Source organism: Rattus norvegicus, chromosome 11, assembly GCF_021556685.1.
Source record: "Rattus norvegicus strain SHRSP/BbbUtx chromosome 11, alternate assembly SHRSP_T2T, whole genome shotgun sequence".
Classification (NCBI taxonomy): Eukaryota; Metazoa; Chordata; class Mammalia; order Rodentia; family Muridae; genus Rattus; species Rattus norvegicus.
The window spans coordinates 80,762,775-80,883,498 of record NC_141544.1 but is presented as its reverse complement, the minus strand read 5'-3'; the positions used below and the strand labels follow the sequence as shown (position 1 = coordinate 80,883,498).

At 47.5% G+C, this 120,724-nt stretch overlaps 1 protein-coding gene across 2 annotated transcripts; it reads left to right on the top strand.

Moving 5' to 3' along the window:
• The first annotated feature begins 17,817 nt into the window (after positions 1-17,817).
• Positions 17,818-105,472, top strand: Heg1 (heart development protein with EGF-like domains 1). Of its 2 annotated transcripts, NM_001427854.1 has the most exon segments (18): positions 17,818-18,160; positions 40,358-40,645; positions 43,561-43,851; positions 51,844-52,182; positions 53,004-53,348; positions 57,671-57,889; positions 58,562-59,893; positions 62,352-62,468; positions 63,525-63,644; positions 68,146-68,249; positions 71,771-71,829; positions 72,095-72,255; positions 75,799-75,933; positions 85,116-85,158; positions 85,970-86,007; positions 95,396-95,483; positions 98,174-98,348; positions 100,565-105,472. In NM_001427854.1, coding segments are annotated over 18 exon segments (4,248 nt in total). In that variant the 5' UTR covers positions 17,818-17,916; the 3' UTR covers positions 100,715-105,472.
• Positions 105,473-120,724: the final 15,252 nt, after the last annotated feature.

Sequence of the window (120,724 nt, the reverse complement as noted above, 5' to 3'; positions counted from 1 at the left end):
GCCCTTCATACACTGGTGTGTGTCTCCCACCCACCTCACCTGATCCAGGTAACTCACCAACTGAAGAACTCTCAGGTGAAGATTCAATCACAGGCCACTCAAAAGAACTCCTCAGCCACCATCCTTGGCCTTTCTCTCTCTCTCTCTCTCTCTCTCTCTCTCTCTCTCTCTCTCTCTCTCTCTCTCTCTGTGTGTGTGTGTGTGTGTGTGTGTGTGTGTGTGCAGCCCAATACTAGAGCATTCTTTATTTTTTAAATGTTTTTACATTATTTTATGTATATGAGTGTTTTACTTGCGAGTATGTCTGTGCACCATGTACATGCTTGGAGCCTAGAATAGGGCTTCTGATCTAATGAGATTACGGTTACAGATGATTGTGAGCTGCCATGTGGGTGCTGGGAATTGAACCCAGGTTGTCTGGAAGAACAGTCAGTAATCTTATCCTCTGAGCCATTCTTCCAACTTCACCTCCCAAGAGCAATGTTGAACTTAAGGAAACCAGAACAGGGGTCACTTTCCCAGGTATCTCTGAAAATCATGCTAATTTGTCCTCTAATTTACATAACCAGATGCAAAATGCATAAATAATTTTAGTTGGTATGGAGTCTGAGGTTCAGGATTCAATCAATCTCTTCAGGTTTCTGACTCACTGTTTAAAGATGGGGCACAACCAAACAGTGTTGGTGCTCACCTTTAATTGAAGCACTCAGAGGCAGAGGCAGAGGCAGAGGCAGGAGGATCTCTGAGTTCAAGGCCAGCCTGGTCTACAAAGCTAGTCCCGGGACAGCCAGAGGTACCCAGAGGAACTCAACCTCCCACAACCACCATAAAAAGATGGGACAAAAAGTGCCAGTTTATGTATCAAATATTATTATTTATTTGTATGTGAGTGTCTGCATGTCCTCAAGGAGGACAGAGATATCAACGTATCAACTAAAGTTAGGGTAACAATGAGGTGCATGATATGGGTGCTGGGACTTGAACTCAGGTCCCCCACAAGAGTGGTATGACTCTCTTATCTACTGAGCCATTTCTCCAGCCTCAGTTTATAAATAAATTCTCTGAAACTTCTGTTGACAACAGAGGTGGATAAATGCCACTGATATCAGTAGTTTGAGTTGAGGTCTCTGTGTCTAATGTTTTTTTCCTCTCTCATCTAAGAAGTCATAACCCCAGTGTTTCTTCAATAAGGAGCTAGAACCAAGGCCTATCCTGCCTCGTCAGCAGTATCCTGTGAAAAAGAGAGGGAGGTGACAACTTCACATCCCTTACCTTTTAACTGGGGGCTCTGCCTACTCATGAATGTGGCCCGACTTCTGACTAATCAGATAGGCTCCTGTCTTAAAACATTAAACCCATGATCCAGGTTCAGGGGAAGCCTAGCTTCAGATGAGGGTGTGGCTATTTCCTCTTGCCATGTCACAGTGCAGAAAGTAGAGGGTGGCTTGGTAGAGAGTTATCTACTACTAAGCCAAGATATCCAAGAGGGAGCTGAGGAGTTACGCTAGACCTCTGAAAAAGCATGCGCCAGTTATTTGAGGCTCTAAGGGTCCTATTGTCCGCTGTGTATCAACTGTAGCAATAGCTTATACAAGTGAGTTGTGAGGATTATTCATTTACTCATTTTTTTCATTTATTTATTTTTGAGACAGGGTCGCATATAGCCCAGACTGACCTCGAACTCATTATGTAGTTGAAGATGACTTTGAACTTCCAATCCTCTTACCTCCATCCCCCAAGTGCCAGGTGACGTGTTCTACCATGCCTGGTTTAGGTGGTGGCATTGAGCCTATGGCCTCATGTATGATAGGCAAGCACTCTTCCTACTGAGCTACATCCCCAGCCCGACTTTCTATTGCTGCTGCAACACATCCAGTGGCTTGGAACAACTGAGATATGTTCTCTTACCGTTGTAGACATCAGAAGCCCAATATGGGTCTGGATGAAATAAAACGAGGGTACAAGTAGAGCCCTGGTTGCTCTAGAACAGAGGTTCTCACCTGTGGGTCATGACCCATTTGTCAACCATCTATCACCAAAACTATTTAAATTATGATTCACATCAGTAGAAAAATCATAGTTATTAAGTAACAATGAACTCATTTTATTGTTGGGGTCACCACAACATGAAGAACTATATTAAAGGGTCCCAGAATTAGGAAGGCTGAGAACCACTGCTCTAGAGACTCTAGGAGAATTGATTGGTTTGATTCCTTTGGACTCTAAGAGCTGTCTTTATTCCATGATACCTTTGCCCTAACCATCGGCAAGCACACTCTCTCCTGCCTTCTCTTCTCCATTACACTCTTTTCGGCCTCTCCTGCATCCCTCTTCTGCTTTTTAGGGAGCTTTGTGATTTACATGGGGCCCACCTAGTAACCCAGCATAATCTCCCACCGCAGAATCTGTAATCACATATGCCCAGGTCCCTTCGCTATGTCAGTCCCATATCTAGAGGTCCTAGGGATGATGATGCAACCAACTTTGAGGGGCATCCTTAGCCTGCCACATCCAATGGGCTCAGTTGCAGAGGAGAATAAAGCTTCACTTAGGAAATGGCTGAGTATGTGTCCAAGGTACTCAGCAGACAGCCAAGTCACTTCCTGGAAGAGAGCCACAGGAGTACTGAGGAGACAAGGGAGGCAGGGGCCTGGATTCTGAAGTGAATCTGAAACCACATTGGTTAAAAGGTGTAGAAAGGGAGACCAAGAGAACTTGCTGTTCGTGGGCATGAGCACCTGAGTTTGAGTCCCCCACACTCACATTAAAAAAACAGGTGAAACCTCACACACACACATAGAAGTCTGAACACACAGGAGTGTATAATCCACAAACACACAAATTTAAAATTTTAAATAATAATAAAATAATGCATTACCTTTAAAACAGAAAAGAAAATACAAAAAGACTTTGAACCAAGGAACAAGATGAACAGAAACAAATGAAACACTAGTCAGAGAAGGCAGGCTCATTTCAGTCCACCAACTGGTCTACCTCTTTCTTTCTTTTTTTTTTTTTTTTTGTTTTGTTTTGTTTTTTTGTTTTTTGTTTTTTCTCGGAGCTGAGGACCGATACCTCTTTCTTTTAGGTGGGCTTACTGGTCTACCTCTTTCTTTTAAGTGAGTTTACTAATGTGAATTTTATATTACCCTGTCTCTAGTATATTTACTAGCTCTGTGACCCCAAGGCATGCTTTTTTTTTTTTTCACTTCTGCCTCTGTGAAATGGAAGTGGGAATTCTTACCAGTGAGTGCATGGAGTTCTGAGTACTAAATGAAATGACACTTTTATATAAACATTTTTTTTGAGATGATAAAGATGGAGGAGTGGGTAGTAGTGTTAGAAGCCACCCCCACTAATTCTGTGTCAGTTTCTGTGGGCAGCGCAGGGAGAATAAAAACCTCACATGAAGTACAATGCTTCTTGGCCCTAGCTAGTCTGACATTTCTGAGCCAAGTGGCGTCCTGCTGCTTTAGAAGGCCATGTGGCATTTTGTGAGCCACAGACCTAGCAGGACACCTTCTTTAGCCAACAGCAGATCTGGGGCATGTCCAAACGAGAGCAGGGAGAACCACAGAGCTCTGCCCTTACTCAGCCTGTCAGATTCTTCTGGTCCCTTTCTATCCCCTACACCCCTCTCTCCGCCTTCTCTCTGCTCTGCCTACAGCTTTGAGAATTTTTCTTTCTTGATCTTCTGAACCAGGGCAGGATTCCAGAGCAAGCATGCCTCTCCTGCCCTGCCTTAACCCCTCCTAGCCTTGCCTCCTTTGGGTCCATATAGGTGCCAGAGAGAAGAGGCTTGGTGTGGTCTCTCATGCATTGCAGTTTCCCTGTGATGTTCACTCTTCCAGAAGCAAGGGAACTAAAGAAATCTCACTAAAGCTTCCCAGCACTCTCGCATCTTGGAAACACACTAGGGTTCCTCCAGGGAGACTTATCAACAGAAATAGTTGCCAGCTCATCAGCTGAGACATGGAAGGCCTAAGCCCCTAACTCTTGCTGAGGTATATCCAGGTTAAAGAGCAAATAGCAAGGAAGACACTCCCCAGGGTCAGGGGTCCTCAGCTGACTGTGCTGGAAAAATTACCTATCTCACAACATTGAGTTTGGTGGCATCTCTCTATGTCCTGGACTGATGCACTAAACTGAGTGGATGACAGTGAATATTCCATTACTCAACAGGGCCTGAAATAATGGGCAGCCTGAGTTTTCGTTCTCTACAATACTTTATTTTGGGGGTTAAAGAGATGGCTCAGTGGTTAAAAGCACTTCTACTCTTGCAGAGGACCAAAGTTTGGTTCTCAAGACCCACATGACACTCAGAGCCTTCTGTTGCTCCAGCTGAAGATGATCCAACACCCTTTGGCTTCTTCGGCCACTTCCAGACATCTGTACACACACACATACACACACACACACACACACACACCTACACAAATATAAAATATTTAAAATTTAGCTAGGTGGTGGTGATGGTCAACTTTAATGTCAGCACTTGGGAGGCAGTACCAGGAGAATCTTTGTGAATTTGAGGCCAGCCTGATCTACAGAGTGAGTTCAAGACAGTCAGAGCTATATAAAAATCCTATATCGAAAAAAAATTTTAAATTTTATTTTTAGTTGGGGGGAGTATATACATTTAATGGCATACAATTTAGCCTATGTCTGGGCTAGAGGACAACTTTAGGTAGTGAATTAAACTCTGGTCATCAGGCTTGGCTGCAAACATCTTTACCTGTTGAGCCATAGAGCCATCCCAAAAGCTTGTTCTTTTTCTTTTAATTTGATAATACAATAACAACAACAGCAACTCCCCCCCCCCGTGTGTGTGTGTGTGTGTGTGTGTGTGTGTGTGTGTATGTGTGTGCATGTTTGTGTACTCACATGTGCAGGCACACAAATGTGTGTACCTGTATTCCTGGATGTTTTTGTTAAAGAAGGCACCATATTCAAAGCTCGACTAACCAAATACGGAGACTACGTTAAAGTATGGGCCATGTGGCAGACATCAGATTCACTCGGGGAAGTCCTATGAGCATGTGACATCTCAGAGAATTAGCAGTCGTTCTGCAGCAACCAGCAGATGGGCCTGGTGAGTGCTGGTTAGTGAGACGTGACACAGAGCATGTGGGTTAGAAGACTGGGTGGTTCGTACAGCACTGGTTTCAAGTACACCCCTTAATCTGAATGTCACAAGGGCTGGTACTCCAAATGGTAACATCAATCTGAGGTTGAACACTTGTGATATGGGCAACTCTGGGGTTCTTTATCACTCAGGGCCCACTTGCTGCTATAATAAAGGTCCCCAGGCCCCAGTGACTTGACAGTGTATATGCATTTCAGCCCACACTACAGTCTGATACAAGTAAAGAGAGGGGCTCTGCACTGGTGTATTGTCTCTGTCCACAGACATAGGCTTCTTCAGTGTACTGGCTGAAACATCTCAGCTGTCAGTCTTCATCTTAGTTAGGGTTTCTAGTGCTGTGACAAAACCACCATGATCAAAAAGCAAGTTGGGGAGGAAAGGGTTTATTCAGCTTACATTTGCACAGCACTGTCCATCACTGAAGGAAGTCAGGACAGGAACTCAAACAAGGCAGGGTCCTGGAGGCAGGAGCCATAGAGAGGTGCTGCTTCCTGGCTTGCTTCACATGGCTTGTTCAGTCTTCCTTCTTATAGAACCCAGGACCACCAGTCCAGGGATGGCACTACCCACAGTGGGCTGCCCCCATTCCCACTGATCACTGATCACTTAATTAAAATGCCTTATAGCTGGATCTCATGGAGGCATTTTCTCCACTGAGGCTCCTTCCTCTCTGATGATTTTAGTTTGTGTCAAGGTAACATAAAACCCCAGTATAGTTTTCCTCGGAGTTCTCGGCATCTAGTTAACAGGGAAGAGAAAACAGCAGAACCAGAAGAGTACCAGGGAGGTGAGGGAATCAGGACTGAGAGGCTGTGTGGCTGCCTCCAGTATTCATTGGCCAGACTAGACAAGTCATCTACATGACTGAAAGACAGGCTGGGGGACACAAGCCAGCTGGCTGCTGAGCCTGGAGAGGAACTGCTTTAGAGGACATCTGGTCTGTGCTGTCACTGTGCTTCAGAACAAAAACAGATGGACCAAGGTCTTTACTGATGCTAATCTCCCAATCTGCCCTGAGGGACGTGGGCCTTCACTCGCCCAGTGACACGTCTATCGTCATGTGAGGCTTAGAACTCTATTTTCAGGACTCTCAAGAACCCTTAAAGCTCAGTGTGATGGTCCGCACTAATAGTCCCAGGCACTCACTTGAGCCCAGGAATTCAGGACCAGCTTGGGATATAGAATTTCATCTCAACACTGAAACGAAGCCTGTAAACATTCTAATTGATGGCAAGTTTTTATTTAACTTTTGAGAGAAATAGAAATTATTTGGAACCAAACCTGGGCATAAAAGGATTGACTAAGCTAAATTGTCTTCTTTGGGTGGGGGAGAAAGCTGACTCAGCACATTTTAGTGATTTTTTTTTTTTTTTGAGAGGGTTGCTGGAATGATTGCAGGAGCCTCCCAATATATTGATTTTGAAGGAAGGCCATTTATTTTGACAGGAGCATTGCAGTAAACTGAGAATGTGGTTGTCTTTATAACTTCAATTTACATACTATCATCTATTCATGTATATAAATAGCCTTCTTTTGCCTTGTTGAAAATTATCACAATGTTCAATTTTTAAGTTGTATTTTGTTTTTCTTGTTATATGTATGTGGTGGTATTATATTACAAAACTTCTCCTGGGGAGATGCAACACGCACACATCTACTCACAGATCCTACCATAGACTAAAATGTGGATACCAACAAAGTCCAACTTGTTGAGCCAATGAATTTATCGGGGTTATTTATAGGAGCAAAAATGAGTCAAAGATGCTGTATCAGCAAAGCCCACCTCAGCATGGGTGACAGCTCACAAAGCTGGGAACCTGGAGCACACTATAGGCAGATTAACAGGTTGGTGAGTATTCTTTCCAAATTGATTCAGTTGGTCTAAACCCCTTCCAGGCAGCTTGTCTGGTTTTAGAGTCTCCTTTGAAGTTTGGCTTATCTAAGAGGGACTTTCAGTAGTCTTTTTTGCTTTCTCTTTCAAGGAGGAACCTAATGAATCCTGTCAGTTTCAGGAACTTCCTGAAGCTGCCTTGAATTGTTTATCTTTCTGCTTAAGGAGCTCCCCTAAGATCCTTCACTCTTTGAGGAAACTGTTACACAATGGGTATGCAGGCATGTGTGATTGCATATTCATATGTGAATATTGCATGTGTGCATGTGTGCACTTGTGTGTGTGTGTGTGTGTGTGTGTGTGTGTGTGGTATGTGTTTGCATACATATGGAGATATGAGAATGATGTAGAAAATGCTCCTGGTTTTCTACCTGATTTATTAAGCAACCGAAACTTTCTGAGGACAGTTAATGTATCGTCTATTGACCGGTCTCCCTACCCAGGCTCTGCTTTCTGATCTGTCCTCCCTGCCTTAGCTTTTAAACACTGAGAGACTGATCAATGGGGTCCAAGCCCTGGCTGTTGCCCTTGCTATTTTTCTACAACTTTGTCCTTCTCCCTTCTGAGTAAATCCTTTCTCTGTCCAAATTCTGCACTAGAAACAACACTGCTCCCTCACTCCTCACCCCTCTACCCCAACTCAGTGCCCACCAAACACAACCCTCTTGAGACCTCAGCTAGCTGGACTTCACCTCCAACTCCTCCTCTCCCAACATTATCATCCTGGTAGGATATGGCACCTCTATATTAGTCCTCCATTAGAATGTTGGCTGTAGCTGGCTGTGGTAGCTCATGCCTACTAATTCCAGAACTCAGGAGGCTGAAGCAGGAGGAGTGCCATGAATTTAAGGCTAGCCTGGGCTCATAGCAAGTACCAGGCCAACAAGAGTCACATAGTAAGACTTTGTCTTAAAATTAAAGAAAAAAATACCATTCTCTGTTTCCTTTGTTTGGGAAACCCTGTAACATTCTCCAGGAAAGCAGGTAATGTCTAGAGCAAAATCTCAGAATTTAGAACACTTGGCATTTATGTAAAATAAATGTAAACAGACTGCATCTACTCTTTCCCCTAATCTGCTAGCTTGTCCGTAGCTAGGGGGTTATTTCTTTTTATTTTTATGTTTATTTTATTTATGGGTGTTTTGCCTGTATGTATGTCTATATATTGCATGTGTATAGTGTCCATAGAGGCCAGAAGAGAACATCAAATCCTTGACACTGGATTGTACGTATAGTTGTAGACTGCCCTATGGGCGCTGGGAATCAAACACAGTACTTTTGCAAGAACATCACATGATCTTAACCACTGAGCCATCTCTCTAGCCCTCTGTATTTATATTCCTTGCTGACTGTGACTTTGCGATGCTGGAAGTTGCACACAGTCTCTGTTTCCTTATGCATCGGGCAGGAGTGGCTTCTTTCCCTAGAACACTCCTACATGTGTGGCTTACCCTTGGAGTCTTCTCAAATAGCTCTCTCTGTCATCAGGCCACAGAGGCTATAAGCGTATATTCTAGAGACCTAAGAGAAGTAGATTTGGTTCTGTATCAACCAGCAGTTATGGAGAAGAACTAGGAGAGAAGGCATGAAAATGAGGAGAACATAAGTTGATTAGAAAGAAGGTATAAACAGAGGGAAAGGGACTGAGGGGGAGGTGGAGACGAGGACAGTACAGAGGCACAGAAACAAAAAAGAGAAGCCGGGATGCCCATAACTGACCCTCAGACAAAACACCTATGAACCAACAACACTTGGCTAGGGTCCAGTAGACTTCAGGAAGGAAACTTCCAGGCTCATGTCGAGTGGGAAGAAGTATGGCCAGGGGAGTGGCAGGTCCGGGCGGCAGGAAGGTGAGTGTGTAGCACTGATGTGAGCCTAGACTTAGTGAGAAGAGGAAGGAAGCTTTGTAAAAGCAATTTATATTGATTTGTCTATTTCTATCTGTCTGTCTATTTATCTATCTCTATCATCTATCTATATGTCTGTCTATCATCTATTTCTATCTGTCTGTATCTCTGTCTGTCTATCATCTATCTATCTATCTATCATCTGTCTATCATCTATCCATACATCCTTCCACCTCTATGTAACTATGTATCTATGTATCTATGTATCTGTCTATCTATCTATCTATCTATCTATCTATCTATCTATCTATCTATCTATCTATCTCTGTCTATCACCCATCCATCCATCCATCCATCCATCCATCCATCCATCCATCCATCCCTCTGGGTTTTCTGCTCCTTCCCTGGGGCCCTGGCCACTTTGCCTAGTATCCCGGCATCCCAGGAATTTCCCTTCTGCACCAGGGAGGATGTTTCTTGCTGCAAGGTTTTGCAAAATAAGAAAAGGTTTATCAAATCCTACTGCAGCACAGGAGAATGTTCCAGGCCCCTTGACGTTTACAGTGTGTAACTGATTTTATCGGGAGGAATGTTGTTTGGAGTGGAATGGCCTTCTCCAAATGGGTAGACAAGAAACGGAAGGTCATTTGAGGATCCACCCCAAGCTATGTAAGTCGGTGCTCAGCACTGCTGTACATAAGGCTGGGACCCTGGCCAAGCCATGAACAACCCTTCCTCCCTGGAGGAGGTCCCAGCCAGTTTCCAGAGGGACTGGGTGTTTGCATTCTCACCTTGGCCCTGAAGGGCAAAAGCCCTAAGCCTAGCACTGGTCTGCAGAAAACAGCAAGGAAGGGCTCTCTAGCCCTGGACCTAGCATTACTTAACTCTGCCTAGACAAAAGCAGACCATTCCTGACATTCCAGAAAGGGGACAATAAGGCTTCTCCTGGGGCGAGGGGAATCAAAAATACAGAAGGGGATTTATTCCTTTAGCTCTTTGGTCATAATCCCAAAGGCCCTCTGCTTCCTGGAACTCAGAACAAAACAGCATAGAATTCCACAAGAGTACATGTATTCCACAAGAGGCTGGGATTCTGCCTCTTCTAGTTCAGCTCCTGAGAAGCTGGGTCAGCTCTGCAGCTGGCCTGCATGGCTCTTCTGAACAGTAGATCTTGGAGCAGAGGAAGGTGCCAAAAGGCAGGCAGAGACCTAGCCTGGGATGACAAGAGAGGCCAGGAATCTTCATCCATAGCGGAAGGAATGGGGTTGAGCTGCCTCAAGACCAGCTGAAGAACAAGTTAGGTAACCACTGAATAGCAGGAAGCTCTTCCACTCTCATCCCCTGCCCAGTCCGGGTGGGTCCATGACAAGGTCTAAATCGTGTCACTACAACTGTTTTTAGATTGGCTAGAATTATATCCCTCATGTTCCAACTCTTAGAATGTGTGAATACGGTCTTATTTGAGAATAGTCTTCGCTGATGTACTCAGGTTAAAACAAGACCATACCAGATTCCAGTGGGCCCTAACCCCACTAACCATGATGCACAGAGAGGGAAGATGCCCACGTCATGACAGAAGCACAGACTACCACTAGGTGCTAGGACGAGGCAAGAATAGCTCCTGCCTTAGACCCTCAGTCAGGATTCTGTGAGAGGACAAATTCTTGTCCTACATCCCAGCATTGATGGTGCCTTGGTAGGAAACTAGCTTCATGTTCCTCCCGGTCTCACATCCCTCCTGCCCACCCCTTCAGTTCTTCATCTCACAGATAGCCTCATCTCTTGCCTTACTCAGGAAACTAAGGTCCTGAGACAGAGATTCAGACCCTTGGTTGGACTGTACTCTCCTCCACCCATCCCCCTCCCAGGCCTTGTGCCTGGCTACCCTGCATCCCTCTTGCCTCTGCACCCCTCTTGCCTCTGCACCCCTCTTGCCTCTGCCATCAGTCTTTACTCCCTACAGCTTTGTCTCCCGTTTGAGTAGATCCTTTCTCTGTGCAAATTCTGCACTAAAAACACGGCTCCCTCCCTCCTCACCCCTGTAGTCACTGGCCCGACTCTCTCTGTCCACCAAACACAACCCTTTTGAGTTGTCCTATCAGCCTGCTGGGCTTCACCTCCCACTCCTCTGTGTGCCTGTCATGTGGCTTCTGTTCCAGTCACCACTATTGTTATGATCCCTGGTCACAAATGTTGCCAAAGCAATGGATTCTCTCAGCCTTCGCCTTACTTGACCGTCTTTGGGGTTATACGCTGTTGACCACACCCTCCCTGACCCCGATGACACTACCACCACCCATTTGCCAACCCCACCCCCAGTTCTCCTCCACCCTCTCCATGGATGGCTCCTTTCCAGGCTCCTTCTTCTCTAGGGCAGGTCACGTTGGGCTCTTCAGAGCTCTTTGACTTCGGTTCTCCTAGGTGACCTCATTCCCTTCCACTGCGATGGAGACAGCAGACTTGGACTACTCTCAGCTCCAAGTCTACAGATTCAAAGGCATACCTGACACTGCCCTAAAGAAGTCTCAAAGACACCTGGGACCCACATCCCAAACCCAATCAATGATCTTGACTTCAAAGACCTGCTACTCATACATGGTCCTCTCTTCCTTAGTACCAACATCTACCCAAGCACACAAGCCCAGAACTAAGGAACCTTGACTTTTCTCCACCCTTCTTACCCATCAACATTGCTTATGGGGTTTACTTTCTGCTCTTAGTTTCAAACCCAGGGCAAACAGCTGAGATACCTACTTAACATATCAAAGGGTTCTCCCTGCATCCCTCAGTCCCTACCTATCACAGGCCCCTCCTGGCTGGCATACCCTGCCCCCTACTCTAAATTTCTCCAGCCCAGAGTCTGGGCTGCCCTTTCCCTGGATGCCCTTCCCTATATAATCCAGCCATTTTGGCTACCCATTCTCTTTGGGCCTCCCAGCTGCTACACCTGGCTCTCTCCTCCTGTCCCCCACGTGGCTCAGGGCCATGTCCACTCTGGGCTCTCTCAGATGCCCCTGCCTTCTCCCACAAATCTACAATAAACCTTCTCTTCCACCATATTCACAACTAGCCATGTCTTTCCTTTTACCTTTCTCTCTCTCTCTCTCTCTCTCTCTCTCTCTCTCTCTCTCTCTCCCTCTCTCTCTCTCCCTCTCTCTCTCTCTCCCTTTCTCTTCATCCACCTATGACCTCTCAAACCCACAGCATCCTCAGAACTCACCTCTGTCTCTTGTCCAGAACTGTCATGTCCTCACTTAAGCTCTAAGAGTCTACATGGCAATCCTGATTTCTGATCATTTGTCTCATCACAGAATGATGGTGTTCCATTGTACATCCTATCACCTTGCCCTCTCCACCCCACTGTACCCATCTCTCTGAGCTAAAACCTTACAGTGATTTCCTAAACTCTTAAAGCACCAATTCTTAAAATGTGCTGCTGAGTGTCCCTGGTCTAAGTGTTCTCCCAGTCTTTAGGCTGGGTCACCTCCTTCCCCAATCTTCCTTGTTCCCTAGGCTCCAGCCATACTCCCACCCCACTCTTTAAATTTAAATTTTTGGTTTTTAATGTATGGGCATTTCACATGCATATATGTCTATGCATCACATTCATGAGGTGCCTAAGAGGCCAGAAGAGGACATTGATCCTCTGGAACTGGAGTTACAGTTATGAACCTCCATGTAGACATTGGAAATTGAATCCAGGTCCTCAGGAAGAACAGCCAGTGTTGTTAATCTCTGGGCCATGTTTCCAGTTCCCGATTTTCCTTTTTTTCTTTATGTCTGTCTTATTCCAAGTCTTCCTGCCTTTTGGCTTGTACATATTCTTCTAACTCCCTTTGACCTGGCTAACAACCTCGACAGCCATCAGATCGTGGCTCGACCTGGTTTTATAGGGAAATGGCATGCTCTCCTGAATGCCCTTCTTCAGGGCCCTTCCACAGGCACGGGGGGCTTCAATGATGCTCTTTTGACAGCCGTTTCCTTCAAACCTTTAAGCTCTGAGGTCAGAGACTCATCCCGCCCCCAACACAGAGCCAGGCCCAGGGTAGTCACAGAAGAAATATTTATTAAAGGGCTAAATGAAAGGAGGCATTGTGTTGAGATCTGTTGATGAAAGATGGGGAAAGTGCAGAAGTTCCAAGACAGCAGCTCATCAATCCAGTGGGAGGAGACAAGCCAGGAGAGATTGAATAAACAAGACCCAGGGTGGGAGAGCATGAGGAAGTGGCCAGGCCTCCCACCAGGATGCCTAAAGCCCACCTCTGCACCCCAGGCTAAACTGAGTGTGGGTGTCTGTTGACTAATTTACATCTTCTGGAACCCCTAATCCCCAGAACTATGAGCATCCTAGGAATGGTCTGCTGACCTATACTATTACACAGGCTCAGGAATAAAGTGGGCACAGTTGACAGGCCCTGGTGACCACATCATTGTGTAGAGGCGGGGGGGGGGGGGGGCTTGGAAGAGCTCTCGGTGCCTTCACACAGTGACCTAACCGTATCCTTGGGATCTTCAGACTGACCTGGTGAGGCACTGAAAGGTAACGGGGCTTCTTCTCAATGGGCAGTTGGGGACACTGAAGTCAATAGCCATCACCTGACTTGGCTGAGGACTGGGAACAGCTTCAGGACAGAACTTGGAGGCAACCCAAGGGCCTCTGTGCTGACCAATGGGCAGAGGGTATGCTTCACTGGAGCCTGTTCTGCTCATTTACTCTGAGGCATAGAACATCTTATGCAAATTATGGAATATTCAAGTAGCTGGGCCCCAAGAGATCATCTGATTAGCCACCCTTTTTGTGCAAAGAAAGAAACGCTAATGCTTTCCCTTCCTCCCGTGCACCCTCATGCCAGCCCATAGAGGTAACAATCTACCCGAACCTCGTCTCCTCCTCTTTGCCTATGTGTCTCAGCCACATTTCCCAGCTTCCTTCCCAGTTGGGTGAAACCTATTGTCATGTTCTCCGTAGCGGAATGTAAGAGGAAGTGAGGCACACCCCTCCCAGGCCGGGGCTCATCGACGTTTCTCCTGCTTACCTCTCCATGTTCTTACCTCTGGCTGACTGGAATGCGGAATCCCAAAGGAAAGTTGGAAGCCATAAACCACAGAACAGCAGATTGCACGGCCCTAAAAGACTCTGAGAAAGAAAGCTACCTCACAGACCTCGACTTCTGTGTGAAAAGGTTGTGAACATGGAGGAAATATCACAGGGTTTAAAGCTACTGGAAATGGGAGTCCTGTTCGTTACTGCAAACCAAGGCATGAAAGCCACTGTACACGCTCTGACTCCGTGTAGCATGGGGTGACAGAGACCTTGTATTCCGGCTGACTTCCCTGTCAGCCTCTATGGTACGACCTCACTCCTGCTTCTGTAGCCCCAGCCCAGAATTCGGCCTGAGCTGTTTTCAGTCTAGATCATCAGATTCTCAAGACCAGAATAGATCTATGAGGGCACTGTATATGTCCTCCTGGTTCTAGAGAGAAGTTCTTCTAAGTCATCTGACATGATCTAGACTCTGTATCTCCACGTTCCTGAAGAAGACTCTTAAGTACCAAACCCCAAAAGGCAGTGACTACAGAAGGATTGCTGGTAACCTTCCTCACACACCTGTCTGCCAGAAAGGTCAATTTCCTGTCACATAAAACTATGGCAGCCCCTAGTAACAGGTAGCTGTTGTGAATATGAAAGCCCCCACACTATGGGGGTTTGGATATGCCAGGGAGTGTGGCACTATCAGGAGGTGTGGCCTTGTTGGAGGAAGTGTGTCATTGTGGAGGTGGGCAATGAGACCCTCCTCCTAACCATGTGAGAGCCAGTCTTCTAGTGGCCCTCAGATGAAGATGTAGAACTCACAGTTTCTCCTGCACCATGGCTGCCTGGATGCTGCCATGCTCCTGCCTTGAACCTGTAACCGACCCCAATGAAATGTTGTCCTTTATGAGGCTTGCTTTGGTCATGGTGTCTGTTCACAGCAGTAAAACCCTGAATACGACATCAGTCTTCTGACCCTTCTCACCTCTCCCTCTACAGCTCCCACGTGGTTCTCCCTTTCTGTACACACACACACACACACACACACACACACACACACACACACACACTACAACTACCTGTTCTTTTTTTTTAATTTTTTAATTGATAGAGAGACATGATTTTTTTAAATATTTATTTATTACATATAAGTACACTGTCAGTCTCTTCAGACACACCAGAAGAGGGCATCAGATCTCATTACAGATGGTTGTGAGCCACCATGTGGTTGCTGGGATTTGAACTCAGGACCTCTGGAAGAGCAGTCGGTGCTCTTAACCACTGAGCCATCTCTCCAGCCCAACTACCTGTTCTTAATAAAGGATGGGTTCTCCCACTTTTGCTTCACTCCCTCATCTCCTCTCCCCATTTTTTTCTCTGCTCCCAAGAGAGATATCTGCAGGGCCGATCGATTCTCTTCTCGTACTCTCCATCCCTGAGAGGCAGCCATGGCGACTTCGGACTTCCCGAGTGCCTCTGGCTATTCTCTTTCACACTTACAACAACCCTTTCTCTCAGACGCACCTACAGAGAGCTCCACTCTGGTGGCTTCACTAGGCCCTGGCTCCTGTGTCCTTAAGGCACCTGTGTGAAGAGCTTTGCCTTCGAACCTTAAACCACCAGGGACAGAATACTTCTCATCCACCATCTAGGACAATCTGTTCTATAGATGGAGTAATTGAGGCCCGGATCACAGTCAAAGAGTGGAAAAGTCAGGAAAATAAAGATTCTGAGACCAAGCTGACCACTGTTTGCAAGTTTCTGTCCTGAGTGTAGCCTCCTTGCTGATCACTCATACTTTGTCCTTGGAGATGGAAAAGTATTAGGACCATCTTTGCAACTTTGTATCCACCGGTTAAGCTGGCTGTTTCTCTGAAAGTTCCGTTGACTTAGAAGGTAGAAAGACAGATCCGTAATGCTTAAAGGGAGGGGCAGGTGGCAGGTGCAGTGCCCTTGGGCGTTGGTGGCAAAGGCAAGATTCCCAAGTGAGTTTTCTGAACGCACAGGAGAAGCCCGATCAGGCCTTTAAACCCTTACACCTTCTTGTTTGCCTATAAGTTTGCCCTGCTCTCTAACTAGTCCTCCTTTCTATTGAAGGGAGGAAGCTGTAATGACCAGAGCCTCCGAGCGCAGTGGATTGGCCTGCTGGAGCTTGACCAGCCGAGTCTGGTCTGCTGTGTAGTCCTGCCAATAAAACGAAGGCAGCCCCTAGTAACAGGTAGCTGTTGTGAATACCAAAGCCCCCACACTAGCTGCGGTGGTCTGCATATGCTTAACCCGGGGAGTGTGGCACTATCAGGAGGTGTGGCCTTGTTGGAGGAAGTGTGTCATTGTGGGGGTGGGCAATGAGACCCTCCTCCTGACCATGTGGGATCCAGTCTTCTAGTGGCCCTCAGATGATGATGTAGAACTCTCAGCTCCTCCTGGGAGCTGGCAGTGGTGTCAGGAGGCGTTGAGCTGGGGCCATAATTGGAGTTGTTATTGTTATTGTTGTTGTTGTTGTTGTTGTTGTTGTTGTTGTTGTTGTTGTTGTTTTAGAGAGAAGGAAAGAGAGAAAGAGGACTGAACATTGCATGTGAGACCTGAAAAGTTAGGTTTCCTTTGAGGTTCTATAAACCCTAACTCAAGCCCATCCTCTCCTCTTTGCTCATTTGTGTAAGGTAAGCTTGTTTATGCGGAGCAGCCTTTGTTTCCTGCCAAGTGACTCACTTGTACTGAGTCACCAGAAAATGGGTCTAGGCCCATCTGCCCCTACCCTGGACATTATGATCTGATCACTCCCCTGGAGGTGGGTCATGGAGGCTCGGAGACAGAGAGAGGCAGAGACACGGGGAAAGAGACAAGCCTGTTTCCTGAACATTTGGTAAACAGACAAAAGACCCTAGCACATCTGAGAGCATCCCAAGGGATCTGTGGTTTTCATTTTGGATGAGACTTTGAATTATTGACAACTCTAAACTATGAGGTAAGAACGAAGCCACATGTTCATTCGATGAGAAATCCTTTAATTGTTGGTTCTCCTAGCAACTCTTAAGCAAGTTATTTCCCCCATTTTGAGCTGCTCTCTCTTACAAATAAAAGAGACTTGGGTCCTAAAATCTGGACATTGTGTCATTGTCTCCTGGAGGGAGGGAATAGGAACGCACACAGAATTTTACTTACCAAGCAAATTTACTGACACTCTGTCTTGGAACATCTCCCTAAAGGTTTCATTTCAACTTCAGTATGGGCCGAATTTTTAAATGTTTAATTTGCAAATTGCTGCCCTTTTCCTGGCTATGGGTTTTCCCTTGCCCCAGCCCGGGTTCAGTTTTCTCTTCCCTGTGGCCTCTTTGGGTGTCTCAGCAGCGACATCTCTGAAGAACTATGGTGGTGTAAGCCAAAGACAGCGTGGGAAGGAAATCAGACTTATGAGCCTTAAAGAAGATGAGGGTTCCCGCCCTGGCGGAAGGAAGCTTCTCACCAGCGCTGGGGACCCAAAAGGGCTGCGGTGGATTGGGGTCTCTTTAAATCCACGCTACGGAACCGGGTATTTTTGAAAGCACTCTGTACACTCACTCACTCACCTGATAACAATTATATTGTCAGGATTTACTTTTCACAGACCTACTGTCTGGCTAAGGAACCCCCGCCCCCTTCCATCTCTCCAAAAGCCAAAGCGATGCTCCACGGTCTGGGCCCTGTGACAGAAGTTACAGGAGGCTCCATGAGTTCACCCGGGGGTTCCGTGAGCTCACTCGGGAGACCCAGACCGCCCCCGCCCTCTTCCTGCCCTCTCCCCGCCCCCGGGCCCCCGCGCGGGGCGGGTGATGTCAACCGAGGAGGAGCCGCCCGCCCCGCGACCCGCCCGGGCTGATTGGCGTGTGGCAGCACCGGGGCCGCCTCCGCCCTCCCGCGGCTCGCACAACTTTTGCGGCTGAGAGCGCGCTCGCATCCCGCTCCGCTCGCCGCCGCCCTCCGCCCGGCACCCGGCATGTGAGCGCGGGCGGCCGCCGCCACCATGGCCACGCCGCGCGCCCCGCGGTGGCCGCCGCCACCGCTGCTGCTGCTGCTGCTGCTACCGCTGCTGCTGCTGCGGCCCGCCGCCTCCGGGGCGCAGAGCCCGCTTCCCTCCCCGGCCCACCGTACACTCCTCCGGGCCGCGGGGCCGCTTTCGCCGCCTGGCGCTGGACACACGGTCCCCGGGCCCGGCGTCGCGACCCGGCGGGGACGTTCCGGACGTGTCCCCAGAGGCGTGAGCGCGGGTGAGTGAGAACCTCCAGCGTGGGGCAGGGGGCGTGGGCTCTAGGGGGCTGTTCCACCAGGGCCGCGCGGTTCCATGGACCCTCGTGGGTAGAACCCTGGGGGTGGCCCAGGACAGAGAAATACTGTCCCTGGCCACTGGAATATAAAGTCTACACATGCGTTCCCTTCCCGAGCTTTGGAAGAAAACTCTCTCCTGGGGTAGCCCACACCCTTTTCCCTTTTACAAAAAGAAGACCCCAAAGAGCCTCTCCTACCTCGTGGGGAGTGGAAACTTCTGGCTGCTGTCCCTCGGTTTCAGTCCCCCCTTCCCGTCCTCGTCCTCACGAGGAAGAACTGCTCTCTTCTGGTCTAGAGCCTGACTTTCCAGTGTAAGTAAATAACGGATTTTGGAGTTTGATAGGCTTCTAGTACTTAGGACATCTTAAAGGACAAAGAGTGCTCGTTTAAAACAAAACGAGCTACCTAGCCAACCATAGGATCGGGGTACTTGGGGTGGGGGTGGGGGGCTGTAAGGTCAAAATCCTGCAAGACGCCGGCTGGCTCTGGACTGTCCTGGAGTCCTTTTCTCCTCAGCCAGCTGCTGTGCAGGCAGGCACTGCCTGTCCTGGTCACAGAATGGGGACTCAACTCCTGTGCCCAACGCCTTTGTCTCTAGTTCCTTTTTCTGGTGGAAGAAAATGCCACGGCCTGGGTGGGATTCTAATCTAACACCCATACGACCTCGGCTGTGTATGTCTTTGGCTCTCGGTTTCCTCATCTGTGGAATAGAAGGGCCCCATTCAGCCTCCCAAGTGACAAGAGGTGACAAAATGAAAGTAAAAATAATAGGTACTGTGAACCAATCCAGACTAGGTGATGTTAGCCAGTTGTCCTCCTGTGAGAGGCAAAGGGCACACAACGGCCTCAGTTGTTGCCACATTGCTGGGTTTGCCAAGATTTTGTCCAGTGTCCACCTCCCTCCCCCCCCCCCTTTTCTCATCTTGTCTGTCTGCCTGTCTGTCTTGCACACTTCACAAACTTTCTCCCAACTTTCTCATCCTTAGAACGGAGAGGTACTGCTTCCTAGAATTGAACAAGAGAAACTTTTCTACCCTCATAAAGCCTTGATTGACCGGTAATCTCCCCTTCTGCAGACTGCCTTGACCTTGTGAACTTCTGAGTCACTGGTCCAGGTCAGGAAGGGTAACTGAGGAAAGGTGAGGGAAGGGAAAGGAAAGCAGCTCTGAAGATCCTTACAGACACACACCGTGCAGCCCTAGCGTCCATAATCTTGTTACCGTAGGAAAGTAACTGAGAGACACGGTAGGACATTTGTGGAGTGTCGTAGATACAGTGGTGTGTAAGGGACTGTAACTCGGACAGCCACCCAGGAATCCAAGGCAGGTGTCAGTAGCTGGTCCTCCGGCTGCGGGATCCATCTTGTGAGGGGCTGTGAAGGGGGCGGGTTGCTGAGGCTGGCACAGGGCTCTCCTTCCTAGAGCAGGGACTCTCCCAGGCTCACACAGGGGTGAGTGTAGTGTGGGGCTATAGTAGCACCTGAGTTAGGGGGAAATAAGGTAAGAATGGGGCCTTATGAGAGCCAGACCTTCAGGCTTTTTCACGGCCGTGGTGCTGGAACCTTCTCTGTTCCATTCGTTTAGGGGAGAGCAGGATAGGGGCTTCGGGCAGAGGAAGAACTCAGGAAGGAACTGGAATAATCCAGACTTTCTTTTAAGAAGGTTTCCTGATCTCTAGTGCTCTAAGACCCAGTCTGGGGCAGGGATGTTTGAAAGGTGACGTTAGAAATGGTGCACTCTATGACCTGTTGAAACCTGCTAGAAGTGACCGGTGTGGCTGAAGATCCAGGCACTGCCTCTCTGGTTTCTGTTAATGCCTCAAACAATATCACTTAGAAAAAGGAAACAGCAAACAGAGGCAATACAACAGCAGTCAGCAACGTCAGGGAGCCAGAGTTTTATAGCAACCTCTTAACGTTTTTTTCCTGGCCCACTCTGATTGGCCATCACACACTGTTAGGGCCTCACCTCTGTAGAAGACCTTTGTGACCCTTTGCAGATACTCAGCCTCCCTGGTACCCCAGGCAGATGGTCACCCATGCTCTGCATCCACAGTTTTGTGTTAGGGAGGTGAGTCTTCCTGATGGTAATGAACCTTGAGCCACACAAATAATGCCCTTAAGCTAATGGTTGGGAAAACTATCCTGAGCCGTACCTTACTGGGGTGCTGGTAGCCAGTGCCTGGTGATCACAGTCCGGGCTTCCAATTTTTCCCCTGTGAGTAGCGGAGACTCAATTCTTCCCAGAGGATCCTTCTAGCTCTCCTCTCTTCCCATAGAGTTCAAGGTTCTCACTGCTGGCTGTCTGTGTTTGCATTCCATTTGTGGACTGTTTGTCTATGTTACACTGTCCTCCAAGGAGAGCTGCCCCCTGTTTGTATAGCCATTGTTTGGCTTCCGTGGCCCACCTGTCACCCTGTTCTGCTGTGGTTGCCGCTTCAACCATCAATGAAAAGAAGCCTAGAGCGAGAGATTTCCCCCTCTCTGTTGGCTTTCCTACAACGCAGGGTCCCCCAGAACCATAGCTCCAAGCTGAGAACGAAGTTTAATTTTTCAGTCCATGCTTTCAATGTGAGAGCTGCAGAGAGGAGAAGGGGGCAGGAAAGAGGCTGGACTCAGAATGAGAATCCTGGCAGAAGGCAAGAACTTCCCCACCCGAAGGGGAAATGGTGCTGCCTAGTTAAATGAAGCAGCCAGTCCAAGGAATAATAATCTTAGAAAAATGTGGTTCCCTAAAGGAAGAGCGCCGTGAGCCCAGCCCCTTCTGAGCTGTTTTCTAAATTGCCTCAACTTTGCTGCTCAACTCATCATTTAGCTTGGCCGCCATGTTACCACTGCAAGGTGCTCTGAAGGCTGGCTGGGGAGAAGGTGACCCTAACTGGCTGAGGCTGAGAGGTAGTTCTTGGCATCTAGAAGCCCGCTTCTCTGACAGAGGTTGTCACAAGTAGAGAGAGGGACTTGGTGTATGGCGTGCTGAAAAGCCAAATCCTTTTAACCTTGCCTCTCTCCTGGTGCATGCAGATGCTGAGCTCATGTTTTCTGCTCACCATCTGACTTGTGTGGACAAGGGGAGACTTTACTGTGCCCATGCCAGCTGGGCAGCTGCTGCCTCCTAGACCCAGGAGCTAGGGCAGGAGCCTCTGCCCTCCAGTGATCTCTCTGTTTCTACCAGCGCTGGTGGCCAGCTGTCCGAGAGCATCCTTATTCAGGGTGGGGAAGAAGGAAGCAGCAGATGGCAGTTGCTGTGTCTTAGCTACTCTGTATCTTCTTCAGCATCTTCCCTCCGCCCCAGCATCTTCCCTGTATGGGCAGGACACTTGAACTGTAACTGATACCTTTCTCTGAAGAATCCTGAGGAGACAAAAGGGAAGGCAACTAACTAACGGACAACCCTCTTAGAACTCCTAGCCTTTGAGCACCTATGTGTGGTCAGTGCATGTATTTTTTTTTTTTTTTGGTTCTTTTTTTCGGAGCTGGGGACCGAACCCAGGGCCTTGTGCTTCCTAGGCAAGCGCTCTACCACTGAGCTAAATCCCCAACCCCGCATGTATTTTTTTTAACCCCTTTTCACCCCCAAAGTCCTGCCAGGGGTATTGCTTCCAGTTTAATCTCCCTTTATGGGAGATGAAGCCTAGCAAGGTTAGTCACAGGGAAAGGAAGGAAACTGGATATGAGCCGATTTCAATCAAATTCATGAGCCCACCCCACCACGTGACAAGGTCTCTGTCTCTCATCTGTAGGACAGGAAAGCCGTGTTATAGATCCTTAGGGCCCTCCCCAGCTCACCATCCTTGCCTGGAGTTGGAGACCATGGTTAGAACTAGGTGGCAATCAAGATGCTGACAGGAGAGACTTTTTCCAAAAGTAATTTCTAAGGCTGGAGAGATGGCTCAGTGGGTACCTGGGTTCAATTCCCAGTACCCATGTGGCGGCTCACACGTGTCTGTAACTCTAGTTCCCAGGGGATCTGACACCCTCAACAGACACACTTGCAAGCCAAACATCAGTGCACATAAAACAAAAACACACAAAAAATTAAAAATTAGTGTGTGTGTGTGTGTGTGTGTGTGTGTGTGTGTGTGTGTAAACGCATGCGCATATGAGCGCAGGTACCTGTGGAGGCCAAGAGGCATCAGATCCTCTGGAGCTGGAGTTAGAGGTGTTTGTGAGCTGCCCAGTGTGGGCTCTGGAAACAGAACTCAGGGCCTCTGTAAGAACATGGCACACTCTGACCTCTGAGCCATCTCTCCAGCCCCAGGAGGGAAGATTTTAAGACAATTTTTAGGAGCAGGGGGATTGCCCATAAAAGTGTTTAAGTCTATAGATGTGTAGAATGATGTTGTATATGGCTCTTATCTGTATGTATGGCAATCCTTAAGTTATGGGTGCCTGGGGTAGCTTTCTGGGGTAGCTGCGTCCATCTTCACTGATATGAAGAGTTGGCTTTCTGTGGGCTCTGGGCTGGCACCATGGGACAGTGACTAACATTGTCAGTTGCTATCAGCACCTGCCCTGTGGAATGAAAAGGCATTCAGAAGTCCTCCATCGCTTCCATTTAACATCTGTGCAACTCCGTTTTCATTTTCCCATAGACGTCAACAAAGAGACTCCTGTCCTGTCTTCTCTCCCCTTCTTCTGTCAGAGTATGACAGATGTCTCCCTGCTTCTAAAAATAATCCTAAAATATCGACTCTCTCTGGACCCGGAATGTAACTCAGTGACTCCTAGCGCATTCTGCTCCTTCAGAGGACCTGGGTTGAGTTCCCAGAAAGTCAGAAAATATTTACTAAAGCCTTACCCTGTCTGGAGAGCTCCGTCAGGTGACATGGAGGTTGTAGGCTTCTGTATGGTGTCCCCTTCCTCCCCAGGGATTATCTCTCTGGAGCCCAACTGTCGAGGATATAAAACGTGGGACCACAATATAGTAATGTTTCATGAGCTAAGAAAGATCCAAGTTGGCACCGACTGGAAGAGTGGTATGGACAGAGCAGGCTGTGGTGTGGAAGTGGAGACTGTAGGGGGAGTAGGGCAAGGGAGACCTCCTGAGGAAGGAGGGGTGCGGTGAGTTTTTGGGAGGTTGACTAGGATGTGGGTAGACAGAGATGTGGACTTCTGGCATCCGCAGAATCTCACGCGTTGAAAAGCTCAAGGCTGGTTTCTTCTTTTGTTTAAGTTTCTGGGTTTGTTTTTAGTTCTCGTAGAATGATGGGTTTGCTGTGTCGTTTTCGACATGTGTGCTATAGTCTGCTGCTCATGTTTCTCTCCTGTTTCCCTCCCACAGGTCCCCTTTCTACCCTCCCCCCGCTCTCACTGTTCTCACGCCTCCCAGCGCGTGCATGTGCATGTGTGTGTGTGTGTGTGTGTGCAGAGGAACATAGGTACATACAGCACTCGTCTTGGTCTTTGCGCATCTGGTTCATTTCGCTCTCTGTGATCTCCAGTTCTGTGCATTCCTCTGGCATAGCTTCGTTCTCCATGGCTGAATACATGTGTGCGTGGATAGACAGCATGTTTTTCTTTGTCTGTTCGCTTGTCGAGAGTTGTCTAGGCTGGTTCCACATTTGCTCAAGACTCTTCGTGCAGAGGTTATCGTCAGTCAAGGCCAGAGGAGAGAAGATGTGCGGACGTGAATTGAGATTTCGAAATTATCATAGAACGCAGCCTGGGAAGGGAACTAGGGCCCATTGCAGAGGGCCTTAGAATCCTGCTCTGTCCATGTAATGCAATCCCCAAGCACTTCGTGGTCTTAGAGAGGAGAGCAAAGTCTTTTGTGTGTTCCTGTTTATTTGAGCCTGGAGCTGGGGCCTTGGGGACGAACCCCTGGCAGGTCTGCCTCACGCCAGCCCAGAAGGTATTCTGGAGCTTGTGGAAGGCTAAGACATTCCTTGAGTTTGGGGGAATAGGCTGAAATCAGGGCAGGGCTGTAGTAGTGGCTGTGAGGAACTGGAGGGTGAGAGAGACAAAGGCCTTTTAGTGGGGTAACAGGAGGGCCTGAGGCAGGGGGAGGGGAGGGGAAAGGAGGGAGAGGGTGTGGGAGGGGAGAGGGATGGGGAAGAAGGGGAAGGGGAGGGTATAAAGAGGACTTGTCCTTCAGTTTAAGGAGGTGTCTCCTGCTCCAGCTTTTCATTGTAAAAACCCACAGGCAGCAGGTCCCAGTAGAATTCTGCAGTCCTTCGATAGTGGGGACCTGACCCAGAGAGAAGCCAGGTCAGGTTCAGCCTGGGAGGGCAGTTTTTGAAGCCACATGGGAAGAGGAAGCTAGCTCTGTGTGGGTGGAGAGCATCCAGTCTAGATGGGAGAGGAAGAGGCAGTGGCCCAGGCACCAGCTAGGCCGGGAGGCACGGCAGGAGATGGGGTGGTTCAGAGGCTGGCTGTGATACGGAGAACACTTGAATACAGCACTCAGTTTAGCCATGAAACCGGGTAGCTGTCAGTCTCCCTGTGAGAGTAAGTTAGTTTCTGCTGACACAGGGAGACTGGGGAGGAAGAGGTTGTACAGCTGCCACTCTGCTTTGTTTGAGCTGTTTAGTGGGGACAGGGTGTAAAGAGAAGCCTGTGCAGAATGGCGGTGTGGCATCAGATGTGGCAGCCCTGTGGCATATTGGTCAGTGATGTGGAGAAAGACTGTCAGAGAGAGCTAAGACCCACTGACTCTCCTCGCCAAGCCATGTCAGGAGCAGACCACAGCACCCACCTACTTCACCTAGAAATCCCAATGTCGCCCTCTCCTTATCTCCTTCCTTGGCCTTCTACATTCTTTTGGGGAGAATAATTCAAGCTGAGTATGCTTCTAAAACACACGGGGACTCTGCCCTCTGTGTCTCCCCTGCCCTTTCCGTTCACCACGTCCACTCTTTGCCACTAACGGATGCTCAGGAAAGCCATAGTGATCTTCTTAAAGGGTGAGTCAGGTCACCCGATTCTGACCTTAAAACCACTGAGAGCCCTGCAGGGCAACCCTATCACCTTTCTAGACTCCGACTCTAATCCAGCTTGCTACTCAGAGCAGACAGTGTTTTCTCTGCTTTGTTGTTTTTGAGGCATGGTTCCACTATGTTGCCCAGACTGGCCTCGAACTTGGGATCCTGCTCCCTCTCCTTCCCAAGTACTGGGATCACAACCAGTGGTCTGTGCTTGCGTGTGTGGTGTGTGTGTGTGTGGTGTGTGTGTGGTGTGTGTGTGTGTGTGTGTGTGTGTGCATGTGTGTGTGTCTGTGTATTTGTGGTGTGTGTGTGTGCATGTGTGTGTGTCTGTGTATTTGTGGTGTGTGGTGTGTGGTGTGTGCGTGCGTGTGTGCGTGTGTGATGCGTGTGTAAATGCTAAATTTACTCCTGTCTTGGTGTCTTGACACAAGGTGCCCCTTCCTGTAGCTCCCCCCCATCACAAATGCATTCATGCTCACCTGTGTCAATGTTGGAAGAAAGGCACATTGGCTGTGGGGACTGGATCTTGAAGGGCCAGGAAAACTGGAAGAAGGTCACATTTCCTTTGAGTGCCCCCAGAGGGACTGTAGCAGGACTGTACCACATGCTGTAAGGCTGTGGCTACCAGATCCCTGAGGGAGCTGAAACACCATCTGCTAAATACACAGAGGCTGCTGAGAGCAGAGGGCCTGAGTGCTTTGTATTAGCTGTGGGGTACTGGAACTTTGTAGCTGTATTAGCTGTGGGGTACTGGAACTTAGTAGCTATATTAGCTGTGGGGTACTGGAACTTTGTAGCTGTATTAGCTGTGGGGTACTGGAACTTAGTAGCTATATTAGCTGTGGGGTACTGGAACTTTGTAGCTGTATTAGCTGTGGGGTACTGGAACTTAGTAGCTGTATTAGCTGTGGGGTACTGGAACTTAGTAGCATTCTGTTACCTGTGTATCCCCTGGAGTTCTTGAGGAAAGCATACAGGTGAGAGAGCACAGTGGGCAAAGCCCCATGTTTCTCCCTCCTGGGGCTGTTGGGGTTAGGGGCCAAGGCACAAAAGGGGCTCTGACCTTGCTCTGAAATCCTGGGACATCTCTATGTGAGGAAGGAGCTGGGCTTGGGGAGGCAAAGAAGGTAAACCGATGTGTGTCTCCTCAGTGTTTCTGGTAAATTGGAGGTACAGGCCAAGGAGGAAGATGAGTAGTGACTCCGGGCATCCTGCCACCACCATCCTTGGAAGCATCCAAGTTTCAGAAAGGAGGAGAGAGTGCACAGGAGAGAAGGCTAGGTTGTCGCCTGGGGGGATGTTAACCCTTGAGCAGTGTTAAAGCTGCTACTTTTCTCTCCCTGGGGACTGGGAGCAGGTAGACTAACTTCATTTGGGAAAAGGGCTTCGTTCATAGGGCCTCTGGGGCCACCGTGTCATTCATTGTTGCTGTAGGGTAAGTCTTTTCGGGAGGGTCATGTCTTGCCAATGTGTGACTAGAGTCCCGCTGCCTTTACTGGCACAGACCCCAGCTAGGGTCCAACCTCGGTGGATGCCCCTTGCCAGCTCTGGGACTTTGAAGATTTAGTTTCTTGTACCATTGTCTTCTTATCTCTTAAGTGGGCAGAACCCTTCCCAGGGAGTATATGGGCCATCTACCCTGTCAAGCCCCCAGCTCTGGGCCCAGCAGGAAAGCACTATAAATACTATAAATTCAGCTGCTGCAGAAACTAGGGCTTGCTTGCACTGGGCACAGTCTTACTTTGGTTTCTGCTGGTTTGGGTCAAAACCAAATTGGGGTCTATCGTCTTACATCTTACGGTCCATCACCGAGGGAAGTCAGGGCAGGAACTGAAACAGACTGTGGGGGGATGCTGCTCACTGGTTCGCAGCCCTGGCCTTGCTCAGCCTGCTTTCTTATATGACCCGGAAACACCTCCTTATGTGCAGCACTGCCCACAGGTAACCTGGGCCCTCCCACCTCAGACGGTAATTAAGAAAATGTCCCTACACGTTTGCCCACGGCCCAGTCTGAGGGAGGCAGTTCTTTTGACCTCTCTTTCTTTTTTGATAAAAAATAGAACCAGCGCAAACACTGTGTTGCTAGCATCCTGCCATGCACACAGTTGTCCTCTGGGTGTTTTGTCGGACAGGGCGCCAGTTCTTAAAGCAAGAGGCTCAAGTCCGCATCCTAGAGCCTCTGGGCCTTCCTCTATTCCAGAGCTCCGCCATTCTTCTCCATGCCTGGAACTCTCCATCTTTAGCCTTAAACAGAGCGAAAAGAGCCAGGCTCAAAGTCAGCAAAGCTCAGTGCCATCCACCCTTGCCTGGGACCATCTGAGACAGGATGATCCCATATGAAGCAAATGGGAAGGGAAGGAAACAGTCACGTAAATAAGCCTTTGAGGAGCAGGTTTGCCCCTCTGTGTGCAGTGAACATTTTCCTAGGTGAGAACCTCAGACTAGGTTTTTTTTTTTAAGTGTATTTTATTTTTAATTATGTGCATATGTATATGTCTTGTGGGCCTGTGTATGTATTAAACATTGTCAGACTTTGGGAAGTGACTTGAGCAAGAACAGCACTGCTGGAGTTAAGTGTTGTCCCGACGAAACTTCTTTGAAGAGGCTCATGCTCTCACAGGTGAGGTTTGTGGTTTGTAAGAAATTATTTATAGTATAGGCTTGCTCTGTGGTCATAAAGTGCTGTTGTCTGTGGTGGCTGGCAGAGAGATGGCAACAGTGGCTTGGGAACTCGGACATGGGTCAGAGGACCTTTGGTCTTAACCCCTTCTACGTCTAGACATGTGGCATGGAGAGGTTTATTAGTGTCTCAGGGTTGTGTTAAAAAATGGGGGCATTAGGAGCTGGAGAGATGGCTCAGTGGTTAAGGGCACTGGCTGTCCTTCCAAGGGACCTGGGTTCAAATCCCAGCACCCACATGACAGCTTACAACTGTCTGTAACTCCAAGACCTGACGCTCTCGTGTCGACATATGTGCAGGCAAAAAAACACCACTGCACATTAAAGGAAGGTAAACGGTTTTTTTTTTCTTTTTCTTTTTTCTTTTTTTCGGAGCTGGGGACCGAACCCAGGGCCTTGTGCTTGCTAGGCAAGCGCTCTACCACTGAGGTAAATCCCCAAACCCTTAAAAAAGTTTTAAATGGGCCCATTAATGTCTTTCCCTCTTCTTAACAATTGTGACTATGAAGGTACCCATAACCATAGTGAACCATAGTGAGTTATTTTAGTCATAATTCTGTGAATGAAGACCTTGGGCATATCATGGCTCTGGACCTGTCCCCACATTTGTAAAATGGAGATAACAGAACCCATCCTGTTGACTCCATGGTTATAAGCTTGACATAAAGCCACGTGGACGTGCTTTGTAACCATGTGCAGGATGCTTCTTATTAGCGCTATATTGGACTGTTAGTCTAAGGCAGGGCTTCACGAACGTTGATGTGGCAGGATCGGGGGACAGTTGGAAAGGAAGAGGAGAGAAGGATCAATGTCAGTGTCCTTTTAAAACTCTCCCTCCCTTTGTCCCTTCTTTTCTGGTCGCTGTGACCAGTCGTCTCTGTCCTTCTCTCCCTCCAAAAGAGACACCTTTCACAGCTCCCTTGGCCTTCGGCCTCCAACGCAGCCCGGGGATGGTTTGGGCATCGCCTCCTGTGAGCTACAGACTCTGGAAAGAGACATAGGAATGTGACCAGATGGTAAGAACGTGGTCCAGTAGGAGAAAATTGTCTCACAAAGCAAATGTGGGGTCCCCAAGGGAGAGCTTTATTTCTGGGCGCCGCTGGTGTTGTCTCTTGAGGAGCACAAGGCCATGGAGAGATTTTTAGCTTCTGAACTCGTTCTAAGAAACAGCCAGGTTTTGCTAGAAGGCAGGAGGAAAGCGAATAGGGCGTGCTAGGCAGGGAGACTCTACAGGTCTACAGTTCTAGAGACTCTTTAGGACAAAGGTGGGGGGACAGCTCGTCTTCCCCCGACATCTCTGAGCAGATGGCTCCTGGAGGTGCTTTGTTCCTCTCAGCAGCCTGTTCCTTCAGCTCGCTGCTGGATGGTCACCAGTTTAAACCCACGCATGGGTAGCAGTTACAGATGCAATGGGACATCCCTTCTATCCAGCTCCCCTTTGCTCTTGGTGACCCTTCAACTCCAGGCCACGCTGAACCACTGTCTGCACTTGACTTCTCTCACCTGCCAGTAGTTACCCACCGACTCCTCCTCCCTCATTGCCAGCATCCTCCCCTCCTCCCAAGTCCCAGCAGAGCACAGGCTCCCCTCGGCTGTGGGCTACTTAGAGTAGCAAGAGGTTCATCCTCCTTTGGGCTGTGAAACCTGTCTGAATCTCAGTGTCCTTGGTGAGCTACCCTTGGAAACTACCTAGGGGAAGCCTGTTGGTCCTGTTTGAAGAGACTGTGACCCTCTTTTAAAGAAACTGCTTAGCAAGCTGTGTGTGGCAGCACATGCCTTTGGTCCCAGCTCTCAGCACATAAAAGCAAGAAGATCTCTATGAGTTCGAGGCCAGCCTGGTATACAGAGCGAGTTCCAGGGCAGCCAGGGCTATTTAGAAAGACCTTGTCTCAGGCTATAGAGAGAGAACATGACTCAAAAAAAATTAAATAAAATAAAGATTCTTAGCAACCTTTTTTTCTCTTTAACTGGTCTCACTCATGCCTGGCTGAGGCCCACAGTGGGCCCGGACCCAGGGAGAGCTAATAACCCTGCTCCCTCCTTCTGCCTGAGCCCTGTGCCCACCACATCTGCTCCATTCATTTTCCAACAGGCATAAACAACTTATATTTCTATGATTCCCTTGAGACCGGGGCCACTTCACAGAGGTCTAGGAAGAAATTAGCTGCAGAATCTTATAAAAGTCACCCACAGGGCTGTGTAAATGTTAGAAGCTCGAGCCCCAGTCGCTCACATCCACACCGGGACAGCTTCTCCCTGCCCCTTCTCGGCCCTCCTCTCTCTCCCCCTCTTCCTCCTCGGAACCAGGATGTTTTTCCTTGCCTCTTCATTGTTTTACTAACCTGGCAGCTCTCCTTTGGTGGAGCCCTGCCACTGCTTCCTCTCTGGGTGTGAGCTAACACAGTGAGCACACAGGAGCAGAGGCCTGCTCTCGCCCTGCGCCTTCCTCAGCTCTTGGCCAGGCCTGGCACTGGCTGCCAACTTCAGCTTCCTTCCAGAGGTCCCTCCTTGGCTGAGGAGCCTCCACTCCAGCCTTTTTAAAATTTGCTTTTCAAAGGATGAGAGGGGACAAGAAAATGCAAGCTGTAAGTAAGGTTAGGTGCCCTCACAAAACAAGGTAGACTGCCCATTGCAGAAAGCTTTTGTGTATCCTTATTGAACTAAGTGGGAATCGCCTGACCCTTGACCCCGAGACTTTCTCTTGAGGACAGACCAAAAAAAAAGTCCCATGATTTTAAAGCTAAGAGCCCTAAGGTCCCATCAAGGTCTTTTAGCCTTTCCTCCTACCTGACTAGGCTACTTCCCTCCATCATGACCCTCAAGAGCCCCTCCTGACCAGCTCTGTTTCTGGGAGGCTGACCCTATCTTAAAGCTCCAGGCTAGCCTGTGTGTGTGTGTGTGTGTGTGTGTGTGTGTGTGTGTGTGTGTGTGTGTGTGTGTGTGGTGTGTGAGAGAGAGAGAGGACAAAGACAGACAGAGAGAGACAGAGAGACAGACAGAGAGAGACAGAGAGATCATCCTCAGACCTTAAGTCCAAAGGCTTTGTGATGTGTGTGATTTTTCTCAGGGCTTCTCCTTGTAGGATAAGAATGGAGCACAGGCCCTGAGAGCCCTGACAATCCACATTGACGGCTGAGCCTTTTGTTCACACAAACTCACTTGGCTCCCAAATGTCCTCCACCCAAAATCATTACATCCGCAGCAGCAGTTCAAAACACGGCCTGGGGGGTAGGCGGCCACCGTCAGATTACAACCACTTTCACACACACACACACACACACACACACACACACACACACACACACACACACACACACACACACCCAGGTTCCTGCCTGCCCCCCAGAATATCCCACCCCTGGCCATCCTGTATGAAATCCCCCTCATTTGAAGGGTTCCTGGGAAGAGGAAGGCCAGGAGGCCCCTCCTGGGGAGGGCCTCGGCAGCTCTGGGAGGAAGGAGGGCTCTCCAGCCCCAGGTTTTGCCTTGTAAACTCCCAGGGGCACAAGGTCTGCTTGGCTGGGCTTCTCACACCCCAGAGGGACTCAGCTGACTTACACAGCTCAGCGCTTAAGGTGGCTCTCCCTATCTGACTCATCCTGCAGCCCATGGCTGGTGCTCAGTAAAAATATATGTTCTGGTTTTCAGTGCGGCTAAATATACCCAACATAAAAGTTACCGCTTTAACCATTTCCAATTTCCATTCAACAATCACAGTGTTACTTCCCCCCAACACATTCATCTCCAGAAACTTTTCATCTTAAATAGAAACTCTTAAGTAATAATCCCTGGCCTTAAGCCCCAAGTAACCTCTGGCCCACTTTCTGTCTTGGTGAGGTTTTTATTCCAAGCACTTCACGAGTGGAATCATACCATGTTTGTCCTCCCGTGTCTGGCTTGTTTTGCTTGCACATATTGGTAGCCATAGAATAGACATTGTCTGCATATACCACATCCTGTTAACCCTCTCGTCCACTGCCTCCTTTCACCTTTTGCTTGCTGTGGTAAACGTGTGTCAGTTATATGTTTGGGTCTCCACTGTCCATTCGATGAGCTACAGACCCAGAAATGGGATCGCTGGACCATATGCTAATAACTCTATGTTTAAGTTTTGCAGGGGCTGCTGGACCGTTTCCATAGCAGCTGAACCCGTTTGTTTACATCCCTGCTCATATAATAAACACCAGTCCCTCTACATCCTTCCTAGCCCTTGCTGTCCCCCACCCCTGCCTTTAATAGTAGCCATCCCTGTGCGTGTTAGAGCCGTTATTTCGAATCCATACGTGTCACTTACTGGCTAGACGGTGGATTTAGAACTGTAATTCTCCCTCTTGTGCCTCTGTCCTGTCATCCAAGGCTGAGACTTAATCTGTTATCATGATCCGGAGAGGACCTGGTCACCTTTAGAGAGGAATAGGGAGACGCCAATGATAACCTAGCCATTGGCCAGGACGATTAGTACAAAGCAATGCTGTGGCAAGTGACCTGGCCACACACTGTGGATTAATTCAGGCAGAGCTGTCTCAGCTTCTCTTCTGGGCACGCACCGGTTTTAACTGCAACTAATTGGGAAAGACACCAGACATGATAGTCTCTGCGCTGCCACCATTCTCAGGGTTAACCTGCTTGCTGACTTCAGGACTGTGCCTCAGTTTCCCCTTCCATTAAAGAGAGAAGAATTACCCTCATGCCAGCCTACTGAGAATGTAAGGCTTTAGAAGGATAATTTAGGCCCCTTAAATTTTCCTGTAAAAAAGTGCTTTGCGGGGTAGGGAAATGTGTGGGATTCTTAATTGGCTCTCTGGGGATAAAAGCATAATTTCATTCTCGTGGGAAGGACCGGCGAGCTCTGTGTTCTGCCTCTCTTCAGTAGGTGGCAATCTACACACTAAAGAAACCAAAAAGGGGGGGGGGAGGTAAGGTCTCCCTCCTCCTTGAGACTTTTCTCTCCTCCCTATGTGAGCAACCCAATTTTAGGAAAAATATTGCGATTACAGAGAAACGCAATCACAAGCCTGAGACCCCGTTGCTGTGTTCTGACAATTAGGTGCAAAGTGTCAGATGCACAGTTCAAGGGGACTTTTCAAGTTCAGGATCTGGGGATGGGGTTGCTCCAAGGAGAGGTGGGATGTCCCAGGGCTGGGGATGAGGGTGGCATGGCTGCAGACCCTAGCCACAGGACCTTCTTCCTTCACAGGTAGACAACTAAGTGGCCATTCTGCAGGACTGGTGCCCATGGTCCCCTGGGACCTTTCAGCTTCTACCACCTTCCTCTTCCCAGGCCCTGAAATTGCGTCCTTGTCATCTGTGTCCCTGTGGCTGGCAGATTGAAATCCTTTAACTCTGACCCTGGTCTTCAATTCTGCCTTCATCCTCTATCCCTCTTCCTTGTCAGCCATCCCAGCCATCAGCCAGATGTTTGCTGTTGGAAGTCAAAACATCACCTCAACTTCGTGTGTCAGAAGCAGACTTCGCTCGTTCCCCCCCCCCGAAACCCGGTCTCCTTGCCGATGCTGCACTCGCCATTGGGGTTCCTTTCAGCATCCATTGACATCATCTCTGCTGGAGGCTGGTGTAGACGGCTCCTTGTTCAGTCTCCCACAGACCAATGTGCATCCGTTGGCACAGCCAAGTCTGGTTTCAGAGCCCGTGCAATAAGCACCATTTCCCGCCTCTTAGGGAGAAACAAGGTTGGCAAAGTTGCTTGAGACCCCATTGAGATTGCAACAAGGGGGTTTCATTTTGAACCAGTGGGATTTTTTTGTTTTTATTTTTGTTTTCGTTTTTCCCTTCAGCTCTACCCACCAATGACCTGCGGCCTCATGGAATACGTTGGAGAAATAAAGGGCTTATTCTTCAACTCACCCCCCCCCCCAAGCACAAGCTGGTACCGGTCTGCACTAGTCATTTGGGCCTCTGTAGGGCTGGATGGTGAGAGTAGGGGTAAGACCTCCAGGGGGGAAATGGCTTGTTTGGATAACACAGGCCCATCACCGCTCAGGAGCAAGGCTAGCTTAACACACACACACACACACACACACACACACACACACACACACACACACTCACTGGGATGGGGGAAGGCGGTTGGGATGGGGACGTGGATTGGAGGAGTCGCTGCTGAAGCAGCTGCTAATTAGGAAATGTGATTCCGGGCTGTGCCAGCTTCCCTCATGAACGCCAGTTCCCAAACAGATGTTTTAGAGCGTTAGGATGCTACAGGACTGAAGTTGTCAACGTGGGGGGTAAATATCCAAGCGTAGCAGTGTTGACTCTCTTGTTAATTTAGTCTCCGTTTGTAGCACAGGGGGGCAGTTCTGGCTTGACACAGGTGGCCAAGCACAGAAGGCCAGCATCCTTGCTCGAGGATGGCCGAGAGCGCCGACACACCAACCCCCGTGGTTGGCGTGGCTCCGTGGTTTGAATGATTGTCTCTGACAGAGAAAGCTGGCTGGAAAGGTGAATGGGTTAGCTTTGACTTGAGCTTCCTGGAGGCCACCCTTGATCCTAAAGTGGCCAAAGCTAGAACTCAAGGCACAAAGAGACACTTAATGACTTCTTACTGATCTAGGCGGTGCTGGTACCTACTTACCACAGCCAGCAGGTCTCAGGCCGTCAGGAGTAGCAATGCTGGTCCAAGGTGTATCTGGATGCTCTGGAGAGATGCCCATTGGCCTCTTCTCTATGGCTGGTCCACTAGTTCTGTCCACAGCTGACATTCATGAAGGCTGGTATAGGGAGGACTAAGTGGCTCAGGTTGTATCATGAGGCCTTTGGCCGTGGATTCACAAACCATGCACACGCTATGCTTAGTAAAGTCACTGGGGCCCCACACATCACTACTTACGAGTCTCATATACCAACTTTGTACTTAACGGCTACAGACCACCTACCCAGGGGGCAGTTTGGGGTTCAGTTGAAGTCATGACAGAATGACTTTCCCAGATCTCCAGTCTTGTATCTTTATATCAAGATACCAGATGTATTAGTTGCTTTTCTGTTGCTCTGAGAAAACACCATGACTGAGACAACTTAGAGAAGAAAGATTTTGTTTTGGCTTGCACTCCATAAGGTTAGAGCCTGTGATGCTCGTGCCAGCATGGCGGCAGGTAGCAGGCGAGGCGCAGGAACAGGGAGCCGAGAACTTACATCCTTTGCTGTGAGCACAAAGCAGAGAGCAAACTGGAAATAGCAAGAGAACTTTAGCTTTGAAAGCTCCCCCTGCCCCCCAGTGGGCTGGAGAGATGGCTCAGTGGTTAAGAGCACCGACTGCTCTTCCAGAGGTCCTGAGTTCAAATCCCAGCAACCACACGGTGGCTCACAACCATCTGTAATGGGATCCGATGCCCTCTTTGGGATGTCTGAAGACAGCGACAGTGTACTCACATAAAATAAATAAATCTTAAAAAAAAAAAAAAAGTCCACCCCTAGTGTAGCAAGGCTGTGCCTCCTAAACCCAGGTATTAAAACAGGGGAGCCTATGAAGCTACATGTGAGTTCCGGGTAGCCATACTAGGCTACCAGTATGCTGTGTCTTATTCCTCCTCCGTTAGCTTTTATTTTTAATAAGCCTACATATAGTTTAACAATGAACGGATTTTATAGAGCTGTAGTGAAACTTCTGACCACCTTCAACGCTGTCAGTTGATATCACTTGTAATTTTGTCCATAGCTATTAATTTTATTTTGGTTTCAAGTGATGCCCACCAATTTCTCTCTGTGGAAAATTTATGTCCTTCCAAGGTCTACCAGGGTGGACGTGACGCATTTTAATTATGCTTAGTGTTAGCTTGAGGTCTTGCCAGTGGAGTTTTACCCTTCTGCACCAGTGAGTCTGATCCTGCCGTCCATGCTCTTGTTAGCCAGTGTTAATTCTACTTTTAATGACTTTTTAAAAATAAACTCACTGTTTCTTCAGACGCACACCTTGATTTCCCTTGTATGTTGAATCCCCTTCCTTGTGTGTCTAGGACTTTCTTGCTTGAAATCAAACCTCTGTCGTTTCTTTTAGTGTTAAGTCCTAAACCTGTGACAGTTGGCTGGTACGCCTATTGACTGTGGATGCTGACCTGGCCACCAGGTTCTCCCAGCATCCCTCAGTCCCTATCTGTTACAGGATATGGCTGGCACACCCTGCCCCGTACCGGAACTCTCCAGCCCAGGGGCTAGGCTGTCCTCCCTCCAGAGGCTTCTCTATATAATCTAGCCATTTTGGTTACCCGGTTCTCTTGGCCCCTTTACCTCTTGGCTCAGGCCAGGCCTCAGGATGGGCAGCTCCTCTCTTCCTCTCCTCACATGGCCCGGCTCAGTCTGCCCAGGTTCACTCTGGACTCCCAGAGGGCTCTGCCTCTGCCTGTGCTCTCTCTTCTCTCTGTAATGAAAAGGAAACTTCAGCCCCTGAGGAGCAGTCAGGTCTTTTTATTTCTTTCTCTTTTTTCCCACTCAGGATGGAGGGCAGTTAGCTCACCTTTGAGTGAAAACCATTTTACTCGATACTTTCGGAATACTCCTCAAAGATGGTTCTCTTGGCACATTGCAAATGCTGCTCAACTGACTTTCCTTTTTTTTTTTAAGACTTATTTATTTTGTGTATATAAGTACACTGTCACTGTCTTCAGACACACCAGAAGAGGGCATCAGATCCCATTACAGATGGTTGTGAGCCACCATGTGGTTGCTGGGATTTGAACTCAGGACCTCTGGAACAGCAGTCGGTGCTCTTAACCCCTCAGCCATCTCTCCAGCCCTCAACTGTCTTTCCTTTGGTTTCCTTTGTATCTGGTTTACCTGTTTGCTGTTTTTCTTCTGGTTAAGACTTCTGTGAGTTTCCACAGGTTCACTATGATATTAACATACGTACTACATACATACATACATACATGCACACATATATACATTTTTGTGTATACACACGTGTGTATGTGTATATACATATATTCACACAATACATACATATTATATACATACATACACATACATACATATATACATTTTTGTGTATACACACATACATATGTACATACACATATATGTACATATTATATACACACATATACACATACACATGTATGTATACACACACACACAACCTAGGATTTTGTTAGCATTCCTTAGCTTAAAGATTTGTTCTTTTCATTGGTTCTGGAAAATTCTCCACTATTTTCTTTGTGGATATTTCTTTGGCCTTCCATTGTCTTCCCATAGAACTCTAGTTAGGAGCTGGGGACATGGCTCACAAGTTAAGAGTAATTGGTGCTGGGGCTGGGGATTTAGCTCAGTGGCAGAGCGCTTACCTAGGAAGCGCAAGGCCCTGGGTTCGGTCCCCAGCTCCAAAAAAAAAAAGAACCAAAAAAAAAAAAAAGAGTAATTGGTGCTGTGTCAGAGGACCTGAGCTTGGTGCCCAGTGCCTGTGATGGGCAGCTTACAGTTACCCCTAACTCCAGCTCCAGGGGAGCCTGTGTACTCTTCTAGCTTCCAGAGATCCCCACCTGCCCAACATCCCCACATAAATTAAAAAAAAATTTTTAAATAAAATTCTAGTTCAGTATGTGTTCAACTTCTTTTTCCTAATTTGCTAAACTTTTGTTTATAGTTTCTGTATTTTTACCCAGCTCTTAGCATTCTCTCTCTCTCTCTCTCTCTCTCTCTCTCTCTCTCTCTCCATTCCCCCTCCCCCCCTCCCTCCCTCCCTCCCTCCCTCCCTCCCTCCTTCTCTCCCTTTTTAAATTATGTATGTGTGCCTGTGTGTCCGTGAGGGGTGTGTGCACGTAAGTTCAGGTGTCTGTTAACATACACATCTTCCTCGATGATTCTAGTATTGGAAACCTTATCTGATTTGCTAACCGTCCTTCAAGAATGTTTGGTTTCTGGCTCATTTGGGATGTTGTCATTGTTGTTATACTGCAGTGTCTTATTAGACATTTTCGTTTGTTTGTTTTTAATCAGTAAATGACCGGAATTGCTCTGAAAGTAAGTCCGTACATATAATGTGTGTCTGTATGGCTTTGCCAGGATCCCCGAGGCACTATCAGGGCCACTCCCCTCTCTCCCCATTATTCACTGGTGTGTGAATCCTGGCGATCTTTAGATGACCTTTTAAAAGATTCAGTCGTGGGGTTGGGGATTAAGCTCAGTGGTAGAGCGCTTGCCTAGGAAGCGCAAGACCCTGGGTTCAGTCCCCAGCTCCAAAAAAAAAGAACCAAAAAAAAAAAAAAAAAGATTCAGTCGTTTTTTTAGTATTTCCTCAAGGCTTAACCCCACTCTCCAGAACACCCGAACCATACAGGGAACTGCATCTGTGCTGCCCACTCAGCCAAGATTGGCTTTGTGGTCACAGACTTTACAGTGAGATCGCTTTTAGCTTTCATCTTAAACCAAGATTGACTGGCCAGGTTTCTTTGCCGTCCCCCTGTGGGCTAGTTTCCATTTGTCTTTTGTCCAGGGTCGAGTCCTTCTGAGTCCCACCGTGCACAGTGGCTTCCCTTGAGCCTCCTGGAGAGTTCACGCCGTCCACCTCTTGCACCCCTGCCTTCGTTAGGAGGTTGAGATGTCGCATGGCTGTTGGCTTCAGTCTTTGCTCACCTGTCTCCGTTCCTAAGCTTGGCTGGGTTTGGGCCTCAAAGGATTTGATTCTTTCCAGCTCAGAAGTGCATATTTGGATATTTTCTACATCTATTTTATTCAGGATTTTTAGCCGTTGATGGGGCAGGATTATTGAGGACACCGCAGGGGACTATTGTCAGTCTTGTAGTTTTATTTATAGCATGCATTTTTTCCACCCTTGCACCTTTAGTCTGCCCTTGGGGAGGTAGCATGGTTGCTGTGAGCGGTGGTTGCCTGCGGCCACTCTTTCTACAGTGGAATTCCTTCAGCTGACAGGGGTCTGTGATTTCCGCTCCTGTCCTCTGAAGAAGGGGCTATCACTGCCTTCAGGAGGCCAGTCACACTTCCCAATGGCTGGGCCTCTGCCTTTTTATAGCTCTGACGAACCTAAATTTATTATCTTCCTTTTGTTTCTGGCTTCCTAGCCTTGGGGCATCTCTCTGCCTTTCTGCAACTCCCCCCCTCCCTCTTTTTTTCTGATTTCCTTTGAGAGTAATTTTTCTTTTTTTGTGTCCAATTAACCAAAAAGGTAGAGAAAGCATCCTTACACCTCTGTGCTTCTTCAGTCCCTTTGAGGTTTACCTCTGCAGCAGAGCAGGAAGGATTAGACAAGCATACCCCGTGGGTTGCTGCATTCATAACCTTAGAGACTTTGTGGTCACCTCTGGCAGCACCCTCCTACATCCAGCTCTTAGCATGTCAGGCAGGCTGAGCCCCTAGAGGAGCCCAGATGCCCTAGCGACTTCCCCCGCCTCTCCAGGAAGCCTCTGCTAATTATCACCTCCAGGAAAGAGAATCAAGAAACAGCAATTCTCAGGGGACTGAGAGAGGAAATAACTCCCTTAGAAAGTTCTCAGAATCTCAGAGGGCAGTTTCTGTGATCACCACCCAGCCCACCTTAGGTAGCCTAGCTGGCTGCTACAGTGTACTGAGGAAGCTATAGCCATGCCCACTCGTGGTTATTAAACCCTTAAAACATGGCCAGTAAAGGGCTGGAGGGATGGCTCAGTGGTTAAGAACACTGGCTACTTTTCCAGATGACCTGGGTTTGATTCCCAGCAACCACCAGTACCTTTTCTGGCCTCTGAGGGCACCAGACATGAAAGCGATTCAGACATACGCTCAGAACACGCAGAGGGGTGGGGCACAGTAAATTATTAACTGGATTTAAGGTTCAATACGAAGATATAATTACCATCATGATGCTTCTTATATCAAGTTTATATCAAAGTGATAGGTTGAATAAAATAACATTTCACTTTTTATTATATATATTTAAAGTGGCTTCAAGGTTGGTTTTAGGCATTGTGAGTTTTGCTCACTTTATCTGCTGGGCAATAGAAATCTAAAAGATAACGTTCCTTTTCTGTGTTTGTAATATTTAGATGCAAATGATAGTTCTGCGTGCCTGCAGTCTCTGCTTATCAGATGGGTTGATGTCTTTTGCCTGGGCATATAAAGATAGAACTGACTTCATTCTCTCCCCACTGAGAATTTTCCATGGTGCCACAGCCTCCAAGCCCAAGCACAAAGAGAAATATTCTCAAATGAGGAAAATAAAAACGGGTGGGGGAGCACTTATAACGATTTAATTTTTCGATTTGTTGGAGTGTGCACAAGTGTGTGTGCATGTATGCAATGCATGTGTGTGCAGTTGTCCTCAGAGACCAGAAGAGGGCGCCCTGGAGTCCCTGGAGCTCGAGACGCAGGCATTGCGAGCCGCTTGACATGGGTGCTGGGCTGGACACCAGTACTCTGCAAGAGCAGCAAGTGCTTCTTCCTGCCGAGCCATCGCTCTAATCCCCAAACGGAGCTTTTAAGCAGTCACGCAGTCAGCGATAAGCGCTGAAGGTCATTTCGGGGTGCCAACACCCAGGTTTCTTCGGGTTTACTTTTCAAAAGCCATTGAGTTTTCGTTGATGCATTTGCTATTTCAGCCACTGCAAGGAACCATTGGCCGGAAAGAAACAACACTGAACCCCACATGGGATACACCCCCGTTTATCAGAGTCAAGAGGACCATCTGGGTTCCAGAAAGGGAGTGACAGCTCAGACTGCCAGAATGAGTCACAGTTCCTCAGAAGCCCCAGAAAACCCCTCTCTCCTCTCTGAAACAAGTGCTGAGTGGAGGACCATGTCTTCCGGCAGAGCAGACATCGCGGCTCTGCAACTCGGATCCTCGCCCAAGATCGCCACGGCGCGGACCGCCCCCAGCAGCTTGTCGTGTAAGTGTGTGCCTTGATGCTTTTTTATGCACGTCCAGTCCCCCAAAACAAATTCTCTGCCCCATTCCCACCCTACCCCCACATCCAGAGCAACTGTGACCATTTAGAGGTTCTGCGTTGGGGTGCATTAGGTAAGTCCTCCTCAGCGCCCCTCTTGTAAAGTCAGACCAGGGAGGAAGGTGCAGATTTGTGGAACGTACTGGTTGGTCCTTGGGTATCTATGCTCCACGGCACTCTAAACCCACATCTTCTCCATCCTGCCAAGATCCTGCGGTACAGTCACGTGTCCCACGGGGTGGGGAAGAAGGCTAGGCTTTGTTTGTGTTGATGGAGTTTGAGTGGTTCTTGCTGCTCCAGTCTGCACAGTCGGTAGCTTAGTACCTCAGCGAAGGACTTGCAGTTCTATGAGTACAGATCAACCGGAAGAAGGAAGAAAAGAAAAGTAGTGCTAATTAGGCCCACAGCTACATAGCAACAAGCCCGCTCTCTCGGTCCTTCCAAGAGTGCGGTGAGGTTCTTGTCACTCTCGATTTGAGGTTTTGGAAACTGAAGCTCCCCAACCGAGAATTTTCCCCCACTGAGAAGAGCCGGCAGACCAGTCAACCCAGTATGTGGAGAGCAGGCAGCAGGTTTCTAAGTGAGGAAAGCCTAAATCTGTGTGTTGAGTGAACAGGCACTATGGCTGAGAAAGCATGTGCCTAGAGTGAGCAAAGATATAAGGAAGTAAAAACACGTGGCTTCCTATGGGGCATCAGTGTCAGCATCCTCACTGGGAGAGTATAGAGCAGGGGGCAGATGGCACTGTTGGGAGGTTCTGGGGGGAGACAGGATGTTTGCAAGTCAAGCAGTTTCTACCTGATGTGGTGGGACTCACTGAAGGGTTTTTGCACAGTGGAGTCACCATGTCAACAGTCTGAGGGAGGAGCCATCTGGCAGCCAGCCTATGAGGTGTCTGGTATGGGAGTCAAAGGGAACCTGAAGTGAGTTGAGCCATCGGGTAGGCATGGAGACAGCGGGCTGGCTGATAGGGGGCGACTGGGTGCTGAAGAACTGCTCAGCAGATCTTAACACAGGAAGGGCCGGAGAGCTCTCCTAACAGGTGCAAAGCCCTGGATTCAGTCCCCAGTGCTGTCTAAGACACACGTGCATTCTCAGGATTCAGAAAGTGGAGGCAGGAGAGTCGGAAGTTCAAAACTGGGCTGGAGAGATGGCTCAGCCGCTAAAAATCACTTTTCCAGAGGACCCAACTTCAGTTCACAGCACCCACACTGGATGTCTCACAACCACAGTAATTGTAGCTCCAGGGGAGTCAATGCCTCTTCCAGCCTCCCTAGGCGTGCACACACATGCATGAACATATGAGTATACATACATAATCACACACACACACACACACACACCCCTAAAAATAATTTTTTTTAAGTTCTTAGAAGTCATCCTTGAACTGAACCACCAACCAGAGAACATACATGGGCTGGTTCTAGGCCTTCCCACACGTATGTAGTAGATGTGCATCTCGGTCTTCATGTATGTCCCAAACAACTGGAGTAGAGGCTACCCCAAAAGCTGTTGCCTGTCTGTGGGATATGTTCTTCTAGCTGGGCTGCCCTGTCTGGCCTCAGTGGGAGAGGAAGCCCACAGTTCAAGTCCCAGAGACTTGAAGTGCCAGGGTGGGGGATATACCTAGGGGATACCCACCCACTCAGAGGAACGGAAGGAGACAGGGGAAGGATTGTAGGAGGGGGTGACCGGGAGGGAAGCAGTGAGCAAGAGGTAAAGTGAATTTTAAAAAGTTGTCTTTGAGTTTGAGGCCAGACTATGCAACATGAGACCCCCACACAAACACCTCGAAAATTAAAATTAAATAAAGATCCTCACCCCAGCCCAGGAAAGGTGGGCAGATCTCTCAAGTTCGAGACCAGCCTGGTCTACAGAGTGACTTCTGGGACAGCCAGGGTTACATAGTGATCCCATCTCACAAACCAAAAACCAAGCAAAACAGAAAAAGATTCGTATCAAAAGAAGGGTTAGGGATTTAGCTCAGTGGTAGAGCGCTTGCCTAGCAAGCGCAAGGCCCTGGGTTCGGTCCCCAGCTCTGAAAAAAAGTAAAGAGAGAAAAAGAAAAAAGAAAAAAAGAAGGAAGTTTGATAGCTGGTGAGGACCTCGTGTAGAGGCTGAAGCCATCAAAGGTGACATCAAAGGGGTTTCATACCCCTGTGACAGTCTGATTGGAGGCCCTCCATTCTGTAAGGGAAAGGAAGGAAGGCATTTTGTGTCCCAGCCAGTCATGAAGGCTCAGAAGCCCTGTGGGTGTCCTCTCTGATTTGGCTGATTGTCCAGTGTTGGGAATTCTGCATGGGTTGAATTCTGGTACATTCTGGGGCCCTTTGTGGAAGGTGAGAAATAAACCCTCGTGGTCCAACACTGATTTCTGAGTTGTAGAACAGTGGTCCTCAACTTTCCTAATGCTGTGACCCTCTAATACAGTTCCTCATGTTGTGGTGACCCCCCCAACCATAAGATTATTTTTGTTGCTGCCTCATAACTGTAATTTTGCCACCGTTATGAATTGTCATCTGTTTTCTGATGATCTGAGGTGACCCCTGTGAAAGGGTCGTTCGACCGCCAAAAGGGGTGGAGACCCAGAGGTTGAAAACCACCTCAAAATAGTCTGAGGCTTAGCAGCAGCTGACCCCATTACTGATAATCCTTCTCCTGCAGGCTGATCATTGCTGAGGTCAAAGGACGATCTTTGGTTGGTGGTCTCTCTTGCAGTTCCTTTTCCCTAGAGTGGGTAGTCCTTCCTGCCTGGCATCTGTGTATTTCACAGACTCTGGGGCTGAGCCCACTAGAGATCACAAGACATTTGCAAGTCCGCCGGTGGGATTTTTAATTGTTGTCCTGTCTGCTTTTAGCCTTGGAAAACCTTCCTCAGCCACACAGCAGTTCCAGGTCCCAAAGAAGAATCCCCTCTTCTCAAACAGAGAGTGAAACATCCCCAGGCTTCCCGGAGAGGACCAGGCAAGAAGGGACTGTGCACACACAAGTGGCTGGCACCTGGGTTTCCAGCCGCACCTCCGTTCCTGCTCTGGAAACTGGGGAGCCAACTGTACTCTCCCAGGAGAGAGATTCATCTGGCCAGGAATACTCCGGGCCACCATTCTCCTGGACTCAGAGTCACCCTCCTCCTTCAGACCACCCCTCGTGTGAGTACTCCTGTCCCCAGCTGAATCCTCCAATCTCAAAATAACCCCAAGTGGATGGGTATAGCCAGGTAGTGAAGTGCTGTGTCAGGGTAAGGGGGCAACAATAAGCCAAGGGTGGTTTAAAAGCCACTCCTCGAATGCCAAGTGCTTTGGGTTGGATGTACAATAAGTGTGGTTCGTCTCAGTATTGACCTTCCTACATAAAATACGTGGAGGGGGGAGGATATCAACTGGTCTGGTGGCTGCTATGTCCCCGCCTCCTGTCTCCCCCTTTTCCTTTTCTTCCCTTCCCTGTACACACAACACACAGCAAAGATTACGTGTGACTGAACTGTGTGCTTATGGGAGCGGCCCTGTGCCAGGGTGCTTGAACGAAATGAGAGCCAGACACAATTACGCCGCGTGATCGGCAGTTTGAGTTTTGCTTGTTTATTTCTGTAAAAACAGTTTCTTTGCTGGCCGAGAAAATAGAGGCGCACATTTCCCCGGCTCTGTTTCCAAAGCCTCCACAGTGCAGGTGTTTGCATGGCTTCTGTTAGGCCCGATGCTTGTAGAGAACTGTCTTGTCCCATTCTGCCATGCCACTTCCAGCGCACCAGCCTCCACTAAGCTACTCTAAGCCACTGGTGGTTTCCTCTGAGCCACTATATCACACACTCGTCAGACCAGGCCAGCCATGCCTACCTGCCCAGAGACTGTAGCCCTCTGGAGCACATTCTAGAAGGGTTCAGTTAAGGTTTGAGGAGTGGGGATGCTCACTTGTGTTCACAGATCCCACCCCCAGGGGAGCAGATCCTTCTGTGAGCCAAAAAGATGCTGTAAACTGCCTCTCTGCAGGCTGTTCCTGTTTTTAGCCTTGGGTTATGGGAGGCCAGACAGAGCGGCTGCGTTTGCCCTGTCCAAGTCCTTTTAAGTGTGTGTGTGTGGGAGGGGTTTGTTTTGTTTTTAGTTTTTAAAATACATATAGCTTTCTATTTATCCTCTGAGAATTCCATGCATGCACACAGTATATTTGGACCATGCTCACCCCTCCCCATAACCACTGTCCAGCTCCTCCAGACTCCTCCCAGACGTCCATCACTTTATAGCTTCATGGCCTCCCTCCCTATGGATCCAGTCCTTGCTGGCCGTAAATCCATGGGTGTGAGGCCATTCATTGGAGCGTAGTCAACGTACCAGGGACCACATCTCCTAAAAGAAACCAACTCTTCCTCCCGAAGCCACCATCAACTATCAATGGTAGCCCCTCAGCTTGGGGGAGGGGGGTTATGTTCCACTCCCTCAACCGTGACAGCACGGGAGTTTGTTTTTTAAGTACTTGGCAAAACTGGGGAGTATGTCCTTGTGTCGTTGAAGCAAAGACTGAGCCCAGAGGTCCCTGGAACACCTATTTAAGGGACCAGTCTTCTTGCCTAGGCTAGTGCACACTTCCCCACTGACGGGCAGAATTTGTGGTTCGTGCTTGTAGGAGATTGCTTTTTAAGATTATCCATAAGTGGCCCGGAGAGACGGTCAGTGGTTAAGAGTCCTTCCTGCTCTCCTGGAGGACCCAAGTTTGGTTCCCAGCACCCACACCAAGTGGCACTGAAGTCACAGAGTCGGTAACAGAGGTCTAGAGGGTCAGATGTCTTCTAGGCATCCACAGGCATTCATACAAACACACAAAACTGCAGAACTAAAAATAAATAAACAAACCTTTTTTTTTTTAAATAAAAAGATTATCCCGAAGTGTTAGTTGAATTAGACAAAGCTCTGAGGCTATACAGCCTTGGTTTCTGTGGCTCGGTGATTTACAACCGGCTTTGTGTTTCCAAGTAATTTCTACCATAATTTTGGCCAGGTTCGTTTAATGTTGATCATATACATTATGCCTAGTACTGTGGTGTATTTGAAATGAATCCACGTTTCTAACTTTACTGGACCCGACTCTCGTCTTCTGCATGTTTCAGGCTAAAAGGCAACAGACCCCCACAATCATCCTTTTTTTAAAAAAAAAAAAGACAGGGTCTTCCTGTGTAGTCCTGACTGGCTAGGAACTCACTGTGTAGACCACGCTGACCTTGAACTCATAGAGATCTGCCTATCTCTGCCTCTCAAATGCTGGAATAAAGACCTGAGCCACTAAGCCTGCCTCTGACCCTTGTTCTTTGGGCAGTTCTAAAGCAGTGGTTCTCAACCTTCCTAATGCTGCAGTCCTTTAATACAGTTCTTCATGTTGCGGTGACCACTAACCATAAAATTATTTCATTGTACTTCATAATTTCTCTACTGTTATAAATTATAAGGTAAACATCTGTGTTTTCTGATGGTCTTAGGTGACCCCTGTGAAAGGATCGTTTGACCCCCAAAGGGGTTGAGACCCACAGGTTGAGAGCTGCTGTTCTAGAACCTTCCATTTCTAATATTTGGAGTTTTGCTGACTTTCACGGTCCTTGGGTCATACTGAGGATTTCTCTTCCTTAATGACCTGGGAATTCTGCTTCGGGTGACATCAGACTGCCCTCTAAAGTGGTCGATAAAGAGGACTTTAGTGCAGAGGGCGTACCCCAGCGAGAGCCTGAGGCCAAGGAGGAAACAAACCTCAGCTCTGTTTTTAAAATGAGCCTGGCACTTTCCAGTCTACCCAGCAAGCCCCCTGTACCTCTCTTTCTACTGAATGGACATAATAAGATTCTACTAACCCTTTCTGAGTCCGTGGCTGACACAAGAGCTTCAGGCAAGTAGGCAAGAAAGCCTAAGGAGGGCCAGCAGGACCCGCCAAGGCAGACTTGGAGTCAACCTGCCTCACCTGCCTCCGTCTGATTGTCCTGTGGGGCAGATCTGTGGAGAGATGGCTCAGAGGTTAAGAACACTGACTGCTCTTCCAGGGGTCCTGAGTTCAATTCCCAGCAACCACATGGTGGCTCACAGCCATCTGTAATGGGCTCTGATGCCCTCTTCTGGTGTGTCTGAAGACAGCTACAGTGTACTCATATAAATAAAATAAATAAAATACATCTTTTAAAGAAAAGGAAAAGAGGGGTTGGGGATTTGGCTCAGTGGTAGAGCGCTTGCCTAGCAAGCGCAAGGCCCTGGGTTCGGTCCCCAGCTCCGAAAAAAAAAAGGAAAGGAAAAGAAAGCAGGTTAAGCATGCCAGTAAGTAGTGCCCCTTCATGGTTCTACTTCAATTATGGGTTTTTACCTAGAACTTTACAAAAAAATAAGATAAACTTTCTTTCCCGAGTTGCTCTGGGTCAGTATTTTATTACAGCAGTAGAACACCAAGCAGAGCACACACTGGTCAAATTTTCCACATCCTGGATAGCCAGGAGTTAATCTGTTTCTGAACAGAATCTGTGTCTTACAGCACCTGAGCATGCAGGGACGTGAGGTAGGGCCTACAGGACTATAAGGCATTGCTCTCCACCCTCCCCTGCCTCTCTGCCTCTCTAGGCTTTCTGCGGTCTCTTAGACTGTTTGTCATGGTGTGGGGTGGGGTTATAAACAAAGTAACAAGTGGCCCCGGTGAGGAGGGTGGGGAGGAAGCGCACTTCTGAAGGCACAAATGTGTATGTTGAATTGTGTGAGAGTGACTACAATTCAGCACTAAATTTAGTAGGAGCTTCCTGGAAATGGGGGCACAGGGGGAAGCTGGGTGGAGCGTGAGATTGTTGTCGGACAGTCAGCTACGGTTTGGTCCATAGGCAGTGGGCAGTGATTTCAAGAGGGGTGTTTATGTAAGGGATGCTGCAGTTCATAATAGAAATTGCTCTCACTTGCTGGCTTGTCAGAGTTGTGCTAATGTTCTTTGAAGGTGACATTTGGTAGACGCAGTAAGAGCTCGGGCGTAATAATGGGTCTCGACTTAGGGGGAGTCTTTCCTGTGGGCCGTTGAGCTGATGCGGTCCAGGTAAATTGTTCTGTGGTGATGTTACTTTGTGAAGGAAGCGAACATAAATGACTTGAGGGATGTTTGGATTTAGTCTGCCTTGTTGTAAGATCAGCTGCCTCAGCTTTCCTCCTGGGAGGTTCTGGATCGCCGTCAAGGTTGAGCAATGTGAGGATGCTGTAGGCTCTGGGGGGTTTGCCCTGTGACGGGAAAGTGACACGTGCTCACACCAGCTGAGCAGCTGTTCCCTCGGTGGCCTGTTACAAAGAAGACTAGGAACTTAGGCCTTTTTCCCAGTGGGTGGTATTCCAATTTTTAAAACTTTTTATTGAAAAATTTTTATTAGCGTAGGGAAATACATATGCCACAACGTGTAGGGGCCAGAGGACAACTTGAAGGGCTCGGTTCTCTGTCCAACCATGGGACACAGGATTGAACCCTTGTCAGGTTTGACGGCAAGGGCCTTTACCGATGAGCCATCTTACCAGATAGCCATCTTACCAGACCCATCCTTCCTTCCTTTGTTCTTTTTTAATTTTCTATTTATTTTTGCCTTTTCTGAGGTTCAGAGTCAGAAGGTTTCCCATTTCTCTAACGCCAGCCTGCTGGTTAGAAATGTAGTCTGCTTCCTCCTAGCTAGTGCCACTGGTGCCCATGTAGGGTCATAAGCAGTGCCTGTGGACAAATAAGCAAGCATCCCCCCACCCCACAGGGTTTCTCTGTGTGGCCCTGGCTGTCCTGGAACTCGCTCTGTACAGCAGACTGGCCTTGAACTCACAGAGATCCTCCCGCCTCTGCCTCCCAAGTGCCACCACCGCCTGGCTCAAGCACTCCCTTTTTTATTAATGGCAAGCACTGCTTTGCAGACACATTTCCACACGCCATAATGTGTCTTTTTTACTGTGAGGATTAAATGAAATATGTCAATCAGGCAAATAGCTCTGTGTCTGGTGTATTGCAGTTGCTTACCTGGGGATGGCTGTTTTGTTTTGTCTTACTCTGTAGTCGAGGTGGGCCTGGAACTTGCTGTGTAGACCATACTGGCTTCCCAGCTCAATATCTTCCCGCCTCAGCCTCCCGAGGTTACAGCATGTACTGTCATGCCCAACCAGGGTAGCTGGTTACGATGATGATGTGGGATGGCCGAAGGTTGCACAGTCCTCAGGCCAGGGGATTGGAGCAGCTTTCCTTTGTGACAGACAAAGCATCTGTGACCTTTGTGATTGTAGCTCCGTGGCCATTTCTTTGCTAACACTACCAAGATGGCAGGTCTGGGTTTCTCTCACTGATTCCAATGTAGTCCACATAGTGGGGTTTGTGTTTAAGGTTTTATTTGTAATTGCATGTGTGCGCATGCGCCGTGCACCCCCACCCCTCCACCAAGTCTGTGTGCAGGTTTTGCACATGAATAAAGGTGCCCTCAGAGGCCGAAGAGAGTGTTGGGATCTCTGGAGCCAGAGCCACAGGCCAGAGGCACCCAGTGTGAGTGCTGCAGACCAAACACAGGTCCTCTGAAGGAGCAACAAGCACTCCTAATTGTCAAGTCCTGTCCAATGGCCACCACTGTGCTTGGTGGGAATATTGAACAAATTACATAATGTAGTTGATTAGAAATAAAAATGTCGGGGTTGGGGATTTAGCTCAGTGGTAGAGCGCTTGCCTAGGAAGCGCAAGGCCCTGGGTTCAGTCCCCAGCTCCGAAAAAAAAGAACCAAAAAAAAAAAAAAAAAAAAGAAATAAAAATGTTTTTAAAGTAATTTGGAGACGGCTTATGGATCATATCCATATCTGGTCTCTCCTTTCTTAGACAAAACGGTTTTTGTTTTAGCACATGACAATTTTTCTTTTTTATTGTTTACAAATTTCACATATGCATATATTTTGACCAAATTCGATTCCCCCATTCCCTGCTTCCCAAAGTGCCGTTCTTTTAAGTAAGTTTTCTTTTTTTTTTTTTTTTTTTTTTTTTTTTTTTTTTTTTACTTTTATGTGCATTGGTGTTTTGCCTGCATGTATGTTTGGATGAAGGTGTCAGAAAGTTACAGATGTTTGTGAACTGCTGTTGGTGCTGGGAATTGAACCGGGCTCCATTGGGAGAGCAGTCGGAGCTCTTAATCACTGAGCCATCCCTCCAGCCCTGTGGTTTTTGTTTTCTCTTTGTGTTCCAGCAGGACTGGATGCCTTTGCACCCAGTGTCTCTGTGGGTCGCCTGCACCTGCGTCTGTTCTCATAAAGCTTCAGTAATCAGAGCAGCAGGCTGTGTCCCCGCTGTTGTGGTTTTGCACAAGAGTGAAGGGAACCTTTGCTTCCTATAATCTACCTAGATAATCTAATTTTTTTAATGCTCTTTTTATTTTTATGTGCACTGGTATTTTGCCTGGGTGTGGTTCAGACCCTCTGGAACTGGGGTTACAGACAGTTATATAAGGTACCATATGGGTGCTAGGAATTGAACCTGGGTCCTCTGGAAGAGCAGCCAGTGCCCTTAGCCGCTGAGCCATCTCTCCAGCCCCCCACTTCCCCATACTTTCTCTCAATGTCTAAAATCTGTTTGAGCTTTTGGCCACAGCTGCACGGAAGACTGGTCTTCAAAGCACTGTTTATAATAACAGCTTCCTTCTTTCCCTTTTCAGAGCCGAGATTAATGGCTGGAAGCCATTCATGGTAGGGGTATAGATCGTTCTTTGTTGCTCTTGGCTTCAAGTGGGAAAAGAAAGAAAGCACTTTTTTTCCTTGCGGATCTTTTTTTTTTCTTTTTCTTTTTCTTTTTTTTTCCGGAGCTGGGGACCAAACCCAGGGCCTTGCGCTTGCTAGGCAAGCGCTCTACCACTGAGCTAAATCCCCAACCCCTGCACCTTATTCTTGCCTGTAGTAAGGATATCTTGTTGTGCTGGGTTTGAACACAGGGCCTGGTGCATGCCAAGTAAGCTTCCTACCACTGAGTTATGGCCTCAGTCCTTTGGTGTTAGGGCTTTAAGGTACCTTGTTGAAGTCAGATCTCTTTTCGTTGTTTTACTTTTGTTTGGTTTTGTCTGGGGTCGTTTGTTTTGAGATAGGGTTCGCTGTGTATCCCCAGCTGTCCTGGAACTCACTCTAGATCAGGCTGGCCTCGAACTCGAAAAACTCCTTACCTCTGCCTTCTGAGTGATGGGATTAATGGCTTGAGCTACCACCTCCTGGCTAATGGCGAGTTCTAAAGTTCCCTTGGAAAGTGTCCCTCTGGAAGGACAGCTGGGCAGCTGTGATGAGGGGCAGACGGTATATTCAGACCTGTGGTATATAACTGAATTCCTGAGTTATCCAACAATTTCCATCCATTTTACTGATCAGGAAATAAAAAGGGGGGGGGCAACAAAACTGTCCCCAGCCTAGAGTTTTTGATTCTAGTACTATAACTGGTTTGAAGATGGCTCTCTCTAGCTTAGTGAGAGTTAGTATCTACAATAATGGAGTTTGTCTGCTTTTAGGTGAAATTAAATAATATTCCTTTGACAATAATACGTTCTCCTGTTGGTTAGTAGTTCTGTTGATGTATGTCATCTGAATGGCCTTTCAAAGTATAAGCTTTAGGCTGACCGTGATTCAGGGAATACTCAAGACCCTTTGATGCTTGGGAATCACTTTCCTAAGCCAGTAGTGTCTTGACTGTGTTCTACAGAGCCCCAGTGCTGACTGAGGGGTTGTATACCCCACACTAGCTCAACCCCGATTCACATGTGGACTGGATTTTAAGTCTGTGATAGCATTTGAACAAAAGGGTTACATCGCTAAAACCAAACTGGCAGCAACAGCTTTATCCTGGTGGCCTGTGGGATTCCTGCCTTGTGGAATGCAGTTCCTCTGTAGAACACAAGTTAATTTTTTTTTCTTCGTCTGGGTTTCTCCTATTCTTTAGCTTGAATAGAAAACTTAATTTGTGTATGGTGAGTGATCTGACTGTAACCAGCCCTGTGAGAGCGCTGAGGAGAAAGAAAAGGAGGGTCTCCTATTGCACGATACAAATGTCTGCTCTCTGTTACATCAACCATATTAAAGTGCTCATATCAAATTATTCGTGCCTAGGTAGAATCCTGATTTTCTTCGCCATTCGAGTAGTTCTGAAGCACATTTTTCCTTCTGTTTTAGCTTCTGGAAGTATGAGGAATGGGAATAACTTCACCGCTCTCCAAAACCCATCAATCACCCAGACAAAGAGCATGCTCATCACCGACACATTCACCAATGGCGTCCCAAGAACGCCCCGGTCTCTGCCTGTCAGTGTGGAGCCTACAAACGAGACAGAGGGCTTCCCCGAGCGCTCCCGACTTGCTATAACTTCAGTGTCGGTCCACTCTTCGCCCTCTGCGAAGGACTCAAGGACGGACAGCAGACTAACTGAGCATCTGGGAGATGGAGAAGGTGCTGAGCTGTTTACAGAAAATGGATATGGCTTCCCATCTATACGCTGGCAAAGTGATGCCCCCTGTGAGTAATCTACCCTTATGGGACATTTTATATAGTTCGGTGTCCTTAGGGGGCCTCTTTAGGACCATTTGCAGTCTCCGAAGGGATGTGTGACCTTAGTGACGCCTGGTCCTTTATTGGCCTTTTTATCTTTGGGCGTGGACAAACGCCATCCCTAGATGAGAACAGCAAGACTTGGAGGACGTAAGTAGAGCCAGCCCAGCTTCTGAGCTCGCTCAGCAGAGTGGAGACCTCGGCCTTGGGCTCTCACGGTTCTTCTTCCTTTCATTCTATAACGTCATCTTCAAAGGGAGGCCTGGCCTGCTCTTTATAGCTGGAGCCAGTGATTTTTGGGTATAGACCGTCTTTTTAAATAATTTGTCGGACATAAACGTATTCCCCAAATTCATAGTTTGGCTCACTCCTCATAGTTTATTTTACTATACATCGGAAGTAGAATGTTTATCGATAATCCAGCTGTTTTTAGGGGGGGAAGATGCTCTACCAACCATATTTATGCCACTGAACTTGGTAGATGTAATGACTCTTCCCTTGAGCTACTTCCTCAAGGGACAGAGAGAAACACCCAAGTCTATAAATTGCTGTTCGTGCATGCCACTCTCAAGTCTCCTGGTCTCCAGCCTTGATTTTTAAGATCACGATGTTGTTAATGTCCAATAGTTTTAGAAAAATTTGGAACACGATGGTGCACGTCGGGTGGCCCGTATAAACGCTGTTCAAGGCTCCTTGGCAGAAGGAAGCTTGCCTGAGAGAGGACATCTTAGTTGTTAAGCATCATCCCAGGTCTACTAACGGCCTTTCCCCCTGTCATATCTTCACAGCCTTCGGAGGACACCAGCTCGCCAGCAGCTCCGAAGCAGGAAATGGAAGGACCGTGCCTCTGACTGAGACTGGGTCTAAGTCAGTCTCCTCCATTGATAGTGGAGAGAGCTCAGAACCATGGTTCCCCGCCAAGAACAGAACATCTACAGATATGGCAGGAAGCTCGGCTTTGCATCCAGAAGCTGGGGGTCCTTGGGGTTTGACTCAGTCCTCACTCGATGCACGACAGCCGCAAGGTGGTGCCTCAGGGTTGGGTGGGAGGAGCTACGCAGAGTCTTCATCTTCTTCATCTACATCTTCTTCCGAGAGTCTGGATTCCCCAGCACCTGGAAGAGCGCATTCAAGTGAGTTCTTAGTCCACGGAAGCAGAGCCCAGGGCCTGAGGATGTGTCTGATCCCTCAATCTACCAAAGCATACCTTAGGAGAGGGATTTTACTATTCCCAGGCCTCTCTTAGCTGGTTAATACAAACGTGCGTACATGCTCCACTCTTTCTGCCTGGCACATCTCAACTCTTTTTCTATGGTGTATGTATGTGCGTGTGTGTGCGCGTGCGTGCGTGTATGTGCGTGTGTGTATGTGCGCGCATGGTGTGTGCACGTGCGTGTGCGCCCGCAGGCTCGCAAGCACACAGATGCAAATGGAGCCCAGTGGTCGACCTCTCATATTGTCCCTCCGAAGCGATCTACTTTATTTTGGGGATGAGTCTCTCACTTAGGCTTGGGTCTCACTGACTGACTAAGGCTGTCTACTTGTCCCTGGTGTGAAGAGTGCTGCCGTGCTCTGCTTTTGATATGAGCGCTGAGGATGGAGGTCAGATCCCTGGGCTTGCACAGCAAAAGCTTGATTGACTGAGCCATCTCCCCAGCCCCGCCTCTGAGGAGCTCCTGGCGCCACCTCCTCGTCTCTCAGATAGAGCTCTGGGGTCTTCTGTGTCCACACCCCACAGTATAGCCTGCCCCACACCCAGTGCCTTCTAACGACAACTTCTCGATGCTTCCTGTAGAAGCCGTCATATCGTGTGTGCTCTCTTGTGTACTTAATGCACATGGCCTCCATTCATCTGACATGTATCTGTACTTCTGTACTCCATCAGGAATGCGTCATTATTTATAGTGTCCCTGTGATTGTTCAGGGACACATCTTATGTAGATACATGCCGTCTTGAAATTACCAAGTTACTAGTAGCATCCTTTTTAAGTTGTGTTCCTGGCACCCCCATCAGGCAGCTCCCAACTCCAGAATATCTACCTGATGCCCTCTTCTGGCCTCCATGGGCAACTGCACTCATAGGCACGTAAACACACATGCACCTACGCATGATTTTTAAATCTTTTTTTGTAAACTAGATAAGGAGTGGCCTCATTCCTGAAATGGCCTCACTGTAGATTAGTATAATACTTTATCTCTTGGCCTCTGGATCGGCCAAAGCCTGACTAATTATAACACCTGTCTTGGCTAGTTCTCAGTCCGTCCCCTTGCTCAGTTCAAACTCAGCGGCTTCAGGCTACCGTGCTTCTGTCCGCTTCCGGCCCTGATGCGATTGCTTGCAGACCTGAATTTCACTTGTAGAGTATACACGATCTCTCAGCCTCGATCTTTTCCTTTTGCACCCATACTGGGTGGCTCAGCACCCAGGTGTCTCCCAAGTCCTTCAGCATGCCTTAAGTCACCTTCTTACCGTTGTTCTGAGTCACTGACGCACTCCTCATTTCCGGTTAAGGTTCTTTCCTGTGCCCGGATAGAGAGTGGAGAAGCACTCACACTTCAGATCTGGTCCAGCAGCTTTTCCTTCCCTCAGATTTGACAGCATCAATCAGTGGAAGACGGACTCTGTAATGTTACCGTTCCTGTGGAGGCCCCAGGCCCCAGGCTCCTCAGTAATGGCCACTGTAACTAACAGCTCTCAGCCTGGACTTCAAGATCCTCAGCCATACAGGCTTAAGTCTCTCTCTGGAAATCTGGTGACCAGGGCCTTTGGGAGGGCCTCTTGGGCTTCTTATTGGCTCCTTACAATCTTCCATTAATTTCTCCTTTGTGGTCTCTGCTTCTCTTCCTTCTGCTCTATCCATCCTCCTCCAGATGTCATAGCCATATCTAGGGAGCCTGGGTGCAATCAGGGGCACCTAGTAGGAATGGGGGTGTCAGGCGCTGCCAGGATTACTCGCACAGGCATGTGCACCCATTTACTGCACTGCCGGTGGTGATCCCAGCAGACAGGTGAACCAGCAGACAATCTGCTACTGGGCCCAGCTCTCACCACGAGCAGGGCTGGGAGTTCCAAGGCCCCCCTACTTTTTCAAAGATACAACAGCAGTTGCATCTGAGGGGTGCTGAGTTTGTACACCAGGAAGCCAGGTCTGGGCTTGAGACTCTGAATGGAGTCTCAATGGGGCCTCTGCAGTGTTGCCCAGTAGTAATGACTGCATGCATCGGAGTGGCCATGAGCAGTGCCGGGCTATGTGTCAGGCCCCCTGCACTGAGTCTCTCTGAGATTTTCAGCTGTGCAGATGCAGCCTGACCACTGGTACCGTCTTCAATCTGATACCCTCTACTCTCTGGGGCCTTTGCTACTCTTTCTGAAAATAGCCTGAAAGGTCCACTCTGGAGAAGCCTCTGGGGGGGTCTACTGCCACGGCACAGGAGAAGCAGAAGTCAGAGTCTAACTAGCCTTATGTGGGCCAGTCACAGCCGTTTGCTTTAGAGCATGCAGCCATGCTCTTAGCACCAACCACTGACTGGTGTTTTGGACCAATCACAGCATAACCCTGTCCTTTAGCACCGATCACAGCTTAACACCTGCCCTTTAGCACCTCCCTCTAGGGGAGGAAGCTCTCTCCTTTTAGCCAAAACAAGAAATGGCCTAGCCAGGCTTGGGATTACAGAAAGTCTGACTCTGTCTCAAGCAGTCCTGCCTGGGACGGTGCCCTCAGGAGCCAGTGAAGTCAGCTATGATCTTTGATCGTTGTCTTGTGACTGATGAAGCCACAAGGGTGGTTTGTTTGTTCTTCTGCTCATGAGCTTGGGCAGCAAGAGAGAGTTCCGAAGCTTCTAATGAGCCAAATTATCCGATTCTCGGCGGTTTTGCTTATTTACCGAAAAACCCAAAACATCATTGACACTAATAGTGATTTTAGGGATGATTAATGGAGCTACAGAGATGACACTCAGTGCATACGGCTCCTGCAGGAGACCTGTGTTCCTTTTTCCATCACCCTAATCAAACGGTTCACAACCAGCTGTAAGTCAGGGCATCTCACGCCCTCTCTGACCACTGTAGGTACTGCACTCATGTTTGCAAACCCACATTCAGCTACATAATTTAAAAATAAAAATAAAGGGTCTGGAGAGATGGCTCAGTGGCTAAGGGCACTTGTGACTCTTACAGAGGACCTGGGTTCCTTTCCAGCACCCACAGGGTGGCTCCCAACTGCCTGTAACTACGGTTCCAGGGAATCTGACCGAAACCCTCTTCTAGACTCTGCAGGCATCCGACACACATTTCTCTTTCTCTCTCTCTCTCTCTCTCTCTCTCTCTCACACACACACACACATACACACCCAAACATTAAAGACATAAAAATCAAAATAATTAAATAAAAACTGTTTTTAAAAGATATTTCTTTTATTTGTGTGTATGTACACAGATCGAGTTTGTACTTGATGGTCATTATTTCTGAAATGGATTTACTTAGAAATTTAATAATATAAGCTAGTTCTAAGTTTAGCATACAACATAACCCTGTCAAAAGAGAGACAGGGCATGTATTCATGTATTCGTGTGCTGCCTTCCCTCGTCCAACAAAATAGATTAAGTGCATTAAAAATAAAAGCGGGGCTGGCAAGATGGCTCAGTGGGTAAAGGTGCTTGCCGCCAAGCCTAATGCTCCTTCCCCCCCCCCAGCTGAGGATCTAACCCAGGGCCTTGCACTTGCTAGACAAGCGCTCTACCACTGAGCTAAATCCCCAACCCCAAGCCTAATGCTTTGAGCTTGATCCCCAGAACCCAAATGATGGAAGGAGAGAACAGACTCTAACTAATCATCCTCCAAGTTTCCCACTCCTGCTTTGACGTGTATGTGTGCATGCACACACACACACACATGCACTCACACACACATCCGCGCACACACACACATACACATGCTCGCATACACGCTTACACATATGCACACTCACACACACACATCTGCACCACGCGCACACACATTTTTTTTTTATTTTTATAAAAAGCACACCAATCTTACTCTCTATGCCTTTTTTGGTTCGTTTCGTTTACTTTTTGAGACAGAGTTTCTCTGTGTAGCCCTGACTGTCCTGTAACTCACTCTGCACACCAAGCTAGCTTCGAACTCAGAGACCGACCCGCCGCTGCCTCCTGAGTGCACCACTACTGTCCATAAGTATCCATGCTATTTTTTGACCCGTGTTAACTGACACTCCACACGCCCTGCCCTTAACTTGCCACCAACTTCACTGATACAACTGCGATTGTTATCTTTTATCACGGAGCAGAAATCCAGTATTCTGGATCCTTTGGCTGGAGTAATGGGAACAGAGGTATCCACCCTCTGGCCACTGAGTAAGAGCCTCAGGGAAGCCTCTGGGCTTGAATGTGAGGCTAAAAGTTCTGCCCCTGCATTTACCTGAGCTCTCTTGCCTGCAGCTCCGGAAGATGGTGCGTTGCTAAGCGACAGCTCCGCTCTGGCAGACAGCACTTCGGGGGCGCGCGCTCCTCACACATCAGCAATGTTCACCCGGAGCGGGGAGCGCACGCAGCGGTCCCTTGACCTCTCGCGTGCAGCGACCCGCTCTGCACGCCCCACTCCACGCGGGAACGTGACGGAGCACGCTGGCCTGCTATCCGGGCCACCAACCCTCGGAGGTGGGTCTTCCCACAGCCGCCTTCCTCTGCTATCTGCGGATTGATTCGCAGTCCTGGGATGTTAAATTGGCTGGCAGCTCAAAAGTAGCTTACTGCTTATTAGGAAAAGAACTTTCCTGGGTTCGGTCCTCAGCTCCGAGAAAAAAAAAAAAAAAAGGACAAGAACTTTCTGGGTTCTCCCACCCCTCTCGCCTCATGCTTGCTTGAGGTATATGGGATGACATCTGCCTGAGGGGTTGAAAATAAAGGAGAACAGTAACTATGGTGAAGACCATCTACCGGGAAGAAATACCTCATTAGACAGAGCGGAAAGTTGGGAGTGTTTTTCTTTTTCCATTTGATAATGGTGATTACTGTTTCGGATCTGGGGAGCTTTTCAAGTGCAGTTTGTTTTTATTAGAAAGGGGCATAGGGAAGGACTTTGGAAACATTTCCTATTTTTAGGCTACTGGTCCCCACTTAACGTCATCATCACTGCTCCTCACAGGAAGGGGGACCTACTCTGAGTGACCCTGACTATTTTAGCCTTCCTCTGTCATCCTCACTCAGAGTGCTGGCCACAGAAATCAGTGTCTTCCTCCTGGAGGAAGACACAAAGAGTATTTATTTTCTAGTGCTTGTTTCAAAGATTTTTCATTTACTTGACCCAACTCTTGTCTTTTCTGTTCACAGTCACTGGACTTAGCTACACTCAAGAGCATGGCTCAGACGCTGGACAAAGGACTTCCAGCGACCACACAGACCATGCCTATGTTCCGTCTACTTTCACCAAAGGAGAACGGACGTTGCTGTCCATTACAGATAACACTTCCTACTCGGAGGCCGGCGAGAGCTCAACCTCTTCCATTAAGATCTCAGACTCTACACACTTGGACTCTCCTTCTCAGGCTCAGCCTAAGCAAAGTAGCCAGTCCTCCTACAATGGTGAGCCTGCTCAGTCTTCCACCGAGTCACCGGTTCTGCCTACGTCCAGCCTTCCACCCCACACACCCACCGTTAATATGCCAAACACCTCAGTTCTCGATACCAGCACCGAACCTGTTGAGGACCCATCTGATTCAGGGGTGCCTTCAATGCCGCCCTCACCGTCACAGCCCCAGCCATTCTCATCAGCCTTACCGTCAACCGGGTCTCCCATACAGCAGCTAAAGTCTACCTCTGAGACAGCCACGTCCTCACCGTCAGCTTCACCGGTCTCCTTAATGGTGTCGACTCTCGTCCCATATCCTGTCTCACAGACAACTTTCACACATCTGTCTTCCACCCTAGCCCCTCACCAGGCAAGGGAGCCGCCACGTGTGACTTCAGTCCAAATGTCAACGACGGTAGCAGCCGTTGTGTTGATCCCCAGCAACCAAACCGCAGACCCCAAGAACCAGAGCACCCCACAGCAAGAGAAACCCATCACAGGAGCTAAATCACCAAGCTTCGTGTCTCCGCCCACAGACTCTACCAGAGCAGTAACAGTGAGCCTTCCTCCAGGGGCCCCAGGGGCCCCAGCCTTAACAGGGTTCTCCACAGAGCCAGCCCTTCCAGCCACAAGCACCAGCTTAGCCCAGAGGTCTCCAGCTTTGACATCCACCATGTCCCAGACTACTACTAACTCTCCTGTGACCAGTCCCAGCACCCCGTCACGTGTAGAAGCTTTGACCCCAGATCCTGTAGCTGTGCACACTACCCCGAAGAAACAATACCTCCCAACCAACCCTGAAATTCTAGTGCCACAAATCTCAACTAAAGGGGCCATCACCACAGAAGGGAACCAGGGTTATACGGATCCTACCACTCACTCAATCCCTCTGACCACATCAACCATACCAGCAGAAGAAATGACCACGGAGATTGGCCATGCGGAAGAGTCCAGCCTGGTTTCACATTTTCTTAGACCGTCTTCACCTCAGACCACAGATGTTTCCACAGCTGAAATGTTGACTTTCAAATATACCACCTTTGCTGCTCAGAGTACCCTGCAGTCACCAACAGCACTGTCACCTCTAACCCCAGGTAAAGTGCATCTTAACAAATACCTTGGCCACTAGGCCCTGTCTAACATTAGAGCTGCAAGGGGCTTGTGGTTTGTGTGAATGTGTAGACATGGCTAGTATCTGGGTCTGTTTTACGACTTGGAATGACTCCCACTGAAATACAAGGCATGAAGTATGGGCAGTGTGGGCCTAATTTTCTCCTGATATCCCCCCCACGTTACGTGATTCTTTCTGAAGAACGAGGAGAGAGGACACTTTGACCCTGTTTGACATGCATAGAAGATATAACTGTACCCTGTCATACCCTGTAATTGTCAAACGTTTCGACTGTGCCTTTAACTCACCTAAGGTCAATGCCAGCCAGGCATAGATGTGGGTTTGCACAGTGGAGAAGCTGAAAGAGCAACTTTCATGGGGCTAAGATACAGAATGTCGGCAAAACACTTGCCTAGCGTGTGTGTGTGTGCACGCACACACACACACACACACACACACACACACACACACACACACACACAGAGTCTCCCACAGGTTCTCAGGCACCACAAAAGGAACTTTGGGGTGGCTTGTTAGAGGGAGGTGTGAGTTGAATGTCTGCTTTCCAAAAAAGAACCCAGAGCTTCCACCTCAGTCAGCTCAGGGGCTTTCCGAGGTCAAAGGCTTCTCTCTATCAAGGGAGGCCACAAGTTCTTTGCTAGTTGGTAACCAGAAGACATGCAAACAAAAGGACGTTCAACAGACCTCATCCCAGTGAACGCTTGACCAGAGTTTCTTTGCCCTGTGGGTCAGGTTATCTGTTCAGCATGTTGAAGGTGCTGGTGTCAGGGGAGAAAAGGCAAGCCCGGGTTAAGAAAGGCAGGAGGAAGACAGCAGGATGTGGCGTTCCCAGTGCGCTGGTAGGTGATCCAGACTCAGACAGGGAGGACTGCTGTTGAAGGAGGAGAGAGAGATTGACCTCTTAAGTTACAGGGAAAGGATGGGAAGGGTGTGTGGTGGCTACAGCCAAGAGCTCAGTTTGTGGTACGAATCTCAGTGAGGATGAACCTAGAGTTCAGGGTCATAAGCTGTCCCCACTGCTAGGCCACAGCGCTCCCTCCTCAGCAGCCTGAGTAGTCTTCTCCAGAAAAACCTTCACTTCAGCAGACTCCCTTAAAGCGAGCGTTAGCTGTGACGGTTGCTGGAGGTGTTTGCAGCACGTTTGTGGCAAACCATAGAATTACCTAAGGGCACAGTGTTTAATTACGTAGGTGCTCTGCTCATGTGGGTGATGCTAGGTAACATGTAAGGTACGGGGGCTGGAGAGAGGACATCCTTTCCTGTAGTGGTCCGGAGTTTGCTTCCTAGCACTCATGTGGAGAAGCTCACAACCACTTGTAATTCCAACTCAAGGGGTGTAGCGCCTCCTCCTGGGCTCCGTAAGCAGTGTGCCCACAGGCCCATACCCGCACCCCACATAATTTCACACACCCCACAGACACATAATTTCAAAGTGATAAATTTCAGCAAGGGCTGTGAAGAACATGATAGCCATGTCAACAGCAGCCCACTTGTTTCAGGCTATTTTGAAGGACCTGACTTCTGTTTTCTTTCCCTCCTCCCTGCAAGTGATAATATGGTTTCCAGCTTTTCAAAACCCCCTATAAAACAAGTATCTCATAACCGTGATGTGACCTTTCTCACTATAGAGAGCAAGACAGAGGTGGGCACCATGAGGCAGGGAACGAATTAATATTCCATGGTGACATTAAAGTTTAACCATAGAGGCCCTCCTGAATTCAGATGGAGCCTATTTCTGTACATGGAAAGAACTTAGCATGAGAGACCTGTAATCCTAGCGCTTGGGAGGTGGAGTTAAGCCGATCAGGGGCTCAAGGCCATCCTGAGCTATACAGTTAATTTGTGGCCAGCCTGGGCTACAGGAGACCATCTCAAGATAAATCAAAAACAACAAAAAGCGTAGCAACTGCAAATAAATGTACGTGTTCCAAGATTTTTTTTCAAATAAAGGTTTCGAGAGTTTTGACAAAGTCCAAGAGAAAAAAGGAACCACACATATGTATGCGTTCGTGCACACAGAGTGGATCTTGGAGCAGACAGGATAAGTTGATCAGGGAGTCTTTCCACCTTAGAACATGTTTTAAGTTGGCATTTACTGAGCCCAGTAGAATCTTCTAAGTATCGCACAGGCAATATAGTTATTGGCCCTGAACCAAGTGGCCCGCAAGAAGCATTTAGTATTCGTGCTTACAGTCAGGTATGCAATTACCTAGCCCTTGAATACGGACCCAAACCACATCTGTGCCCAGTACCATGATCTCTGTCTTCGCGCCTCTGGGGACCCTGCTCTCTTTCCGTGGGCGTGAGGTTTCTCAGGGCAGGTGAACCAACGTGAGCTAGAACCAAGCGTTAGCTTTGAGAGCGAGATATTCGCCAGAGCTGCTTTGACATCGCCTGTGTTATTCCTTCAATGTGCTTAGTCCACAGCTGTCCCGTGAACCCTTGTCTTCACGACGGCAAATGCATTGTGGACCTCGCCGGTCGTGGGTATCGATGTGTGTGCCCGCCTGCCTGGCAAGGGGAGAACTGCAGCGTGGGTAAGAGGCAGGATCGTTTGCTGTGATGTTACCTTGGGCTAATGGGCTATTCATAAATCCCTTTTCCAGGGTGGACGGCATGTACTGTGCTTTCAGAGGACCCAAGTTTGGGTACTATAACCCATATTGGGGGAGGGGCTTCATTACTGCCTATAATTGAAGCTCAAAAGCAATTGGACGTCTCTGCCCTCTGCAGGCACCTGCACTCATGCGTGCACACACATACACACAATTAAAAACAATCGTTTTTAAAAGAGACTTTCTCTTCTAGAGTGTACAAAGGTGAGATTTTTTTTTTAAGTTTTATAGTCTTCCTGTTTGAGTTTTAGGATGCTTGTGGGTTGTCTGTATGATAACATGAAGGACCACAGCATGTTACAGACAAACTTTTGGCCTGGTTCTGGTCTATAGAGTCTCTACGCCCCTGCAACACCAGACCTTCTAGAGCTCCCTAAAGATACCTACACTCTCCTGCCGTGGGCATTTACTCTGCTGGTTCCTCAGCTCAGAATCATACCCTCTTCCCAAAGATCTGCTCGTCGAAGTCTCTTTAGTTTTATGTATTATTTTAGTATAATTGAAGACAGTCTTTAATTCTTCCCTGCATCAAAATCTACTGTTTCTGCTGGGCATGTCTTTAATCCCAGCACCCAGGAGCCAGAGAGAGTAGGGATCTCTAAGAGTTCAAGACCACTGTGGGGCTGGAGAGGTGGCTCAGCCGTTAAAGGCTAGGCTCACAACCAAAAATATAAGACCACTCTGCTCTACACATTGAGTTCCAGGCCAGCCAGGGATAAGAGGATGAGACTCTGTCTCGAAACAACAGCAGCCAACTAGATCTACGTTTATCTCTGTACCTCCACATCCGCCTTGATATAGTTGATTCTTTGTACGGCTACCACTGCCCTGGCAGGCAGGCAGCCCCTTGAGGACAAGGTGGTTTCCCGTTCTTCTTCAACAGCACTCCACACGGTGCCACTTGGATCTTAGTATATACTGGATAATGGCTCTTTGTCCGCCACCCCATCAACATGCTCTTGTTTGTCACCCCTGCAGATGTGAACGAATGCCACTCCAGCCCCTGTCCTCCCCTGGCCGTGTGCAACAATACTCAGGGATCTTTCACCTGCAGATGCCCAGTCGGGTACCAGTTGGAGAAAGGGATATGCAGTCTGGGTAAGAGAATTACGTCTGGGGGTTGAGGATTTAGCTCAGTGGTAGAGCGCTTGCCTAGGAAGCGGAAGGCCCTGGGTTCGGTCCCCAGCTCCGGAAAAAAAGAACCAAAAAAAAAAAAAAAAAAAAAAAGAGAATTACGTCTGCCTTAGAACCGACGCTTTCCTTCCTGATCAAAGTCAAGCTAAAAAAATATGCAGGGAAATAGAACTGAAGCACGTTGCCTGTTACTCCAACCCTGGCAGATGCAATACTGTCCTTTGCCATTTGTTGATGTACATTATATTTTTATATATTAAGTTCAAGAGATATCTATAAGTATAGCCCTGTGATAGTTAAAAAAGGAACAAATACCTTAATGCCTGCATAATGTGCTCATTTGTACAAAACAAACATTGTTTGCTCAACCATTCTACCCTTCAGTTAAAAAAAAACAAAAGGATATTCCAGCTACATAGGTGTTTTAGAAATCCTTTATTTACTTACAGTCTCAGAGCATTCATTTTTATTTATTTATTTTAGGGTTAAAAAAACAGTAAAATTCTGATTGCCTTCTGTGTGTACGGATTCTTCTCGTTTTTTGAAAGTGGTCCTCGAGTTGCTAGCCACAGACAGGTACATTTTAACACAGCCGCTCCTGGAATCTGGCTAGGATATCGGTCATGTTTGTTCCTCATTGACAGGTCCACGAAGCTCCCCGGTTTTCCATTCACTCTTCATCCTATAGGCTAAACGCCCATGGTACAAGCACAACACATGCTCATAGCACAAAGCACATGTGGGCATCATGATCTGAGTGGTGTGCATTTCATAACTGAAATTTATAACCTATGTAGTCTGCTACATAAACTGGTCTTCATTGTGATGATTGTTATATTAAAGAGATAAAGTGAGAGAGAGAGACAGAGAGAGAGAGAGAGAGAGAGAGAGGAAAAATACAATTACCACCGTGACAGAGTATTCTAAAGCTCCAAGAAATTAATTTTTCTGAGGAAAAATAAAAATCAAACTTCCTAAGGGAAAAAAAAAAGTCAACAAAAATGCAGCAAAAACTAAGGCTCTGAGGTGCTCAGTGGCCAAGCGTGGGTCCCAGCTGACCAGAGCCCACAGTTTTCTGTTATACAACAGTGTATTTTTTTTTTTTGTAAGAGCATTCTTGCATACGGGGTGTGACCCTTGTTGGGTTGCTGAATTTAACACCTTGCTTGCTGGAGAAGTTAGAATGAGAACTTCAGTTTCAAAGCTAAAACTTTTTTTTTTTAAAAGATTTATTCATTTATTATATATAAGTACACTGTAGCTGTCTTCAGATACACCAGAAGAGGGCATCAGATCTCTTTACAGATGGTTGTGAGCCACCATGTGGTTGCTGGGAATTGAACTCATGACCTCTGGAAGAGCAGTCAGGTGCTCTTAACCGTTGAGCCATCTCTCCAGCCCTCAAAGCTAAAACTTATCAGGTAGAAGAACCTGTCTCTTTATCAGCTACCGTTGCCCGGGTGATGGCTCATGCACAGTGATCAGCCAGTGTTTTTGGGAGAACCTGTGTCTGTGTTGCCTGCAAACGTTATCTGCATGAACCCCTAATACCCACAGACAGAAGCGGCTTCTTAAGGCTGGCACTCGACTAAAATAAGAATTTCGAAAATTGCCCGAAATATTAAAAAAAAAAAAAAGAGCATTGTTTTCTAAAAAAGGGAAATCTACCTATGTAGATTTGAGTCAAAATCAAGAATTCCACTCATTCTTATGCATCCGGGTAGCCTGTTCTGTGTAGCCACACCCTATGGGGAACTAGCTGAGAGTATGCAGTTCAAAATAAAGGAGACGGCAGTAGTCTCCTCGTCGTCGTCGTTGTTTGTGTTTGGAAGCCGAGGGAAAGCTGTGTGCCAGATTTCAAATGCCTGGCTTTAGGCTCCCAGCCACCACCTGCACTGAGTAGCCAGAGCCTCAGTGTCCCCATCTGTTAAATCAGATTACAGCATGCTCCCCTGCCCACTCAAGGTTTTGGGAATGTCGAATAAAACGATCTGTTTGAGCAAGCTCTGAGTGTGAAGGGCTGTCCAGATGGAAGGCAGTGTTCGCCAGACTGGATGCTGTAAAAACAAACTGCTCTCAATACAGAGCAGTTGTGAGAGGTCAGTGGTGAAACCAGCGGTTAAACGAGATAAAAATCTTATCTTGGGCCAGTAAGGTGGTCCAGCAGATAAAGGTGCTCGAGGCTGAGTCTGACCAGCTGAATTCGGATTGCTGGGACCCACGAGGCAGAAGGAAACCAGTTCCAACAAGCTGTTCTCTGAATTACTCAGGAGTGCGTTGGGCCGTGAACACACGGCAAATGCATGCAGGCAGGCCCAAAGTAAATAAATGTAATTTTTTAAAATACCCGTTTTAAAGCTGGACGGCGTAACTGCAGTTGTGGAGGTTGTCTCGAATGCACTAACTGTATTAAAAACAGGGACACATCTGTGTCTCTCCGCAATGTCAGAATTTATTGAATAACAATAAGTTCACAAGCTACTTCAATTTCATTTGCTGTAATTTGCCAAATTATTCTGATCTCCCTTGATAGCTGGCCATTGGCAAAGCATAGGTTTATTTCAGATTTGATTACTAATATTAGCTCAGATCACACATTACACATCACAGTAAAGGGGTGTATGTGTGTGACAGAATAGCTACCAAAGGGTTAATGAGGCCACAGCAAAGTTCAAGAAGTTTAAAGGAGCCTTAGGAGAACTGATAAAGAGGAGGAGAGAGGGGTTGGGGATTTAGCTCAGCGGTAGAGCGCTTGCCTAGCAACCTAGCAACCGCAAGGCCCTGGGTTCGGTCCCCAGCTCCGGGGGTGGGGGGGGTGGGGTGGGGTGGGGGGGTGGGAAGAGGAGGAGAGAATCAGTCACTTTAGGGGTTAGAGGAGGACCAAGCTGCTATGGGAGTGCAGGCTTAAGCTAAGACTATTCTTGTCAGAGCAGCTGAAGAGGCTCAGGACTATGAAGCACAGGCCGATGTAGACCACAGGGGTGAGGTCTTACACAGAACGGGGACCAGATGGACAGAGGACAGAGAATGCCACGTCAAGAGTGGAGACTGAGCCGAGCTGAAGTCCTATAGTCTTATAGTCCCTGTGCATACTGGGTGTTCAGATGCCAGGTTGCTAGGGCCGTTGCCATAGGAGTGTAAGAAGTCCTCCCCTTTATGGGTTACAGGAGTAGCTGCTGCACCCTTCCGAGGTGTATTTCATAAGCTCTTAGGGCCTCCCTTTCCAATAAGAGTTTTATTTTAGTAAGCCCCTACACCCATACAGATCCAATCTAATTGATACATCTTTGCAACAAGATATTTAGCAGTCCGTGCCCCATGCTGGGCAGGAAGGGAGTGTCTTTATCCACAGCATGAAATAGAGTTAAATGCTGCTTGTAAAATGGAGTCACCCAGGGCAAAGCATAGGCTGAAAGTCCCTGTTTTTACAATAAGCAGGAACTTAAGTCAAGCCACGGCCTCATCGTCACAGAGGTATAAATGCCTTAGGCAGATCCCTTCCAGGAAAGAAGACAGGGTTTGGGAGAGGACAGATGATATTGCTCATGCTAAAAACAGAAGGCACAGGCAGAAAACTTCTGTGTGCCTAACCCTTACCCCTGGGTTCTTTCCTGACGGGAGAGTCTGGATTTGAACCTGGGCATGTGAGAAGTGAAGCGAGCAGGTCAGGTGACTTGTATGCAGAGTGCCTGCCTACGGTAGCACAGATGGGAGGAAAGCAGTTCAACGCCTTTCTCTTTTCAAGTCATTTGGCTTCATTGTTTGCAGAGAGGCATGCAAATTAGAGCGTGGCTGAAATGCTTTCCCTTGGCCCAGAGTGTTTTCAAAGAGCTGCCTGCTGTTCAGAAAGAGTCCTGAGCAGCTGGCTGCACTGAACTGTGGAACAAGCAGAAGGGTGTTAAATAAGAACTAGAGGCTTTAGTCAGTTAACTCTGAAATGTTTTCCCTGGCTCACTTGCTAGCCTTCCTCTTCATACAGCATGCAAGCTTTTTGTGTTAGGAGGGCCTCAGCCCCTGGGTCTCAGGTCATTTTTCTTCTGTGTAGAGGAAAAGATATGAATTTAAGATAATGATAAGATGTAACTTAATATGATAAGTTGATATAATGGTAAGTAGTAATTGATAAATATAATTTAATATGATGAGGGATAAGATCCAGCTCTAAAAACGAGCCTTAAAATTAGGGAGGCTTCTCCCCCTTTCTGGACCCAGCAGTGTTTCTGACATGGGCTGTTTCCTTTACGTGGCTGATAATAATGGAATCTTAGCACCTTGGAGTCTAAACCTACTGTAAATGTTCGTCACCCTTTGGTCGCCTTAAAGAGGAAGGAGTATATTTACCCTCAAGAAGCACACACACATTGTCCTGTTGGGGAATAAGGTTGTCTGTCCCAGAGATTTACAGACGCGTACCTTTACACTGGTCTCTGCTGTGTGGCTTAATGGTCCATGTTTTCCTCTTCAGTTAGAACCTTCGTGACCGAGTTTAAGTTAAAGAAGACTTTTCTCAATACTACTGCAGAAAACCATTCCAGCACTCACGAACTTGAAAAGGAGCTCGCTCAAACAGTAAGTTTCTGAACAACTAATCCTCTAAACTAATCCTAACTAAAGTTTCTGCAACGCTAATCCTCTGCTTGCTAGACCATCTCATTCAGAAGTGCATACTCCTTAGGGTCACCCATACCCCCCAGACTTACTTCCGTATTCACAGGGAAAGTTTAAGGTGAAGTAAAAAATTGGAAATCGAAGAAAAGTGTCAGGATCTGAAGAGTGCTGCTTCAGGCACATCTTCATGAGTGGTTCCCATCTGCCAGGCTTTCGTTTTCCTGTGCAAACACAGAGTCAACAGGCATGGCAGCGCCCTGTGCCTGTGTGAGCTGCGGGTGAGGAGGAGAGACCAGAAAGGCATAGTGTCCCATCTGCTATGATACCTGGCGTGACCTCCTTGTGTTCTCAGAGCTTGGAGAAAGGCCACTCTCTCCTCAAAGGATGCCAGCAGCCTGATCCTAATTCCAATTAGGCTTGGAGCTGGGCTTGGGCGCTCACAATGTAAATTATCTGGAAGCCTTGGATGCTGCTCTTTTTCCCCCTTTGCTTTTATAGTAGGAAAGAAGGACGGATAGAAAGAAACGGAAACGAAACCCAGACAATACATCTTGTTCTCAACTGCTGACCAAGTCAAAGATTTGGTGTTTGGGAACTGAAATTTGCCATTACACTAAATTAGAGATGAAATTGAATTAGATTACATTGAATTACTGTTCATATATTAGCCACTACATTGAATTAGAGTTCGTATATTAGCCAGGAATTAAGTGTTCTTATAAGACTGTGGATTTTATTTGTATTTTAATTTCATTTCCATGTCTATCGAGCATTTAATCTATGACAGGGACTATGCCAGAGGCTCAGTCCTGTAAGAGGGTGGGTGACACATGTGCATATGGAAAACAGGAAGGCTCTGGAAGCTGATGGTGTTGTCTGAGTCCACACCAAGCACAAGCAGTGTTGAAAGCAGTCTCCTAGATCACTAACGTTACACTAACTGCAAGTCTGGAGGTTTCCAAGAGCACTCTACATTTCAATAATTTACTAGGAGGACCCACAGAACGTATTGGAGGCCATTATCTTCACAGATGCAGTCCATTGCTCTGACAAGTCGTAAGTTAAAATTAGCTAAGGGAAGCAATGCATGAGCCAGAGTCTGGGGGTTCCAAATGCAGAGCTTCTAATTGCTGTCCCTGTGGTATTACTGACATTGTTGCTACCTCTTGGCAACAGTGTGTAACTACATGGAGTCCTGCCAACCATCATGCTTACCTGAGCCTTGAGGTCTGAAGCATTTATTTGGATGTCCCCATATAGACATGGTTGACTAGCCCATATGACTGACTTCAGTCCCTAGACCTCTAGAGGCCAAGATGATGTCATATTACCCAGAGTTCCCTCTGTTGTCCACACTAATGTTGAGATCGCATGGCTAATGACAAGGGCTATGCCAGTTACTCTGGCACTATCCAGGTCTCCAAGCTCAACAAAATTTTTCTTGTCAAGCAGGACACTCTGAATAATAGCTTAGACATTGCCTTTCAAGAGCAGAGGCATGGGGTCTCTAGCCAAAAGTAGAGTCATTGTTCCTCCTGGTTATTCTGTAGGTGGATACTTTCTGCTTCCTGGTTATTCTGTAGGTGGATACTTTCTACTTCCTGGTTATTCTGTAGGTGGATACTTTCTGCTTCCTGGTTATTCTGTAGGTGGATACTTTCTACTTCCTGGTTATTCTGTAGGTGGATACTTTCTACTTCCTGGTTATTCTGTAGGTGGATACTTTCTGCTTCCTGGTTATTCTGTAGGTGGATACTTTCTGCTTCCTGGTTATTCTGTAGGTGGATACTTTCTGCTTCCTGGTTATTCTGTAGGTGGATACTTTCTGCTTCCTGGTTATTCTGTAGGTGGATACTTTCTACTTCCTGGTTATTCTGTAGATGGATACTTTCTGCTTCCTGGTTATTCTGTAGGTGGATACTTTCTGCTTCCTGGTTATTCTGTAGATGGATACTTTCTGCTTCCTGGTTATTCTGTAGGTGGATACTTTCTACTTCCTGGTTATTCTGTAGGTGGATACTTTCTGCTTCCTGGTTATTCTGTAGGTGGATACTTTCTGCTTCCTGGTTATTCTGTAGGTGGATACTTTCTGCTTCCTGGTTATTCTGTAGGTGGATACTTTCTGCTTCCTGGTTATTCTGTAGGTGGATACTTTCTGCTTCCTGGTTATTCTGTAGGTGGATACTTTCTGCTTCCTGGTTATTCTGTAGGTGGATACTTTCTGCTTCCTGGTTATTCTGTAGGTGGATACTTTCTGCTTCCTGGTTATTCTGTAGGTGGATACTTTCTGCTTCCTGGTTATTCTGTAGGTGGATACTTTCTGCTTCCTGGTTATTCTGTAGGTGGATACTTTCTGCTTCCTGGTTATTCTGTAGGTGGATACTTTCTGCTTCCTGGTTATTCTGTAGGTGGATGCTTTCTGCTTCCTGGTTATTCTGTAGGTGGTGGATACTTTCTTCTAACATACCCGTAGGGCTTTAGAGCCCTGTGCAAAAGTGTAGTCCTTTGTGTTACACTGGGCTAAGCAATTTGCCTAGCTTGGTTGGTTTGTTTCTTTGTTTGGCCAAGTATCATCATAGGATACACTGGGCCCTGACACACTGGACCCCAACTAACAGTGAAGAATTAAATGCCATCAGAGGAAGCATCAGCATGGGCTTTCTTAAGATGACATTCTGTTTATACCTAGAGATCATAGTAAGTCATTGCTATAGGATACACACACACACACACACACACACACACACACACACACACACACACAGTGTAATATGACATTCAAACCCACAAACCATTTGGCAGTATTCCATACCTGTCTCCATCTTCCCAAATCAGAGGGCTGTGAAGGCAGGTGGATCTACCTGGGATGAGATATTGAGGTCCTCTGCTCCAGAAAAGGGAGTTCGCTGTTAAGGAGGCAGACAGAACGCTTTGTGCTGCTCAGAGGCAAACATGGGGCATGTCGCTCTAATTTGTTCCCAACAAAAGAGCTCTTGACCCCCGTCATGTGATTTCCCACAGAGTCCTTTTGAGGAAGACCTTTGAGTCCGGTCAACTCATTGGAGATTGTGAGGAGCCTGTAGGGCCCATCAGAGCTGGGGGCTGAGCTTTCTCCGCTAACTTGTTCACTAGTCAGAGTCCAAGTAAACAGTGCCTAGGGTTTTCTTTGTTTGTTTGTTTGTTTTGTTTTGTTTTTTGTTTTTTTATGAAACCTTGGGTCTTAGAAGGGATCTTCTCCTTTGAAGATGTTTTGTTTTCAAGGACGCTGTACTAAACATTTCTTGCTGAGATTTCCTGGGGAACAACAGAAAGATATTGTGGGGTACTGGTTGCAGGGAGTGGAGACAAAGGCCACACTGCTTTCGGTAAAGCTGCCTGCTGGTAGCTTGATGGCTACAGAAACTACCTATTTTTATCCTGAAAATAGGAAAATGTTTCTTGGCTCAAGGATTTTTGTCTGACAACCCGGTTCTTCATTTCAGTTGAACGTATGTTTTTCAACATTGCCTGGTTATATCCGAACTACAGTCGGGGCGTCTAGGTGAGAAACAGACTTCCTTTGGTTTATGAACTGGTCTATGGAATGGGGAGTGAGGGAGGAGTGGTGCTGTCCCCAAATGGGTGATCAAAATAAAGCCAGTCTCTGTTTTACAGCTAATATACGGGGTAACCCAAGGCCACAGTCACTGGGCCTTTCTGTTCTCCTATTCTTTCCAAGGAGAATGGCAGTAAAATCTACTTTGCAGACTGCCTGGGACCCACATGCCATTTCAAGTCAGTTAAGACCTTGCTTACTTTGCCCACAGAGAGCCCAGTACAGTGGTCATCTCACTACAAACCACCTTTGTCCTGGCCTCCAATGTGACGCTGTTTGACCTGGCTGACAGGATCCAGAAATACGTCAACTCCTGCAGGTCCTCTGCTGAAGTCTGCCAGCTCTTGGGGTCTCAGAAGCGGGTCTTTCGAGGTAAGGAGAGAGTCTCTAGGGGGGAACCTGCCCTTGCAAGCAGGCATAGACTTAGAGATGGGAGGCATTTGGGGCTCAGGCCCAGGGAAGCTCCTTCACAGAGCCTGTCTTTAGGATGTCTAAGCACAACCCTTCACGACACTCAGATGCACACATCTGCCTGCACATGGCTTTTAGAGCCTCGCTCCTCGACATCCGACTCCGTCTGTTTCTTCTATACAGTGTCAGGGTGAGGGGAAGAAGTTACAGGAGCTGATGGAACAAAAAAGTTGTTACTCCTATTTCCTGGGGAGACACAAAGTGGCATATAGAGTCTGTAAGGTTGACAATGATCCAACAATCTTTATATAGTGATGACTAAGAAAAGACAAAGAACATGCAATATTACCTCTCTTTCGTTTGTCTTCTATCATAAAAGCATGGAATGACTGAGACGGTGCGAGGCAGGATGCTCCCAGGAGTGCATGATGGGACTCTCCCTTCCCTGGTTCTTGTTTGCTCAGAGGCTCTTGCCCTGCGTTAGGGTAAGGTCAGTGAGGAAGGTGATTCAGTACTCGTCTGGAAGACATGCCTGCTATCTTTCAGGGATAGCTTTATAGCTGAGAGAGGAAAACTTGCTGGAATGAGAAGTGTCCCTAGGCATAGCGGGCTTGTCCCTCTTGGTGATCAAAATGTACTCTGGTTAGCTCATTGTACCACTGACTGAGGGCTTAGGCTAAACCTCCTCATCTGGCATCCAGATGTTAGACATAAATTGAAGGTATCAGGTTTTGGTGCCATACCCGCTGGTTGGTCTCGGCCATTCCCGGTGGGTCAGGATGTTGGAACTGCTGGTCCAGAGCTTTCCTTGTGTGAACAAGTGCACTGCAGAGTTCGGGAGCTGACACTTATCTTTTCACCATGAGATAGGCTCTGGGGGCTGGCTACTTAGTTAACTGGGGGGGAAATGGACCAAACATGACAGAGTTGGAGTATCTTGTTTCAAAGTTCATGCCCTGTTCTAGAGTGCTAGAAACGTCAAGGCTCTCTGGTTGTATCTCTGGTTTTGTTTCTCTTGCCAAGGGCTCCAGGGTACCATTTTTCCTCCCATCGAAGTAGGCACTCTTCAGTTTGCTTACCGTTCCTAGACTGCCTTCGGTGTGCTCAGCACTGGACCAGGGTACTTTTCTGTTGCCAGCTCATGCATCTGTGCTTTCCAGATCAAGTTGGCAAGATTATGTGGATTCTCAAGAGCCCGCCCTAGCAGGAGGGCCTGCTCACCCAGCTGCCTTGCCTGGACTGCCCCCATGTGGCTTATAGGAAGACTCTTGTCCCCATAAGGAGGACTGCTTCCTTCCAGTCCCTTGAGCATAAAGACCTCCATGCACATTAGCCGAAATTAGGCTCCCGTCAGTTTTTCCTCCAGACCTTCTCTGGGTTTTGCCAAGGGGTCTGGCTCTAGCTCTTGGTAATGTTTCTGGAGCTAGAGAGGATGCTAGAGCAGCAGTTCCTCTACACCTCTGGGTTTCCAGCGTTTGGGCAGCACCAGGTGCTCTGGACATTGCTCCTGACAAGGAGGGCTTTCTTCCCTCAGCTCAGAGAATGTCCACCTCCCTCCTTTCAGAGTTCTTTAGTCCTCGTGGTCTCCTGGGATTTGGAGACGTTGGAAATCCCCCTTCATTGCCTCAGCCTTGGCTCCTGTGAACGTTCTTTGTCTGTTTTGACGGATGTTATGCCCAGGGAAGACCATGTGAATTACGAGTGCAGAAGATTCACATCCCTGAGAATCGATTTAAGTGAGATTCTGCGTGGTCCTGTTGGGTGGCTTTACGAGACAGGTTCTTTGAGAAGCCCGAGGAAAGCTGCTCCTGGTTGGAGGGGTAGGGCCCGCCCTCCCTGTTCAAACAGAAATCTGGTGGAGGGAGGGAACTGGTTGCTTTGTCATGGGAATGAATATTTGCTAGCAGCCTAGATCGGTGGACAGGATGGAAGGAAAACTTCCAGAAAATACCTAACCAGAGCGGGCCTTTCCCAGCCTAGGATGGTCTGGACACTCTTGCTTGGAGGTGTTTCTCTCTAAGTCTGGTTGACTGGCAAAGCCTTCAAAGAAGTCAGATGTGAGGTCCTAGAGGCCGAGTCCCTCCCTGGTGCCAGCTTTGCAAACTTTGCCTGGTGAGATTTTTCCGTTTAAACGTTTTCCCTTAAATACGAACTTTTTTTTTTTTTAACAATAAACAAAGGAGCCCAGATTTAACACATCAGCTTCCTCTGATAAAGGCAGGAAATCCAGCACTGGGAACTAAAGCTGTGCCCTAACTCACCCCCTGGGAGCAGACAATCTTGTTCTCAGGGCTCTCAAAGGGGCTGGATACCGGGAACTCCACACAGGGGTCCATCAAGCCCTGGGGTCAGCTCCCATCAGCAGAACTTGCCCAGGCGAGGGTTAATTTTGCAGAATGAACAGGAACCTTCCGAAGAGCTTAGGGCCTTTTCTTTGAGGATCCCTACAAAACTGGCACCCACTCTTCATTGTAGAGTGCTCACGCCCTTCCCATCCCCCGCCCCGCTCTCCTCCTGGGTTCAACTTGCTGTTGACCCCAGCAGCAGAAGCACACACCTGCCTTACTCTGCCTTGGACATGTGTAGATAAGTTGCCACTATCCAGTTGGTTTCATAGTTCTGTTCCCTCCGTGCACCCACTGGCGTGGTAAAGTGTACCCTTCGTTACCTTTGCTATATAAAGCCTCAGAGCGGTCAATACTTCTTGATACTAATAAACCGATTCTTTATCAACCCTGAGGTAATGTGCATGAAACAAGCCTTCAAGCTGGGCTCCTTCCTTGTCTGTCTCTGATTCTCCCGGTGCTGGTGTGGTGACTGATTGGGCCAATAGAACCCCACCCCAACCCCGGCATATGCTCACCCACTCACTGGTCACTGGGCTGAAGATCCAGTGCTGAATAAACCTTTTTACCACTGTAGTGGGAAGACAGACAGACAGACAGACAGCTTCCTGCCAACCCTGGGGAATCAGATTACCATTCAAATCTCATTCTATAACACCCCCCCCAAAGGCGACACACTGGGGGCAAAGCAAGCTGCCTTACCACGAGGAGTGGGCCTGGGCCCCTAGGTCACACAGAGCTCGACATGTTTCCACACGTGACTGGTCTGACTGCACTGGTTGGTATGGGTTCAAGCTCTCAACTCCCTAAGAACATGGTCACATTTTCTGGATTTGTTCCAGCTCCCCCTCCTTCCTTACACCCCGTCTTTAATGTGAAGATACAGAATGCATCACGCCGAGGCTGCATTTGTAGGCTGGGCAGCACCCTTTCCTTGCTCAGTTTGGTTTCTCCACAGGGAATTCTTGTGAATATTTATTTACCAGCGGTGACCAGGGAATAAGAGGCAGAGACCGTGCGGGGCCTCTGAAAGGACCGTGGCTCCAAGAAGACTCTGGGAAACTCTCTCCTGAGCCTATTGAAATGGCAAGTTCATGCGTCATAAGGTGTGAAGACGAGGTTTGGTTTGGTCTCACTGCCTTGTTTCTCCACATCCCAGCGGGCAGCTTGTGTAAGCGGAAGAGTCCAGAATGTGACAAAGAGACCTCCATCTGCACTGACCTGGATGGCGTCGCACTGTGTCAATGCAAATCTGGCTACTTTCAGTTCAACAAGATGGATCACTCTTGCCGAGGTAACAATGGGTCACCAGCAGTAGCATGGTGCTTGCCGTGTAGGCGGTTTCTGCTCTGGGCAGGCTCAGTGCATGCCGAGCTGGTGGTCTCTGCCCAGAGTGTGATGCTTCTAAACTGGGAGTAACTGGCTGTCTGTGTCAGGGTTTCTATTCCTGCACAAACATCATGACCAAGAAGCAAGTTGGGGAGGAAAGGGTTTATTCAGCTTACACTTCCACATCGCTGTTCATCACCAAAGGAAGTCAGGACTGGAACTCAGGCAGGTCAGGAAGCAGGAGCTGATGCAGAGGCCATGGAGGGATATTACTACTGGTTTGCTTCCCCCTGGCTTGCTCAGCTTGCTTTCTTATAGAACCCAAGACCACCAGCCCAGGGATGGCTCCACCCACAATAGGCTGGGTCCTCCCCTCTTGATCAGTAGTTGAGAAAATGCCTTACAGCTGGGTCTCATGGAGGCATTTCCTCAAGGGAGGCTCCTTTCTCTGTGATAACTCCAGCTTGTGTCAAGTTGACACACAAAACCGGCCAGTACACAGCTCTTGCTATTTGGCCCTCAGCAGGAATGAATACAGTGTATCCTTGTAAGTATCTCCTGGTGCCTGCTGTCTAGTCCATGCCATTTAAAAGGAAAGAAATTGGAAGCTATCACAAGGTCCCCTTCCCCTCCCTTGCAGTTGGAGGGAAGTTAGGAAAATTAATTCTCTCCCCAAAGCCTTGTCTGTTGCCTGTTTGTTACTAAAGGTAGAAATACAGGTGCTGAGCTGGGCCTGGGTCTTTCGGGGTCCACTGTGGCTCAGTAGTGAGTGTACTCACCAATGCCGAGGACACCCGGCTCAGAGCCACATTCTGCCTCACTAATCAGGTGTCATCTTGAGCAAGCACTTCTCTTCTCTAAACCTCAGTTTCCTCTTCTCTGAAATGAGTGTGGTCTTTGAAATGAGTGTGGTGACACTTCATCTGATGCCCCAAGAAGGACAGAAAGCTGTGACTCAAGCTGGGCTTTGTAACCCACAGAGACTTGCTTTGGGGTTTTGTTTTGTTTTGTTTATTTTTTAAAGATTTATTTATTTACTGTGTATACAGCATTCTGCCTATACGTATGCCTGCACACCAGAGGAGGGCACCAGATCTCATCACAGATGGTTGTGAGCCACCATGTGGTTACTGGGAATTGAACTCAGGACTTCTGGAAGAGCAGTCAGTGCTCTTAACCTCTGAGCCATCTCTCCAGTCCTGGGGACTTGATTTGTATTTATCTAGGTTGTTGATAGCTTGATGGGTTATTGTTTTAAAGATTGCTTGTTATGTTGGAGAGTAGAAATCTAATTCTGCCAGCCTTTTAGAAGAAGCCAGAATTCATTCCATTTGAGACAGAGACCACACCACACTCCAAAAAAGCTCGCCCTAAAATCAGTTTGCTTCAGATCCTGAGTGCTGTGTCCCCCGGCTTCCAAGACTACTACAGTCTGTGATGGTCAGGAAGGGCGGTATTATAGAGGCTCCCTTTTCACACAGCATGGTCTCCAGTTGTCCTGTGAAGGGCAAAGACTTCCCGATTAGTCAACACCTCGCTGGTGATAGATGTCCTGAGATCCAGGTGAACAATCCACACGAGGACAAGGTGACATGCCACTTCAGTCAGGACTTCCCCTCTGAGGATTGGTTTCATCAAAAGAATGTAAAACTATGTCTGGGGGCAGCACTTTCATCCCGCACCTTAGACCCGCTGACAGTATTATGTTTTGATACAAAGTTCTTTAGAGGCGGGAGTTGTCAGCCCTCCGCCTGGGGCCTGCAATAGGTTTGGGAGAACACCAGCTTTCGGAATTGGACTTCCGGCCTGGCATGATTGGTCCCCAGCATCCCATCCCCATGACAGACTGGCTTTCCCTCAAAAGAAATAAATGTCCCTAGCTCCTTCTTCCCAGCTTTCCTGCCCTTCTTAAGACTGGAGCCCAGGAGAGATGGCTCAGCGGTTAAGAGCACTGACTGCTCTTCCAGAGGTCCTGAGTTCAATTCTCAGCAACCACATGGTGGCTCACAACCATCTGTAATGAGATGTGATGCCCTCTTCTGGTGTGTCTGAAGACAGCGACAGTGTACTCATATACAAGAAATAAATAAATCTTTAAAAAAGACTGGAGCCCAGCTGTATGTAGGAAAATAAGAGCGCTGAAGTCCGTGTGTGTTGTGATGTTGTGCTGTGCGCCATGGTGCCTGTGACACGGGTGAGCAGGACAGTGGGCAGGCAGAGGAGCTGGCCTCAGAAATAGTCCTTCAAGGATGGCCTTGCCTGCACCCTTGCTCCTGACTGGTTTGGGCCGCTTCTTTCTACTTCCAAGTCAGCAATGTCCTAACCATCCCTTACAGGCAAGCGTTAGTGATAGAGTAGCCAGAGGTTACCTTGGCTAAGCCTCAGTTCTCCATCTTCCTGGTACTCTGACCCTTTAACACAGTTCCTCACGCTGCGGTGACCCCCGACCATAACGTTATTTTCGTTTGCACTTCCTAACTGTAATTTTGCTACTGTTACGAATTGTGAATGTTTTCCGATGGTCTCAGGCAGCCCCTGTGAAGGGTTATTTGACCACAGGTTGAGAACTACCGCTCTATGAGAAGGAAATCTCCTTTGATTTTATATGTAACTTTGAAAGTATGGCAGAAACAGTATAGAGCCGTCTTGTAGGTGATAGTAAGAGGCATCTGTGTATATGTGTGAGTACCATATAAAAGCTTGCACTCTATAATTGCAGAAATTTAGAGGAAAAAGTGCACATTTTGCTCCTCTGTTTACACAGAGATTTGGCCAAATTGGAGATGACTGGAGGGGAGAGGGGAGAAATGGTCTTCCCTTCTAACCCAAGCTCGCCTAGAATTCAGTATATAGCTCAGCTAGCCACAAGATCATGAGCCTCCTGTCTCAGCTTCCCAAAAGATTGCAAGCATATGTCACTCCAGTCCTTTCCAGGTTATCATTTTCAGGATGTGTGCTTTAAGTGACACAGGTGCCACCAACCTTATGCTTACCAGGACATGACCAAGCAGCAGCACAGGGGGGCCCTGACTAACCTTGGGTCTTGCACTGAGGCTGTATGAAGTGCTTTCTCAGCGTTGGTCATGGCCAGCGATCCTCTGAAGATTGGATTCAGGAGGTGTGAGGACTCTAGCCCTGTCCGATGGGTTAGCAGTGACATCTTCTGGCCATTCGTGCTGGAGCACAGACATACTGAAAATTAAAATGTGTGTCCTTTCTGTATCTCCTAGCTTCCTCCCACCACACAAGCCTCAATTCTAGCAACCTTGTTGTACCCTCTGACCAGGTTGAGATTAGCATTTTTAAAGGTTTGGGGGGGGGGGGAGTAGGGGGTGAGCGAGATACAGGTAAGGGTTGTTTTGTTTTTTAAAATTGGGTCTCGCTATGTAGTCCTGGTTGACCTTGATCAGAGATCTCCCTGCCTCTCCGCCCTCTTAGCACTGGGGTTAAAGGCATGCACCATCACACGTGGCAAAATTTTTATTTTAATTGTGTTTGTGGGTCTAAGTGTTATGTGCTTGCACGTACCCTAGAAGACCGGAAGAGGGCGCCATATCCTACAAAGTGGGAGTTACAGGCGCCAGGGAGCGGAACTCTTGTTTCCTGGCCTAGCAGTGAGTGCTCTCAATCATTGAACCTTCTCTGCAGCTGGGGTCCTAGCAGGCTGCACCTTGTCAGATGGCCAGTGCCTTAAGACCCAACACTGTGTGTAGGAAGGGCCCGAGTGTCTAATGAAGTGGCTATAGCACAACAGATACAACTTGAGACAATCAGTGTCCTGCAAAGGAGTTACTAAATGTTACTTAGTATCCTGCAAAGGCGTTACTAAATGTTACTTAGTATCCTGCAAAGGAGTTACTAAATGTTACTTAGTATCCTGCAAAGGAGTTACTAAGACTCCACTGTGTACTTTAAGCTCGGTTTTGCTTTTTCATATATGCAAATTCTTTCCCCATTCGTTCTGTCTCCAGTGCTCGGGGTCAGAGTCCCTCTGTGATAAGGAACTGGAAGTGCCTTTACCAGCAGAATTTTCCCTTAGAGTCCCAGGAGCACCAGGCACTCAAATCTTTGATAAGTGATGGATACACCTGGGGGAAAAAAAAAGGCAGTCAAGCCAGGCAGTGGTGGCAATGCCTTTAATCCCAGTACTCCAGAGGCAAAGGCAGTTGAATCTCTGAGTTTGAGACCAGTCTGGTCTACAGAGAGATTTCTAGGACAGCCAGGGCTACACAGAGAAACCCTGTCTTAAAAAGACAAAATAGATAGATAGATAGATAGATAGATAGATAGATAGATAGATAGATAGATAGATAGATAGAAAGAAACTTTTTACATATATTTATTTGGTTGTTTGTGTGAGTGCATACATGTGACTGGAGGACAACGTAATAGAGTTGCTTCTCTTTCTACCTTGTAGGTCCTGAGGATTGAACTCAGGTCATCGGGGCATGGAGACAAATGCCTTTACCCACTGAGTCACTCAACAGCTTGCATTCTTTTGATTAGAAAAATGTCATTACATCAGAGGGGTCAAGATTCTTTTGATGGAAATAGCCTGAGCCACCAGCTGGAGATCATAGGCAGGTCAACAGATGGACCTGTGCGTGTTACCCAACAGATGGTTGGGTAATAGCCAGGAGTGAAGAGTTCCCCACTCAGCAGAGGTTAGGTAGGTAGACTGACGTAAACGTGATTTCAGGAAAAAGTGTTCAGAATTGAATAGATAGGTGATGTCAGCCTGCCTCAGTGCTAAGATGGGGCAGAGGTGAGCAGTCCTGTGGAGCACCCCACCGTGTGAGCACCCCCCATGGAGCACCCCTGTAGTCTGAGCTAGAAGTCATCCCTCAGCAGCTTCCCTCACTCCACAGCCCCAATGAAGCATGACTCAGACGCTCTCAGTAGGAGGGGGACCATGAGCCAGGGCATGAAGCTTTCTACTCAGGCCAGGAAAAAGCAGGGGCGCTGCTTTTTCAGTAGAGGAGGCTCTGCCTTCCTAAGGCAGAGAACTCGGGGTGCCAAAGATTAGGGGGTTCAGCCTTACATTTTCTCAAAACAGGATATGGTTACACTTTATCTTGTCAAATAAGAGGATTTGAAACACCTACTGAAAATTCCTATCATGAGCTGGGCAGTGGTGGTGCACACCTTTATCCCAGCGCTCAGGAGGCAGAAAGAGTTTGAAGACAGCCTGGTTTGCAGAGTGAGTTCCAGGACAGCCAGGGCTACACAGAAAACTGTCTAAAATTTTTTTTAAAAAAAGACAAACAGAAACAGAGAGAAAGAAGGAAGGAAGGAAGGAAAGGAAGGAAGGAAGAAAACTCAAGTAAAGAAACAAGTTTTTTAAATATTAAAAGGGGGCCAGCAGGATGGCTTGGTGGGTAGGGATGTGTGGCCTGATGACCTCAGCTCAATTCCCACTTCCCGTGAGGTGGCAGAAAGAACTGACTTCGGAGGATTACTTCTGACCTCCACGTGCTCCATGCACACACCTGCACACACCCACCCACATACGTACGTAAAAATGAAATAAACAAATGAGAATTTGAAAATGTACTGACCGGGCAGGGAGAATGCAATGAACAAGTTATTTACAAAAGAAGCACAAATGGCAGTGACTTTTTAAAAAAGTGTTCAGCCTCCCTAGTCATCAGGGAAATGCAAATTAAAACTACTTTGAGAGAGCACCTCACCCCAGTCAGGATGGCTGTCATCAACTAATCTGACAACAAATGCTAGAGGATGTGGGAAAGGAAGCCCTGAGGGGGTGCTGCTGGGGGGGAGGATGGGTGCACATCAATACATCAGTATGGAAATCAGTTTAGAGGTTCCTTAGGAGATTAAAAATAGGACTGCACGAGTCAGCTGTTTCATTCCTGATATCTCCGTGGAGCAGCCCATGCCTTACCGCACAGATGTTCACACGCCCATATTTATTGTTGCTCCATTTACGATAACAAGGAAACAAAACTGACCTAGATGTGCACCAACAGGTAAATGGATAATGAAAATGAAATGGAATATTACTCAGCTGTAAAAATGGTGATATGATGTTTTCAGGAAATTCGTAAGTGAAATGCTCGCCACATCAGATGGAATTAGAAGGTATATTATATTCCGATATATTAGAAGGTAAAAAGCAAGATCACCACAATTAAGAAAGAAACAAAGCCAAACGGAGTGTCCCCCCTTATATTCAGGTCCTGACCTGGGACGCATACATATGCACTCAGTGTCAGTGGGGCTGTGGTATGACATTTAGAAAGGAGACCGAGTAAGAATGACACCAAGTAAGGAGGGTCACAATAAAGGCGAAAGGATGTGGGCCATGAAAGAGAATTTTTCTAGTTTCAATTATGTTGAACTTTGCTTTGGTGTGGCGGATAAGTACGTGGCTGATAGTTAAAGTGTAAAACCCTAAGTGAGGCTCTACGGTTTCAGCCTAGAAGTTCTAACTGCATTGACATTTATAGAAACATATAAAATTTCCATCAGATCAAGGGTGTATTTCAAGGGGGAGCCGAGCGAGTGATGTTTTTGTTTGTAATTTCATTGCGATGAAGTGATTTTCTTTTTTCGAGATAGGGTCTTACTTTACTGTGTAGCTCTGGCTGGCCTGGAACTCAATATACAGACCGGGCTGCCCTCAAACTGGCAAAGATCTGTCTGTTTCTGCCTCTATAAACAGCTGGGATTAAAAGCATGTACCGCCACACTCTGATACGTCATTATAAAAAAAAAAAAATCAAAGATTTGACTGGTTAGGTGTGGCATCGTGGGAGAAAGGGGGTGGGGGAACAGACATAGTCTCAAGTACCTGGGACCTCAGCCTTGGGGCACTGAAGCAGGAGAATTGTGAGTTCCAAGCCAGCAAATGCTCATATTTAAGAGGTAAATTGGATTAAGAGAAAACCTGCTACTTTGTTGAGACTGGAGGGACAGTATTTGGTAGAAAGCTAAATGCTGTATTTGCCCAGAAAGGCCATGCATTTACATGCAAGGTCTAAGATCAGAGACTAACCAGAAAGATCATGACTTTGAAAGGAGACAGAGCCCATGCCGTCCAGAAAGCACACTAGTGTGGGCCAGGAGACTCCCTGTCTTTTTAGGTGTTGAGGTCCACAAGTTTCTCTGGGCATGCTCACTAAGAGGTTACTATGGTGTTGTACAGTGCGGTCCCGTCATCCTGCAATAGGTGCCATAAGGATTTCTTGTGGCTGCTGCCTGCAGTCTGCAGCCTCATCTACAGACAGTTCTGGGAAGCCAGGGCTACACTGAGAAACCCTGTCTTGAAAAACCAAACCAAAATCATGGAAGTTCATAGCTAAGTGGCGGTGGCACAGAGGCAGGGGCATCTCTGAGTCTGAGGCCAGCCTGGTCTACAGAGTGCGTTCCAAGACAGCCAGGGCTACACAGGTACCTGAGGCTCAGGCAAGGTGACCCTGCGTGCACGTCGTGCATCCACAGAGCTTTAAGATCTGCGAGGAGATCAATTCCAGGTTATTTGGAACAGTGTTTTTCAAAGTGTATTCCACAAAACCCTGTTGCAGTTAATAGCTGATGTACACGACTAGAATAGTTACTAGAAGTGCTCAGTTTCTGGCTTTGAAAACTTAAATGAATAGGAAGAACAACAATATCAACCAACCAACCCCCACCAGAGCTCCCAGGGACTAAACCACCAACCAGTGAGTATACCTGGAGGGACCCATGGCTCCAGCTGCCTATGTAGCAGAGGATGGCATTGTCCAGCATCAATGGGGGAAAAGCCCTTGGTCGTGTGAAGGCTTGTCTCCACACTATAGGGGAATGCCAGGGTATTGAGACTGGAGTGGGTGGGTGGGTGGGAGTGGGAACATCCTCATAGAAGAAGGGAGAGGGCTGTGGGGGGGGGGAAGGGATAACATTTGAATGTAAATACATAAAATATCCAAGAAAAATAAAATTATTTAAAAAAAACTTGAATGAAGAAAATATTAAACATGTTTACATAGATAATACAATTATGCACAAATTCTTGGCAGGACACAGGACGTCTAAGAGACCTCCTGTCCCTCCTACCTGCAGGGTGTCTACCTGCGATCCCATCCCTAGCCCACATCTGCCCTTACCTCTCTCAGTTCTCCCTACTCTGTCTCTACCACCTGCTCCCTATGGGCAGCTTTACGTCCTGTGCCTTTTGTTTCCTTTTCCTTTTCGGTCTGATCTCTTAAAAGATGTGTATCAGGCATTAATCAAAGGAATCAAGGAATTTGCGTACAGGGGCATCTTTCATTGTCTGCTTTCACCAGTGCATGGGTTAGCATTCCTGCTACCTGGTTGGGTTATTGTAATATCGAAAGTGCCCTGTGATCAGACAGACTCGAGAACTGCTGATCCAAGAGCAGAGCTGGACCTTACCCTGTGCAGTAACTCAGCTAATGTTCTTGGCAAGAAAAGTAGGGCAAGGGGTTGGGGGTTTAGCTCAGTGGTAGAGCGCTTGCCTAGGAAGCGCAAGGCCCTGGGTTCAGTCCCCAGCTCCGAAAAAAAGAACCAAAAAAAAAAAAAAAAGAAAAAAGAAAAAAGAAAAGTAGGGCACATCTAGATCTGACTAGAATTGCTGGGACAGATAACAGGGCAAGCATTCACTTATGAAAACCTGGACATCACCAGGACTGAGTTTCCGAAGGGTAGCACCCATAACATGTCTACCTCCTGATGGAAGGTAGGGCCAGGTCACAGCGATTGATAATCAGCAACACAAAAAGAAGTATGTCCACGTGGGTAAAGATTTGCCTGTGCTATAACAGAAGGCTACTCCATGGGTGACAGTCTTCATCTCTAGAGGACATACTGAAAGAATTGTACTTGCTGAACAATAATTACAAAGGGAGACACTGCCTAGTGACCGCTAGACCAGACCGTGGGAGCCACTTTTATGCCTTCTCTTATATCCATCTCCTCAAGAAACCACTGAAGTTCCTGTTTTCCTCAAGGCGCGATGGGGTCGAGAAAAGTTTCTTGATCTTGATAACAGTGTTCAAGTCGGAATTATAATTTTAAAATTCTCTGCCTCTAGAATATTCCCATGGACTCTTGGGCGGCTGGTGTTTAATTAACTGATTTCTGGTCACGTTAACCCTCATAGATTTTTTTCCTTTTCTCTTTCAGCCTGTGAAGATGGATATAGGCTTGAAAATGAAACCTGTATGAGGTAGGCTCTCTAGTCCCTTCTTCTGATGAAGTTGTTACAAATGTACGTTTGTGTGTTTGTTTGTTAAACTAGCCTAGGACTGGAGAGATGGCTCAGTGGTTAAGGGCACCGAGTGCACTTCCGGAGGTCCTGTGTTCAATTCCCAGCAACCACATGGTGGCTCACAGCCATCCGTAATGGGATCCAACACCCTTTTCTGGTGTGTCTGAAGACAGTGACAGTGTATTCACATATATTAAATAAATAGGGGCTGGGGATTTAGCTCAGTGGTAGAGCGCTTACCTAGGAAGCGCAAGGCCCTGGGTTCGGTCCCCAGCTCCGAAAAAAAGAACCAAAATAAATAAATAAATAAATAAATAAATAAATAAATAAATAAATAAATCTTTTAAAAAAATATTTGGGATTTGACAATATTTCAGATGTTGGGGTCTTCAGGAATGTTTAGTCTGTAACAAATAGCTTATTGGTAATCAATGATATAGAATGAAGTATGATTATTTAAAAAAACAAAACAACAACTACCCAGCAGTGTTAGCACACACCTATAATCTGAGCACTGAGAAGGCATAGGCAGGCGGATCTCTGAATTCCAGGCCGGCCAGGTCTACAGGATGAGTTCTGGAACAGCCAAGGATACACAGAGACCCTGTTTTGAAAATGCCTCCCTCTCCCTCCAAAAAAAGAAAAAGAAAAAAAGACAAGAGTATCCTAATAAAGAACTTATCCTAAGTAAAGATATTTCTCAGGTACATTGCTTCGTTACAGATTTTGTGATTTGAGACTGTCTTCTCTTGTCTCTCTTGACTTACAGTTGCCCATTCGGCCTCGGTGGTCTCAACTGTGGAAACCGTAAGTATCTCTAAGGAGGGAATAGTGACTGGGCGGGGCCAGGCCTGCTGGCAGGCTCCTCCCCGCTCCACTGTGCACTTAAGTCCGGTGCTAGGTGTGTGTGAAGTGAGCCACTGGGCAGGAGAGATGCTGAGGCTGCAGTGGGTAACTAATAGGGAGCTATCCATCATGGCACGGGGGAGTTATCTGAGCCACCGAGACTGCAATGAGCAAGAGAGCCTAAGCGTTAGAGACAGAAGACTTCCGGTGCAGTGCCAGCCAGGCTCAAGGACCAGCCTCAGAACAGGAGCATGCGCGGTCCAAGCCCAGCCAGGCGCTAATAGTGCGGCAAGCATGGTGTCTCAGTCTCATCCAGTCCTCTCTGAGGAGCAGTTTGAGGAGTTTAGATTTGCTTGCATGGGTGTTCTTTTTATCCTCAGATGCTTTTGAGGTGGAAATTACCTTCAAAGTTATGAAACGAAATTTGTGATACAGCATATGGGAGAGTCTTGTATGAATAGTAGGAATCAAGACAGTTCTGGGATTGCTTTGTTTTGTGCAGGTAAATGTGTGAATGATAATTATCTAAGGTTGGAGGTAGACGTGGTTTTATTTCCTGTGTGTTATATATTGCCCACCGCCCCCTACCCCTGTTGCTATTCTCTACTTGTATGCTCCAACCCCGTTATATGTCTTCAGGATACCATCTTTCTCCCCTACCTACCTTTGTTCTTCCTGCTTTCTGTCTGTCTGTCTGTCTGTCTGTCTGTCTGTCTGTCTCTGTCTCTCTCTGTGTGTGTCTCTCTGTGTCTCTGTCTCTGTCTCTCTCTCTCTGTCTCTCTCTCTCTCTTAGAAAAAGTCTCTCTATGTAGCACTGGCTAGTTAGCCTGAAACCCACTGTATAGACCAGGCTAGCTTTGAACTTTAAGAGCTTCACCTGCCTCTGCCTCTGCCTCTGCCTCTGCCTCTGCCTCTGCCTCTGCCTCTGCCTCTGCCTCTGCCTCCTCTGCCTCTGCCTCTGCCTCTGCCTCTGCCTCTGCCTCTGCCTCTGCCTCTGCCTCTGCCTCTGCCTCTGCCTCTGCCTCTGCCTCTGCCTCTGCCTCTGCCTCTGCCTCTGCCTCTGCCTCTGCCTCTGCCTCTGCCTCCTGAGGGCTGGATTCCAGAACTTTCTACCTTTATGTTCACAGGAATAGCTATCATTCTAGAAGATGAAATTCATGCATGGATTCACGTCCTGGGTTGTGCGCCATTGATGTTTTATTGTTCGGAAGTTTTTGTTTGTTTGTTTGTTTGTTTGTTGGGTCTTTAGGGTTGTTGTTGTTGTTGTTGTTGACTGGTTTTTGTTTTTGTTTTTGGCTATGGACGGTCATTGCCACTCTCTGTCTTGGAAATACACACCCTGCATCTATTTATTCTCTTATGGTAAGAAAAGAGTCAGGTCAACCCCATTGTTTGTGGGGTCTATGAGGGACCACTTTTCCCTCCCCATTTATCCAAGCGACCACCACTATGTCCAGCAGAGGGCAGACACCCCTGTCTGGACTGTTGTCGGGCCCCAGCCCACTTCAGGAATGAAGCTGGCGGTTTGTCATTAAACCGGGGTGACTTCGAGCTACACCAAGTTAGTATTACAAAACACTTCATGGCGGCTGATAAAAATGTTATGACTTGTGATAACATGTGCAGGACACTGCTGTGTGTGCTTCAGCAACACACACTGAGACACGTTTGTCACCTGGTTCCTTATCTGAGGTCTGGGCCCAGCCGAGTTGGGGGGAACACCTGAATCTCTCCCCACTGGTGACAGAAGCACCTGATGAGTGCTTTGTGCCACCTAGCTAGCCTCAAACTCAACAACTCTCCTCCCTCCACCTCTTGAGCCCTGGGTTACAAGTCTGCTCTTCCAAGCCCAGCCTATCATGCTGGCTTGTCCACAGTCGGGAAATGTCTGGATAGATTTCTCCACACATGCTGTTCTCAGGCCCAGTGAGATCAATAAGCCAACCTTTTCCAGACACTGCATGACCTTGAGATTCTCTCCTTTCTACATTCCTGGCTGTCGTCCAATTCTAGCATATTCTAGGCACTAGAATAATCTGTGTCCTGCCTTTTAAGTGTTTTGCTAGCTTTCTAGTTCTGCCCAGGCTCCACACCTTGCTTCTTGTGAAGGATATTTTCTTGTGGAAAATATCCTTCAAAAGGGTAGGATATGAGTTTCTTAAGGCTTTAGTTTTCAAGGACATTCAGGTCACCCATACCCAAGGCTTGGGACTCCAATTGGCTTATCCCTTTTCCCTTCTTATGGATCATTTGTCTTTGTTCGTACCCCATATTCCAACATTGTGAATTCTTATCCCCTTATCCAGAATTGTTTTCTATCCAGACCTGTCCTTTGCTCGCTGCTGCCCCCTCCCCCTTTGCTGCCTCCTCCCTCTCTGCTGCCCCCTCCCCCTCTGTTGCCCCCTCCCCCTCTGCTGCCCCTTCCCCCTCTGCTGCCCCCTCCCCCTTTGCTGTCTGTTGCTTGAATTTTATGTTGGTTCCTCTGCACAGGTGTGTATTGTCACCCCTGCTGCTTTGAGTTGTTTTAACTTTTTCCCATCTCACGCATGTGTATATATGCGTCTAGCAGGTATGTATGTGTATATGTGTGTATGTGTGCATATGTATGTGTGTATGTGTGCATATGTATGTGTGTATGTGCTTATTTATTGAATTGGGATCTAACCTATCTCCCATACTAGCCTAAAACCTACTTTGTCACCTAAGATGACCACAAACTCATAATCCTCCTGCCTCAGCCCTCAAAGTCCTAGGGTTATAGTCATGCACTACCATGTTGGCCACCTTTTTCTCATTTTCAAATTAGTCATTCTTTGTCATGGCATAGAACTATGTAGAATCAATTACAGTAGAGGTGTAAGGGGAGTCTGCACACCATCTGTCCCCCATTACACACCACACACCCACTGCTTGAGGACCAGCAGGCACCTACCAGGCAGAGTTTCAGACCTCCTCACTCCACACCCATGGAATCAGGATCTGGAAATTTAGCAAACTCAGCAACTTACTTGTGTGCTGCACTGCGTGCGTCCTTCAGCTTGAAGAGCACAGGCGTCATCGTGTGAACGTGTGTCTCCTTTTCAAAAACTGGACCTCACAGGATATACTATTGTGTAACCTTTTTTAACTTTTAAAGTTAAGATTTAGTTTTACATGAATGAGTATTTTGCCCCCATGTATATATCTGCACAGTGTATATACCCAGTGCCCACAGAGACTAGAAGAGGGCATGGATCCTCTGGAACTGTGAGCCACTGTGTGGGTGCCGGGAATCAAACCCGAGTCCCCCGGAAGAGCAGCCAGTGCTGAGCCATCTCTCCAGCCCTGTGACTGGCTTAACTGCAATGTTTTTGTTTCTACACTCTGACGATGTTGATTTTGATTCTGCCACACCATTCTATATTATAATTTCCTTCTGGTTATCTTTTACGACTCCTTTTTACGGGCGCATCTTCGATTTACGGTTACTGTCACTTCATGACTGTAGAACTCGCACCGTTGTTCTGCGTCTGCTTCTTCCTGCCACAGACGTTTTCGTCCATCCCTCTTTCACACCTCTTCCACATGTGCTCGGCTTCAGAAGGCTCTGGCTCTGGTCACCGACGCAGTCCCTTCCCTAACGGCTTTGCAGTGGCTTTTTAGAGCTGTCTTTTCGGTTTACAGTCTTTCCCAAGGAACTACAGCATACCACTTAAGGATATTCCCGACTGTCTTCCACCTACCCACAACCTGGTATAGAAAGAACTTCTCACTTTGCTCTCCCAAAGCGGAGATTCAGATCAGAGGAGGGAGGGTCGGCAGGAATAGCTCAGCACGAATGTCACTCAGTGCATGTATCCAGAAAGCCAGGGGCAAAACCAGGAGGAAAGGATCGGGCATTGACCACCCACGTGTCCGTGCAAGCTGCTCTTCCACGGGCCCCAGCTGGCCTCTGTCCTTTCCCGTTGGCAGGGAGTGGGGGGAGGGGAATTCTGTTCTGTGTTTGATGTTACTGCGGTCTGGTGAGATGGGAGGGACAGAAACCCCAGCAGAGAGTGAAAGAATCACATGCAAAATTCTCCTACAAGACCGGAGTAGATACCGGAGAGTGGAAGGAGCCCGTGCGATTCACACAAAGCCTGGATGGAGACTTGAGAAAGGGAAACTTCTGAGGAAGAAAAGGAAGGCCTTGAGTCCAGTTGGAAGAGGATGGAAGGCTTCAGAGGCAGAACTCTGCCCTTACGTAGTTAAGCACTGAAGGAATTTTAAATGAAAAGCAGTATGGCTTCCTAGGAAGCCCTGTTACACAGTTGAAAGAGTGTTCATCGATTAAGGTTCTGGAGTAAGGCTGGCAAATGTAAGCAAAGTTTATTGAAGGACACGTCCTGGGACCTGAGTGTCTGGCGTGGCAGGAATCGCTAGCGTGGGCAGCTGAGGTCAGAGCTTACTGGGCGCACCCAATCGAGACTCCACTTCCTCTTTGCTTCAGCTTGAAGAAGCTGTACACAGGCTTCCTTGTCCCCTCACAGCTCTTGAGTGTCTGTGTTGTGCTTTAGTCATTTTGAAAGAGAAAGTTCTCTCTGCTTTCCACGTGAGTCTGGGCGATGTGTTCATTCCTCATCAGCTGTGGCAGACGATGGCAACAGGAGTAACACCCCATCCTGCGCGGGCCACCCCACCCCACTCTCACACGGATGGAGGGATTAAAAGTTCCCAGAAGTGGCGGGCTACACAGACAATGGGTTCCTTCCAAATAACCCTGTAAACAAAGCTAAGAGTTCCAGAGGAAGGTGGAAACCAAGGGTGGGTTGGTTCGGGGAGAAGCCGTAAGCTGAGAGGATGGCCAGCACTGAACTATCAGCACGTGTTCACGGGGAAGGAGGCCCGAGGACCCCAGCTCACTCTGAGCAACTCCTCACAGGACAGAGATGGGTTTCCCATCTCTATCCCACAGAAACACTTGCAGTGCCCGCCAGGCCAGAAGCAAACATGACAGTTGGCATTGGGGAAGAAAGACCCCATGAAGCCCAATGTTGCAGAAAGCTGACGTCAGCACTTGCATTCACAGATCGGTTAAAATGAGTCTGTAAGACATTGCGTGTGCTTGGTGGAGATGGGAAAGGGTCTATGCATCCTGTTTCCTTTATTATTATTCCTCTTATTTAAAAAATTTTAAAAGCATACATACTCTCAAGTTTCACATTGGCATTTTTCTTTCTTTTTTTTTAAAGATTTATTTATTTATTTATTTATTTATTTATTTATTTATTTATTATATATAAGCGCACTGTAGCTGTCTTCAGAAGAGGGCATCAGATCTCATTACAGATGGTTGTGAGCCACCATGTGGTTGCTGGGATTTGAACTCGGGACCTCTGGAAGAAGAGTCAGTGCTCTTAACCGCTGAGCCATCTCTCCAGCCCACATTGGCATTTTTCAAACATAATTCTTTTAGGTAATTTTTTTTTTACCCTTTTAACCCCTCAAGTCCCTCCCATAGACTCCTTTCCTGTTGCCACGTGTGTCCTACCACCTCCCCCTTAACTCCTTTTTCAGTTTTATAACTCACCTCACTTCCACCCCCACACCCACATATGAACATTACACACTAGGATCACTCAGTCTATTTTCCAACTCCACCCATGTCACTGCAAGTCTCATGCTGTCATGGCACACACGCTTAGAAGTAGTCACATGGCTGTGCCATCCAAACATGGGGCCTTTAAAAACTATTGTGTCTTATCAATGTATTCGTCCACAGTGAATGTCATTAGAAGAAGAAAAGGCAGTGTATGATACTTGGTACCTAAGGGAAAGATGGGGAAATAAGGTTTTGTTTATTTAAAAAGCTATCCAGCCAGGAGTGGTGGCACACACTTGGAAGTCTAGTATTTGGAAGGTTGAAGTAGGAAGATCATGAGTTTGAGGCCAGCCTGGGCTACATAGTGAGTTCCAGGCTACCCTCAGCTCAATAGCCAGACTTATTCCTCCCTGCTCATTGTCTTCCTTATTCTTTTATGCCATTCTTTTGTTTGTGTGTGCATGTGGGTGAACTACTGTGTGTGTGTGTGTGTGTGTGTGTGTGTGTGTGTGTGTGTGTGTGTATTTAAATTTAGGTTTCTCATATCAGAGAAAGCAGGTGATATTCATATTTCTGAGTCTGGCTTATTTTATTTAGCATGATGTTATATCATTCCATCGATTTCCCTGCAAAGTATATTGGGTTGGGTTTTTTTTTCCCCGAGACAAAACTATTTATTTCAAAGAGGAATGAATGTGCTATAACCTGCAGCCATTTGCAAGGGTCACTTCTATAACAGATATTTGGTTTTCTTGCTATAAGTGAGAGAACATTTATCTTGATGTGTAAGATAAATATTAAATTTTTTTGTTTTTGTTTTTCGAGACAGCCTCTTTCTGTGTTGCGATGGCTGTTCTGAAACCTGCTCTGTAGACCAGGCTGGCCTTGAATTTACAGAGATCTGCTTGTCTCTGCCTCTGAGTGCTGGGATTAAAGGCATGTACCACCACTGCCCAATTTAGACTTTTTTTTTTTTTTTTTGGTTCTTTTTTTCGGAGCTGGGGACCGAACCCAGGGCCTTGCGCTTCCTAGGTAAGCGCTCTACCACTGAGCTAAATCCCCAGCCCCCCAATTTAGACTTTTAAAAGAAAAAGAAGCTGAGTATGGTAGCACATGACTGTAATCCCAGGCTCAAACAGGAGGATAATTTCAATTTAGAGACCAGCCTGGGCTACATAGTAAGTATAGGCTACGAGGCTATAGAGAGCCTATCTCAACTTAAAAAGAAAAAAAGGCAACCAGGCAATGGTAGTACTCACATTTAATCCCAGGATTTGGAAGGCAGAGGCAGGTGGACTTCTGAGATTAGGGCCAGCCTGGTCTACAGAGAGAATTCCCTAACATACAAAATAAAATAAAACAAGAAAATGAAAACACCAGGGGAGCCAAGCATGGTGACATAGGCCTGTAATCCCATCACTTGAGAGATGGAGAGGCAGGAGGCAGAAGTTCAAGGCCAGCCGTGGCTATATGAGACCCTGTCCAAAAAGGGGGGTAGGGTAGGGCATAGGAAAGCCAGATGCGATTGTCTGTAATCCCAACACTCTGAATGTAGAGGCCACCAGGAGGTCAAGGGCATCCTTGGCTTCATAGCAAGCTCGAAGCCCACCTGGGCTACATGATACTTTGTTTCAAAAGTGAAAATAGTAAGTAAATAAAAAAGCAAATAGAGCACTGGGAGCCACGGAAGTCTCTTAAAACAGGAAACAGCAAGATCAGACTTGCTGTCCCGAGAAGACATGACAGGAGCTCAGGGCAGAGCTGGTAGAGGTGAAGAACAGAGACGCCGGCTGGAAAGATGGTGTGTGTTTAAGAACACCAGCTGCTGGTCCAGAGGACTAGAGTTCAAGCCCCAATACCTTCACTGGGTCCCTGCAGCTCCAGCTCCATGGGGTCTGCCACCCTCTTCTGGCGCACGCATGCACACACACACACACACACACACACACAGACACACACACAGACACACACACACACAAAAACACACACACTCAAACACAAACACACACACACTCACACACAAATGATAAAATTAATTTTTTTTGATAAAATTAATTCTTAAAAAGGGCTGGGGGTGGGAACTGGAGAGATGGCTTAGTGGATAAGAGCAGAACTTGTGGCTCTTGGAGAGGACCGAGGTTCCATTCCCAGCACACACATGGTGGCTCAAAACCATTTCTAACTCTGGTTCCAAGAAATCCAATGCCCATTTCTGACCTCCATGGTCAGTGATGCATAAAATAGATATATATTAAATAAATGCATAAGATAAATATCTTTAAGAACAGTGGCTGCATCAGAGGTTTGTCTTTTCACTCACATGCACGCACATGCATGCACACGCGCACACACACTAATATATGAAATTAAAGGTAATTCTGTAAGAGTAATACTACAGCAGGAGGTGAAACATATGAGAAATATCTGGAGCATATATCAGAGGCAAAGGAGAAGAGGGACACATTCCATAATTTGGCCTTTTTCCCTCTACACTGCAGAGCTAATCTTTTTCATAATAATCTGGCTTCTGTGCTGATCATTTAAATAAAGGATAGATAAGGGGTGTGTAGCTTGTGGTTTACCTGTTCTGCTCATAGCCCCTGATCTAGGAGAGCTGGAGAGCTGTGCTGTAACCTTGACTTTATAACCGTGTCTGTAGATCGTGGTTCAGTCTCACTGTGCTGTAAAAAGTCTGGTCATTCGGGGCTAGAGCGGTGGCTCAGGGGTTAAGATCATGGTCTGCCTTTACAGAGGACCTGGGTTCCACTCCCAGAACCTACATGATGGCTCACAACCCTCTTGTCACTGTCCCAGGGGATCTCATGTCCTCTCCTGGTCTTGCTGGTCATGTCATAGACAGATAGTTGAATAAAACACTGGTAATGAAATATAAAATAAATATTCTTTAAAGAAAGAAAGAAAGAAAGTCTAGTTACTAGGCTTTCATACTAGATCTTCCAACCCGAGAAACCAATTTTAATTTTATTTCCATAAGAAAAAATGGAAATTTTAATATAATTTATCACACATAATTTCACTACAAATATACAGATATACACCCCAACTAATTAGACATGTTATTATTACTATATTTGATATATGCTTCTATCAGTGCTAATCTCTGTTAATTAAATCCGTGTATAAGGAGGTCTTCTGGGTCTCGGTATGGTTTACGCAGTGACCCCCGACCCTGGACTTAGCAGACCGGTAACATTTCTTCTGAAATTGAAGAGTTTAAGCTGTCTCCGTTCTGTTTTACCAAGTAAGACCCTAAAACTGAATCGAACCTCTGGTGTTTTGTTTTGTTTTGATTTTGAGACAGGGTCTCACTGCAGCCCTGGTGTGGCCGGAAACTCACGATGTAGACCAGGCTGCCTCTGCCTCCAGTGTGAATCACAAGTCCTTATTTTCGTTATTATTATTGAGATAAAAAGTTAAGTTTCCTGATGTGTAATTTTCACATGATAAAAGACACTCAAGTGAGAGAGAAAATACGAGGAAAGCCTTTCAGAACAGTTTGGGGAAACTTGCTGGTTGCCTGTCTCTCTTTTGTGGTTTAGTGACATCATCAGGACTGCTCTAGAGAAAGAAATTTGGGGCTGAAAGGGGGAAACCCTTTCAACACAAAGGAAGCAGAACTCATCTAGCCTTTGAGAATCTCTGGCTGGAGAGCAGGCGGTGGGAGAGAGCAGCTAAGGCCATGCTGACGATGGAGGGTGGGGTTGAGACATGACTGGGGACCTCCTGCCAATCAACCCTCTTTGTTTATTCCTTTGTTGCTTTGATTAGCCTATCAGCTCATCACCGTGGTGATCGCAGCGGCAGGAGGTGGCCTCCTGCTCATCCTGGGCCTTGCACTCATTGTTACCTGTTGCAGGTGAGTGGTGAGACCTTCCATTTAAATCCCCATTTCACAGACTGTGCTATACGATTCTTAACCTGGAATAAACTAGCGCTTGGGAGACTGAGGCAGAAAGAAGATGTCTGTGAAGACAGCCTGGGTTTATAGCAAGTTCTAGGTAAGCCCAGGCTACATAGTAAGAGCCTGTCTCCAAAGTACCAAAGCTAAATAAATAACACAGTCCACAAAATAAGAAGGTGAGATGGACTTTATCAAAATCAAAACCTTACAAACTCTGGAGCTGAGAATGTGGCTCAGTTAGTTAGTAGAGCGCTTGCCTACCGTGCATGCCTGAAGCCCTGTGTTTGCTCCCCAGCCAGCAGAGAGGAAGAAGGAAGCATGGTGTTTTCCTCCTCTGATCCTAGCCCAGGCAGTAAAGGCAAGAGGAACCAAGAATTCAAAGTCATCCTTAGCTGTAAAGCACATGCAAAGCCAGCCAGGAACACAGGCAGCTGTTTTAAAATACAGCTGAGCTTGGTCACACACATCTTTTAATCCCAGCACTCAGGAGGTAGAGACATTTTGGATGTCCTTGAGTTAAAGGCCAACCTGGTCTACACAGTGGGTTCCAGGTTCCAGGACAGCCAGGGCTACACAGCAAGAGTATCTAAAATAAATAACAGAAAGTAAGAAATGTTGATGAGAATGTGGCAGAATTGGAGTCCCTACATGGCTGGTAGGGACTTAAGAAAGTAAAGCCACTTTGAATGTCTGGGAAGCCCAGGACTCTGGGTCCCTGTGGATGCCTAAGAGTGATACAGCATATCCACACAAGAACTTGTACCTGTACGTTCACAGCAGCTCTGTCCCCGAGAGTCAGAAGGGAGAGCAATCTAGTGCCTATGGGCTGACAAATACAAAACCCAAATGTGACAGAGCCACATGCCATCAGCCACTGGCTGGCACATAGGTGAACCTATGTGAAATGAGGCATCTGAATGGTCATCCGGGGTATGATAGGAATACGAGTTATTAGAGTTTCTGCATCCAATAGAGACAGAAAGCAGACCCGTTGGAGACTAGGGTGGAGGTCAGGGTGGAAAAGTTGTGCAGGTGGGGGTGATCAAAGAATCTGAGACGTCTGGGGGTGACGAAGCCATCTTAAAGTTGTGATGATAATCACACCGCTGCGAATGTGTTTAAAACCATTATGTGAGCAAGTCATACGGTTTCGTCCGATGTCTCTCAGAGGTGTGTGGAGAGAGAGAGGCAGACAAAAACAGAGGGAAGGGAAGGAGCTGCCTTGAACTGTTTTAGCAGTGAAGAAGCGGGAGCCGTGGTTTGGATGAACCTTGGCCCCAGGCTTCCTGCATGGAGCTTCAGTGAGAAAGGGCAAGCCAGAGAGAATGAGTCGCCCTTGTTTACGATTACCTGTTCAGGTAAAGGCGGGTCACAGTCACTGATTTGGATGCTGTCAAATGGAAAGAATTATTTGTATGTGACAAATGGAGGGACCTTTCCAACATCACTAGTTATCTTTTCATGCTCGTCTTAAAGGGACATTTTAAGGCATCCCCAGGAAGACCGCCAGGAATAATTTACTGTAAGCACTCAAGAGTACAGCCATTAAACATCCCTTCTTTTTTTTTTTTTTTTTTTTTTTTTTTTCTCTTTTCTTTTCTTTTTTTCGGAGCTGGGGACCAAACCCAGGGCCTTGTGCTTGCTAGGCAAACGCTCTACCACTGAGCTAAATCCCCAACCCCTAAACATCCCTTCTTACATTACTATTAAAGATGAGCCTAAACCGGTTGAGGGCAGTTCCCCAGAGAAACAAAGCCAAGCAGCCAGGCCACATGGGCCTTGCATTGGGAGCATTCTCTACCACAGCAGTATAGCCATTTTACAAGGGAGCCTGGACTCTTGGTTACTGAATTGGGAGTGGTGGCAGGGCCACTCTGAGCCTGAAGGTAGGGCCAGCATCAAAGGCCTGTGCACCATGCTGAGTCATTTCTGTGCCTTTCCCTGGAACTTTAAAGTGCGGGAGAAGGAACCTAGGGTTTCAGCATCTCTTATTCAGAGCAGATATAACTAAACATATCTGATCCTTGGCCCACAAGACGGGCTTCAGACAGTCACCCTAACCATATCTAGGCCGTAAAACCTCACCGTTTCTGAGCTCCTGAAATGACAGCATGGAGAGTCTGTAAGCATTGAGGGTTCTGTGGTTTGTAAAGTGATAAATAAAACGTTGGGGAGAGGGAAGGCCAGCTCCATCCCAGGTCTCTGGTAGCCACAGGTGAGCCAGGGGCTAAGTCTTCCTAAGCCAGAGCCACCCTGTAGTCTTGCCCCCCATTCTGGAAACCCAAGAACAGCATTGACACCTCACCTGTGGTTTCCGATATTTTACCACCATTGAGTTCCTTTCCCTCCATAGGAAAACTGATTCCTATTTCCCTGGCTACCCCAAGGGCACTAACATCTCCTCCAGGGTCATTTCATGCCCCTTTAGGCTCTTTAAGTTGGGAAGTCTTTTTTGCATCTTTTTTGGATGGCAGAGGGGACTCCTAGTGGCGGTTTTAACTTTTTAGTCAAATACTATTTTACTAGGGTTCCCAGTCTTATTTACATTGCAAAACACGCTCAGTCTTGTCGAAGATGCCATTTCCTGACACGACTTATTGATAGAATTTTTTTTTTGCACAATTTTTTTTTTTAAATTCTCACAGAAAGAGTAAAAATGACATAAGTAAACTCATCTTCAAAAGTGGGGACTTCCAAATGTCCCCATACGCCGAGTACCCCAAGAATCCTCGCTCACAGGAGTGGGGCCGGGAAGCCATTGAGATGCACGAGAACAACGGAAGCACCAAAAACCTCCTGCAGACGACAGACGTGCGCTCGGTAGGTGTCTGTGGCAGCCGGCCTCAGGGCCCCCAGCAGGGATGGCAGGGAAGGCGTCGCGGGAATAGTGACACAGACCTCTGAGACACACTGCTTATTATTCACTGTTCGGTTTAGCGGTGGCCTAGTTGCATGGAGTTTTTCCGTGTGAGTATGAGGAACCCCTTCCACAGAGTAAGTTACTTTTGGGGAGTGGGAGTCGTAAATTCCTAAACTTGCTTTTAAAAATAGGAACAGAAGCTTCAGAGGGCCAGCGTGGCTTCGGGCCTTTGCCCTCTCTCTCTGTTGTTATCTCCTTCGCTCTCTAGAATCTCACCTCCTGCACTTTGTCAGTCAAAACTCGGGGCTGGGAACGGCATAGCAAGAGTGACTGAAGGTCATCTTCACCACGGAGGTTTTAGAAACTTAGTAGGTCTTTAATAATTGGCTCCCTCCAGCCCAGGACTACATCAGTGTGAAAGCTGGGAGCTTCCCTTGAATCAGTGGTTCTCAGCCTTCCTAACGCCGCGTGACCCTTTAAAACGGTTCCTCAAGCTGTGGTAATGTCCCCCCTCCCCACCACCACCATAAAATTATTTCTGTTGCTACTTCATGGCTGTAAGTTTGCTACTCTTATGAATTGTGAGGTAAATGTGCTTTCCTATGGCCTGAGGTAACCCCTCTGAAAGGGTCATTTGAGCCCCGAAGGGGTGAGACCCACAGGTTGAGAACCACGGCCCTAAGCTTCTCCTGCCCCACACTGAAGACAACACAGCTCTTCTTTTTATCCCATTTGGTTCAGCTTTAATCACACCATGTCAGCCATAAAGCCCACACAAATGGGGATATCTGGACCGAAAAATAAACAGATGTCAGGTGACCGCTAATCAGTTCGCCCTGTGGCAATAAACATGAGACCTTGTGCTATGGAGACTGAACCATAATCCCTCTGGTCGCCATGGAGATTAACGGAGAGGATCAGACTTTGGATGGGAGGGGCGAGTTTGTTCCTGTGTGCTCTTTGAAATTTTTCAGCCAGGAGGAAGAACAAGAAAGGTGGAGACAGGAAGCACAAGGCCCTGGGTTCGGTCCGCAGCTCCGAAAAAAAGAACCAAAAAAAAAAAAAAAAAGGTGGAGACAAGAAAGATGAAACGCACCTCTCTAATTAAACTCTAGTTAAACATCCCCTTTCTGAGCAGACGTTGGCTTTTCCTTTCTGTCGGGGGCGTCTTTTCCCTTCCCTAACCGAAGCTGTACTAAGTGTGTCTGAGTCCCACGTGCTTTGCTAGGGACTCCTCAGCCCTTGTGGGAATTAGAGCAAACAAGCAGGCTGTCTCCCAGGACCAAAAAGAAGTTGGGGAGGAAAGACTTTATTTGGCTTACACGACCACACAGCTGTTCAGTACCAAAGGAAGTCAGACAAGGCAGGAACCTGGAGGCAGGAGCTGACGCAGAGGCCATGGAGGGGTGCTGCTTACTGGCTTGCTCCCCATGGCTTGCTCAGCCTGCTCCCCCCCCCCCCCCCGGAGCTGGGGATCGAACCCAGGGCCTTGCACTTCCTGTCTCCACCTTTCTTGTTCTTCCTCCTGGCTCTGATGCCTGCTTCAGGCCGCTGTGAGAAGCAGGCAGACAAGTACAGACAGATATGCAGGCAGAACACCCGTATACATACAATAAAATTTAAAAAAATAATTAAAATAAGTTTTTTCTTTTCTTTTTTTCGGAGCTGGGGATCAAACCCAGGGCCTTGAGCTTGCTAGGCAAGCGCTCTACCGCTGAGCTAAATCCCCAACCCCAATAATTTTTTAAAAGAAGGAGATTGTGGAGCTGGAGAGATGGCTCGGCAGTGAAGAGCACTGGCTGCTCGTCTTGAGGACCCAGGTTCAATTCCCAGCACCCACATGGCAGCTCATCCCAGTGGCTTCCCAGACATTGAATCCATGCGGTACATAATCATACATGCAGGCAAAATGCCCATACACGTAAGAAAAGAAGAAGAGACTTTGAGTTCCAGGTCACCAGGAACAGACAGCATGACTACCTGCCCTCCCCTCCCTCCTCTCCCACCCCACCTCATCTGAGTAGGTAAATAGACCTGTGTGAATTGTGCCTCCAGGTGAGATGGCTTCGCTATTTATAGATCGCCCGTATACTCTAATTAAAATATAAAAAGCTTTACACTTATTTAAGTCCAGAAATAAATGATTGACATCTCTCTTTTTCCCCTTGGCATCCAGCCCACAAACGTAAGGAACCCTGAACTTGAACGCAACGGACTGTACCCAGCCTACACTGGATTGCCCGGATCAAGGCACTCTTGCATTTTCCCAGGACAGTATAACCCATCTTTCATCAGCGACGAGAGCAGGAGGAGAGACTACTTCTGATTCCAGGAGACAGGGGGGTCCCCCGTTTCTCTGAGCCACTTCCCGGAATGTCTGGCTTGGAAGACTATACCGGAAGGGAGTAACATGCACTAGCTCCTCAGAGCCATGCTTGAGGGGAGTGACCGAGGTGGAAAGGACAGATGGATGCGGAACTGCAGGCCACTCATTCAGCGCTGTTGCTACTGTGAACGTGGTCGTGGGCCAGTACCGAGTCTCTAAATGCCTGGCACGTAGAACTGGATGGCTTCCGTAACAGACCACTAGGCTTCACTTCCAGGATCCAGTTTTCCCCTTGATTTGCACTTTAATAGATTGGGCAGGGAGGCTGCAATTTGGACACATTTCCAGACTATTCCAGAAAGCCTTTCTTTTCCAGGATATTTCCACAGGCCTCGGTTTGGTTTGATTGGCAGCCAGGGGCTGGCACTTATGTTTTCCTGCCTGGCGCCTTGTGCTAAACAACAGATGGAGGTCAACGCCACTGTGATGGCGTGGCCAAGCAGCGCAGAGTATTTTAAGGTTGCTAGGTTGTCAGTGTTCATCTCCATGCCATAAATGAGACCGTGGCATTCGCAAGGCTCAGCACAAAACTTGTTTTAAGTCAAGGGGACACATAGGCTTTACAATGTGTTAGTTTTACTTTCCCGAGCAAGTATGACTAATCAGGGCAAAACAGCATTCCTTTGGTTTTCATTAGAAGCATCCAGGTGCCCCTTCGTGTGTTCCAGCAGGCAATGTCAGTCAGGCAGGTCCTACCCGGAGCCAGAGTCTGCAGGCTGTAGTAGGAGAGGCAGTCGCAGGTGTGTCTGAGCTAGTGTCTCACCGCTGGAGGGAAAGCAGTCTGTGTCACAGCAGAGCGTGGCAGAGGAGTGAACCTGACACGTTCCCGAACCCCAGCAGAAACTGGGGGCTCCCCCAAGAAGAATGGGGAGCTAGGAGGAAGCCACAGGTAAGGGTGCACACCTGCCAGCCTTGGAGCCCATAAAATTATCTGCAAACTCAATGGAAACTTGTAACCACTTAGAGCTATTTATTCACTGAAGAGAGAACTTAATTTCTCTCACCCAGTCACTGATACATCTGTGTTCTTGTGCAGTGTTCCCCTCAAGACTCTGTTATGGTCTGAGTCAGCTCTGGAGAACTAAAACCTGGCCAGCTAGGGTCTGAGATCTTGGTTTGGGGGAAGGAAGTTCTGTCTTTTGTTTCTTGTATTGTGGGATCCTGGGGGCGGGAGGGCTGTGTGGTGTTCCATCCCCTGTGGTACCATCAGCATGTGGGATGTCCTGGTTCTGGATGAGGTGAAGAGGTCGAAGCGTTATCCCCACCCTGAAGCTGGGGGCTCAGCAGCATTTATTTCTGGAAATGGGACAGCTGTTGGAAATGGTTCCGTATGTGTTTCTTTGACGTTCTCTGGTTCCTCCAAAATTTACAAAGGTTCCCATCTTCTTTTAAGTATACACTGTGTCCCATGGTCTGGTGACATGTGTCACCGGTGAACTGTCACCAATCACTCTCACCCCCTACAGCAGGACCATGAATCGGGTGCAGAGGATTTTTAACCAAGTCACATTCCTTAGTACAGAGGATTCTGCTGTTCCTGATTGATGCTAACTTAAAAGTTGCAAAGCACTGTCTTCTCGAAGCCGGGGGTCTTGTTTGTGTCTCTTTGGGGGAACCAATGGCCCCTTGTGTTTTTGTGAGCCCCTGTGCTTGCCTTCCCTGAGCCCAGATTCCTTTCGAGGTAGCCAGGTTCTATCCCTTCCAGTAGTATTCAGGCTTGTCCCAAGCCTCATTGCTGTGGGAAGAGCCAGTGTGATGGCTGTTCCCAGCCACACGTCTAATGCCTTCAGCTAGCATCGCAGCTGGTGAGCACCTGTGTAGGGGGCAGACTCCCAGCTGGGTGAGCACCTGGGTAGGGGGCAGACTCCCAGCTGGGTGAGCACCTGGGTAGGGGGCAGACTCCCAGCTGGTGAGCATCTATATAGGGCCAGGAACTTCCAGCCCTACAGAATGAAGTGCTCTGTTTCTAGGAAGAATTCCAACATCCAGAAAAGAGTCCTGTGAGTTTTCCAAAAATGCCTGCTGACTCATGAGTTTGGCCCAAATAGAGCGGAGTGAAAGTGTTTTTGTTTTGTTCTTTTTTTTTTTTTTTTAACTGTGAAAGACACAAGGAGAGCCCCCAAACAAGGGTGCTGTTACACTGGGTCTATAGTTTGTGGGTGGGGGAGGAGCTTGCAGTAGAAAGGCCTCTGCCCACCATTGGGAGGAGTGGAGTGTAGGTGCTCTCCTACTTGGGGTTACATCCAGAAGCTAGCCCAGAGAGGACACCAGCAACCCATGAGAAAGACAGACAGGATGAGCCCATGTCTGGACATGCAGAGTCTATGGTTTTACTCAGAGTCTGTCCCCACCCCTAGAACGAACAATTCGTGTGCATAGAAGTGTCACAGTCCTGAATTGGGGTTCCACGATGAGGGAAGTGGGCAGAAAGGAAAAGCTACACTGCCTAGGAGATGCTTGTATGGGGAAGATCCAGGCCAGGTAGAACTTGTCTACCGTGGGGCGTTCAGGAACAGGGCTAAGAAAAGGGTTTTTCTGGAGCTGGCCTGAGCATTGTATAAACTCCAAGGGTTTTTGATTTTGTTGTTGTTTGTTGTTTGATTTTTTTCTTTCTGCTTCATGTGTTCCCACCATGGGCCAGGCTTTATGCAAGGTATCTGGCCTTACAGCACCTGTGTTAGCCAATGATGAACATCCAGAGAAGAGGCATGGGAATGTAGCTTCGATGGCAGAGTGCTTGCCTAGCAGGTACAGAGCCCTGAGTTTTATCCTCAGGACCGCATAAACAGGGTGCAGTGGTACACTCTTGTAATCCCAGCCCTCAGAAGTTTGAGGCAGGAGGATCAGGAGTTCAAGGCCTTCCTGGAGAACATGGCACCTTGTCTTAAAAAGGGAACTATTGGCTGGTTTGTGGTTGGCAAGAGGCATATTGGTATGTGGCGTGGGCCCTCAGAAGTGAAAGGGTGTGGTCTAGGTGGGGTTTTTGACAAGCACAGCCAGGCCGAGGCACCCATGTGAGGGTTGCTGCCTCATTCTCAGAATGAGGCCATAACCCCCACGTAGTAGAAATGTGAACCTGTGTGGGCTGGGGACAGAGCTGAGTGTCTGAGGTGCTGAATGATCTTCCTAACTGGGGAGGCTATTTCTAAAAGCATCCAAGTCATGTTGAACCAGAACTACTATATGATCGGTGCAGTCAAGCTGCCTGGTGGTATTTGAGGTCAAAGACTAAGAGCTGACTATTAGACTATTATGGTCTAAAAGAGGAAGTCGTAAAAGCTGGCCCATAGTAGAACGTAGCATTGTTGGGAAAAGACTGTAGTTAAAGTCTTTTAGAGATGCTGTGTCTATTCAAGAGTGAGATTCCAGGGTGGGCACATTAGCTTTTGGATGCCCGCTTAAGCCGCTTTGCCCAGTAGTGAAGTGTATGGGTGTCTATAACAATGGGACTTTGTCTAAAGCAATGAAGCTATACAGCCAAGTTGCCCTTGGTTTAGTGTTTCACAACGCACTCAAAAGCAGGGGCTTTACCCTTATTTCTAAATTTATATCAATTTTTCTTTTGAGACCAAAGCACTTCTTTGGGAGGAAGAAGAATACGAAGTTTTGTATTTTGACATTTTATTTAAAACAGTCCATAAGAGCAAATAGTTGTTTATCTACCTGAAAGCTGTTTTTCTTCTTCTGCTTCTTTGGGAGGGGAGAGCCTCGCACATACCAGACAAGTGCCGTCCTGTGGCGCTGCACACCCCGGCCCTCTCATTTCTTCTTGACAGTATCATCCTAAGGTTCTCCCCAGCACGTCTGGATACGAAAATGATTCTGTAGTTTGTCTTTGGGAATGTGTGTTCTTTTTTTCTTTCCTTTTCTTTTTCTTTTTCTTTTTTTTTCCCTCAAATCCCCAAAGGGGAAAAACAATAGGAGCATTGAAGTTAAAATAATAACTTTAAACTTTAAAAAAAAATAACTGGTTAAAATCATAGGAACATTAAAGTGTTAAATGCCAACCAATTCATTGTACTTCAGTGTCTCCATGAGGTCACACCTCTTTAGGTCTGGAAGCTTTAACCTGCACAATAGCCCGTGAAACCCAAGGGGGACTGTTTAGGTCTGAAAGGAGGCAGGTCCTGGCCTGCCTCTGTCACGTGGGCATCTTCAAAGAAAACATTTCCAGTGAGGCCGCCTGGTAGATTGTGCTATAATTTTAAATGATGGTCTCAATGTCCTTGACCTGACTTGTTGAGGACAGGGTGAAAATCGGGGTGGGATGGAGCCACTTTGTCAGGGGAAACTGAACCCACTCCCTTAACTTTCTCTCTACAGAGAGAAGGATAGTTCACCACGAGCTGCTGTGAGTTTTGGTGACTTCTATGTGTGTTGCTGGTGTTACAGGTCAATGGAGATGAGGCTGCAGTACAAACTCTGTTCCGTTTGTCCTGGATTTTGTTCTGTATACCTTTAATGCTGACACCTGCGGGTTGACTGTGCGAGACCCATCATGAGAATGTTATTTAAAGTTGTATTATAATGTCACCTCCACTAATTATTCAGTACTGTAGCAGCAATGTATTATTTGTAAGAATTTGGTTATTTTTATACTTATATCCACTCTAAGTCTGGCGTTCTAGTCAGCAAAAAAAAAAAAAAATGCAATAAAATTAGTAAGGTTCCCATTGGTTTTCTCTTAAAACAAGCAAATGAGTGTGTAAGTGGTTTTTTGTGGTTTTGTTTTGTTTTTACCAGTGCACCATTTAAATAGTGAACGGTGGACTCTGAATGGCAAATGGAGGCAATGAGTCCCCTCTCTGTCCTCAGTGCCCCAAAGCAAAGAACACACTGTTGAAGATGGATGGGTGGGTGGGTGGATGATGAATGGGTGTGTGGGTGGGCAGGTGGGTGGATGGATGGGTGGATGGGTGGATGGATGGGTGGATGGATGGGTGGATGGGTGGATGGATGGATGGACGGACGGATGGATGGATGGATGGATGGGAGGATGGATGGGTGGATGGATGGATGGGAGGGTGGGTGGGTGGATGATGGATGGATGGATGGATGGATGGGTGGATGGATGGATGGATGGGAGGATGGATGGGTGGATGGATGGATGGGAGGGTGGATGGGTGGATGGATGGATCGATGGATGGATGGATGGATGGATGGATGGATGGGCAGGTGGGTGGATGGATGGGTGGGCGGGTGGATGGGTGGATGGATGGGTGGATGGATGGGCAGATGGATGGGTGGATGGATGGGTGGGAGGGTGGATGGGTGGATGGGTGGGAGGGTGGGTGGGTGGATGGATGGATGGATGGATGGATGGGTGGGCAGGTGGATGGGTGGATGGGTGGATGGATGGATGGGTGGATGGATGGATGGATGGGTGGGCAGGTGGGTGGATGGGTGGATGGATGGGCAGATGGATGGGTGGATGGGTGGATGGGTGGGCAGGTGGGTGGATGGGTGGATGGATGGGTGGGAGGGTGGATGGGTGGATGGGTGGATGGATGGGCAGATGGATGGTGGATGGATGGGCAGATGGATGGGTGGGCAGGTGGGTGGATGGATGGGTGGGAGGGTGGATGGATGGGTGGGAGGGTGGGTGGGTAGATGGATGGACCTACCTAAGTGATAAAGACCTAACTCAGCTATAACACCCATCCTCTCTCTAAGGAGAGCTAAGTCAGGCACTAACTACTGCATGTGCCCACTCCATGCCAACTCCTCTTGCCTTGGAGATGGGATAGTAAGTAAGCATGTCTGAGAATCTATGGGACTTTAAAACCAGTCCAACAACCTTTCACATATGGTGGCCAAGAATGTGGCTGTATAGCTAGAGAAGCAATGTTCACCAGTTTATAAATTGCTTCCTTAGAAGCCTTTCATATATTTTATGGGGAAAGAACCCTTCGTACTAGTGGAAGCCAATAACCACAGCTTAAGGCATGAGAGCATCTTGTCAATACACTCAATCAGGCTTTAGTTCATCAAACAGCTCTGGATGGCCAGTACCTCCTCTCCCTCATACCCTCCCTCCACCAACCATCTGCAACTGAGATCTCCCCCCCGCCACCCTCTGGTTGTTTGAGACAGAATTTCACTGTGTATCCCTGGCTGTCCTGGAACTCACTCTGCAGACCAGGCTGGCCTTGAACTTGAAGATCCACCTCCTGCCTCCTGAATGCTGGGATTAAAGGCTTGTGCCATCACTGCCCAGCCCTTCTCCCCTTTTTAATGCTAAATAATATTCATTATGTACCTCTATACCAATTGGTTTAGCCATTGGTCAGTGGACACTTAGGTTATTTCTACATCTTGGCTTCTGAGTCTAGTGCTACATTTTGATAACCATTTCAGAGCCTAGATGGAAGCCCTCGGCTTCTTCAGGTGAGCCTGCACCTTCGGCCCACTTGGGCCTCCACCCTGGCTGAGCCTCTGCCCCAGGTCTGGTTTGCTGAGAAGGAAAATTCTTCAGGCATCCTAAGACTCTTAGCTTGAAGACTTCTGTACTTGCAGTCACCTATTTTCCATTCTCTTGGGGAGCAAAGGCCAGATGTGTAGTGTAATGATCGTCCCCGGACAGAGTCCTCCTGTCTTGGTAGCTAATTAATGGCTGTAGCACCTTGCAGCTCTGATAACGGCATTGTGACGTCATGCAGCTCTTGGCCTAGGAAACAGAAACTTCAGATTAGAAAGATGGAGCAATAATGAATATCTGTGCTGACTTTTAGACTTTGTATAATCATTCCACAATGGCATTTGGTATAGGGCTTTCTTCTATACTCCTCTGCTTTTTCTTCCCAAATTACCATGACAGACAGGCCCGAATATAACCCACGGTCTGGACCTGCCCCTCAACATAAAGGGACCAGTTAGCTCAGACTTACAACTGGGGATGGACAGAACAGTCTTGTCAGATACTCCATGCTAAGTAAGGGCTTGCCCCACAGCTAGTAAGCAATTACAAAAGCAAATATGGGTTAGTGGGGGGCATGAATCATGAAAAATACATTAGAATCAAAAGCCCTGGGCATGGTCACTAGAGGTTGAAGCAGAGGGATGGCAGCAAGTTTCTTAAATGGCTAGCCTGAACAAATTGAGGTGCTAGCAAGGCTTTATCTCAGACATGTCTAACCTGTGGTCCATGTAGCACATACACGCCCTAGGACAGCTACGAAGGCAGCCCAACACGTTTGTAGATGAAGCATTGTAGTCCAGTGGGGCGTAAGGTGTGGGGTATGGCGTAACCATGCAACTGAGTATCACTGAAAAAGTAAAAGGAACAGACTGCTATAATAGGGAAAGATGCGGGGGCTGGAGAGATGGCTCAGCGGTTAAGGGCACTGACTGCTCTTCCTGAGGTCCTGAGTTCAAATCCCAGCAACCACATGGTGGCTCCCAACCATCTGTAATGGGATCTGATGCCCTCTTCTGGTATCAGAAGACAGTGACACTGTATGGAGGCAGTGCACTCATGTAAATAAAATTCAGACTGATTTTTGAAAGAGAAAAAAGGGAGAAATGTAACCACAAGGCTGAATTCAAAAGTTTGTGCTAAGTGAAAAAAGAAAGCTGGATGGGCCGGAGACTTGACTTAGCAGTCAAGGACACTCACTACTCTCAAACCCGGGATCTATTTTTAACACCCACCTGGCAGCTCACAACTTCCTGTCACTTCAGTTCTAAGGGATTTGATGCCCTCTTTGGACCTATTTGGGCTCGTGCATGCATGTGGGACAAGGACACAAAGACACAAAACTGCACAAATATATTTTTATGCAGAACGTAAAAGTCTACACACCGAGTCCATTCGTGGTGCACTCTGGAAAGGAACAAACATAGAAAGTAAAAGAATGATTGACAGAAAGTTGAAAGGAACCAATTTCCAGTCACCAAATCTCTCCAGTACTCACTTCTGGTCACATGGTAGCCTGCTCCTCCCCAGCCCTTGACCCGGCCTGCTTTGGCTAAAGATATGAGTTAAGGTGAAATGTGTCACTTCTGGGAAGACACTTTAAGAATCACTCTGTGGGGCTAGGTGCGGGAGGCAGGGAAGGTGGCTCTCATGGGTTCAAGGTCAGGCTGAGCTCCATAGCAAGTATCATGTGACCACTTAAGAAACAGGATCGCTCAATGTCAGAAGCACATTGCAAAGCTAGTGAGGTCTCAACAAAAACTTCCAAGAACAACCACAAAATAATTCAAGTAAAAAAGCCAGCCTGATTCAAATAAAAAAGCCAGCCTGGGTAGCTTAAGCTTGTAAACCTCTCTACTCAGGAGTCCGAGGCAGGAGGACCACAGGTTCAAGGCTAGTCTGGGACATGCAGTGAATTCAAGGCTAGCTCAGAAATTTCAAAAGTCAAAAAGAGCTGGAGATATTAGCAGCTGTGTGCCTAATATATACAACTCCCTGGGTTTAAACCCCAGCCCCAGCCTCACAAAAGCAAACCAGAAACAAGCACTTTGTGGTTAGTGTTTGCTCCTAAGAGGGACGTTTGGGTGCTTTTGAGTAAAAACAACCTCAGTTTGAAACTCACCTATATTGTTTATTAACATTGGGGCCTTAATGAATTGCTTTGCTAAGCCAGCCTTTTGCTTCCCTGTGTGTTAATCTTACCAGGAGAAAATAAGACCACGATCGAAATTTTTTAGCCAAATTTGAATCAAGTTTTATTAAATCCTGGCCATACTGATGGACACTGGCCAGGTCTGTATCCTGGATTCCCAGAGATTGGCCTCAAGTTTATATTAGTCAGGTGCTTATAAAGGCAAAACCCACAAGGCGTTGAGCTTCCCACCTTTGTCCATTGAGGGCCAAGCATGCATCCTGACGGACTTCCTGCCTACATACCTCTCACCTGCGTGTGACCAAGCACAGCCTGTGCAGTTGGGGCAACCAACCTTGTTACAGAAGTGAGAACATGCGGCTTGTATCTTCCATGAGCAACAGCCCCCAGCATCCCAGAAAGTTCTCTGTTCTTGGCCAAGTGGGGCTTACGGGTTAGAAGCATTTCTGTTTCGCAGATCTCTTAAACAGTCATTTATACTGAAAACATGACTTTAGCCCTCACACCTGATGTATCACAGAAGTGAAACAACCTAATTCAGAGCTAAATCAAAGGATTAAATTAAGACATCCTGAAGTGGCAGGAGGATCTTTGTGAGTTCGAGCCCAACCTGGTCTTCATAGAGAAACACTGTCTCCAAAAATAACAAACAGAAAAATAAAACATTTTTAAAGTGGATCTAAAGACAGAATGCACTTGACAAGGCTCTGGATCTGGGAATGAAGCAAACATTGGATAAGTGTGTGTAAGGCTTCGTGGCAGATGTACTTGAAGCAGCTGTCTTATAATAGAAAAATCTAGAATGTTGATCTCTTCTGGTGTCCCCTCCTAGGTCACAGCTGAACAAACCCCACAGTAATGTGCCTTTCCTCTGGTACAGTGACCATCCTCAATAAAGCAGGAGTTGTACGGGATGATACATCATCACTATTTAATGATCTACGTGGGACTCAGTCTTACTTTAGCCTGCTGATAAGAAACCAGGAAACAAAGTCCTTGCCGTCTCTCCATATGCTCTCTCCCAGGGCTGGGTATCTTGTTCCTCACACTGCGATTGGCTGGTTCATTTCTTGTCCTTGCCAATTCCTTTCTAAATCCCTCAGGACCTGGTGTGGTCTTTGTAATCCCTGTAACACACCACCACCGCCACCGCTGCTGCCATCGCCACCGCCACCACCATCCCACACATGCCCTTCCCACACACCCCATGTGAGCAGCTCCCACCTCTGCCGCCATAGTATTGGAGAAGCCAGCTAGCCCAGAATTGGCAATCCTGCTGAGAGGGGGGACGGGGGACTACATGGGTAGAAGTTACAGTGAGGTAGAGGGCAAACACAATGATGAGGGGCTCTTTATTGCTGTTGTTTCCAAAGCAAAATCTGTGCTCCATTTCAATGTTGTCTTGTTGTAACGAGATAACCTCCTATTTTTTTTGGTTATAGAAGTGCCTGTATTTTTAGGAAGTGGCCTGTCCCTGGGTTTTACGTGAGAAAGAGAACCAGCTCTTACAAAGTGTCATCTGACCCCTGCTTTTGAGCCACCGGCACGTGTGGCTTCGCAAGCAAAAACAAACACAAATGTAATCAAAGGAAACACACGTCCCATATGTAGATGCCACACAAGGGTTTGCTACCTGACGACACGGTGATGTGTCACACCATGGGTGAAACCGTTGCGATTGCTCTCGGCTTCCGCGTACTGCCAGTCTTTTTTAAATCACGTTCCTGACGCCCTCCTAAGCTAATGGAGCGACTGCAGCGTCACGTCAGAAAGAGGAGAGCACACTAGCAGCATAGCTCAGGCAGGGGTTTGCCTAGGTTCAATCTCCGATACCGAGAAAATAAATATAAAATGAAAAAGCTGCATCAATTATTTCTGGCACGATAAAGCTCTGTCCATATCTGTAGGGTGACCTGGCAGCTCCTTTGGACAGTGTGACAACAGAGAAAGAAGGCCAACGTTTTGACCCAAATGTTGCCACACCCCTTTGTCCTCAAGAGCAATGGCAAGTGCCTTGTGGTGGCTTATAGTAGCATTCGAGATGCCCCCGGATGAACACACACAGTGGGCCTCTGCTTGCTTGCTAATATATTCTCAAGACTGGAATGGGGGTGAACACTGGTAGCCACTGTACTTGAGAAGCTGAAGCAGGAAGATCATGAGTTCAAGCCCAGCCCAGGCTACATACGGAGATGTCTCAAAAGAAGAAGACAAAAACAACCATAAATTATCCTCAGATGTCTTCGCGAATATGTCAGCAACAGGTTGCTATTTCCGGGTTTTATTTCTATTAATAGAAAATGTGTTGTATGCCTCAAGACAAGGTTCAGGGTTCAGGCCTTCCGACCCTATACGCAGTTTCCTGTTGCTTGTGTGAATAAAGGGATGTTGCAATCCGAGAGTAATAAAGCTTGCTCGGAACCAGGTGACTCACGGAGGCTAAGGCTGGAAATGACATACCATTTGGCCCCCACTCCTTTTTTACTAATAAGGAAACTATACATCAGAGAGGGTGAATTCCCAAGGTTAACTAGCTTGTTTATAGGGGGGGTTTTAAGAAAACCTGAGTGTAAACACGCAGTTTATTATGCTTTCCGGGGCATGTGTCATATCTGAGGGAGTGTGCCAGAAGAGCTTGAAGTTGTAGAGTTGAGGAGAAAGGTAACAGATGAGACTGAACTCCATAGCAGAGGCAGAAGTCCCTGGCGATTCTTGATTTTTTTTTTTTCGGAGCTGGGGACCGAACCCAGGGCCTTGCACTTCCTAGGCAAGCACTCTACCACTGAGCTAAATCCCCAACCCCCCTGGTGATTCTTGAAAATGTCTGGTTGGAGACTAGGCAGATGTCTGGATGAAATAGAAATGGTGTGGAGTGGCGTGGCGTGGTTTGGCATGGCATGGTGTGAAGTGGTGTGGTGTGTGGGGTATGGAAATCACAACCCTTGACACTGGATTTGCTGCCAGCTTTGACATAAATCATGCTGTTACTTAAAGCCCCATGACCAGATGCCCACAGAACTGACTTCCCAGAACTGAGTCACACCACAGACACCTTGATATTCACTCCGGTACTAGAAGAGCGCCCTGGAAGGTAGTCTGTGACCTTGCTTGGAAGCCAGTTACTTGGTTCGTTCTAGAAGATACGCTGACCACTCTTCTACCAGCCTCCCTGATGCTTCTGAGCTGTGATGGGCTCACTAGAGCAGTGGTTCTCAACCTTCCTAGTGCCATGACCCTCTAATACAGTTCCTCATGCTGTGGGGACCCCTCACAATAACGTTATTTTTGTTGCTACATCATAACTGTAATTCTGCTACTGTTATGAATCATGATGTGGGATGTCTAATATGAGACATCCCCCTCCCAAGGGGGTCATGACCCACAGGTTGATTACAGCAGAAAAAAAAATGTGTCAAGAGGAAAGAGATTTGTTCAAAAATTGACCATGATTTTGATGGCAAAAAATGACTCCTAAGGAGCTGAGGGCTTCAGGAACTGTGCCAACAACAAAGTTTAGCCCAAGACGAGGATTTTGAAGGGTTTTCTTTGAGGCTAGACAAGTTGACATTGAACACAATTTATAATGGCAAGGCAAAATAGCCCTTACATACAGATTTTATACTATGTAAGGGCATTTGACCAATTAATGTTTATGGTTCACAGTGATGCGAACCAGCTTTCTAGATATCCCGTGTAACCAAAAGTTACACTGAGAAGTAAACACACTTATGTTTGTTGGATTTTTATTTAAGCTACAGTTCCTACCAGTGTTTTGTGGTCCTAATGAAAATGAACAGATTCTTCTTTTTTCTTTTCTTTTCTTCTTTTCTCTTCTCTTCCTTCCTTTCTTTTTTCTTTCCTTCCTCCCTCCTCCCCTTCCCCTTCCTTCCTTCCTTCCTTCCTTCCTTCCTTCCTTCCTTCCTTCCTTCCTTCCTTTTTCTTTCTGAGACAGGGTTTCTCTGTGTGGCAGAGTCCTGGCTCTCCTGGAACTAGCTCTGTAGACCATGCTGGCCTTGAACTCACAGAGATCAACCTGCCTTTGCCTCCCAAGTGCTGGGATCAAAAGCGTGCACCACCAAGCCTATCCCTGTTTTTCATCTCTGTTTCGAAGTGCATTTGCCTGCTCACCGTGGAGTTACAAGGGCCCAGGAGGCCACTCTGAGCCTCATTTGCCTCAAGACAGTATACTCTGAAGTTAGCATTGTCTCTCTTCTCTCGCCTTCCCTTTCTTTCCTTTCTCCCCCTCCCTCCACCGTCTCTTCTCCTCCCTCTTCTCCTGTAGCTTTACTGAGATATGATTCTAACTCGGTCACTGGGACTGCACTACCACAATCAATTCATTATTCCAACAAGAAGCCTGTGCTTCGGATCGACCTCCTCCTGCCCTAGGCCCCCAGCTGGCCCACTTTTCACCTCCACAGCTCTGTCAATTTGTACATTTATTATAAACAAAATCCTACCATATGTACGGTGGGGTAGCCACCAAAGAAGACTGCTTGGATATGGGTTTAAGCCAATAGAAAGTCTTTATTACCTAGCAGGTCACTACCCTGGGTCTTCACTCCAGTGTAGCCCTTTCTCAGGGTGAGCTTTTAAACACAAAAGCATGTTCAAGGTTGACACACTTTAGTTAACAAGAACAGTTAACCAGAAGCATAACTACAGAAGGGAAGCCAAAAAGCAAGGACTGTACATGTAGGAGCTTTCCCAGAGCTGTGGATTTTGATGAATTAGGTCTTTGTCTTTGTTTTGGCAGGTGCTACTGTCTGCCTGCTGAGTTTTATGGCCCGAATAATCCCAGCATTCAAGGCAGAAACATGCAGATGTCTAAGTCTGAAACTAGCCTGGTCTACTGTCACCAAATGTAACTTAGGGGAAGAAATATTTATATTTGGCTTACATTTCTGAGTTATAGGCTGTCATTGAGGGATGCCACGGCAGAAACTTGGTCTAGAAATCATGGAGGACTACTGGTTTCTGGCTCCCTCACTGTTCATGTTTCGCTAATTTGCCGGATTGCTTTAAAATATTTTATTCTCAATGACACATATGTGTATGTGGATATGAGCCTCCTGCGAGCTGCTCTCTGATGTGGACGTTGGGAATTGAACCTGGGTCCTCTGGAAGCGGCCAATGCTCTTAACTGCTGAGGCATCTCTCTAGTCCTTAGCTAAGCTCTCTTACACGGCCCAGGACCATCTTCCTAGGGAGAACACTTCCCACAGTGGGCTGTGCCCTCCCTCCTGCCTCAAATAATTATCAAGATAATCTCCCCATAGGCATGACCACAGGCCAATCTGATCTAGGTAATCCCTTAGACGACCGGCGACCCGTCAGGCTGTGTCCAGGTGATAATGAAGTCCAGGTGATAATGAAAGCTAGCCAGGAAGTATAATTTTCAGCATTCCCGTCTTTTTCATAAATGATAAGAACCTTTGTATGGATAAGCTGTGTCTTGTTTATCAGCCAACTGATGGACATTCAGGGTTTTGCTTCTGTGGTGGGGATTGAGGAATGGAGCTGAGCTGTATCTACCCCATCATGCCGCTGCCGTGGGTATTCAAGCATGAGTTTCTGTGAGGATAACCTTTCATTTCCACATCTGCCTCTGCCTTTCTGAGGAGCCACCATCTTGATTTCTAGGTTTGGCTACACCTGTTCCATTCTCAGGAGCAGCGAGTGAGGTAAATGTTCTCCTTCCTCCGTCCTTACTGACAGGACGCAAGGAGCTTCTTGTTGGTAGGTAGTCCAGTGGCTACATAGCAGGATTCAGCCCATATTTAGTTCTCTGAGATGGACTGCTGTGAAGAACTTATCCTGCTTACTTCCCTATACTTGGTCCACATGGGGACCCAGCCCCGTAGAGCATCAGGGAGTCTCAGCTTAGGAAGGGTGTCCAGGGTTGTGCCCCATTGGTTATTAACTTTGTGCTTCGTAAACTCAAACCAACCCTGAGATGTTCTCTTAGAAGATACTGTTGAAGGGGTTAGGGTTCTCAAGGGGCAGCAAGCATTCACAGGAATGATTATTGAGGGTACCCTTACTCCACAGGAGCTAGAACAACAACCCCTCTTGGGCAGAAGCCCCATGTGGGCACAGTGTGCCTCAGCCCTGCCTCCCACCTCTCCATCAATCCCTTCCCTGCTTCCCCAGACACTAAAAGGGTGCATTCTGGAAAATAGATGGGATGTGGATTTTGCAACTGGCGTTAAGGCAAAGGTAAAACACTGACAGAGGCACCAGTGAGTAACCAGAACCAGAGAAAAACCACCTCCGAAGAGGAACCTTGACTGGGAGTCAGGCCCAGCTTCAGAGCAGGAGTTTGGCGGGAGTGGGGCTGGGAATCTTCTCATCCTGACCTGCCTGGCAGCTGCTAACCAGGGCGTAGCATTAAAAGGCCAAAAGTTAAAAACAAAAAAAAAACAAAAAAAAAAAAAAAAAAAGCAGAGTGCCCCATTCTGTAGCACACAGACCTTGATCCCTTTGCCCCACCCAGTGGCTTATGATAGATACTTTACAGCAGTGTTTCTCAGCCTTCCTCAGAACCTCCCTTCAATACAGTTCCTCAGGCGGTGGTAACCCCCAACCTCAAAATTATTTTCATTGCTACTTCCCAACTGCAATTTTGCTGTTAGGAATCATAATGTAAAAATCTGTGTCTTAGGCAACCCTATGAAAGGGTCGTTTGACCCAAAGGGGTCAGGACCCATAAATGGAATGCCACTGCCCTACACAGAACCTGACTCCTAATGTCCCCTGGTGCCTCACCCCAAAAGGCTATCTCAGAAGGGACAAACGGAATGGGGAAATATGCCACCTAGCCATGTAGCGAGCTGCTCCCCTCTTACCTCTTCAGTTAGGTTCCCATACAGGAACAAGGCCAAGTAACGTCTCTTAACTGCCATACAAGGACCTACATCTCATAACGGAAATTCTGAGGGCTCACCTGCTACCTCTCTGTCCACAGTCTATTCTCCATTAAAACTTTTATATCAGGTGCCTGGATCAGTGGCTAAGTGGCTCGTAACCACTCCCGTGCCAGGTATCCGACACCCTTTTCCAACCCCTGAGGCACCAGGCACACGGTGCACAGCTACGCATGCAGGCAAAACAATCATGCAGTGAACAAATCTAAAAGGAAACGATGCTGGTACCATTTCTCATCTGGCTAATAGTTATTGCACTATTTGAGCCCCTGCAAAAGCCAGTTCTGTGCTGTCTATCCTGTGCCCACTCTGCTGACACGGTGTTTAATGACCGCTGTGGAGGGTTTCAAGGTGAGGTTTTTCTGACTGTGGGCAGCCTAACTATCACAGGAATGCTATCTTTAGTTTCTTGCTGTGTCCCCCACGCCTAGAAGAGCGTCTTCCATTCCTAGGTGCTGGAAGGACCTAGGTAAGGAGGGAGTCTAAACCAGTTGCTGGATGGTATGAAAAACTTTGCAGTGGAATTGCTAGGTCAACTGACATTCCTATTTGGGGGTGGTGGCAGTGGACAGTGTGCATGTGCGTGTGTGCTTGTGTGTGGGTGTGTGTGTGCATGCCCTAGTACATGTATAGAGGTCAGAGAACAACCTGTGGGAGTCCCTTGTCCTCTTCCTGGGTTTTGAACTTAGGTCGTCAGGTTTAGCAGCAGTCATCTTCACCTGCTAAGCCACCTCACCAGCACCAACATTTAGTTCAAATCACCCATAAGGAATAAAGTTCCCAAGAAAATTACACCAAAAACTTTACTTGGAAGAGACTTTTCATAGGTGACTTGGAGTAACCGTGTAAGAGGTCTAGTTAGGGATTAGAAACGGCTCAGTGGTTAAGAGCACTGGCTGCTCTTCAGAGGTCCTGGGTTCATTTCCTAGCACCCACATAGCTGTTCACAGGTAAGTATAACTAGTCCCATAAGATTCGATACAAAAGCCCTGTATATATTTTAAAAGTGGGGAGGGAGAGGATTAGTGGGGCTGTTGTCAACTGAATTCAAGCTTTGAGTTGTCTCACAATGTATCATTTTGCTCTCCCAGGACTCATGGCTGCCAGTAGGCAGGACTCCTGTGAGCTGGGCCTTAAGCAGGGGAACCAGTAAGAAAGAAGCCAAGATCATTTCAGCCTTTGTACAGTTGTTTCTTCTGCTGTGTGAGAGAACATTTTTTTTCACAATTTCAGTGTGCTTTTTCTTCAGTTGTTTCCCTGTGGAATAGCAGCCCCCCCCCCCCCCCCCCCCCCCGCACCCCTAGTCCTCCCTACAGAGTGCCTTGGTTAGAGTTTCCAAACTTCAGGCAACTTTGTTACACCACTGAGATTCTTGGGTTTTGGTTTTTGGTTTTGTTGTTGTTGGTGGTGGTGGACTAACATCGTTGTTGTTTAGCCTTTTTGTTTTAACTTTTGTATTTATTTTATGTGAATTGGTGTTTTGCCTGCTTTTTTTTGTTCATGCCATGGTGTCAAATCATTTGGGACTGGATTACAGACAGTTGTGAGCTATTGTGTGGATGCTGGGTATTGAACCTGGGTCCTCTGGAAGAGCAGACAATGCTCTTAACCACCGAGCCATCTCTCCAGACCTTGGTTTTAAGTTTTTGAGACAGGATCTCACTGCATGGCCCTGACTGGACTTGAACTCACAGAAACCCACCTGCCCCTGCTTCTGCTTCAGGGATTAATGGCATGCGCCACCACACCTGACTAACCTAACCTCAGAATCCTTGACAAACTAGCTATGCACCTTCTCTTCACTGCGACGATGTTTTGCTTGAATATACTTACATAATATTTTGCTTGAAGTTTATTTGTATTTTTAAAGATCTAAATGAATTTTCTTGAGATTTTTAATATGTATTTTTGCGTGAGTATGCATGCGTATATGTGTGCATGCATATCACAGCACATACATGGAGGTCAGAAGATGACACGCAGGAGTCAGTTCTCTCCTTCCACTGTGTGGGTTTCAGAAATGAATTCAGCTTATCAAGCGTGGCGGCAAGCGCCTTTGCTAAGCCATCTCACGGCCCCTTGAATCACTTCTAAAGTTTACCCAACCAACCACAGATAGAAAAGAAAACAAAACCAAAACTATTTTCTCTTGGCCATAAATAGGAAGTAATTATAAAATAAAAAGAATGGAAAGAAAACATTGATTCTAGGTGGACATCTTTGACTGCCGAAGGGTCTACCTGAGGCCAGGTCTCTCTCTCCTGAAAGGAGATATGATTGCTGGAGACAAACTTAAGGAGCTGCAGATTTTTCTCCTTGTGTAATCAGAAAAGCAAATTCATAGGAACATACACATGCAATCACATGCAATCACACGCAATCTATGTGATCTGCTGCTGTGTACAGAGGCACCTGAAAGGCAGCACCATTGGTCTCAGCCCTGCTCATTAAACCTGTTTAGGGGCTGGAACACAGACCATGCCTACTGGTCCGCATGGCTACTGGGGAAAAGGGACGGGAGTGAAGGAGAATTTCTTTGAACCCTAGAAGCACAAACAGTCTGTGGTTTTCAACTTTCGTCCAGGGCCAAGCTGCACCCCCAGGTCAGGTTTCCATCCTTAGAACCACTCCCTATGTCCTCTGGCCTCCAGGAGACAGTTTTTTGTTTTTGTTTTTTTTTAAATCTTAGTCAAGCTTCTCATAATTCCAGTTGGCAGTTGGAAGAGGAAGTAGTGAAAAGTCAAACAGCTTCCTGGGGGAAGCCCCTTGACAGAACTTCTAGAAAGTTCCATACTAGAAGATTGATAATGCAATGCAATTAAGCAGTGCATTAAATAGTTCACAGTGCGATAAAAAAAAAAAATTAAGAGCTGACTACCTCTGTGGGGCAAATAGGTAAAATTTACAGACCAAAGCCCTGCCCCTCTGGAAGGCCAAGGTGTTTAGGGACACTGAGCCAGTGAGTAAACCCCATATGTGGAACCAGGTGTGGTAGAGCACACCTATAATAACACACAAATTTGGGGCTAGCCTGGGCTACATGATGAGTTCTAGGCTAACCTGGGCTACAGGGTAAGCTCCTGTCTTAAGACAAAGCAAAACAAAACCCCCATAGGGTGGTCTTTGAATCTTCCTCTATACATGTTAATCCTTTGTAAGAAGCCACCAAGACAAAGCCACCATGAGCAAGATTAACTGCTGTTCCTCAAACAACATTCAGCATTCGTGGTTCCTTGTGGCATGTTCTTTTTACCTGTTGCTCTAGTCAATTGGCACTGCCCCTCCTCCCCTCAAAACAAAGCTATTGCCTGACAAAGCAAAGCTGTTTTTGTGGGGGTGGGGGTTTTGCTCAGTGTGGTGTTTACCAAGTAAGTATAAGGCTCTAGGTTTCATACACACACACACACACACACACACACACACACACACACACACGTAAAACTGTAGTTGTATTTAATTTGTCTTTTAGCATTTACATGCCTTCAAGATTTGTGACAAGTGAGTTATTTCTCCCATCTGTTCATCCAATGATTCTCTTTTCTCCCTTGTGAATTATTTGAGCACAATAACTTCCCTGTGGAGAACAAATTACTCAAGCACTCGGTGAGCTGAGCGCACAGCCCCAGCTCCTGGTCTTACTCTCCCCCATTCCTGCTCCCTGCACCCAAAACAAACCCCACAGCCTCTGTCCACCTATTCCTTCCATCTTCACAAATATTTACCGAGTTAGTCCTATCTGCCAGCTGTTCTGAGGGACAGAGACGGGGTGAACAGGGCAAGGGCCACAGTCAACTCAGCCAACAAGAGAAAAGACTGGATAGAGTCCACTGGGTAGAGCTGATCCCTTAGATAAGACCACAGAGAAGAGGCCATCGGCAAACAGAGATATCCCCAGGACTTCTTATGGCTTCAGTCGGCTAAAGGTCACTCTGCTTGCTTGGCCCGGGAGGCCCAGGGTCAGGTCCAATCTCCTCTGACATCACCTTCTCCCAGCTCCCAAAGCCGCAAGGCTCCTCAAACCCAGCCCATCTGCCCTAGATTCCCAGCTTTTGCACTGGCTGGAAGGTTCTGTTTCTCTTGAAGCCTCTGAGTCTGTCTAGTGGGTACTCGGCTCCCATGAGGCCCTGCCAACCTCTCCATGTAAAATAGCGCTTTCTACCACTCGAGGCACCCTGTTGTGTGTCTTATTTCCTTCATAGCGATTAGCCTTGTAAAGAAATGACGTTATTTCCTTGCCAGTGTTTTGCTTACCCGAACACCACACCAGCTCACGGAAGCGCCAGGGAGGCAGAGGGCTCGCCGCCTTGCTCATTGCTCTATCTTGACAGAGATGCTTTCAGTGTCTGCCGGGAGCTGGGTACACAGTGCATGCTGGGAATCCTAGCACCTGGGAGATAGCCACAGGAGGACAAGGAATGCTTGGCTAGCTGCAGCAAATGCAAGGCCAGCCTGGGCTA

Coding starts and splice junctions, on each gene's coding strand:
- Heg1 (XM_087576949.1), top strand. CDS start 17,917: ATGGCCACGCCGCGCGCCCCGCGGTGGCCGCCGCCACCGCTGCTGCTG. Junction 40,646..51,843: donor CGCCCCCAGCAGCTTGTCGT/GTAAGTGTGTGC, acceptor CTTCTGTTTTAG/CTTCTGGAAGTATGAGGAAT. Junction 57,890..58,561: donor CGGGCCACCAACCCTCGGAG/GTGGGTCTTCCC, acceptor TTCTGTTCACAG/TCACTGGACTTAGCTACACT.